We start from the raw sequence: 144,179 nt of genomic DNA on the forward strand, positions 1-144,179 counted from the left end.
CAAGAAGTATTAATCTCTTTTCCCTGCATTAATTCATTAAACAGTTGCTGCCGATTATTTATTTTTAATATTATTATTTACTACTTGGGACATTGTTATAATACCTTTATAGGAAAAAACAATCACTGGTTATAGCTGGCAATTGCCTACCACAGAGATAACAAGGCAAAAAGAAAGAAATGATAAAATGTTGGCCATGGTGCAACCCATTGCCTTGGTACCTTGTGGTGCTCCAATTCTCCTCAGCCTCCTTTTTTTTTTTTTTAATTATTATGATGATTACAATTTTATTACTGCAGCATTTCTCTCTGTGGGTTTCTATGGTTCCTGTGCACTTGAATCCAAAAGGCATATATTAAACCTTAATCTGTGTGAGCCTTTTTTCTTCAGGAACAATTGCAAAGAAAAAAAAAAAAAAAAAAAAAAAGAGAGAGAGAGAGAGAGAGAAATAGAACAAATTGATTTTTTTTATTATTTTTTTTTTTACATCAGTGCATAACCTTACTCTCTGGCCTCTCATACTTCCATCCCCAAAGTTCTCCTGTTCAGGTAAGGATCAAATAGATAATATTCTTGTATTCATACAGTGTGTCTTCCTGATTTTTTTCCAACATGGACCTTGTACTTGTTGTCTTCATTGTATAAATAAAACATGCAGCTGTTCGTAACAACAAGAATATGACTTTTTAGTTGAAAAATACCTCAGGGGACTCATATTCTCCCCTCCAGTCCTAGCCTTCTTCCATCCTCAGGATGAGAATATGGGCAATTTGACTATTTACAACCTTCTTTATTTGAGCCTAAGGTTGTTAAACTGCTTCCCAGCCAAAGCCTTAAGTCCTTCCTTGCAGCTGTCTTGATGTTGAATCTCTTCTCCATGGGACCAGACCAGCTAGGAATAAGACTGCCCTATGCTCCTCACCACCTCCTGGAAGCCAGTGAATGAAACCAGTGTGAGTATTCAGGTATTTAAGCAGCACACACTCTCTAACCTAGAACCCTGTGAATGACAAGGAAGTTTAAATGCCGAAGCTCTCCCAGCCTCACACCTATGGCATCATGAACTACTCCTCGTTGATAAGCTGAATCAGTGCTTCTGTTTTTCTTGGCCAAAACCAGCCTTGATCTAAAGACCCAGCAATTCCTTTGGTGGCAACTGTGCCCAGATTTTCACAATGTGTTAAACTGTTTGAAATATCTCCTTCCCTTCACATCAAAGAGATCTGGCCTCTTAATGGGTGTATCATAGCGAGACTAGAGAAAGCTTAATGAAATCCATGCTGGGATATTTCATTATCTTGCAGGCAATAAAGCCATCAAAACAAAGCCATTCATTATCTTTCCTATTAAGGAAGAAAACTAGCGATCTAGATCATTTAGATAATATTATTGTCCTGCCTGGTCAAAAATAATAGTGGCATAAAGAACATGAAAGAAAGCAATGTATATTATTCAGTTGTTTGTTTCCACAGTAAGAAACCAGTGCTTTAAAAGTAGGAATAAGCTCGAGGGCTCAGCTGCATAAAAACTGTCTATTTTACAGCTCATTGCATTGTTAAGTAACATTACAGTGCAATTTGGTCTTTGGGATATAGTATTACATAGGGTAGGCAGAGCACTTGAAAATTTCTTTTAATGTCCCGTTCCCCCAAATACATTACACACAACCAAATTCAATATTTGGATTTTTAAATCTGCAGTAAATGGAAACGACTCCGAGCACACACGGCAGCAGGCAGCTTCTGGACTCCAATTCTGAAAACATAATTGTTTCTGAAGTGATGTATTAAACACTTCGAAATTGTTTGTCTCTGTTGTCTATCTTGTTAAAACATACATGTATTACAAGCTCCTTATGGTAAGAGCTGTGTCCCATCTACATGCCATAAGGCTGTGAGCCTTGGAAGAGATTTGGGGTGTTGAAAATGCAGTAATAATAACCATTTTTTCCTGTTTCCTAAGAAAAGGAGACTTCTGTGTCTCTTCCTCAGTCTGTCAGTGAGCTCTTAACATTTGGAAATTTTCAATCAAGTGCAACAAGGAAGCAGGGGTGTCAGAGATGTTAATTTCCTCCAAACTTTGTAGAAACAGGCTAGAAATAACTGGGTAAAAGGTAGTTATCACTGCCAAAGAGCCCCGGGGAGCCAGGTAAGTGCAACAGCTAGCAGAGCAGCTTGCAGGCACTGTCTGAGGCACATCCTCAGCAAGGAGATGCCATCAGCCTCAGCCACCACCGCGGTCACCTTCACCTCTTCACGCCTCCCCAGCCCACGCAGGCTGGGCAGACCTGTGCTGCTGGCAAGGCAAGCCTCAGCTGGAGCTCTCCTGGCCTGGAGTCACAGGCAGCCTCTCCAGGGCTTAGCTCCTTATCACTGGTGGTTACAGGAGTGCTCTCCCATGAGCTCAAGCACGGGATACCTGGCTCCAAATCACAGATCTTCCACAGCAGTCTGCAATGCGTGGGGCACACAAAACCAACAGCTCAGCTGCAGCTGTTGCAATGTTTACTAGAAGCACTCTGCTTAAGCAGCAGCAGAAAAACTACTACTGAGATGGGCAATATCATGACACATTCTTCTAAATTACCCCTTGATTTCAGATGGTGCCTCTAAAACGTTTATTTTGACTTCAGATTACTTCCTACAGCCAAGGAACCTAGGCTCTCATTCTGACTTAATTGAAATAAAAATGCCATGGAAACTGAGAAAAAGAGTTTCCGAGATGTAAAATCCTAGCCTTGCTGAATCCAATTTCTGTATAAACCTACTCCAGACCAAAACACAGTTGCTTTGGTCTACTTCTAGTGTAATCATTTTTAAATACAGTGTCTATGCTGGGTACCTTCCACATGCAACCAGTGGCGATTCCGCTGTGTTGAAGTTCCCCGTCCCCTCCATTTTAAGCTTAGAAATCTGTGAGCCATCCTTCTCAGACCAGGCACATTTTCCTTCTTAGGATCTGATGTCTGGCTACAGCTCTCCCTTGGATGTGGTTAGGCCTTGTTAGAGGATGACCTGAAAAACAAGTCCGTATAAGCCAGTAAGGCTTATTAGCACAATACTTTGTTGCCTAATCAAATATTTATAGGGAAGAATAAAGCAAGAATAAAAGTTGTATATTTTATTTGCCTTGCAGTAAGTGCCAGAGAAAGCAAAGGAGGAACATGAATTTATAATCTGGGATAGTAGTCAGAATGTGTGAAAGCAATAATATACCAGGTTACCCCTTCCAATGATTTTCCCTGCAAACAATATGAACAGCATACATAATTTTTCAAAAGCTCACTTGTAAGAAATCTTTTTATTTAGTAGAAGAAATTAAAAATATTAAGAAAATACTGACATTTCATTTTATGAGAGAAGGCCGAATTCTGGATTGTGTTTGGAAATGGATTTATAATAAATTCACCATTGAATGCTTACATGTTCAGGCAACAAAGCTGATGATCCAGTGGTAGCATTTCAGTTCCGTATTACTAGATAGATGGGTTATTCTCCACAGATGGACTTTCATTTTCAAATTCACCATAATGCACAAATCTTTAATTGTAGATCATTGGTAGAACAGCCTTTGTAGCAATTTAGCTTTAAAGCAATTAAGTTCTTAATGCCACTGTTACATAAATTTCCCATACCATTTACAGCTTAGCTGAAAGCAGAGGGCCAAATATTGCCTTTGGGTACATTAATATGTAACATAGACAGATGAATGAACTTCATTTGGTATTTGGAGTTATAAATTCTCATTCAAATCCATAAGAGCTATATCTAACTATAAAGCTGGTATCTGAAATATATCTCAGTTTAGGTCATAATGCATGAAACCATAATCCCTCAAATGATTTTTTCATCTCACCAAACACTTATACAGTACTTTTCATCCACAATGCTTTCCAAAGGACATCCATTTGGGTGAATTGAGGCATGCACTAACAAATTCACTTACCTAAGATCATGCTGTGAGGAACAAGATCCTGGCTCTCAAGCCTTGGTTCTGGACTCTAACAAGAGGGCAGCTTCTCCAGAGCCTAAACCAGCTATGATCACCTATGATCATACATCTATCCTACAAATTACAATACAGGTCAGAGATACTAAAGCTACCTTTAATATATATATATATATATCTCAAAAACTGCATAGCCATGGCAATAAGAAGCAGGACATACGGGGAATGACTAATGGATTCACAGATAATATGTACAAAAAGGTATGGTAGTCTTCACTTTTTTGTAGTTTTTCAAAGTAATACAACTAAGAAAACATGAGGTCCATTAAAGAAACATGGAAGAAGGCATAATAGACATCCAGTTGCTGATTCATCAAACTTATTTCAGAGGAAATTATAGCTAAAAGCCCCTGGGTAAGATAAATTAAAATTAAATATAAATACGTAAACCTCCAGACTGAGCTGGTCAAAAATCTGGAATGAGAAAGAAAACACAGTAAGAATATTTTGCCAGAAGCAATGTTTATTTTTCCAAACGCAAAGGCTTCTTTCTTTAAAATTCTCTTCAGGACTCTCACTTATTAAGTATGGTGCAAGCTGAGAAAAGCAAAGTGTAAGACGTGAGATAAAAGAAGAAAAAGATGGCATAATAAGCAATTTTACAACACAGTCTTCTTGGAAGCAAAGACTCTCTGAATCAACTATTTGAAAACTTTATGGAAAAGAACATAAAGTAAAAGAATGTTTTCTCTAATACTTGGATATTTTTTAATAAATGGTAGCCTGGGAGAATATATAGGGTGTCCTCCTTTGCTGAGTTGTTAGTCAAAAGAGGAAGAGCCTGGCAGGTCTGAGGATGAAAGAAGTTCCTAGGACAAATAAAAGTACACATAAGGGTTGGACTTAACATCACTGATACAGTTCATAAAATCCAACCTGAGCAACAGAAAAAAAAAAAAAAAAAAAAAAAAAAAAGTACATTTTAATTACCAGGGAAATTTTCTCAATTTCAGACATGAAGAATGTCTTTGTCATTCAGCTTAATCACTTCACCTTAGTGTCCCAAACCCAGAACATCCATACTGTTGAAGATAATTGTGAACAAAATGTACCGGCAGATATTTAACAATCTATGAATTAAGGATTCATCTTCAGTAATTATTTCGTGACAATAGTAAGTCAAATCATTTTCTGACTCAAAAAAAAATAATGTAATTTTCAACTGTCAGAGGGATGGTAAGTGCAAATATTTAGCTTATTAAAGGATTGTTGACCTGTCACAAAAACACAAATGAGAAACTGGTGATGGATCTATTATTTTTTTCTATCCTGAAATACCTAAAAGCCTAGTAAAGTCTGATTAATTCCTTACAGAATAAAAATAAGGTAACAGAGCATCATGAACTACCCTAGAGAAGGGACAGAGAAATACAGTAGAAAAATACTGCTAAACTGATTTGGTATTTTTGTCACAGCAATGATGGGGCAACAGTAAAGTGAGGCATGGTTTGTGGGGAGAAGTAGTATTTTTATTAGACCAAGTTATAGTGTTGAGAAAAAAAAAATCATGTACACAAGTTCTCCTTCAGATGATCTAAGAGCTTGTCAAAATTGTCTAGATAAATCTTTTAGTTTAGTGAAGATTATTACATCTGCCTTCAAGTGTGTCTTCTCTCTTTAACTTTACAAAATGTCAACAAATGTGTCCAAGAGTGAGCAAAACATCTGGTATTAGTTAAGACGGCAGCAGGCACCTGCTCTTTTATCAAGTCCATGCTGCCAAACACTGCATTAAATATTGCCAGAATTTTGATAAGGCTACAGAGTAGAAACAAAAGAGACATAAATTAACACCCTTGCAAATTAAAGCTCATTACTGTTAGAAAATCAAAGCAAGCAAACGAGCAGACTGCATAACAGTCTTTTATCTCTTTCACATTCACATATTCCTCCACCTGACAAGACGAGGTGACCAATGGATGCTGAAGGTATCACCTTAGAAAAAAAACAGTTCCAGAGAAGAGTCATGTATGCATTTTATTTTGTACCTATATTTTTAATTTACACAGCTATATTTTAAGCTGTGCTGAGGTTCTTGGTCAAACTTTTATATCTGCACCAAAGCACATAAACTCCATCTGCCTGTTTTGTGTGATTACTCCAGCCTGCCCCAGTAAGAGTCCTATCAAAAGTCTCCACTAAAACAACCCCAGGACTTCATCTACACACTTCTCAGTTCAGTGAGCAATCACATCTTCACTTGCTAGTGAACACAGAGCTACACTGCTGTATCTAGTAAAAGTGGGTCATCACATGTATAACGTCATCCTTAATTCACTTCCTAGGCCACTAGCAAATCTCCTGCTTCATGCTCCTCGGGAGGTCTGACCCTCTCCTGCTCACAATACTGTGCTGCTATCAAAATTAATGTAGCCAGGAGATCTTTGTGTCTTCAACTGGTCAGAGAGAAATGCTTGTTGGTCAAACCTTTCTTAAAGTTTGTGTAAAACTGAAGGAATACGCTCCCAAGGCTGCTATCCTTGTGAGGCTGTATGCACAAGTCTGGTAATAACATACCAGTATGAGGGGGGAAATCTTCCAAAGCGGCATACACAGAAATAACTCTGAACTGTGAACCTGCTTTATGCTCAGCAATTACTTAGCACTGACCAAACTCTGTAAAAGCTGTCACATTATGCTCCCAAGACTGAGCAGAGGCAAAGTACATTAGCCAGCCACAAGCCTTAGAAGTTAACGTTTGATGGTTCAAACTTGGATGCTTATTCAAATTCCTCAAACCCTGAGACTCAATCAAGGCATATTATTAGGCAGGTATGTTAACAGGAGTTCAAGCTCTTCCAAGTAGTGATTGTGGTGGAACCACTCTGAGAACAGTTTTCTTTTATGTTTACAAGCTTCTTTATATCCCTCTTGGAATAAACTAAATTAAAATCCTGGGTAGGACAGATGAATGAGTGAGTAGCACATCCAGCAGAGGAAAAGCTAATAAGCATTCCCCAGCCTGAGGCTGGCACTAGCAGAAACAGAAGTTGGCACAGGCTGTTATGAACCAGCAGGGATAATAACTGGATGGACAAAGCGGTGATGCAGCAAGTTCCAAGCATTAGAGAGAAAAAAAAAAAAATAAAGGAAAAAAAAAATATTAATAAGTGCCATCACTTCTTCCTGTTGAATCTGTGCCACCTTGGAGAAAAGGTTCAAGACACATTTGGCCAAAAAAAAAGAAAAAAATAGGGTTAATTAGCCTATTTATTATGACACTAGCATAATAAAGGGAGGGCCTACGCTCCGGGGCTCTTTGTGATGGACTGTTTCTGGATTTTATTCAATAGCTACTTAAAACACATACATAGTCTACACACCTGGCTCAGGTTTCCTCCCTCCCAAGGGCCTACCTCTTACTTAATCTGCAGAATCCTATACTTACTGTTTCTCCAACAAAAGAATGGTGTCTTTTTTGCAGATTGACCCAACACCAATGAACATTGGGTCTTAGAATGGATTTTAACCATATTGAGGGATTGACCCCCAAAGGAAATGGGGTCTGGCTGCCACTTAAACTCAGGATAAAATTAACCAGGAGTCCCTATGCTCCTGGGGAAGTGCTGTAGGAAACAGATTATTGTTTCCAGCCTCACCTCTGTGCCTGGTGAGATCACGGAGCAGATCCTCCTGGAAACTATGCTAAGGCACATGGAAAATAAGGAGGTGATTGGTGACAGCCAACATGGCTTCACTGGGAGAAAATTGTGCCTGACAAATTTGGTGGCCTTCCACTTGTGGATAAGGGAAAAACAACTGATATCATCTACCTGGACTTGTGGAAAGCATTTGACACAGTCCCGCATGACATCCTTGTCTCTAAATTGGACAAACATGGATTTGACAGTTGGAGCACTTGATGGATAAGGAATTAGCTGGATGGTTGCTCTCAAAGAGCTGCAATCAACATTGTCCAGGTGGAGGCCAGTGATAAGTGGTGTTCGTCAGGGTTTGGTATTGGAACTGAGAAGAGCCTTCAGCCTGAAGAAGTGAAGGCTCTGGGAGACCTTACAGCAGCCTTCCAGTACCCAAAGGGGGCCTGCAGGAATGCTTGGGAGGGACTCTTCGTCAGGGAGTGTAGGGATAGGACAAGGGGGAATGGCTTTAAATTAAAAGAGGGGAAATTTAAATGTAAGGAATAAATTCTTTGCTATGAGAGTGGTGAAGCACTGGAATGGGTTTCCCAAAGAAGATGTGGATATCCCATCCCTGACAGTGTTCAAAGTCACATTGGATGTGTCTTTGGGCAACCTGATCTAGTGAGTGGCATCTCTGCCCATAGAAGGGTTGTTGGGACCAGGTGATCTTTAAATTCCCTTCCAGCCCAAATCATTCTGAGACTATGGCAAGGGAGGGAGGCCACTAAATGGCAGTGGAAATGCAGATGCTGCTGCTGCTGCTGTCTTGCAAGGAGCTCTGCCCAGCAAGGGTATTCAGAGTGCTGTTCTGAGCAAACACACTGGGGAGACTGACACAGGATCCTGGCTAGGCTTAGGCAAGAAATAGTTGCTAAATTTGAGTCTTCAAATATCGTGAGGATGAGTTAAGACCTACAGGAATGATGAATATTGTACTCTAGGGAAGCTTCAACCAGGGGTGAATCTGCTTACCTGAATTCCCCATAACAAGGGCACAAGTTATATCTAGCCAATTGGAAATGATAGGCTGGTGATAGTGACTAATTCCCATTTCAGCATCTACGCTTCGGAACTGGATTCATCCAACCACAGACATGCGAGCCACGGGGGCCAGGCTCTTCTTTACGGTTCATGACAAGAAAGAAGCAATATCCGTGCGTGATTCATCTGATTTGTTAAGGATGACTGAAAAGTGCCTGTTGTTCTCTGCTGATTATAAAAGGAGCCTGCAGTGAGTACCTCATACATAGACATTGACATTTAGCTAAATTGATGCTGTGCAGGTGCTTAGATGAGCATGGTTCACCTGCTTTAAAACAATGACAGTGGTGCTGCATTTTGCACAATGTCCCACCTCTCAAGTGGGACACTTGCTGGGCTCAAAGAGGACCCAGATCAGGCCATCCAGGGTGGCTTGAACACAGTGCTATCTGCTTTTTGGTCTCAAGAGGAGATAAATACAGTCTCAGCAACTCAGAGCAGGACATGTGTGCCAAAATTTGTGGGAGCTTTCCGCAAAAAATGAAGACACAGTGAATTTACAGGCCTGCTTGATTGTGTGGCAGCTGCAGTGAGAAAACTCTGTGTGATGGTCGTCAATACAGGTACTCAGCTCGTATCCTAGTCCTCTTTTAAGGTATTTAGGCTGAAAGCTCTTCTCTGGGTCTTGCTCTTTGCAGGTCTGGACTTCAGCTGGTTTCCCAGTAACTTGGCACAACAGGACTGGAGTCATAGTTTGAAGTGGTCAGTGCTACCCAATTGCGCTCCTTTAATATTTGGTTTGGTATTTACTTCAGAATAAATACAGCCTGACCCAGAGCCAAATGTTTCAACATACATGAGTTGACACTTTTTGGTGTGACCTTGCCATATTCATCCTTGCTTCCTCAGCCACAGTCCCTTTGGGCCACCCTGTCAGTACATGTGCTTCTGACAGCTGGCATTAGTGTGTTGGCAACCCCATCACCACCATCTGTAGAATATTTCATATGTAGAAATCTTGTTTCTGTTCCACCTCATGCCCTTCCTGAGTGGCACTGCTGCCTCCCTGCTGTGAGTTGGACTAAGGTCTCGTTATCATGTGGCTCTTCATGCTTTGTTGCACTGGGAAGAGGGTAAGAAAGGAAGCGTGCTGAAGTTTGTCCTGAAGCCTCAGTAACACCACCTTGAAGTACCAGGCACACAACCTATTACATCTCCTTTTCCTTGAGGGAAGACAGAATATCCGAGCAGATAAATAAAGGCTAGGTAAAACACGGGTTTTCTGTTGAACAGAGCAGGTGACCTAATGACAAAGGACATGGAAAAGATTGGCACACTCAGTGGTGTCTTTGCCTTGGTCTCCATCAGCACACTCCGCTCTCAGACCCAGGCCTCCAAGATCCTTGTGTATAATGGCAGAGTTTGCTGGAGTGAGCAATAATCATGGCAGCTGGAACACATCATGTTGACAGCACATTGCTAAGGTAAGCTGTAAGGAAAGGGCTGATGGGACTTCTCTGGATGTGCCTTCACAGGGGTCCTATGCTAAGTCAGCTATAGGAATGCCACGGGGAATCCTCCTTATTCTCCTGCATGGAGAATCAAAGGCCCAGAAGTCCAGACTGGCTCAGCAGTGTGCTCCCACTTGAAGACTTCTGGAAGCTCTCCATAACAGGAAAACACCTGCCAGACAGCCCTGATGCCAGTTGTTCAAGAACATTCCCTTCACATTTTGAAATGTAATGCAACCTTGCTTGCCAGTCCTTACATCAGTAGTCAGGAGACCAGCAGCCTCCCAGGACACTCACTTTGATAACCTGCTGCCCAAGAAACCTCTGGAATGTATCTACGAGCGGTGTAGTTTTCTCAAGGCCCCAGACTGGACCTCTGAATTTTCTAAGCGGTGGAAAAAGAGGGTGTTAAACATTGCAGAGGAGAGTAGGAATGGAAAATGAATTGAAGAGAGTTGAGGTGTGACAGCCAAATGGCAGACAGGATGGTGAACACATCACCCACGTAGCGTAGGAAGCATTTCTGAGTGTCACTGGAGCACTCGATGGTTTGAGTGCTTTCCATTGGTGCATACACATTAGATGCACGTTGGAGGCCCCCATATGGGTTCTGAACTGATTCACCCCAAGATTTGGAATGGATCTTCAGTTCTAGTTCCTCCAAAAGGAACTGAAATTTGGTGCACAAAAACTGCTGTGAGAAACCAATGATACGCAGTAAATGGAGAGGGTTTGTGTCAAAACTGAATTATTTCTCCAACTTGCTAATTCAGACTTGGACAAGAAAGAGCATGTTCCAAAGACAGGAAAAGTGATACTCATACTAAATGATACCTGAGGTCACATTTTTAATTCTCAAATGAACTCTGTGAAATCAGGAGTTTATTGAAGCTATTACTGGGTGAGATTATGGTATGCAGAAACTGAGATTAGACTATCCCAACTATTCCTTTAAATAGATTAAGTTTTGGATTGTGCTTTAATCCAAGACTTGAGTCAGTTCTTAGGTTATCCATACTACATTATTGTTAACTTCAGTAGTAGTTTCCAATTGTTAAGTTTCTTAAATTTTTAATCAGACAGTCCACAGAGGTAGAAAAGACAGACTTACCTTTCCCACAGCACTCCTGAAACACGGGATGCTGCCTACATTTCAGGAAAAGCTGGTTTTCTAGTAAGAGCACGTTACCAGGAGGTCCAATAATGCAACCAATTTCCTCAGCTGAGGATGTTACAAGGAGAGAAAATATTTCACGTACAAACAAACCATCAAAGCATAAAGATTAAAGTACACGGGTTTTACAAAATGAAAGACAGTTTAATAGTCATTATTGTAGCAACAGGTCAGCTAGGTCAGACCAGGATGCTAGATTCTGCAATCCAGAAAGAATTTTAAGGAGCAGGGAACCAGACAGTACTGAAGATGAGTCACAGGTATAAGAATAAAGAACAGGATTAGTCCACCTCTGTACTCCATGAAAGTGGCACACAGGTAAGAGCAAAAAAAATCAACCAATGATTGGAAAATCAACATTCTTGGAACTATTTCTAACTCAGCTGAAGCAACACATTTTTTTCTTTGGATAGCTAACAGATGTTTATGTAAATATTCTCAGTCATTATATGATTACACAAATATAAAACTCTTTTATGGTAGAAAACATGTAGATTCTTTTTATATCCTTGTTTTCACAGAATCATAGAATCATCTAGGTTGGAAAAGATCTTCAAGATCATCAGGTCCAACCATCACCCTGACCTGCTAAGTCCCCATCACTAAACCATGCCCCTTACTGCCACATCCACGTTTGTTAAACACCTCCAGGGATGGGGACTCCACCACTTCCCAGGGCAGCCCATTCAATGCTCAACAATCCTCTCCTCATCTAATCTAACCTTCCCCTGGTGCAGTTTGATGCTATCTCCTTACATCCTATCACTTGCCACCTGCAAAAAGAGACTGACCCTCCTCACTGCAACCTCCTTTCAGGTAGTTGTAGAGAGCAATAAGGTCTCCCCTCAGCCTTGTCCTCTCCAGACTAAACAACCCCATGCCCTCAGTTGCTCCTCAGAAGTCTCACCAGTGCTGCATGCAAGGGGACGGTCACTTCCCTGGCCCTGCTGGCCACATTATTTCTGATGCAGGCCAGGATGCCGTCGGCCTTCCTGACCAGCTGGGCACAATGCTGGCTCACGTTCAGCAGGCTGTCGACCAGCACCCCCATGTCCTTTTCTGATGGACAAATTACCAGTGACTCTTCCCCAAGCCTATACTGCTGTTTTACTAAAATTTAGGTAAACATCCGCAGCCTTTCCCTCTTCTACTAAGCAGGTCATCTTGTCATAGAAGATCAGGTTAGTCAGGAAGTCAGGAAGGACTTACCTTTCATAAACCCATACTGGCTGCATCTGATCACTCAACTGCCCCATAGACAAGTCCTTAATTCATTTCATTTTAGCCCTTAATTAATTTTATTTTAAACAAGTCTTTAATTTATTTAATCCTGTCAGTTTATGGTGGTCAATAATTCAGGTATAGAAGAATGCTTGAAAAATCCAGACAGTACTGACACCCCAATCTGGTGAGAAATATCTGAGACACTAAATTAATTGCTACAGAAAATATAATGGCTGCTAATTGGAAAGATGTATGAAATCCTTTAACATAGCAGTGACCATGTCAACACTGTGTACAAAGTGAACTGGCAAGAGAAAGACCTCACGTGGAAGCTATCAGAGCTTGCCACTACTGATTTGCTATGGTACCAGAGAGAAACCAAGCACCACGTGGGATGAAATGCTGAGACACATAAGTATAACAGGACTTTTACATAGATGATCAAGTTAAGAAGCCGCCTCCAGTTTATGTGCAAGGATCAGGTGTTAGTCAGTCCTACGTATTGTAAGGATTGTATTGTTTGTTTTCTCCTCTGTCACACTGCAGTGAGCTTCCCCAGGATACTGGAGGAGGCCAAGTGCTCTCACAGAGCATAGTGTTATTCTGATTCCTTCCTTGATCTCCCCTTTACTCCCTTTGTCAGCAAATTTCAGCCACCTCATGTGTAACACACACGGTTACATACACTGTTACAAACTGAAGTTGAGGGAAATGAGCCTGAGCCAGTCCCACATCGGTTTCTACAGCCCCCGTTCATTTCCATGGTGACCTGGCTTCACTGTCAGCCGTAGCCCGGCTGACTCAGAAGTCCTGTGTGCTGTAATTACACTCCCTACTGTCATCAAGACGCACACAGTTTGGGGAGAACATTTCATTTGCTTTGCTATGGTAACTAACATTGCTTCCATGAGGAGGTTAGCTCAGACTGTTAACTTGTCTGGCGCTTTGACACTAAATTCTTCCTTAACCCCCTCCACATCCTTTTGGGCAGCAAGGCCGTGCCCTTGCGGTCATTACCAATCTGCCTCTTCTCTGCCAAAAACTTCCTTTGGCTTGGGGCTGCAATTCCTGTTTGCAGAAGCTCTCGTGGAGAATGCGTCCTCTACTTTCAAGCTGTTGTTCAAAACCCCCAATATTTTCCTGACAAGGCAGGGCTCAGATGCCTGCAGAGAAATTTTAGGAGAACCATGCCTGAGTTATATCCTATATTTGAGTAGAATTTCCTCTGTTTCAGTTCCTGCTCATTGCCTCATCTTCTGTCACTGGGCACTACTGAGAAGTCTTCCTCCACCTTCATTCCCTTCACATCAGGGAAGGGAACATCACATTATACTTTGATAAGATCCCCCTTTAAGCCTTCGCTTCTCCACGCTAATGACGTCAGCTCTCTTAGCCTCTCATATCACAGACGCTCCATCTCAATTGCCCTTCACTGGACTCATTCCAGCATGTCCATAAAGGTTTAGCTGAATGGATACAATCGTCACCACTGCAGTTGGACTCAGAACAGACTACTGTCCCTGCTCTAATTCATTTACTGTTACAAATACAGACCTTGGGCCTGGGCAACAGTCAATGAGTCAGAGGATAGAAAATCTAGATTTCAGAGCTTGATGTTCTCCAAGCATGTATTAAAGAAGAGTTTACACCAGTGGTACCTGGTCTAGACAGTTTAGTACATTAAGTCACCTGCTCAACAGCCTGTCAGGACAAGATCACAGAGAGCATGGAAGCAAACCGGGCTCCCACAGTCAATGTATCTCTCTTCTATATCTCTTCCATTATATACCATATGGAGATTATATACTATATATGGACATTATGGAATGATAAATCCAGAGCAAACTGCTTTATTTCATTGTTACCCCTTACAAGAATCCAAATTTCATTATTCACATGCAAATAAAAACCATACAAGCAACCTCACTTTGATAAAACTTGGTGTGCACTTCCATACTAGCAGGCTTTCTTGTCCTGTCAGTGCTAACAAAATACTGCTCTCTGCTATATATGTAACACCAGGAAATGAATGTATTTCCACTGGAGATCCTTACCGGAACAGGATGAGAGGTCTGAAAATACATAAAAAGCATACTTCATGAACATTTGGTTTCAAAGGGATAAATATCCAACTTTCTAATTTTGCCTTCTGCCCGTGCTTAACAATTATTTCTTCACACTTACAATTGTGTGTAAAACTTTTGGCTTTTCACATTCTCTTCTCTCTTAAGCTAGTGAAGCTTAGCAATAGGCTGCTCATGACAACAATACTCCTTTTCCTAGAATGCTTGAGGTTGAAATGGACCTCTAGAAGTTGTCTGGTCCAACTCCCCTTCCAGAGCAGGGAAACCCAGAGCAGGCTGCCCAGACTCATCTCCAGGTGGTTTTTGAAGATCTCCAAGGAGGAGACTCCATGACCTCTCTGGGCATCCCGTGCCAGTGCTCCATCAGCCAACACAGCACAGAAGTGCTGCCTGGTGTTGACAGAGAGGCCCCTGTGCTCCAGTTCCTGCCCACTGCCTTTTGTCCCGGCACTGGGGCACCACCCAAAAGAGCCTGGTTCCATCTTCTTTGTACCTTCCCTTCAGGTATTTTTGTATACTTTGCCAAGTTCCCCCGAGTCTTCTCTTCCGTAGGCTGAACAGTCCCAGCTTTCTCAGCCTTTCCTCACATGAGAGGCGCTCCACTCCCTTATTCATCTTCATGGTCTTTCACTGGACTCTCTCCAGTATGCTCATGTTTCCTCTTGTACTGGGAAGCCCATTACTGGACATACTACTCCAAGTGTGGCTTTAACAGCACTGAGTAGAGAAGAGAGAAAATCTTCAATCTGAAGGCAACACTCTTCCTAATGTAGCCCAGAATTGGCTGGAAAAGGCCTGTTTGCCTTCTTCAGTTTTGGAAATAGCATGTGCTGCCTCTATCAGCTCAAGTGGGAGATAGACACATCACTGCCACAGGACATCTATCTCCAGGACAGAGTCTTTTGTGCAGCATAGTTAGCAGGAAGAGGTTTGGGAAGGGCACTGGAAGATTAAGGTGCTGTTTCCAGCTCCATTCCATGTTGTGTTTCTTTTTCTCCCTCATTTTTTGGGCGGATAAATCACAACTTCTCTGTAACACAGCTATAAAAAAAACAACTTTAGCAGTTTCCTAGGACATTTAACTCCTACTGTTTCATCTTGATGAACCAGGAACATACACATCAGACAGATGTGGCCACATCACAGACAATACAACTGGAAATGACAGACTGAAAAATTCCCTCTCTGACACCACAGCTCACAACTGGCACCAAGATTCTTTAAGACAGCATCTAAACACTTCTGAATAATACCATTAAATATATTTGAAAATACATTTGAACATTACAGATGGAGTTAGGAAATGATTTGATTTTCACAAACCAGTAGCCAGTCTCTCTCATTGGGAAAGACATAAAGTGATACCAGTTCTGACAATACCTGCTATTTGTAAGGCACATATTTGCAAAACACTTTAAAACAACCACTTCCATAGGAACACTTTTTATTTCATTACCATTAAAGCTTCTTTAGTGAAGAGAGATATTGTTTGAGTAACCTGAGATTTTATAAAGCAATACAAAGCTCTCAAACTTACTGTTTTACAAAACTGTAAAAGAGACATGGTGCTTTTTGTTTTTGTACAGATATTTACCTTTTGATCTACTAAAAAAAAAAGCCACTTTGCCCAAAATCATAGTGAAACAAAACTAACAATTAAAATGCTTTATAGGAAGGGGTGCCTCAAGCATTTGGGGCCTATCAATTACATAGCTTAGGTCCATCTCCTCTGATGCCACTGTGCTAATGGGATCCAGCCATCTCACCTTCCCTTTCTGTCTCAGTGATTCAGGCTATTGTCCTGGCTTTGCAAGAGTAGCCTGCAGGTGTCACACAATGAAGTAACTTGTGATTTCTAAATTTAAATACACTGTTTTGTCCTACTGCAAGTGAGTCCCATCACCATGGTGTGGTCACCGGATGAGGGAAAACAAGGGTGAACTTTAATTCAGTGTTATATTCAATTGTTGAAATTAAATGAGTGTCATACAACTGGATCCCAGATTATGCTCCACGTTTATGACTGGTTCTTCTACAACTTTTGTGCAAGCATACAGCTTGCATTTTAAAGTATGAGTGCATTTACTTTCTCTCTTACAAAATATGAATACAAAAACGCCTTCTAATATCACTTCTGTAACTTGGTAGGTTCAATATTATCAGACTTTCAGGGGAAACAGAGCAAACAAACTTGAATTTTTGTCAAATGGAATTACATATAAAAGCCAAGAGAAAAGACATGCATATCCAACATCAATTATTATAATCACAAACAGCTGAAATACAAAAACAATTTCTCATTTGTACATATTGAACAGCAAAAAAAAAAAAAAAAAAAAGAGGAAAGAAAAATATATATACACATACATACAACAAGCTTAACAGGGAAACAAACCCAAAACCTTTCTCTACTGCTCATGGACAACTGCCCCTTAAATTTTTCATGTATTCCCTCCTCATTGACAAAGACAAATGTATTTCATCTTACTGTTCTAAGGTGAAATGAAAACAATCAAGCCTTCCTTCAAAGCAAGAATAACTGTGAACTGGTGAAATAATGCATATTCACCTGAGATCATTCTGAAATATAGAACAAGATCAATAATGATTAACAGCCAAGGTGCACAACCATTTACGTCATCTTTAAAGAGAAACAGCATTTATACAAACAGATTTTGCTAAAGGACAGAAGAACTGTTTTCTGTAAGGAGAATAATTGAAAATAGTATGTGAGGAGATACTGTATTCTTGTAGTAAGGAGCACAAGCAGCTTACTCTTCCACTTTGTTCTATTCAGTATTGCCCCATTTCCAACTTTCTGTAACATAAAAAGAGGGAGGGGAAGGAAGAACAAAAGGAAAAAAAATAATTATTAAACACATTTCTTCTGTAACTCAGTTTACCTTATCCTTATGCCAGTTTCTTTCAACTCCAAAGTAGTTGCATGGTAAACACTACAGGTATTCTATCATTTGTTTAGATCTGGAATTCCTTCTGGAGTAATTCTGTTGAATACAGTTGGTATTCACCAGTGACATGTCTGTGACTACTGGCTACTGCGCTTGAAAGCATCACATAAGAACATTCATCCAAGCACTGAAAAAGTCACAACTGCTATGGTAAACAGACAATTGTCATTCATAAGTCCTATTGAGAAAAAGCAAGATCAGAGCTAAAGGGCCTGTCCTGCACTATATGACAGTCTGAAGAAACAGAGCCATAGCAATGTTTGGAGGTAGGAAGGATCTGGGCAAGAGTGAAAAGAAACATTATGTCTACTTGTTTTTTTGGTCATTCTTGGACATGCATCAGTACTGCACCTGCATGCACCAGATCATGCAATCATTCAACATTCTATTCTCCTTTCTCACGATTTAGGGATGTAGTATCATCTTTAATACGTGATGCATGAGAGAGAAGAATAAATAAATGTCACAGAAGAAACCCATGTTGTGGCTAAGGAGAAAACTCCAATTTCTAGCATCTCAACAGTATTTTAATCATCAGGTGGAAATGCATCATTCATATACAGCCTCAATCACTAGCTTAGTGATTAAGCACAGCTGCTTAGTAACTACACGATGTGACTGGAATAAAATCAGAGCAGGGAAAAGTTGTATCCTGCTTACAGAAGTGCTCAGAAATACTAAGAAGCGTGAATGTACATATGGATAAGAGTTCCTTGCCAGATAAAACTCTGATGAACATGTGTTGAGAAAAGTGAGACTGAGATTCAGACCCAGATTCTGCAGTGGTCCCAGACTCTGCAGAGGTCAGGTGGCTCACAGGAAATATGATCTCCAGACTGAAACGGAATCTCACCTACCAGCAATGTTAGGCTACCATCTTTACAGGCAAAAAAAAACAACCAGCCCTATAAGAAACATCACTGTGGCAAACAAAGACACAATTTTACAAAACTTGTTTGTGTATTAATCACTATGCAGATTGACTCCAAGTATTTATCTTGGAATGTATTTCATATTCACTTGTAATTTTATTTTATGCATTGTTATATTAAGGCAAAATAAAAAGTTGTATCAACATGGTGTACTCAAAGTGATCCAAACTTGCAAACTGAAGTAACAGAACACACGATATTTGAACGTGCTTTCATTGTATCTTGTAACACTAACACAACTTGATTTTGTACAGCATCCTACATATAAGCTGTACCCAAAACACTTAGCAGACTTTAATAATGTAATTGCTGAGTTAAGCAGCAGAAAAGGAGAATAATTAACTGCTGCAGGCAAGGAAGAAAACATAAGCTCTCAGACGGGATTTGAAACAAAGGGGAGAATCAAGGTAACTTTGTCTCCTGTTTTAAGTCAAGAACAAATAAATGTCATAAAGCAGTATCAAAACAATTCAGTTTACCTCAATAGCATTGTCCATTTCTGTGTTCTCATACAACCATTTCAGCTTGTTTCTGAATTACGAAACTCTTTCTCTGGAGAGCTGTCATCACTGAGGTCACTGTAGCTGTCACTGTTAAAAGCAATACACAGTTAGAAAATATGAACAGCAATACATGTTTTACTTCAAGCCCTCCAACCCAGATGATGAGTATGATAAACACTTTCCTCAAATGCAACCCATTTCCAGAAAACTATATTAACCTACTGCTCAATTTTTGTATTTTAGAATATATAATATTCTATTTCTCTATAGAAATGGGCTTCTGCGAGAAAGTTTGGAGTCTAAGAACTGATGTTCTAGAGTCTAAGAGACAATGTTCCACCATAAAAAAAATATATATATATGTTCTATTTGTGGTTTGTTTGTTTGTTTGGATACTGTATATTCATTCTATAGTTTGCTAGTGCCATACACATGCAATCATAATCAACAGCATGGAGCATAACAGGTATTCAGCGTAAGACTAGAAGGAATTTCTTTTTTATGGTAAAGAAAATGACCAAAGACGACGACTTTATTTACTCAGAAAGCTTATATTTATATTTAAATTATGATTCTTGCTTTTCCAGTAAGAACATCAATCATTTCCATTCCACCACGCATTATCCTGACACTTTTTCCTGAGGTTTTACCCCCTTCTGTTATTTCCTGAGAGAAATAGACTGTTTTTCACAGAACAAGCTGCCATGCAAATGATCATTTTATAAGTGGCTAGAACAAGGAAACAGTGAAGGACGGAAATCACCACAGTGACTGAAAGAAAGAAGTACCCACAAACCACAAATTCTTAGTTAGCTGGACAGGGCCTTGTGGTATCTACCCAGTGATGTCTATCAGGTCTCCAGGTTTATCTTAACTGTGAGTGCACACACTGCACCTCTTCAGAAAAACCTCCAGACTCAACCTCCTCCTCACCAAGCTCCACCTCTACAGTCTGTTTTCCAGATATCTGAGTTTCCCAAGATTAGAAGCCAGCAAAGGGAGTCTGGGGAACTGACAAGTATATGTGAACAGCAATAATGCTGGTCAGTTCTGCAACACTTCGGAGAGCAGTGTATGGTTAACAGAACACAGGTAGGGATGTCAGACCTCGTTTGCGTGGGTGCCAGACTTGGGTATCACCTCTACTCCAGCCATCACATACCTATCTTGTTACATCTTACTCTTAATCACCAAGCCAACAGGACCTCAGTCACGTAACACTCCCTGCCTCTGGGCATGAGCTCCCATTGGGTCATCAAGCACAAAACCAACCCGTGACCCACCTAGACACGGCCTTATCAGTTGACCTGCAGTGACTGTAGTGTTTCAAGGGGAACTATGTAACCCCACAGCTGGAGATCTTTGATCCAGACTCTAATGTGGAATAGTGAACAAACTGCACTCAGTCATACTCATGCTCGTTACTAAGCACTGTTTTCTAGACCGAATTTCACCTCCTCCACTTTGCAAAAACATGAGTAAAGATTAAATAAAAACATAGCCATTTTAATAGAGTGAGAGGGGAGGAGAAGAACCAACAGCCATCTCTTTAATTTCTACCTCTGACTGTTCAGGGAGCCTCCCACAACAACACCAAACCACTGTAGTAACTTCTGTACAAGACAGGGTAGATATTCTGACTGTTCTAACAACTATTAAGACTTTGCCTACAGTATTATGCCCTTTCTTTGCATGTTGTTGATGTGGATCTTGTAAAGACTGTGCCACATCAGGCTAACTAGAAATGCTCAATTCAATTATTTTTCCAGCTGCCGAACAATTACACAGTTCAAGTGAGGAAAGTGTTGTTAACAGTATGATCAAGCATGCCAGATGCACACACACACAAACACAACATCACTGACACTGTACTTACTTCTTTCTGAAAGTACCCGTGGAAACATGGAATAAAAATTCAGTATTATTAAAACAGTTTTACATTTTCACATCACAGCAAAATAGCAAAAATTGTCCATAGAACACAAAGCAAAATTACTGATTGCAGAGAGCTGTGCAGTCCCACGATAACTCTGGTTTAAGCCCAAAACCTTCAGAGAACCGAGTGCTCTCTGCATTACATGTTTTTATTGTCTTTGCTGCCTAGTGGCAGCACAAAAATATAACCCAGATCTTCCTATACCCTTATAAGGCCCTCAGGCATCTAAGTAAAAATACTCAGGGACCAATGAAGTGAATGGAGAGCTGCTTATCTTCATCTCTTGAAGAGAGTTAGGCATTTATCTCCACCAAACATTCTCATCATCAGCCCTCCCCCCCTCAGTGATGCAGGTTTTGGAGCCAGTTACCCATAGGAGCTGTCACACATTGCTGGATGCTTCAGTCACTTCCTTGACTTATCAACCCCAACTTTTCAATCCGTTTTCTGCTTGTAGAAGCTGAGGGTGGCTAGCAGCTTGACTAGCTACTAGCCCAGAGGCTAAACCACTGACTTGGCAGATGACAACTTTGTTCCTGTTCCCACACTGCACAGTCAGTACAAGGTTTGAATCCACTTCCCAGAAAAGGGCTCTTGTCACTACTTTTTTTGACTGTTTTGCAGTAGCACCCCACTGTCTTTCCTAATTTAGAATGGTTGTGCTGGATGTAAGTCAATTTTATTTCTAACAGGCAGGCCACAGTGGCAAGAAAGAGAGGGGAAATACCGAGGTAATAGTCAACCCTTGGGCTTCATACACAGGTAATTGTCAGTCTCACAGTTTTATCTGTTTGAATTGTTTCTCTAAGCATCCCCAGAAGCTGTGGCATCATGTTAACAAGATGAAATTAGGCTCCCAGAAGACCTGAACTCCTTCAAGAGCTAAGCTACAAACAGGCACACATGAATCTTGGTATATCTGGGCCCGGGTGCTATCGCCTCAAACCAACAGTGATGTGAAGTTCCTAACATTTCCTATGATATGAACTATATTCAACTGACAAACAATGTGAAGAAAAACTCCAGGTGGTATTAACCACAAAATAGCCATTACCTCTCAGGTAAATAAATGTCTTCTTCCTTCCAAACAACACTGAGTTGCTACACAGATATTAAACATAAAAATGAAATGGATATTTTGTGCTCACATCTACTACTATTTCATATGCTGTATAAATCTTAATTAAATGTGCTGGCTATGAAAGTGTGTATGTGTGGTGATGGGAAATAAATCATATAAGCCTGGCTTTTCCTTTATGAAATTCTTTTTCACAGTGAATCCTCAAATGAAAAAATATGCTTATAACTTCCTTCAGCAACTTTTCTCTCAGTTTTTGCAAAAATTAATAAACATCTTGGCCAAGATATACATCTTGTTTGTAACCACTCTTACAATACTAGATTCATATAACAAAAAGGAGATAGTGAGCAACTCCGTGGCCACCACAGCAGTTCTAGTCCTTTTTTTCCCCCCCATGAGGTCTGCAGTATAAAGATAAGGCCAAGAAGAATAAGGGAAAAAAAAAAAAAAAAAAAAAAAAAGAACAAAAGAACAAAACACGGAGTTCATAGTGTCACTACCTCTGGTCAATCTTCAAGACAGTCTACTGAGGTTACAGAGATGAAGAATTTTGGTCACTTTGATCCTTACCTAATCTAACCATAGCTAACAGAAATACAGTACCCAGCTGGTATTTCACTTTGCAGTGAACTGCAAAAGTAGTTGCAGTGACTGCCACTGGAGCCTCTCCTCTTGCCTCCTCTGGGGATTGTGGCACTGCTTCCTGCTGGTGAAAATACAACCCCTACCAGTACAGCTGCCACCCCTGGCTTCTGAATTGTCTTTTTTTTTTTTTTTTTTTAAGTGAAACAGTCCCTCTCCTGCTACTCTCTGACTAGTCTTCAAGCCACACGATTTCCTTCACTTTCCTCTGCAGTGCCAGGCTTTTGCTAATAGAAGAAATATAACACTGTGCCAGATGGCCAGATGTGTTATCGTTTGGGACAAGTAGGACAGTTCCTTTCATCCTATTTGTCCTGCTAACTTATGCTGCTAAGGATATCACACATTCTAGTTTATGAAGTATTAAGTGACACATTCTTAGTTATTCTACTGAAAAGTGTAACTCACAAAATCTTTCTTGATCACTTTTCACCTTCAAAAAAATGAATTCCGTTACAGCTACTTGTAATTCTTCAACAGTGCTTCTTTGATAACATCCTTTAGCCTTTAAAACTATCAATATGACACATCATATACCACTGTCAGTTCTAAAGAGGTCCAACCCTTTCAATGCTATATGCCATACTCTAATTTTGGAGCAACTCTGAGAGGTCCTTTTGCAATTCCATAAGTCATTCCCTCTTCCCACCTGCAGAGTAGGTGGACCCAAGTACTTAACAGGGGACATCAGGGATAGCCTTACCAATATCTTCGTTGTCACTCACACACCAGAAAAAGTCACACAGGCTTTTTCCCGTTCTGTTTACATGTGCTTGCCCAAACCTCCCTACAGAACTAGTGTCAGTGCAGTGAGCACCACATGGACAAACCTATCTTCTAAGGTTTTTGGTTTGTTTGATTTTTTTTTTTCTTTATGGATTACTTTCTATCCTTTGACCACTTTTGGTCTTTGTCCCTGAATATGACTTATGGGACACCTTTTATTAATAACCTGCCCAGAACTTAACAGATTACTCTTACTAAATGGTGCTGCATTGGTTTCTTCCCTTAGCATGTTCACAAATGATTTGGAGAAATTTATGTTGGCAACAGTCTTATTTGCCAATACTTTCTCACTTAGGAACATCTCATTTACTACATACCCTCCCCTTTTACTAAACATTTGTGTTTAAATTATTTACCTTTACCCAGTTGCCCTCCTCCTTCAGAGAATCATAGCATTTAATTATTTACAGCTTAAGTTTCTAAATTCTCTGGATCTGTTTATACTATTTCTTTGTTCGGAATAGTGCTTTCAGCTCTCCCTTATTTGAAACTATTTGCAATGATCATTAATGTGCTATAGCCTAATTTTGCTGGCCATTAATAAAGATGTTGGCTTCAGGGAAAGAAGAAAAAATGCCCACTGCAGCATGGCTTTGTTGTCCATTAGTGGTTTTGCATTCCATAGGATAGTGCCCAAAGATAAAACAGCTCTCGTTACTTTTTCCAAGTGAAATTCCGTAAGACTCTTTAAAAAACAACATTACATCTGAAGTTTCCCTCTTCCTCCATTAGTTTTGTATTAAAATATTTTGGTTTATTTTAAAGAAGAGCTCTGTATTTGAGGGATTTGTATACTTTTTGAGAGTTCCTTGTGGTTCTGGTCTTCTCTGTCCTTTGAAATGAATCACGTAAACAGCCATACATCTACCTTTGCTCTGTGTGAAACGGTGACTTCAGTACTTCCATGTAAAGATTTGGAAAAGATCATGATATAAAAACATTCACCAGGAACTGAAGCGAATGATCATTAGGCACTTACATCTTTAAGCACTGGAAGTCACAAAGGCAACTTAGATGCTCAAGTACCACTTTACCAATTTGGGTAACTAAGTAATATCTCACCACTGAGATACTTTGATCCATAGTTCTTGACTACCTCCAAGCATCAAAGTTCCTAGGAACTAAATTTATCCCAGACGAGGCAATCCTTTCTCAAATATGTAGGCTTATACCTGCGTGTAAGCATTTTCAGGGCATTTACCAGAGCAAGCCTCACAAAAAGAACTCTAAGTGAAGCTTTATTTGCTTTAATTTATTTAGGACACTCTCCTAAGAAGTGTGATGCATCTTTAAATCAACTGTTTGCTTAGCTTAGAAGCTAGGGCTTCTGTCCATGTGTCAGATATTCTAAAATTGTGTCCTAATTATGGGGCTGTTAAACATTCTAACGTAATGATTTCCTGTTAAGAATCTCATGCTGAAATATGCATTTCCCTTTGTCTCAGGGCTGCAACATTAACTTTACTTTTATTTATTTTTTTGGTTGGTTGGTTGATCTTTTTAATATAGTTTAGGTAATATTTTTCTCAACTTGCTGGCCTCCACAAATTCTTTTTCAGGTTACATCTTTGCTGCAGTCAACAGCATGACTACAACTCACGTAGGCAGTACAGGGTGAGGTGTACAGAAAATCCTCTTCTCAAATTTGTTTCAAACAGTCTTGTTACTGCATGTCTTAGCTTCATTGTTCAATGACATCATTACCATTCTGGGGTTTAAAGGTTTAAACTGGAAATCCTTTCCACTCAGCAGGTGGATAGGTTAATATGAGTGGTTGTGGTGTAATATAAATGCTCCTATTTTAGCCTCAGAATCTTTTGCTTTTCCTATGCTGTTTCTCTCTAGGTGGGGACAGAGGGGCCTGTTTCCTGTGTAACAAAGTAAATGCTAAGATCTATTTTCTTGTATGTTTGATTGATTGTTTTATTTTCTTTTATATATAAAGTTTTGGGGTTTGAACTTGTCTTTGCTAAATATTAAAGTGTTGGCTGGAGTTTTTAGTATGAACAGGAAGGGAAAAGTTGTGTATAAACTTACTTGAATTAATATATGTTCAATAGAAGTTAAGTGCAGCACATTCAGTAATTGCTGCAACCTCAGGGCAAGGTTAGAAAACATTCACTACATTGCCAAGGGATTTCAATCGAAATTAGTAGGACACATGCAGACTATTTATTCAAAGCAAGTTCTTCTTTCTCTCAGAGAGATGAATAGGTATATTCATGGGAGGAAGTGGGAAGAGAAGGATATCAGGAGCTGGGAAACACAACCAGCTGTGAGGCAGAAAGCACTCACAAGAGGAAACGCCTGAAGATCATTGTGCTGAAAACTACCATATTACCAATTTCCCCTTTAGGGAAAGGTAACAGGTTAAGGTAACATGAATTTTTTGGTTAAGGATACTTTGATCACACTGTACTTCGCAGATCAGAAAAATTATCTCTGTATGTACGCAACTGCAGAATGGCCAGAATAAGCGAAGACAAACTGCATTTATGAAAGACAGGTGATATCCGTAAGGAGAGAAGTAACAAAATGGATTGTTCTGGTCTGGCTTGGCTCCATTCCTACTAAAACCTCAGTAAAATTTCTAAAATTTCTACTTTTCTCATAAGAAAAGGAGCTCTATTTAAGAATAAAAAGCAATGCTCAAGGAAAACAAAACTACTAAGTTCAATGCCTTGTTTATAGGAAAAGCCAGCAAGCCAGGGTTGGATCTGTTCCGTGTTACTGTTTAATGATTCTAAAAGTTTTTTATTCCTTTTTGTTATTATACCCTAGGATTTCCTTTGACACCTTTATTAACATGAAATTTATTAACAAAATTGTAACTTTTATTAATATAATTCAAATAAACAAAAATGAGCTAACACTGATTGAAAAGTATTGCTACACTCCACAAACACACTAAAAACTATGTCCAAGGCAACTGAGATGCCTGAAGAAAACATAAAACAACCAGTATGGCTGAACCACAGTTTTAATCTAGATCCAAACTTTTCCATAAGTTTAAAGATATTAAAGCTGTTTTGTTTCAGGTCTCTTTCTACTAGACAGTATTAATTATTTGGCTACTGCAAAATAGAACCAGGGTTTTCAGTTTTGTTATTGTGGCCATTAAAATACTGTTGGATAAGAATGCTTCATTGCTTGATCCTCTAGCAAATCTATGAATGATAGTCTTACAGGGAAAGAGAAGTTAACACAGTAGGCTAGAAACTTAGGTTTATTAATGGTTTTTGTTTGTTTGTTTTACTTCCTTCTGATTACAATGTACAAATTTGACTGTAGCTCTAATGGTCTCTGAAAATGAGGAAATCAAAGAATATGCTCACTGGTTATAGATACTTTTATACCAGGGTTTATGCTAGGCTTGCACAGAACAAATATATTAATATATGAAGAACTCCTTTTCTGGACTTCCGAAAAGCTGGACAGGATAATCCCTCCAACAAAGTGACTGTGAAACTCCAAGCAGGTAAGAAGGAAAGATTACCTTGGAGACAGTTTACAACCACGTTGCAGGTATGCATTGAGTGTTCCAGTTGCTGCAAGTAACAGTCCAAGGTATGGAGGTGAAGGTTTCATAGGTCTTGAGGAAAACTCTGGGTGGAACTGAACTCCCACAAAATATGGGTGGTCTACAAGACAGATGTCAAAGAAAATTAGAAGATGTAGGAAGAGAATAATAGAATTGTTAGAACAAAAGTTTATTCAAGATTTCACACAGCAGTCTAGAAACCAGATCAGCATGTGTGAATTTAAGGGTGGGACAGTGGTAACCTCAACTTTATTCCATGGAAAGCAACTGACAACAGTGGCAGCCGGTTAATAAAGCAAATTAATGAAAAATCATCCTGTGATTCAACTTAACTGTGCACAATGATGTAACTAAAAGATGAATAATAAATCTGTACAGACATGTAAGGAGAAAAACGCTGCATAGGCAACCCTAATTTTACCTATTTCATGTTATTTTTCATAATGTTTTGGTATCCAACATTTATTTACATTTAAGCACGCATACATATTCAGAACATGCACTTACACATACCTGAAGGGAAAACAGAATTTCCTGAAAGACGAGGCATTGCCTTACAGCAACTATTTACACACACTGAGATGAATATGAAAGCAATATACACAGAAAATAGGGAAAAACAAGCTTCAGATAACTGGGCCTGCAAGAGGTCTGCTGGGCTGTTAAGTCTAGTCTCCTGTTATTGAATGCAGTGACATCACAGTCTCACATACAAATGGTCAAAGCTCTCCCATAACGTCCACTGGGATTTTTTTGCTCCCACTGGAAAGTTCTTCTGATAGTCCCTCATTTTGCTTAGAAAATATTTCCTAATTAACAGGCCACGCTTTTTACAGCCAAATTATGTCCATTTCTTATGGTACCCTTCTTTCCTGCAGTTTATCCTGGGTGATGAAGGATGACAGTAACATCATTCAACACCATTTATTGCACTAATCAAGATGTGCTGGTTTGTCTTCTCTTAAATCTTTATCTTTCTATTTCTCCAGTCATAGCACCTTGTTACAGCTGCTTCTGTATCCCTCCTGTCTTCTTTGGAAAAATAAGGATAGAACATTATTTTCATGCTCTTCCATGCTGTGCACCTGTTCCTTCTTTGAATAAGAGTTGAAAGAAGCTAACATTAACCAATTCTTGTATCAGAACACTGGATGAAATTAACCACAGACCCCTTCTGGTTTGACAATTTCCAAAACAATCCCAAACATTCAAGGAATTTCTCTGCAGTACAGAATAAGGCATAACAAGAAAGCAGGGGTTTTCTTCTTTGAAGATAAACAATATAAACAAGTATACTGCTCTTCCCTCTGCTGCTATGTCTTAAAAAAGAACCTGGGATCCTAAAATTATCCCATAACTTCTTTCTCTCTACTATGCAATTTAGTTCTTTAAAGCGGTAAAACAAGACAATGACAAAGTATCGTATATTTCCTGTGGGGATATTTTGCTAACAGTTTTGCCTGAGCTATCTGGTATAACGTTATTTCTGTGCTTCCTCCCTATGATGATTGTTTTTCTTCTTTAGTAATCAGAGTCTCCTAGCAGCCCATTGTGAAATAATTCCAGGTTATACTGCTGCTTTTATTCTTTTCACAGTAACATGCAATTTAAAAATCCTGCCTGATTTATTTCATGATGCTCTCTATAGAAGTTGTTTCATGCAGGACAGACAAAATAGCCTCCCAACCAGTCACCAACATGCACAACAGGAACAAACATGCATCTACCAGGAACAAACTAAATAAAGAATACCATGACAATTAGTAGTTTATGTATTTTTTGCTCTCATTTTACTCTCTATGGTGCAGCTGCTTGAAACTATAAGGAGATGTCTACATTCAAACCCTTATTCAAAATCACAAGACCGTTCTTCAATATACCTTGGAGTACGAAATGAATTCTCACATCATGTCAGAAATAGCACTGTATATAGAATGATAACGTGTTCTCATGATATGTTTCTGTGCATGGAGTTTATCTAAACCAATGGTAATTTTTGGCCATTTAAGAAAAGGAAAAAAAAAATCTTGTAAGGTAGCCAACATATTCAGGTGCCTGGTACTCATCCTGCCAACAGTGACTTAAAAGCAAGGAGTTACTCAAGGGTTCAAGCAAAACCAAAACGACTATTTCTAACAGCTGCTCTGTATAAATTTTCAATAAAAACATGCACTGTAGCTCCTTTTTGTCTTGGAATGCTTTAGAAAATACATCAAGCTTTACTTGCTAAAGTAGTCCAATGCTACCAGATTTCTACAGAATCAAACTCTCATTTATCTGAGTAGCTTCTATGAAAGAAAGGAATTTGCTTTCTATATGATATTCATACTTGTGTTTTTTTTCCCTATGATTATAAACAAGGGGTAATCGGACACAAACTGACTGAGTTTGGAAGATACCCTGGGAGGTCTCTAGTCCCAACTCCTGCTCAAAGCAGGTTCAACTTCAGAATTAAATCAGGTTGCTGACAACTTTGCCTAGTCAAGTTTTAAAGGTCTCTATCTGCAAGAATGCAGATGGCACAGTTTTACAGTGATGTTTTATACTTTGGTTATATAGCTTGTATGCATATTTCATAAACTCAAGCAAACTCAGTATATATGAGTTACTGAAACCTGACTGAGAAGATCCAAAGGTGCTTAGGGCCAACATCATTGCAAAGCTGGCTTATACCTTTAAAAGGTCAAGGTGACCGTGAGAAGTACCTGATGACTAGAAAAAGAGAGTCACCATGCCCATCTTCAACAAAGACAAGAAGGATCTAGGGATCTAGAGGCCAGTCAGCCTAAATTTGGTTTATGGCAAGAATGCGAAATAAAGCCATTTTCAGACCCACAAAGGACAGTAAAGGAACTATGAATAATCAGTCTTCAGATCAGGGGAGAGCAGTAGCTTTCCTTAATTCTGACTTTAGCAAGGCTTTTACAGTTTCCTAGCACCCAAGTTGGGAGCTATGGATGGAATGGGTAGACTACAAAATGCGTTAAAAATGTCTAGACTGGGTTCAAAGAATAGTGGTGAGTGGTTTGAAGTCCAACCAATAACCAACTTGGAGACAGTCAAAACTTGACTGGATATGGCTCTTGGAAACCTGATCTGTATTTGAGGGTAGCCCTGTATTGAACAGAGGGTTGAACTAGACAGACTCCCAAATCATGTTATAATTCCACATAGCCACTGAGCTAGAACTATGACCTTTTGGAAAAGGAGTAAGTGTCTCCCTGATAATCTGATACATGCACAGTCCTTGAGAAGTATAAGACACTGGCTGATAAAATCCTCTGAATCTTCACCTATTGTAATACACAAGTGGAGTCAACAGTACTCCCTAATATGATCCTGGCTGTTTTGACAGCTATGTGTTGGTCTACGTGCCATTTAGCTACCTATAGTTTACATAGTTTGAATAGATGCAGAAAGTACTACAGACAAGTGAGACACTTACTCTCCAATTCAATAATTTCCATTCTGTTCCCTTCTGTATCATGGCCAACAAATTTCAAACCTTTCTCTTCAAAGCTGTGAGTCAGTTCGGGGTTCACCTGAAATATTGAAAATTATAATAATAAAATTGTGGTTCTATTTTTTTTATTATTATTTAACAATATGTACTAGTTAATTGTAGCGCTTTTAGTACGTATAAAGGAATGAAAATAATTGGGAAAAGAATTAGGGATTTTTGCTTTCTTGTTTTGACAACTCTCTGGTAGAAGTATTCAGAAATGGGCACGCTCATTTTATATTAGATGAATCAGTAATTTAAAACCTTAACAATAAATACATACAGAAGATTAAAGCCAGGGTCCCTCTTGCTTGCTGTCCTCCTGATGAAGAGCTTGCATTCCTCATTTTTGAAATGGTCCATCATAGCAGGGGGGAAGATTGACTTCCTCTTTGCATACCACAATTCAGCAGTCTCTGACATGAGCTGTGGTTCAAAATCCCTCAAACAGGAGCTCTGGAGTAAGCTGTTTCATTTCCTTGCTGATGATCTAACCACTCCATTAATATTCAGACTTTGAGCACTACCATCACATTCTCCTCCCAGCTTTTTAAGGAAACTTAACGCTGACTCAATCAATTTGTAACATGCATACATTTGATACTTCAGGCTACTCTAGAGATGCTTATGGATTCAGGTGCCTTCTGAACCATCCCAGAGATGGTGTCCAGCTAGTGCCTGTCTACTTGGATGATAGAATTTTGAACACACAGAGACACCTTTGCTCAGATATTCTCAAACAGAAGTGTGCTCCTATAGCAGAGGTGTGGACCTATATCAAAGGTAATATATCATAGAATCATTAAGGTTGGAAAAGACCTCCAGGATCATGTAACCCAACCATTCCCCTGGATGACTACTAAGAAGCAAATGATCTGAATTAGCCTCCGAGTTGTGAATGCCTGAAGTCTGCTTACATTTAGACCGTGGAAGAATGTGGACTTCCTAAGCATAATCTAAGCCTAGGCAGACCAAGAACAATCTCCTTAAGGATTATAGACCTGTACCTTTCAAATACTTCACAGGAAGTCAAGTCAGTAGCTAACATCACTCTCAAAAAGTTTTACTAAGACAGTAGACTGCTCTGCTCCCCTCTGTTGAATGCTTGCAAGAACACCTCTACAATACTGTGTCCAGTTTCAGGCCCCTCAGTACAAGACAGCCATTGACAAAATATTGCAAATCCAGAAGAGGTCCACCAGGATGGTCAGAGGGCTGGAGCACATACAACACAGGAGAAGAGACTGAAGGAGCTTGGTTTGTTCAGCCTGGAGAAGTGAAGGTGAAGTATGGATCTGGTTGTTGTTATACTATCTAATGGGATAGTATAAGGAAGATGGAGAGACACTCTGCTCAGAAGTTCTCAGCAGAAGAGTGAGAGATAGATGACAAAGTGCCCAAGGGAATCTCCTATTAGACATACTGGAAGAATGGTTCAAACTAAGTGTTTAAGCATTAGAACAAATTGTCCAAAGATATTGTGAAACATCCCTCTCCAGAGAAATTCAAGAGAAAATGGGACAAAACCTTGAGAATCCTGATCTAATTTTAAAGCTGACTCAGCTCCAGGCATGTATGTGAACAAAATAAAGAGGTTCCTTCCAACCTAAATGTCTCTACCTTACCATTAGTAAACCTTGTTTTAAGTTTACTTAAGAAATCTCTCATTGGCTTTAAAGCAAATCATGCCTACAAAGAGAAACATGATTTGCTTAAGATTTAAGTTTTGAGCACAAAATGTATGAGCAGAGCTTACCTCATATCGATGCCTGTGTCGCTCCTCTACAAACGTTTCATCGCCGTAAAGTTTCCCTGAATACACAAAAAAAAAGCAATTAACACTGATGTGTTACTTTAATAGCTGTTACAAATATGGCTTGTAATTTAAACCTTACTTTTTTCACATGGAAAACACATAATACTATTCGTCTCATTCCAGCTTTCTGTTTTTCTGAGTGATGACTAATTTCTTTGAATTTACAGTTACCTGAGTTTATTCAGGTTTCATACTCAACTTTCCTCAAACACAAGTAGCTTAGACTTTAGAGTGTGAACACCACGAGTAAACTAATTTACACTGTAATACACAAATTAATAATAATGAAGAGAAAAAAAAAAGAATGAAAAAGCAACATAAAATCCCTGCAGGTTTTACAACACTTGTATGCAAAATGTGCATGCAGTGAAGGAAGCTCTGCAGCCTTTTATTAACATCTGTTCCATTTTAATAGATTGTGCCTGGCAGCTGCCATACCTCCAGTGACAAACTGAATGTTGTTTTTCTCTCTGTTTTCCTGATCTCTTTACCCAAATGATTCTCGCAGCCCTCTGAGCCTAATCTGGAATGCTCTACATTGAAAACCAACAAGGAGTAAGTTTAAGATATTTAGTAAACTGGCATTTAATCATCTCTATCACAGCCATGGCCTGAACTCCACTTTAATTTATTCTAGCATCATTTGGAATACCGTCTCACTTAGGAGGTTTGGACAAGAACTGGACTGTCAAAAAGATCTCCAAAAATTTGTAGAGCAATAATACTGGAATTTTGCAAAAAGCAGCATATGACTTAATTCTAAGGAGACACTTTTTCAAAAACAGTAGTGCCACTCAAGGTGTAAAGCTCAAGGTGTATGAGCTCAAGGAAGCTGCCACCCAACTGCTTGCTTGAGGCTGTAGTCCTTTAACAAAATGTACTTTGGTATTCTTGCTTTGCCATGTTACAGAGTTCCTATCCAAAAGGCAAGTGATAAGAGCAAAAATATAACTTACTTAAAATAGAATTTTGTGTTTTGAAAACAGTCCTCCTCTTCCCCAGTCTCATGGTTCCACCCATATCTCCAGGATTGTGTTCTGGCATGTCAATGACCTTTAGAGAAAAATGGTTTAAACATTGTTTTGTCCAACAAAGAAAAAAAAAAAAATGCAACAATCACATAAAAGACTGCATAGATTTATAAATTGTAACATCATCGAGTTTTCTTCCAAGAATTTCCAATTAGAATTTCTCTTTGGTTTTCCTAATGCTTTATTCTCAGTATTACTGTACACTAGGCCCTTTCTTATATTTTTCCTTATACTGTTAATTATATACAATGTTCTTTCTTACACTAAGAGACAGAAACAGCTGTCTTGGTAAGACAGTGGAAGTTCTCTTTTTTTCCATTTTTTTTTTTTTGAGAAGGGGAGGACACAGGGAAGCAGAATGAACAGAAGACAGAACTTGTAACAAGTCTTTAACATTGTTAAAGCAGGGTACTAAAAGAGATGAGTTCTACATGTGTGCTATTTCAGATTATATGCATAATTAATTTATGACAGGGAGAAAACTGATGAAACTTCCCTCCTAAATCACTTTTACAAAAATGTTACTTTTTCAGTGGTGCCAGGACAAGAGCACTGGGCACAAACTGGAGCCCAGGAGGCTCCCCCTGAGCACCAGGCAGCACTTCTGTGCTGTGCGGGTGAGGAGCCCTGGCACAGGCTGCCCAGAGAGGCTGTGGGGTCTCCTCCTTGGGGAACTCCAAAAGCCACCTGGAGATGGGCCTGGGCAGCCTGCTCTGGGTGTCCCTGCTTGGGCAGGGCTTGGAGCAGGTGAGCCCAGAGGGGCCCAACAGCCTCAGCCATGCTGTGATTCTGTTTCTCAGATGGCCTAAGCATCCACAGAATACTGGGTTGCCTCACATGGAGAACATGCTACTTAACATTTAAAAAAGAGGATATACAGTGGTTTTGTGGACTGAAGCAGATGGGTCAAATGGCTGCTTCATGGGTTAAACGAAATCCCAAAACAATGGAATTCAGTGGATGTGAGGAAGGACAGCTTAAGGGAAGGATGGTGTTTAATTTTACTCAATCTGAATAATCCTGATGAGTCTCACAGTTGTGTTTACAGGAAGTCTGTCTCACAGAGGTAAAACCATTCAGAATAGTAGAAATGAGCTGAAACTATGACCTACATGCCTGTATTTGCATATACATACTCAGTAAGAAATATGATTGACAAGGAAAGGTTCTAAAAATACAAAGATTCACACATCTGGGTAATCTGGAAGTGGATTTTTATTAACCTTAATTTGCCCTCTGGGAGTAATGAAAACAATTTCTGCTGATACACTTCATAAAGTGAAGTTATTCAATTTACAAGGGATGGTGGAAAGTGCTTAGCCTTTGGCCTTGTGCCAATGCATTTCAGCTGCGCAATTATCTCTGTATAACCTTATACCTTCGAAATGTTATTTATAAACTATATACTCATTATAAAATGTCATGAGCAGAAGTTGTGATCAAACCAGTAGGGTATTACATATCCTCTAATTACCTCCCAAAAACCCAAAGGTGGACTGTGCAGCTTAAAAAAAACACACCTCAAAGAATAAACTCAAAAAATACTCAAAATAAAATCATTCATTAAATCCATGCTACTTTAAAAATGACAAGACTGTCTTATTTCCTTCCATTTACTTTCACTTCTTTTCTGTAATAGTAGATATAAAAAAAAATAAATAAAATAAAATAAAATAAACACACAGCACAAGACAACAGAAGCAGTTAGAGTGCTTACAATAAACTGTGTATATATGTCAAATACTCTGGCCCTCTGAAACCACACACAAGTTTTCCAGGAGATTTTATTTACTTGCTTATACCCACACTACAGATAATTTTAAAGTTGTACTCCTGATTCCCATCAAATGGAGATGAAATGGTCCCAAGCAGCTACCAAATATTTTCAATCACATGCTTCTCTTCAAGTCACAAAAACATGAAAAATCCACTTCAGTGGCTGTTTCATGAGCATTTGCAGTTGACAAGAAAAACGATAAGGTTTAAAAAAAAAAAAGGAGGCTAAAGTGAAGACTTGACATTCCTTCATTCTCAAAAATATATCAAGCACCTAACTACTGCCCCCTAACCTCACCTTCAGATTCTTCATCCTAAAAATTTGAGTCTGAATGTCTTGATCTAAATTTGTTAACTGAATCATGGTAATATTGAGGTCATCCCACGCCCCCCAGAGAAATTTATATTTCACTGTTTTCTTGCCTTTCATTATTTGCTGAACTAAGATCTTCTATCAAAATATTCTGAGAACAATACCATGAACAGAACTATGGGGATACGATATGGGAGATGGTAACTTCTTGAAAGACATTGCTCAACTCAAACTGCTTAATTAAAACACTGGTTCCAAATTAAGTGGACCTGCCTATGCAGGCCGTAGAAAATTTCACTGATTTACTATGTTTAAATGTGTTCTTCAGGAAGACTCAAAACCATCAGTTGTCAAATGTATGCTTCATGTATCTGTGGTCAGGGTCACATAATCAGAAGAGGATACAACCTTAAAATGTGCATTAATGTCTGCTAAGTCTTAACTGAGATGTATTTTAAGAAATATTGCATTATACAACTGTTCAATCTTGTTTCTATCAGTGGCAGATTTTGTACCAATGTAAAAGCCCTATCGAGTTTCAACATCAAGCAACTTACTGCGTGTGTTCATGTTTTGTTACTGATATGTTGCATTATAAACCAGCTCTCAATCTTCTCCAAGATTTCTAGGTTTATCATAGTAAGAAAAAAGGCTTCTGATATTAGTTTTTGTAGTCGGGTGAGGAAAGAAGCTACTTTTGAATTAGTAACGCAGGGCTACTCTGACTCTGGATCTTACGTTTTGGTATGTTCTGTGGTTCTGCTCGATTTCAGCAGCTATCACAGCACAACCTTCAATGTTTATATGTTATGTGAGTTTGCAACAAGGTCTGTGAAAGCAACTTTCAAAGAAGCAACACTGCTGCCCTACAGCCCAAGGATAGTAATAAGCATCAGAAAATCAACTCGCATTATGGAAAACTTTGCCATATTTTATGGAATTCATTTGATCAGATAAAAGACAAATCTTGAAGTGGTGGTTACTCTGAATAACTGAATAGATTCTTCAAAGAGCTTATGCTTCCCTCCACAGCATACATCAGCTGTCACTGTGCATTAGTTCTTTGAAGAGCAAAACCAGCAAAGAACAAGAGGAACCACAAGCAACAAAAAAGCATCTGTAAGGAGGGTGTAGGAAGAGATAAGGCATTAATTAGGCCTTTTTTACTCAAATCTCTGAAAACTGCTAACACTACAGGGATTTTACAGAGATCACATATTACACACCAGACAGCCAACATGAAACAGATAACAAATCACTGACATACCACAAAGCACATTCGAGATATAAAACAGTCTGATGGATATTAAATCACAGTACTGATGAAAAGCAACTTTAACTACCCATGAAATACAGTTTTCCTTCAGAAATCTGCTGCTTGAATTGTTTCATTGTCATTAGAAAACATATTAAAGCTAATGAGAAAAGTTCAGACACTCAACGTACAGCAACCAAGGCTCTGAAAATCCAACACATATCACTTTACTAATCGCCACAGCACCATCACAGGACCATTAAGTTCTGTCTTTGTTTTGCTTCACATCCAGCAATGCCATTTTGAAGAATACATCTACCTTGGTTACGCTGGGGGGGGGGGGGGGGGGGGAGGAGCACGAGGGCTAGGGGGTGGAAAGAAGGGGAAAGAATTGTTTGATTTGAACAACTGTTTGGTAAGTTATCTTTGGAAGTGGGTTTTTAGAGTTTTTGCTTTTTTTTTTTTTTTTTTTTCTCTGTTCTTGTCTGGTAACCAAATGCCATTGCTGAAAGAAATCACTGTTCATGTAAGTGCTGATCAAAGCACCAGGACAAGCCCTGATCCTAAAGATAAACCGAACACTGAAAAGAGGCCCTAAGAATGAGCACCTAAGAGATGTGCACAGGGAAAGGTGTCAGGAATGGGGAATACAAAGGCAAGCACTCTTGTGTAGGAGTCCCTGCTGAGCAAGGATTTGAAGAAAAAAAAAAAAAAAAAGCACAGCAACACAAAACCAAAGATATAATGTCAACTAGAGGACCCGTTCATTTATCAACTCTTGCATTGTTTCTCTGCAGAATTAGGCAACACTTGCTAGATTCAGTCTGATCTGTTTCAGTCACAGTAACTTCACCAGCAAGCAGGTCTGATCGCTAAAAATGGAACACTTACAGTGGCATTTTAGAAATTATATATATACATTTTTAAGAAAAAAAAAAAAGTGATGCAATGCTGAGTGGGGTGCTGAGAGCTTCCAACTTGTCAGGTTAAGCTGCTCTTCATTCATACAAAGCCAGGGATTTAACATTTTCAATTATCAAAAGAAGGTGCAAAGTGAGCACACCTGCCCAAATCCTTTAGCCCCTTAAAGCTCTCCAAGTTCCAAGCAAACCCCACCACTGCCCACCTATCCAAAGCATTTGGCCCTCTAGGATACAATTAATTGCCATAAAGGTACTTGAAGTTTTCAGAATACTCAGTGCTCTGTTACTCTGGTTTACTTTTGAAGTAATGTTTGTTTTCCAAAAAAATGACAACCATCATGTATGAGATCAAAGCAGAAACCATCAATAGCTGATTCATGCAGCTACAGAGATCTGAGTAACCAGCTTGAAAAATCCTGTCCTCTGCCTCTTCACAGAACCACAGCACAGTATCCAAACATCCCAACAAATATCAGCTTAAATTTCTTAAATTTTGGAAACTAATTTACATGGCTTCTTTACCCAAGTTATTGTTCTGCTTGCAAGGTTTCCTTTTATCCTGAATATCTGTGACCATCCTGCAGCATGTTATTGCCAACCATTTTCCAGTTTGGACAATCCTCTTTTCCAGAAATTTGTTTTTTCCCATTTTAGGATTAAATAGTTGTCTTAAGGTATTTATTTAATTAGATCCGAAAAAAATTCTCTAAGAAGGATTCTGCATGAATAAGCAGAAATTCTGGTACAGAATGTTTTGTAGTATTTTCTTCAGGAAAAATGTCACAAAAGGTGTACTGCTTTTTCAAACATTGCTCACTCACTCATTCATTACTGTAATGCAGTGAACTAAGAAAGCTAATGGAGATGCTGATATGCAGAGCAATACAGATATTGCCTAACGGCATTTCAGAACTCACTCTAATTTTGCCAACCACACATCCCAGAGCTTAAATACTTAACCAATGCAAGCTTTCAGATTGTTAACGTTAATGAAATAAACAAGATTAGACAGTGCTGGCTACAGAAAGATACCAGGGTGCCAGTCGTGCCATGCCAGGAAGTGCAGGATTTGCTACAGACTTGAGTTACTGTAAATGGACGAGTGTTCTCAGACTTTGGACTGGTCCAGTTCACATGGCAATTAATGACCAAATGCTCACTGATGTAATTTCAGTATGATCGGGAGGATACCTGCAGCTAGGAGAAAGTCTTCCCTCCCTACCACATACAACTATTCAACAATCAAAACTGTCACTGCATTTGAGGGGGACCTTCAGCTGAAGTCACTAGATTAAATTTTACCTTTACCAAAGTCACTTCAATCTACATGAAATATGTCAGAAAAAAAGAAGTCAATAAGCAAATCTCTCTCAGGGCATTCTGAAGCAGGAGAAGGACCCTAGAGAGGGAGACAGTCTTGTGTTCTCTTCATCAAACACCCCAGGCACGAAGCTGACATGGGGATAATCACACACAGCCTGAGGCTGGTTAAACAGCAGTATACTTTATGGTCCCTGACCAAGAGACTGCTTCTGTCTTACCAGCAACTGCCACAGAAGACTCAGCACAGACCAGTCCACTGCCTAAGCCATGCAAAGTAGTCAAAGAGAGGTGAGATTGTCCTTAGCAGAGACAAAGCACAACGTATGATCCACTATGTTCTGTACTTTCTCTACCCTCCCTGAGTTATCTTGCACAAGCAAGCATCCATTCTACTTACTTCTCATTTGTTAACAAGGTAGTGTTAGTCAGAATCACTTCATTATCAGCAAGCACTAAGCCACAGGAAAAATGGATTACTTCAGGTGTTTGCTCTTCCAGACCTTCACCGAGATGAATTTGTAGTATCAACTTCCAGACCATACTCAATAGCATGACCTACACTCTCCTAGCATTTCTTGAACAAATTCTACTTATCTACCATTAAAAACAAAAAAAAAAAAACAAAAAACAAAACAAAAAAAAAAAAAAAAAAAAAAAAAAAAAAAAGAATATGTCCTTAGGTAACACAAGGAGAACTAGCAACTGGTTTCCATCCCATTTCACCAGCATAATCCGAACACTTCCAGACTTGCAAGCAAGACTGCCCGGATTCCAACCTCTAATCCTTACCGCAGAATGGTGTCACAGATCACCCCAATATCCTGTCTATGTTCCAGACCTGCCAAGTGGTTAATTTTGTAATTGATGATCCAGGATCCGAAATGCTCCTGATCCAGGAGCAAAGCCATTTCTTTTAGAAAAAGAGTGTTCAGCAAGCAGAAATTTGTGGATTGCCCTAGTTTTGTTTTCATTGTGCTTGGAAAGTACTTTTGCCATTGTATAAAACTTCCCTGCTAACATTTTTCAGGGGAGAACAAATCCCTAGAAAAGTCCTGAATCAGTTCAAAAGTTTCATTTGAGTAATCTCACCACAGCCATTTGTTTCCTTTTCCAGGCCTGCCAAAACAGTCATGGAGGAACATTTGCCACAGATGTGCTGAAATTATGTGCACATGCTAAAATAAAACAGTTATTGCAATAGAAAATAAATACATCTGTAGATTATTTATTTCATTTATTGGTGATGTAAAAACATCCTACTGAAAGGATAGCTATTTAGATGAAACAAACAAACAAACAAAAAAAAGCTAATAGTTCTTCAATACTGAAAAAGACTGAAAGTTTTCATGCGAGAGCTCTACTCCCAGATGAAAGTAAAAGGGCAAACACCATCCAGAGGATGAAATCCATATCAGTTATAAGAATACAAACGTAAACGTATCTGTATTTTTTGTGGTTTAGCTTCTGTTTTCAAAGATATAGCTTCATCCCATCTGTGGTTTGGTCTGATAAATCATTTTTCTTTAACAAAATATGCTTGCCCAAGTTAAACTTCACGAAGTTTAAGATGAATTCACCAATTAGCTTTAGTTACTGTACCTTTGGTTAAGATATCATTAAACTGAGGCTTTAAACTGAAGAGGAAAAAAGCGCATACTATCACATTGCTTAACACTGCCTTAAGAAATGCCTCATTTAAAAATTTGGAGTAAATGAATGAAAGAGAAAAATAAAAGGATTCTAAGTCCATAAAGATTTCTGTGCCACAGATATATAAGAAACAGTCCAGTGTCATTCCTTCCAATGAAGTTATTAGGCTTCATACCATGCCCAAATATCAGAGGCAGACCATGAGCTTTATTGATTGATCACCTCTTGAAACAGACACTTTTTGAATAGACACCAGAATTTAAAATGTGACATTTCTACATCAAGAAGAGAATTCTCTATTAGCTGAATTATATTAGTGTCTCCGGTAGGTGAGCGTTTTATGAAAATAAGCTGAATAGAATGAAAAAATATGTTCACTCAGAAAAACATTCCTAATCTTTTAATTTGCAATTTCTAAGAACAAAACCATTAAATAAAAAAAATAAAAAATAAAAAAAAAAAAACACAATCCAAGATGTCAATAAAAAGCAAAGCAGTGAGAAAATATCTTGAAATGCTTTAAAGACTTAAAGACACTTCTGAGTGAACACATCAAACTTCTTCTATAAAGTATTTTGTAGGTTGCATATTGTTGCCAAAAAAAATAAAAAAACAAGCACACCACTGAAGTGATATAGAACTACTGCAGACAGTTGTGAAAGTAAATGTTACTCTAGTCCTAGTGCCAAAATCCTGTGACAAATCTAATTAGCTTAACAAGCACTCAGCTGAGTCCACTCTGCAAAACCACACAAAGAAACAATTCAGGCCAACCACTGTAACTTTAATTGAAGCAATTTGTTCTGATGAGCAAGCCTGTTTTCTTCTCAACTCTTCTTTTATTCTTAAGCTATAACTTTCTAGAGAAGATAATGAAGGCTAGAGTAAGTCTCAAACTCATTTACAGCAATGTCACATTTATCTTCCATCTCCTTTTCTTTGGTTTCTCTTTTTAAACTTTGAACTAGCACCTGACAAAGTATCATAACCAGAAACAACACTATGCAAGCTATAGCAACTTTTTTCAGAAGGCAAGCAGGATCACTTTTCTGTTTGAACAGCAATTCATATCTACTATGCAGACATTGGAATATTTTACATTCTTCTTTGAAAGCTTCTATTTTAGTTTATTTTTAAAATAAATTGAAAGTCGTCATTTAAAAGTCATGCCTCCACCCAGTAACATTCTGTTACTCATAATAAAACCACACAAAATGAAAGAGCTTATGGAACTGAAGTTGGCTGCCCTGTTACCTAGTGGTCCTCCCATTTACTTGATTTACCAATTTGAGAGATTCTAACAGCGATAATCTTATGGACTAATAGCAGAATAGACATACTATAACAGGGAATTTTTTGGCAGAAAGCCTCTGGCACAATCACTGTAATTTTATCTACTCCTATTCCTGCCTTCCATGGGATGCCTGAGACAATACACGTACCTTGGCCTATCTAGTCTCCGATGTCTGTAACTTTCCCAAAGTTACAGAAAACAATCTGCATGCTGGATATATCATTAGTCATACAGAACAGACATCTAGTCCCCTGGAAAGCTCTCCGGCAATGAGTAATGTGATTTTCTTTCCCACCCCCCATGAAGTGAAGAGCAGCAGTGCAGATTACCTCCAGGAGTTGTTATCCTCCTTGCCACAAATACACCGTAACCTTTCTCATATCAGCTGGAGAACTGGAAGAACTAAAGCAACTGCTGCATCTCGTAGAAAGGTAATCAAGGCACTGACTTCAAATTCTAGGATTTTCTAAGAATATTGTGAACTATATTAGAACCAAAAGAAGATAGCATAAGGAGATTGTTTCAAAGATACAACTTTGTGAGTTAGATTACCTAGGAAAAGAAAAAAAGTACCTTGGCATTTTCATTACTGTGTATACAACAACTGTACACATCTCATCAGTTTCAGAAAACCTTTCAGAAAAAGGAATGATATATATATTAACCTCATAGCAAAGATAAATTACCTTAATTACACCTGCCAGCCACTTCAGGGATGCTTCAAGTCACACGCTCTATATTACATTTAATTATTTCCTGTTTCCACTCAGAGAAGTTTCATCTGTCTAAAGATCATCTTGCCTTGAAGAATCTTAACTCTGGAAGATGATTTATGACCTACAATCCAAATCCCTTTTACTTCAAGCTGAAGCCATGATGTCTTCCTTCTAAGCAGGATCCTTCCTGTCTTGCCTTGGGTCTTCTGCCTCCCCCAGAAATCTGATAAACATCATTGTCCAGATCTTCACGTAGTTCTGCACTCCTTGTCAGCCTTCCCTTATTACATTAACTCTCTTGCCCTCAACATCAAATAACAAAAATTCCTTGGAATATGCTTTCTTTAGTTGCATCTACACAGGTATCTGGGGTCAAGTTCTGCATGTCCATCACTTTCTCCCACCACAAAGAGCCTGTGAGGACCACTGTAATGCCTGGATTAGACTGTGGGCTCCAGCCTGGAGTTAACATGAAAGTACAGACATACCTCTGCACTTCTGGTTTGCTAACAGACCACATAACCAAAAGAATTAAAAATTAATATGTAGATTTGTAGAGATGAACATAGAACACGCTACAAAAAAATAAAATCCATCTCAGATAAGAAAAGCATGAGAATATAAGACAAGAACAAAAAGGAAGAAAGGAGCAAAGAAGATGTATGCACACATGTGGAGAACTCTTAGCAAAAAGGCCAGAGAGGAGAAATGGATCTTTAGATCACTTCTCGTTTAGCAACCATATGGTGAAAGCCTACCGGAAGCATTGTACCTATATTGTTTCAAAGAAAGTAATATCTAGAGTAGTATCACCTTTACGCTGCCACAAATCAAGCAGGTATTTAATTAGCATGACATCAGGTGAACACACCCAAAAATAATTCAGACACCCTCTGTGAAAAGTGTGGGTGGCAGGCTACAGATCACTGCAGCAGATAATGCAACAGTCCCCTCAAAAGCTACGCTCAAAATGTTTATGAAGCAACCAGCAAAAGAACGCCTGTATTGCCACACAGCAGAAGCTGTAGGCTGTGTCACCAGCTGGCACAGGACGGGACACAAGGTGCAGCCAGCACAGCAGGTAACAAAGGAACACGGAGCTGCTACAACCTCTCACGCCAAAGCAATCCTCCATTTAATGGTGCCCCTATGAGAATCATTTTTATCCTTCACCTGCACCTCTAACAGCTTGTATCTATGACAGCAGAATGAGAAGTCAGAGAGCACATGAAAAAATGTTAAGTTACAAAGCATAGGTTTACAATTAACCGCTATGGAAACCACTGCAAATGGAGTTCTGTTGTCCACTACCTTACTGCACACTATCTTATTACCACATACAAGTCAAGGATGACAGGCAAATATATACAGAATTAAGTTTTCCCTTCTGGGTAACCTTTTCATCTCCTTCTACCTCACTTTCAGCAGATAAATTTATTGGGGAGGAAAAAAGGGTAGATATTTATTAAAAGGAAAACCTTGGCTAATAGTTTTCTGTTGTTGTTGTTATTAAAATTATATAGTTACAAACATAATGAATAGACCACTCACGTCTCATTAAATCCAATAAAACTATGCAACTGATTTGAATTCCTCAATTTTTTTCTTCCCCTTGCACCCTTAGGCATATGTTCAATTCCAGTTCTCACTTCCAGATGTCTGCAAAGCTGTTACAAAAATGATGGAAGTTCTCAGCTGCTGCATAAAACATCTCCTTTGTAGGCATCAAGGCACTTCACAAAGACAAGGATGTTTCATTATCTCTTTTTGGTGAATGAGAAAATTAATATAGATTAAGTGACTTATTTAACCTAGTAGAAGAAGAAATGAGCACTTCTGAGATACCTAATCTTACTCCTACATTTTAGAAACAAGGCAGCTAATGATATCTCCGTACTGTAAAATCCAATCGATTCCCAGGCAAGCCTCTAACAGTTCACAAATACATTTCATCAGTTCTATCATGGCTCTAAAAAGAAAGCAAGGTGCTTCCCTTTTATTATTATTTTTTTATTCTCAAATAAGTGTCTTCTCAGTGTCACTTGCCACTCAAACTTCAGGATTTGCTTAGTTTACAAGGACATGGTGGAATGAAAAAGAAATACAATCAAGTCCCTAATGAAAAAAACTTTTAGAATCTATTTCAGCTGCTTGCTTAAGTACTGGTTTTCTAACACCCCCAAAAGACGGATGATTAAATTTGTCCTGTCACTTAAGTTCCAGCTGAGACAACAAAGGGAAAAAGCAGGTAAGTTAGCTGAGGAGGTGTTAATATAAATATATCCAACACGTAATGGGGCTAAAGATCATAAATTTCAAAACCAGTAATTTACTTCATCTTGCAGAATTCATACTGGTTTTGTTACTATCACTTACAGTAAAAGAACACAAGCTTTGCAAGAAGGTTTATCTAATTATCTCTATTTAAAATGGATTATACTGAGAAAGTTTAGGATACTTCTTTGCCACAAGGGAAAAAAAAAAAAAAAAAAAGAAGTTTTGCACAGAGTCAAGCTGTGCAAGAAAGCAATGGTTGCTGATCTGCTATTTGCAGACACAGCATGTCTGCTGTGATTTGTCAAAACTTATTTTTCAGTTTACAGATTGAGCAATACTGAGGTTTTCGTATTTTTGCCAGGCTCTTGGGCAACTGTTGGGCTTCCTTTTCATCAGTGAAGACCAATGCTAACAGTTTCATGGCAAGTTAATCTCCAATCCCTACGCAGGCTGTCTGTAATTAGCCAGGCCAAATGATAATCCCAATAGAAGCCACAGCTAATTAAATTTATATTATATTTTAGCCACAACAAATAATCACCAAGTGTTTTTATACATAAATCTTCATTATTTTCAAATGTATAATTCCACGTTCTTCACGGCTAGATTTTGGGGCTTTTTAATTGTAGGATGCAATGGACAAGAGAAGACAAATGTGCAGAGATGGGGGGAAAAAATAATCTTTAGTAATGTCTCAGAGGAAAACCAATGTGTCTCCTTTTTGTCGATGCTATGCCAGTTCTGAAATACACAGCATGCACAGGTATCTTTGGTTTACATAGGTCTGTTCCAAATTGATCCTAACCTTAAGGCCTAGCTCCACTTTACACTTGGTGAGCATCCTTTTAAGCTAAAGGCACTTAAAACTTTCTTATAGAATTGTCTCCATTCTTGGTTCCAAATCCAAGGAGTTACCTTTAAGAAGTTAAGAAAATTAAGTTCAAGAAGCTAAGAAAATGTTTAAAGCTGTACTTTGTTACACAAAAACTGTGAAATTCCTCATATTATTGGTGAGAAGGAAAATCCTTTCTGTGTTGAAGGCAAGACTAGTCACCAACCAAAAATAAATGAAATTGGCTGTGATGTTGAATCTTAAATTCGACTTAATTGATAGGCAGGCTCTTCACTGGCACGACTTACAAATGAGTTATGACTGACATGAATAACTTGTTAAATTCAGTTTATAGTAAAATGCAAATCTACTTCTTTGAAATTCTGTTTTATAATTTATCAAAACTGCTCATTTGATGCATTTGTGTAAACTGAGAACTTCCAAACTACTACTGCTGTTACTTACTGAAGTTATGATTGAATAATTATTTTAAATTAGAAAAACTAAAATTAAGCCAGATGCACAAGCATTATCCATTCTTGACTATAGCTTTTGTACAGATATATGTCTGTCAATAGGCCATAATCACAAAGACACCTGCTTGGTATTCTTAGACAATAGCTACTCTTACCATAATCCTGGGTTTATGATTTAAGCTTTGGTTTTCCTCATGTCCTAGGGTAACACTTGACTTGGTCAAAACGGAAAGGGGGAAAAAAAAAAAGGAAAAAATAAAAAGAAAAAAAAGAAGCATCTTTTGCTTCCATTGTCCCACATTCTCCTAACAGAGATGACAAGCAGAGTTATTCGTGGCAGTTTATTTAGAAAGCTTTTTGACAACCTTCCCTTGGAAAGAAATCAGTGAATATCTATTATATCTACAAATCACTACACTGTAGTGCTAAGAAATGAGAGATTTGTATGCCAAAGGTAAAGCCATTACTTTATAATATCGTTTTTATTATGGTTCACACTGGTAATAAAAATATCAAACATATCCCAGAATACAACCAATAATCTTACTAATGCTAGGCATTTCACACTTGCAGACTTCTGAGAATTAGCAACTACTGGAGCTCAGACAGAGCACATAAGCACCCCTTTCTCTGAATCAAAGGGAGAGTCTACGGTTCTTACCACTGCCTAGTCACCTATGCTATTTATTTCTTTGCCTCTGCATTTTGTGCTGCTGAGTGGCCAGGACAGTGAGGCTGACCTGGTTGTTCTAACAAGGGTGCTGAAGGCACAGGAACTGAACATAGATTTAGAGGTGGCTACCAGAGAATTACAGAATTACCTTCATTTCTGTCTCCCTTAAGAGCACCTCACACAGTTGCTGACGTTTTCCCCAAATGCACTCAATCCTGCAGGAAAGTGCTTGTTTCCTAGGGCAAGCACCTTTACTGAAGCACCATGGTAATGTCTCAGAAATTCCCTTCTACTTCAGCAGAAATGCCAGAATAGCTGCAACAGGGTCACAGTGCCCCAAAGGCTCCTTGTAGCAAAATTGTGTTAAAAAGACTTCAGAGTTTTACTTCCAGGGCCTTGAACATTTTAACTGTGCTGAGGGCCCATTGTCCCAGCTCAGTGTAAAAGGACATCCAGGCATCCTGTTCAACAGCACACACTGCCACATGTGGTCAAAACTTCAGAGTTCTCACTCTCCCAGCTACTGATCTTTATTATAAAAGGCAAAATAGTTTTAGAAAGAGAAGCAAGAACCCAGGATTCCCCATCCTCAACACATGCACACAAACAAAATCAAGAGTAACCTACCACATTAATATACAAAATGCCACCTTGAGCTGTTGGCTTGTTTTGTAAACAAGCATCATTAACTCATATCAGGCCCCTTTTCAAAGCATATCAGATAAGATGCAAGAATACATATTGGATAAGGCCCTTCCAGGATCGAGACAATCAGACACAGTTTCTGACTCACTACTGGGATTGTGCTGGTTTATTTTGTTCACTGACAGCAGTCCTGAACTTGCATGAAAGCAGAACGTAGGTATCTCTAGATAAAATTAAGCTGGACAAAGGAGTTACTTACTAGCATCTTTCATGCTTTGGGATTTAGACATCTCAATTCCAAGTGATTCCAACATTACATGACCATGTTGTTTATTAAAGTGCATCTCTAGGCCTCTTTTGAACTATTCGTCCTTCAGGTTTTGCACTAATGAGAGCAGTAACACTTTGAAAAAAATACCGAACCTGATCCTACTCCTCAGCTTCACGTTCATGCTGAGACAGGGTTCTGAGATACAACTGAAACATCTAGAGAGCTCAGGAACCTGCAAGGCCAGACAACAGCTGAGAGCAGACGATCTCACCAGGAAAATAAAGAACTTTCTAATGCCACTTTTACTGCATTTGCTTACTTATACTTACCTAATTTTGCCCTATGAGAAACTCAACAAAATGTTACTCCTTGGTAAACCCACATGTGCCTTGCTGAAATGCACATTTATGCATTTTTGAGCACCCTCAAATTCAAAAAAAAAAATTGTTTAGGAAGGAACAAATAAATATATATATTTACCAATTACACTAACTGTAAATTTCAGCTGCAGCGTATTTATAAACAGCAGCCTTATTGCACTGCTACATGAGCCAAGGCTCAGAAAGTGGAAGGATAAAACCCCTTCCAAAACCTCTTCCTGAAACACATTCTCCCTCAAAACTGTCTCATGTAGCATGGAATATCTGTATCACAGAGAGCTTCTGCGATACCATTATTTGTCTGCCAGATGTGTCCATATGACAACATAAGCTGACACATATAGCTACAATGAATAACACCACCAATTTAAAGCTGACTACAAACAATGCATCATATTAAATTATTCATCCCTGTAGCAGCCCCACCCAGTCCTGTTTAGGGAGACACCTTCAACATCTTATGAGGTATAGTTACAGTATAACAAGGATAACCCATATAGTTCGAGTTTCATTTGTGAGATGAGACAGCCCTTTTACACATCACCACTTAAAGCCTGACAACAATAGAAATGTTAACATAAGGAATGCATCACTTGTGACACATAAAGGATTTTATAATTCATCTTCATCTTGCATATAACAGTGTCATACCTTAGAGCAATGGCAGGTTCACTACAATGGCTGTAGCGCAGCTCTCTGAACTTCTCACACAAAATTATTTAATCATTTTCAGAGAATTTGATAACTGGATGCTCCGTATCTCCCAATCTGTCCTTTCTCTTTTTTTTATGACAGTAAGATCTTGTGGCACTGGCAACATCAGAAAGTTCTACCACAACTCCCCACATTTGCACTAGAATTAGCTCTCACCTCTACCAACATACATGTACACCTTGTGAAAGGTCCTACGTGTAGACTACCAGCACCCCAGCTTTAAAACCTTTTCTTTTTGTAGATGGTGCAAGAATGGCTGGAGACAACTGACCAAACAGAGGGCTTTGATCTAATGACTGATGTCTATAAGCTAGAGATGATGCACAAGCAGTATACAAGCAGAAATAACTGAATACTGAGCACATTAACAACCCCTGCTCTTTCTTTCCATGTGTACAACAATCACAATCATATGTTCTCAGTTATAGCCAACTTCACCTTGACAGTAGACATTTCTATACCGCAGGCAGGCTGCAACATAGGCCTCAGACACTCCTCAGATAGCTCTTAACTCATCAGGACTCCCATGCAAGTAACAGTGGTGACAGTAGTCAAAAATACACCTGGGAAACTGGAAAAATACCGGATGGGTAGGGTGTTAACCCATCAGCAGAGGATTAAACAGGATGACTGAGACAGTTGTTGCCCCCAGGTGACAGCAGCCCCACCTCTCTGGCATAGGCCCTGTCCCTTTCAGCAGTGTCAGTGGCATGGAAATCTACTCCAAGACTAACCCAGTTTATAGTCCAGCATGTTAAGGTAAACAAGGTGCACAGATTCACATGCCATTCAGCAATCCACAGTGGAAAAAAGGATGTGACACAGACAAAAAATGATAGCACCCGAGTTAACACTCTACTTAATCCATAATTAAACATGCATCAAGATCTTGTGACCATGATGCCATAAGCTCCACCACTCCTACCACTAGCAGCGGTGCCCACACTTCAGCCATCCCTGCAGCTCATATTCTCTTACTCTCCAGCATGATTGGAATTGCTTGCTTCAAATATGCCAGTAAGACAGTTTATCGGGCCAATACACAGCAACAGCCAATTTTGAGTGAACTTTGAATCCGCAGACACCATCACAGAAAGTGGAACACAATTATCACAGGGACATATGTGATGTGCATCCCTAAAAAGATTGACAACTCATGATCAGCTCAGGGTTTTTGTTTGTTTTTGCTAATGGCCTTGTATCTAAGCTACAGTGAAAATGTCAATTCCAAAAGGATGCAGTGCTTGCTAACATGACTTCTCTAGCCCAGGGCAAACCCAACTGAATTATGCCATAAACTGCAGGAACAATATATATTCATATACCCAAGAAAGAGCTGCAAAACATTGTAACCAAATCTGGAATGCTTCTTCTACACTGGAAGTCAGCTTGCACAGACATCAGTCAAAGCTTGATACCAAGGACTGTTCTTCAGCATAGATAAATGCTGCTGCCTGCTAGTCACACATCACCTAATAGTGGCAACAGTAACATACTTGAACTTTTGTTCAAATTCTTAGATAATGACCACAATTCCTTACCTCTGGACAGCATTCTGCAAATGCTGGGTGGCACCGGATAAACTTTGTACCTATTTCAGAACAGCAATTATGTTGTACAAAGTGGTGTTGTGGAGAATCAACAGGGGCCTGTCAAACTGAGCTCTGTTAGGACTCTGATACAGAGCTCAGACAGACATACCACATAAATCATTGGAGGGGGCGGTCAGTCTGAGAGAGAAGAGGACAAAGAATTGGGAGATCAAACTACAGGTCCCAACTCTTCCTCTCCGTCATTCAGATTACCCCTCACAGATCATAGTATTTTGTGAATAAAACTGATCAGAGGAGACTGGATTCATCCCAAGATTCAGCTACAACTCCTGCGTAACTCTTAAGTGGGTCACTACATTTCCAGACATCAGTCTCTCACTGCCATGGGTAGATGCTTCAGTAAAACTGGTTATGCTATTTTGCAATCAGATCTTCTTTCTTAATGAATCCTTAACAGGTTAACAAGGCTAATGTGCTGAATTCCTTGAGTTGTTATCCCTCGAAATACAATTCTGCTTCCATACTACTAAGCAAGTTACCACTACGTCTTCAAGACTGGTGACAGCAAAGTGCCTGTGGTACAAGTAAAGACAAGCCATTTGAAATTTAAAGGAATTCTGCAAATACTGTAATGTCATCAATACTAGGAACTAGACGATCTTTACCGACTCTTCCAACCCAAGCCATTCTACGATTCTATGATGGTAATACACATCAGGCACATCAGGTTCCTGACACTGCTTCTGAAAGGGACAAAGTGTTGCAAGGCTCCTACATGCAGGAGCTATAAGCAAGCTAAATTAGCAGAAGGGAAGTAGGAGCATTAGCAGATCACCTGGTAATTCACTACTGTTAAAATTTCATCATCTACCAGAAGTTAAGAACAAGATAGCAGGAGAAAGAAAGATATTTTTCATTTTGTTCGGGAAAAGAAATTAAAAAGAAAATGGATTCTATCTTATTGTCAGGAATGAGCTTAGAGTTCATGGTTCATTTTGGTGTATGGGACTGTCCCAATCCATACAATACCTTATAGACTCATAGACTTACTTGCACTGATACCATCTTCTACAGTGGCAGCAGTAGAGGTTCTGCTAGTGAGGACAGCAGCAGCTACTGACTTTGAGTCAAGAAGCAAACAGGAGGAAGTGTGTTTCCAGCTTCATCTCTCAGTTGGACAGACGCAGACTGGGGGATGCCTGACCCCAGTTCTCTGACCCTCAAGCTAACACCAGACTTTTGTGCTGAATTTGAAAACAATATATATGTCCTCTCCACAACAAGCTTGGAATAAAGCAAGAGGAAACTTGACAACGTCTTCTACTATGAAACACTGTAGCCTGATACCTTCCTGTAAAATTACGTACAGGCTCCCACCATCAACCAAGTGCTTCAGGCACTAATTTAAACTGCAACACCATGAGCACCCATTCAGAGTGGTAAACAATCCCTACAGCTTCCAACAGCATCTTGAGGAAGATGTAAACCAACTGGAGAAAGCCAAGAGAAGCTGAGTAGATCTAGGAAGAAGGACTCCCAAAGGAAGATTAAACTAGCAAGGATTTCTGAACAAGAAAAAAAAGGGGGGGAAAAATGGGATTTCTCTATGTTAAACACCTTTTTAAGAACATAGACAATAGTCTGTTTTCCCTATTTGTAGTAAAAAGGGTTTAAGTGCAGCAAGGCACTCAGACATTATCCTATGTCTTATTGGACACTTGGCTTTTGTCTAATAATAAAGATAAGCACCAAAGCAGATAAGGAGGCTGGGGAGTCTCCATTATTTAAGCACTTCAGAATAGCTTAAGCAGGTATCCAACATAAATAGCAGTGATCACAATCTAGGGGAAAGGGAATAATGAATTAGATGATCTCTAGAGGACTTTCCCAATTCTATTGGCTATGACACTTCAGGAAGTTGAGTATAAGCACATGTAAGTAGGCTGCTAATGCAAGGTGTACATCTATATGATTCATTTAGCAAAGTTTGCTGAAGAAAGTCTACCCAGGAAACCTCTAACTTACCTGGCATGTATCTTAAACCCATATGCCTGCAGTTTCAAAAAAATGTCCCCCCCACCCACCCCCCATCAAATCCATCTTTTACAGACCCACAAAGCTCTTGGTTCAGGAGACGTGCAAAATTTTCTCAGTAAGTGATGCTCAGGGCAAAAGATCTAGTCAGCAGGCACAGAGCTAAACACCAGAACCCAACAGTAGTAGATATCAAGTAGATTGGAAACCACAGCCAGAGCCACCAACTCATCACACTACGCAAAAACAGCATCAGTACTTCACTCTGCATTGGGCTCTGAAGCATCAGCCTCTGGGGCAGAACATCACTCAAACATGCCCCACAGACCATCAGTTGAACATGATTTCAGAACCTGCTGAACACAATACTCAGTAATGCTCCCCAAAAAGGAACAATTTTTCAGAACCTTAGATTTAACTTTCCCATTAAGAATGGCTCATTCTTTTTCCATTCACGTCATGGGGTGTTTGGATTCTTAATATTGGCAACCAAAATTTCATCCCTGAGCACATTTGTTGTTCTCCTATGCTAAGAAATAGCACAAAATTTGGAGAATAGGCTTTGGCGTTGGTAATCATCAATTCATAAAAAGGGCAATTGTCTCCTTCATGTTTTATATATGCTTAAATCTATTTAAAAACATATTTTTTTTTTTAGCATTTCCAAAAGTCTATATAATAATATAACAAGAACAAATGCTATACGTATCCCCACAGAAGCCTTTTTCAGGCTGCTTTGAGTATGATATGTCTTGAAGTATAAAATACACAAATTGAGAAAAAAACCTCTCCAGGATGGCCTATAAAGACCAAGGACACCTACATCAAGTGCAGTAGTAGGTGCTGATTGTGGCCTATTTCAGAAAATAAAAAATAAAAATAAAAAATTAGTCACTTATATTGCCAAGGTACCCTATTCCTTTGACTACTGAAAATACAATAGAACTACTGCACTGACTCAATGACAAATACTAGTTTCATAATCGGGGTGGAGCATGCAAGCAACTATAAAGGTAGCCCCAGTCTGAGACTCTCACTTGTGCTGGATACTTTTGAAGGCTCTGGATTTTGAGAGAGGTAAGCAAGACCTAAACACCTTGGGTGCTTCTAATCTTTGAATCTAATTTAAATATTTTTCCCCATAAGAGTTAAGCTAGTTTTACAGAAAAAAATAATAATCTTTTTATCTAGGTTATGTATTGATGATTTTTCATGTTTAATAATCCAACAAACTGGGTGTCAGATGTATTTCAAAAAACATTTTGATACATAGTATTATTATTGTCTGCTTTGTTTCCAGATATTCTACAAGACAACATCTGAGAAACATGGAACATTTACTCAATGATAACCTTCTGAAATATTTTACCCAATATGCTTTAATGGAGGGTAGCACCTCTGCACTGTCCATCGGTGGATTGAAAAATCTGCTTCAGAATCAATTTGCACAGTACCTGAAGGTGAGTCTCACTCTTGTTATGTTCATCATACTTCCTATGAAATAGATAGGAAAAAGGAGATACTTTTGCAAGTATCTTTTGAAAGGCAGATTAAGTGCCCAAATGGTTTCACAACCTCCATAAATAATCCTTAAGGGTTGGTTTATGAAACTTTATTCACATTAATAAACAGCTCCAAACAGATAACTATGTAGAGAGTTTATAAAAATAAAAAAGTCCTATGTAATAACATACAAAAATCTAAAAAGTTTTTAATGTTATCCAATTTTCACCTAGAATACCGCATCTGAGTCTTATATGTTTTGCTTCAATCTAAATAATGTATTTTCAATCTAGAAAATACATAGAAAAATCTATAAGTCAAACAGTAGGGCAAATTTAAAAGTAAGAGACATGGTCCAATTTCTTTCTAGTCAACTTTCTCACCATCACAAACTAAGCAAACTTCAGAAAGATGCCAAGCGAAGAAAAGAGATGCCACCAAACCAGAGAGAGAAAAATCAATTTCCTGTCACTGGAAGAAATTTCTTTTCTTTTCTTTCTTCAAAAAGAAATTTCTGATTTCATATATATTCTCTGCCAGATCTTTCGTAAACCGTATTAGGATTCAATCTACATTCCCTTGCTAGGCAGATAAAATATATCTCAAATAATGTCTTTTGGATAGCAAAACAAAACAAGAGCAATTTTTGCTAGAGGTCGGAAAGAAGTTGCATCTCACTAGAAAATCCAGTATTTTGAGAACTGCAATCCAGTTCAGTTATTTCACTAGCAGGAAGTGGCTTCTTTAAACAAACAACTTCATAGAATACATGAAGCTGTTTTCCCTTTTAAAAACAACTGTCAGAAGAAATTAATTACCAAAGTTTAAAGGAAATGTGATGGTAAATTCAGAAAGATCATGCTTTTTGTATTAGCTGTAGACCATTAGGGAAGGGCCTATTTCCACAGGTATGTGGAAACGGAAGCGTTCAGAAAAAAAAATAATGCATTTTTTCATCTGGATATCAGACATTTTCAACCATTTACTCTGCTTGCAGAAATATACCATATTAATAACATAATAACATAAAAGGAGGACAGAACAGTACAAAACAGACATAAAAAAAAGAATAACATATATATATATTATATTCAAAGCTATTTTTATAATGAGGACCAGAATGTCACATATGAAGAAGAGAAGCTAATAATGTAAACTGGATTTATTAGTTTAACATGAATTTTCCAACAGTGAACACAATATTCCTACTAAAGAGGAGAAAAGGGGAAGGAATGAGACTCTCAGGTCCTGGTCCAAAGATTGCTGAAAGTAGCAACACGTTTTCAAACAGCACATGTGCGCCCTAGATTAGCATCTAATAAAGCAGTAGGTGGTGTGCATGTTAATTTTCAATGCTGACTATGTGCATGCTGCAGCTGTTGCACCTGCTCTTTTTGTTATATTTTGTAATGTAACCCAAACAAAATTTACCCACAAAACTGAAGTAACCTGTCTGAGTAATACTTGTAGTTTGGTTATGACAGATACACTGGCTTTTTCACAAGGTATATGTGGATGTCTTGGTAGTATAAACTATTATTTAGGAGCACTAAGGTTATAGTCACCTACTGAAATGGCAAGTGAAAAAGCAAACAATAGTTTATACTTCTCAAATTGTTACTGTAACTTTGTTAACATTTTTGGCAGGCAATAGCAGGCACTATAGTTCCAGTTCAACCAGTAAAACTGGTAAATACAATTAGTAACATCTTCAAGCAACACTCTTACTGACTGATTGCTTCTTGGCAATGTTCCTCATAGGAAAATCGTTGTGGCAATTCACTTTTTTTTTTTTCCTCTACCAAAACAGGACTCATTCTCACTTGACAACGTTATTAAATCATTGGACAAAAATAATGATGGAAGTGTCAGCTTTGATGAGTTTGTGATGCTGATAAAAAAGATAACCGGTACAGGACAGTGAGGCGTCTACAAGAATGGGTATTGCTGCTTCGTGGGAGAAGAGCCTGGCATTCACGGACAATATATGTACAAATGTAAATCCACAGATTTCCTTGTTGCGATTTTAAAAAATACAGAATAAAGATTTATACGACATACAACGGATTAAGTCTTGCATTGTGTTCCCTGCTTGTTGGCTAGGCACACTTTCCAGCTAGGCTGCCTAAAAATTAGTTTGGAACTAACCATCTTTATTTCACACTACTAAACTGTTATTTGAGAAAATGTTGTTTAACAAACCCTGCTTTGCCTGAGTTAATTATTTTGACCTCTAGAGCAATTCAAATAAAATGCTTTCTAGAAAACATACAAAAGAAGATATGTCATTCCATTTGGACGGTGTCCCCCTAGTGTATACTATCTAATAGTCTGTCCAGTTCAGCTTCATCATTCATAGAGGATGACATTTCCATATGGCAAGCACTTCAAACTTTCCAAAAAGAAACAAAAAAAAAAAAAAACAAAAACCAAAACACAAGGTATTTATTTTCAATAACAAGGTAAAATTGCTATGTTAAATATGATGACTGCAAATTTCCATCTTAGTTTCAAGCTATATTTACATAAGCATTTATTTCCTTTTTGTTACAAAACTTATAAATGAGAATGCATAAGTATATATAGGAACTAAGTGATTGCTTTTCAAATTAAAACATCCATTACATCTATTTGGCATGGTTTAAACCTTTTAATTGCATGATTCCCTGTGACACATATATTTTCAGCATATTTCTTGGGGATTATTATTTACTTTATCAAAAGGAAATTAATGAAAAAGAGAAAGGAGGAGAAAGGGAACTTTTACTCAGCTGGGCAGCCAAGCTGCACCACAACTGCTCTCTCACTCAAGGGAAAGGGGGAGAAAACAGAATGAAAATGGCTCAGGAGTTGAGGTAAGAACAGGGAGATCACTCAACAATCATCATCACGGGCAAAACAGACTCAGAGTAGGGAGATTAATGTAATTTATTGCCTATTACAAACAAGCTAGAGCAGTGAGAAACTAAAAGTAAACTAAAAACAACCTCCCCTCCATACACCCTCTTCTCCATCCACCCCCCAAGCAGCACAGGGGAACTAAGAATGGGGGCTGAGGTCAGTCCCTGAGGCTGCAGTCAGTCCCTGACGCTTCATCGCTGCTCCCTCACAGTCCCTCCCTGCCCCTGCTCCCCGTGGGGTCCCTCCCATGGGATGCCGTCCTTCCCCAACTGATCCTGCTCCCACACGGCTCCGTACCACAGGGTCCATCCATCCCCCAGGAGCAAACTGCTCCAGCACAAGTCCCCCACGGGTGGGCGGCAGCTCCCCCCAGACCCCTGCTCCTGCGGGGGCTCCTCTCCACGGGCTGCAGCTCCGGCCCGGGCCTGCTCCTGCGGGGGCTCTCCATGGGCCACAGCCTCCTCCAGGCCACATCCACCTGCTCCACCGGGGGCTCCTCCACCCATGGGGGGGCTGCAGCGTGGAGATCTGCTCCATGTGGGACCCATGGGCTGCAGGGGGACAGCCTGCTCCACCAGGGGCCTCTCCACAGCCCACAGGGGAACTGCTGCTGCCTGCCTGGAGCACCTCCTGCCCTCCTGCTGCGCTCACCTGGGGGCTGCAGGGCTGCTTCTCACTCCTTGCTCTCCCAGCTGCTGTTGCACAGCAGGCTTTTTTTCCCCCTTTCTTAAATCTGCTCTTCCACCCAGCATCACTCCCTGGCTCAGCCCTGGCCAGCAGCAGGTCCCTTTTGGAGCTGGCTCTGATCTGACGTGGGGCAGCTGCTGGGCTCTGCTCACAGAGGCCACCCCTGCAGCCCCCTGCTACCAAAACCTTGCCAGTACACTTGGCAGGAAACTAACTCACTGGATTAGGCACTAATCCTACTATAGAACCAAAAATTTTGGACTTAATTTTAACACCAACATCTGCCCATTATCCTAACAGACCAATTAGGTCCAGATCTCAATGTCACTTAAGGACTTCAAGACTCAAGATAATGGGAAAGCATATCAAGTGCATTGAAGCCCCCATATGAGTTATTCCCATGCCTGAATTTCCCCACTAAAGAATGCAGACTAAAGCACTTCATAGCAGTGCAGCATGCATAGCAGCCTCAAAAATTATGGTATTTAAACATAATATCAATGTTCCTAGAGGTTCCCGGGCCATACTTCCACACAAACCCTTTAGCTGTTAAAATGTGTTATGTTTCTTGGGAGAAAACAAAAATCATAACGCTTAGTATTTTTTTCTGGTTTATGAAAAAAATACTTTTCTAAATTAACAATATACTTTAATTTTAATACAAAATGCACCACATACATATTTGCTTACTAATCAATGTTAGCTACTTCACACACTATCACAGAACTTAAAGAAGTGCCTTTGCATGAGCAGGACAGATGTTTTCTAACAGATGAAAAGGAACATTTTATATTTTAGAGTTCAATCAGGTTACTGACATCTTGAATGGGACAAGTGAGCATCCATAAATGTGTTATAAGAGCGTCACCTACTGGCAAAATCTATTTCTACATAATTTCTTGAGTTTGTAGAACATGCACTTTATTTTATTCTATACAATACTTGAAGCTTCATGATGCTACATAAGATGAAATAGGTCATGAATAACCATGGTCACAATTAAGAGTAGCTTTAAATAGAACGATTACTTCATAAATTATTTTTTTTCTATAATGGTACCAGATGCACCTGAAATAAAATTTATGAGCCTTTTCATTTTTTTCAACAAAAAATAAATAAATCAAAGTTTAAAAGTAGAAGAAGTGAACAGGAAAGACAAAGAAGATGGAACTAAATGCAAATCAGTTTTGCCACCCGGTGAATCAACTTCACTAGCATCTCACAGAATACACAGATTCCTTTAGAAAGGAATTATTATTATCTTAAAGGAAGTATTGTTAGTTAAAATTATCATTTGCAATGCAAAACTCATGCGAAGCATTACTTTTCTAAAGAGCTACCTTTCCGGCAAAGAACAATAATAATTTACCTACTGTCATTATCCAAAGGGCTGGAAAGCAGAGCAGAAAGTTTAGGAAAATGTAATTGGAATATGACCTATAAATAATCAACCAAGATGAGAAAAGAAATGTGCAGGACTGATCAGTGCTCTTACACTTAATTTTTCTTAATGAAATCAAACCTGTATTGAAGAAAAACTGAACCTAAAAACTTAACATGGTAATTTAACGCAAAATGCATGGTCTGGTGGAAACAGATAAAAACTCCTATATCAAAAGATCACAGAACAGGCCATCTTGTTTGCAACCACACAGCATGTGCAGGACAACAGGGGAATCGGGCCCAGTCAGCATTGGCACATGAAAGGCAAGTTCTGCCTGACCAACCTCATCTCCTTCTACGACTGGGTGACCCACTGCAGGGTTGAGGCACAGGTTGTTGACGTGGTCTACCTAGGCTTCAGCACAGCCCATGCAGTCTCCCACGGTATTCTCCTGAAGAAGCTGGCAGCCCATGGCTTGGACAGGTACACACTTTACTGGGTTAAAAACTGGCTGGATGGCCAGGCCCAGAAGGAGGTGGTGAACAGAGCTGGCGACTGGTTATCAGTGGTGTTCCCCAGGGACTGGTGATGGGGCCCATCCTCTTTAATATCTTTATTGATGACTTGGATGAGGGAATTGAGTGCACCCTCAATAAGTTTGCAGATGACACCAAGTTGGGGGGAAGTGTGGATCTGTTGGAGGGTAGGAAGGCCCTGCAGAGGGACCTGGACAGGATGGGTCAAGGCGCAGAGGCCAATGGGATGAGGTTCAACTTGGCTAAGTGCTGGTTCCTGCACTTTGGCCACAACAACCCCATGCAGTGCTACAGGCCTGGGGCAGAGTGGCTCAAAAGCCGTGCAGAGGAAAAGGATCTGGGTGTGCTGCTCGATGCTTGCCTGAACGCGAGCCAGCAGTGTGCACAGGTAGCCAAGAAGGCCAACGGCATCCTGGCTTGTATCAGGAATAGCACAGCCAGCAGGGCCAGTGAGGTGATCATCCCCTTGTACTCTGCTCCGGTGAGGCTGCACCTTGAGTGCTGTGTTCAGCTTTGGGCCCCTCACTACAAGAAGGACATCAAGGCCCTGAAGCGTGTCCAGAGAAGGGCTATGGAGCTGGTGAAGGGCCTGGAGCATAAGTCCTGTGCGGAACGGCTGAGGGAATTGGGGTTGTTTAGTCTGGAGAAGAGAAGGATCAGGATAGACTGCTCTCTACAGGTACCTGAAAGGAAGGTGTGGGGAGCTGGGGGTCAGCCTTTCCTCGTAGGTAAATAGAGATATGACTAGAGGGAATGGACTCAAATTGCACCAGGGGCGGTTTAGGTTGGGAATTAGCAGACATTTCTTCTCAGGAAGAGCAGTCAGGCATTGGAATGGGTTGCCCGGGGAGGTGGTGGAGTCACTGTCCCCGGGGGCATTTCAAGAGAGATTAGACCTGGTGCTTAGGGACATGGTTTAGTGGATGACATTGGTGGTAGGGGTATGGTTAGACCAGGTGATCTTGGAGGTCTTTTCCAACCTTAATGATTCTGTGACTCTACGATTGTTCTTTTTTCTTCAGAGTAAACATCTCAAATTTAAACTTAAAATGAAAGTATCATGAAAAATGAAAAATATCAAATTATTTCAAATGTCTCAAATACAACTTATTACCCGCAGACTATTAATATTTTCAAATTCTAGCTGGCATTTCCTCTAAGTTTTCACCACATCAATATTCAGCTTTAGGATTTTTTTTTTTCTCACAGATGATTTTGCAGAGCCCAGGTTGAGTAATATTGTTGTAGTGGTAGTCAATAGAATAAGAAATGGATGCATAGCTGAAATGAAACAGATATTCAGCATTGCATGCAACACTGCATTTGCATGTTCAGTTGTGCATTATTGTTCAAAACACAACAAGTTACATTGTCTCACACTAAAAACTTTAAAACTAACAGTGTTCAGGACTTGTTATTCATACGATGCTCATCTATAGTACAACTCGTGCCATTTTAATTGAGAGACAAAGTTAACAATAATCATTTCTCGCCATTTCAGTCACTTGTATTTCCTTTGGAAGCCTAATTGCAAGTTACATTATAACCTGACAATCTCAGTTTTTATTTTTAATTGAAAAAAAAATCCTGTTTTCAAAGATGCAGAGAAATAGGTGAATGAGAACAAAAACTTTGAGATTGCTTCCTTATTTGCCTTTTGACGTTCAAAGTACACCAAGACTTTATGTGTACTTTAGAAGAAAATACCTATTTTGGTAAAAACTGTTTTGAGTATTTGAATGCTTAAACTGAGAAGGGATATAGGGAGATGCATATTTTATAGCCGCCCCTCAGTTCTCCTGAGGAACTGCATTTTTCCATCTTTTCCTTCTTCTAAAAAACTAAAGAAAATAGAACTGATGACTCACTAGTGCCTTTCTTCTCCCCCTTCAGTTTCCAAAGGAGCAGGAATCAAAAGAAAAGTACACTGCTTTGGTTCTAAATTAGGACTCAGCTAAATCACAGTGGCATCACAAGATATTATTAGTGCTGATATGGTGTTCCCAACTTTCATAGATAATGAAACAGCTACATCAGCTCAGTAGTTCACAAACTCTACTAATCTGCTTCTCTTCCAATCATTTTTATTGATTTGTTATTATATAGAATATCTTAAGTTTTTTAGCATTAGGCAGACTCTGCTAAAACAGATTATTTCACAGTTATAATTATTGATAGTGCAATGATACAGGGATGACTCACAGCTGTTTCTCACATAGAACTGAGATGTCAAGATGTTATATAGTACTGATAAATGCTACCATTTCTATAACAGAAAAAACTGCCAGTAGGGCTGCAGCAGACAAGCTTCCATGTTGCAGACTTCAGCTAAATGTTGAGCTCTCCATCTGAGCCAGCTACCGTGAACAATCCTCAGAATACTGGAGACAAACAGGCAATTCCAATGGGTGACTCACCCCTTCCTGAAGCAGGCTTCTGAAATACATGATCTGACTGCATCCTGAAAAGGTACCTGAGGTGACCAGCTGAAATGCAGTCATCTGAAGTTACGTAAGATGTATCCCACACTCCATGAATTCAGGTCCCTGAAAATTAGGAGCCTACTTTACACCAGGCAGAAGGATCTCCCATCATGCAGTGAAGTAGGGCAGGTGCGCAAAACTGAACAACTTGTTATTTGCAAGCATTTTCTGCTGAATTTTATTGGGGAGACCTACAAGCCTAGTTTAGACCACCAGCTCTCAGCATCAAAACTTAGCCAGTACTTATCCAAAACCAACAGTTTATTAGAATGGAAGAGCAGAAACTTTCGGCAATTACAGCAGATCACAGTTAATAATGTAAAGATAATCATGAGTCCAAATAGCCAGTTTTATGATCCAGATTAGACTCAAACTTCTGTCAAAGAAGCTGATGCTGATTCAGACACAAAATCAAGGTCTATCAGTTATTTAAAGAAAAAAAAATCATCTCTAATAGCGTTACAGCCATTCCCTACTGAAGCAAAGATGCTTGGAATTACTAGAAAAATAAAAGTACCTTGAAAAACTTCAAACATCACTTTTGGCAGTTAAATAAACATAAGGTGGCAATAGAAGAAGAAACTCTGCCTTATTCTACCTGACAATAGCAAAGTATCCTGTACATTTAAAACTATCACTGAAACGCCCTAGAAACAAAGATGTCCCAGAATCATTCTTGCTTCCCCAAAAATTTACAGTAAATTTTCAACAATTTCCACATTTTACAACACATTGCTATTATGAAATGGAGAAAAAGTACATTCAAGAAAGGTGAAAGAAGAGATCTGTTATGATGCCAAACACAGATTTGATGCCAAATACATAGTTTATTCACTTAAGTACATGTCCAGACACCACAAAGTCTCACACTGATTGGAACTCTGAAGGTCTCTAATCTACCTTCAAAAGTTCACACAAGTTCACACTAGATTATCCCTACAATGTGTATAAGCAATATTGACAAACAGGTCAAATACTTCAAAAGAAAAAAAAAAAAAACCTATTTGCATGTTACAGACTAAGTAGATGTGAATATAAACACATTTTACTTACAAATCCCAACAAAATTATTGTGAAGGAAGTTAATAAGCTACTTGTTTCTGCACAGTGAGCCATCCACCTAATCCACTAAAAGGTCCTGCACTAAGGTAGTGCTTTCCTACATGTACTTTTCTGTTGTTTTTCTTACAAACCCTTTCTTACTGATCATTTGTAAGCTTTAACATTATGGTCACATGATACCATACTCTCCTGACCTAGAATATATCTGTAGGAACTCCACTCTAAAATTCTACCATTGGCATACTATACTGAGAGCCCTGTCTTATTTACAGCACTGCAATTTTTCTAAAGCAGAGAACTGTGAGATGCATATGCATTTTGGGGGTGGGGGCAGGGGGAAGGAGTGCCTATTTAATACTATTCAAATAAAGGAAAGAAAAAAATCAACAGCTTTCCATATAATCTATTTTTTTTTTATATATAAAATTATATTCTGGTAATAGCTTTGTGCTACACTTTCCAGCTTCCCTTTGTATTTTATTACTAGTAAAGCCAATTTAAACATTGCCTACTCCCACTTGTCTACAGCCAAGGAATCCATTACACAACTTACAAAAACAATGCCACAGCAAATTTGAGAAGTTAGCAGGTGAAGGCAAGGGACTATTCAAAAATTAAATACCTTTTTAAGCAATACCGAATAAGGACAATGGACACCTTTTCATGTCCTACCACGTAAAAATATAGATAAACCTTAACTTACACAGTTAACTCTCTTTTTAACCTAAGATTTATGCTCGCAAAACACAAGTAGGAGAAAAAACAGTACTTACAACAGGGTTTTTTGTGTCTGGGTCAAATTCTGTAGAATTTGCATCTGAAAAAAAGTTCAAAACAAACTCAATACATTAACGTTGATCTACACACACTACAGGCTCACAAGAACAGTTCTGCGTCATTTTAGGACTTGCCTGCATCTGAGCTGCAATCCCATGTGTTGAAACACATATTGCACCACTTTTGAAATAGCCACAGGGATTATATGGCCTCAGTCACACATACTCATACTTCACTTCCTACTTCCCAAACTTTCTTCCTCTCAGTTCTTAGTGGTAATAGTTTGCTGGTGAGCTAAATCTCTCCAAATTACTACTGCAACAGCTATGGTTTGGCTATTCTAACTAAGAAAGTATGCGAAAGAGAGAAAAACTCTCCTCACCTTTTACTCATCACCACCTGTGCACTCTAGAGAAAGACCACAGGGGTGAACCATGACCACACTTTCTGCTACATTCTTTAAGTCAGGAAGCAGGTTTCAAGCAATTGGCATAGAACCTACTCCTTTTTACACAGGGTGCTTAGCTCTTGCAACATGACCAGTTTGAGCTAAGAATAATCATAGGATCTATATAATATATCTAATAATAGATACATATTTCAGGTACAGAATATTTCATCTAAGCAAATCATATCCACACTAGCATTCTGAGCTTACCTTTCCAATTTAAACAGTTTCTTGCAAATTCCACAACTGCTAATTGCATTCCCAGGCAAACTCCTAAAAGAGAAACAAAACCACAGAATTTAACAGCACAAAGAGCAGGACAGCAAAAGCACTTGCTCTTTTCATCTTAAACGTGACTGCTTGTTTAGAAATCTTGGTACCCAGTGTATACACACAAACTTACCAAAAAGATAAAACAAAAACAGCAATTCAAGGTAAAACAGATTTTTCAAAACGTGGCAAATTGTGAATATATATGAAACAATTCTGTGCAAAAAAAATGTTGTTGTTTTTTTTTTTCCTCTCCCACCTATTTTGCTAATAATTACTGTAAAGATAAACAAAAGCTAAAGCTTTTGCTTATGTCCAGAATCAAATTTTGCTTTAGCAACTAGCCAAAGTAGTCGCTGTTACTTATAAAATTGTAGGAAATCTAGGGCAGGAACCAAAGCTTCAAAGGCATTTACGCAAAAAGCATCTATCTCATATGCCAGATGGCATCTTTAAACATTACTGTAATAAGATAGATCAGTATATCAACAAAAAATATTTGATATAGCAAATGTCTCTAAAGGCAGCTATGTTTTCTATCCATGAATTGATAAGTACAATGACTGTGATTTAATTCAATCGAGAAGCACGGATTCTCTAAATAAAATGTGAACATAGCAAATAAAGCCTTTGGAGTGGGAATGGTCTTTCTCTTCTTTCCTCATACAGCAGCTATAGTGAGCCAGGGCATTACTTCCAAGGCAGATATTCACAACAGCACACGTACTTCCCCAAGACAGGATCCCTCCCTAGTATTATACTGATTCTCTATTGTTCTTTTTTACTCACCAACCACATGCTGGGGTGGAGGGGGTAGAGGAGATAGTCTACAAAGCTTTTTGTTTGTTTGTTTGTTTTAAGATATCAAACCAATTAGCTTTCTATATACCTCCAAAACACAGTAAATTCTGACACTAATGATCTTACCAAGGAAAGGTTTTTTCTTTGTTCTTGCCCAAGAGATAGCTTGGAGTTTGCCTTCTGTTCCTCTAATTCCAAACCCTCCTGGGACAAGAATGCCACTGCAATGAAAGCCATATACATAACATCCAACACATAGAATTAAGCCAGCAAAAGAAGTCCATACAAGTTTAGAAAGACTTTTTAGGTTACAGAAGAGCAAGCAGTTACAGTGCATGAAAGGCATGTTTTGTATTATCATTCCAGATACACAGAATTTAAATTTGGACATTTGTCTCATCTACACAGCCCGTCTCATCTTACCCCATACTTCACAGTGAAATTCTCACTGCTTAAATATATATTGCTTGAATAAACTAGATACGTAGTCACAACTTCAGGATCTTAAACCTTAAACTTTATGGGTACTAAGTAATAATGAAGAAACGACTGTGTTCGGACAATAAATTACGTGCCTTTACAAGTACAAATTGAAAGTCCAACAACTCTTAACAAAGAGGTTTTCAGAGTACCATAGGCATTTACTAAGCTTTTATCTAACGTCTTTACACCATGATGCATGTTGAGAAAGAAAATCATTGACAACTGACTGCACTGTAAGGAAAGTATTTTGTCTAGCTATCCAAAAATAAACAAAAACACACCTAACTGTAACTTGTCCAAAGGGATTACAACAGAGTTTAAGGATATAGGCTGATACTATAATTTGCTATGTCCAAGACTTGTCACCAATCATGCAAATGTATCTGCTTCCATAACAGAAGTCTGGATGCACTGAGAAACGATTCACTGAAGAATTTTTCATCACATGAAGTAAATATCACACTCTACATTTGGGACACAAAATACTCAATGCCACTTACTCTGCTTTGCATAGCTTGTGCCATGCCTGGTGATATTTCACTGAGTTCTCCACTTCTGTAGAACGTTCAAGTTCTGTTGAATCTATGTACTACAAAAGAAAAATACGTAGTAAACTAGGGTAATTTTCTTCCACAGAAAGAGCAGCACACACTATATAACCAACTTTTATATAATATGGCTATAAAGAGTTTCAATGAATTTCTAAGTAAGCCTTTAACTACTACAATGAAGACCCAAATATTTGCTTCTTTCTTTGCATGTAACTCCAGAGCTCTGGCCACCTCCAGTCCTAATTTTCCTACCCTCCAGGTAAGCAGACTTGCTAGAGTGCTCTACAGCTGTATTCCCAGCTTTTCTTCCTATAGACATCAGGGCACCACACAAAGGTTGGTGCTGACCTTATCCTGATATCCAATGAAATGTAGTCAGCACGTTCACTTTACTAGCTTTGGGTGCCACTTTTTAACTAATCTTACCTTAAGACTGGATAAACCTGCATTGTCTAGCCCACGAGAAAGGTACTCCTGTGGACTGATTTGAAAGCATCAGCTGTAGAGAGGGAGTTATGTATGTCCTAACAGAGGTCTTGCATTAGAATCACTACTGCCAGTATTAAGCATGGCCCCTTAGGTACCACTAGAGCAAGCGAGTGGGGTGGTTATATACTGCATTAGAGAAATGAAGTATCAGAGTTTAGTTCTTGGTTTTACCAAAGTCTTTCTGAGAATAGCATAGTCTCTACCCACCAAAAAAGCCATATTATCAGAAATGACAGTACCCATTTGTGTATGGAGAAATTGAACTGATATAAAGATTGCCTAGAGTTTTCCTTCTCCAGACTGAACAACCTTAACTTCTCAGCCTCTCTTCATCTGCTGTGCACTTCATCCCTCTAATCTTGGTGGCCCTATCTCAGACTCACTTCACTGTGCAGTGCACATCTTGTACTGGGGAGACAAAAGCTGAATACCGTGCTCCAAACGTGGTCTCAGAAGTACTGCACAGAAGCAAACAGTGACTACCCTCAACTTGCCTGCTACGCTCTTGCTTCGCATGGCCTCGGATGTTGACTTTCTTTACTTTCATGTTACTCAACGTCACATGCAGGACTTTGCATTTGCCTTTGTTGAACTTCATGAGGTTTCTGTCAGCCCATTCCTATGGCCTAAGGTCCCTTTGAATAGCAGCCCTGCCTTCCACCATACCAAGAGCTCCTCCCTCAGTGTGGTATCATCTTCAGACTTGCTGAAGGTGCACTCCACCCCATCTTCCATATCATTATGAAAGACACTAAACATTTTCTATGGGTTTGTGGTTTTTTTTTTCCCCCTTTTCTGTAAGAAGTGCTTCCTTCCACCTCCCCAGACAACAAATTAACCCACTTCTCTCTATACAGATTACCTACAGAAAAAAAGATTTCAGCTGCCCCCTTTAATCAATATCTTGCATCACTACAGGAATCACACTGCAGCAGCATGTTAGTGCTGATACTTTGACTATTTACTACCATTTTGCTACTGCAAGATGCCAAAACATCCTCTGCACCCCTTAACTGATACTAATAGACACCTTCACACCAGTTCTCCACCCCACACCTTTCCACCCCAAGCAGCAAAACTCTGCAATGGAAATGGATAGTTCCAGGAATAGGAAGCTGAAAACAGGTTTCCACGTAGTTCAACTTCCTGTTCTTATTAAAACAAGACATATGTCTTATTTGTCTCTAATAGTACTTTATGGTAAATAGAGCAACTACTTTCTTGGAGAAACTGACCTAATTCTGATGTCACTAGAATCCTGAAGATAAATTTGACTGCTCTCAAGAAATTAACTGCAATGAAGAACATCAGCTTCTGACACGAGATTTTAAAAAGAAAGTCAATTGCTTTTCAATTTACTGATTTTCTTTTGTCTTTCTTAAACTAATCTTCTTAAAACAATAAGCAGTCTCACTAGAACAAATAAAACCCACCTTTGAGAGTAAATCAAATCATCAGATCCAGTTTTGAGTAGTCACAGTGTTCCTTTCAGATAATCCTAGTTCCTAATAAACTGATCTCTAAACAAGTCTTTTTTAAAAAAAGAAGCTTTTAGCTAGTCTGTATTTATACACAATTCATTTTCTAATTTCCATATGAATTAAAATGACTTTATATGACAAAAACTAGTAAAGCATATTCAAAATATTCCTGAAAGCAAAATCCAGAAATATCCTCACCATTAAATCCAGTTTGTGATTAATTGCCAGCGCAGAGTGTTCCAGAGCCTTGAAAACAGATGCATAGCAATCACTTAGTTTTGTATACTTGCCAACGAGAGCTATGGAACACACCTTCAGCAACCTTTCATATCTGACAAAAACAAGGTATCTAGTTATTACCCCAATTTTCACAATGTTCACTTTTTTTTTTTTTTTCTTAACTTTACAAAACACCTTCTAAAATCCCCAAAGTGTCAATGCTTTTAAACCCAGAGCTTCCACAGGTGTTGCAGTAGCAGCATGCTCCTGACCCAAGCCCAATTTGTTCACTTCAGTGCAGCTAAAAACCTAACTTGAATTCAAACACTTCTGCATTTGAAAGAGCAGCAGGAGTTAAAATACCTGTCAGCCATTTTCCTCCATTTCATTAGCAGATCACTTGGCTGGTCATCAATGGGTAAATTTAACCTCTGTTTAAAATATTTAATGATGCCTTGCTCCTCTAAGAGAATTGGTACTCGGTAAGTAGAAGAAACATCATGGATAAATATGACCTAATAAAAAAAGCACAATACAAAAGTCTTATCTAAATATTTCTCATGGTAAACATACATTTTATTTTGTATACTACATACATTTTGTATTCCACATACATTCTACTTTTTAAGTTCTTTTCTTTTGAATGAGCAGGGCAGTTGTTGTAGTGTAATGTAACCCCAATAGACAGCTAAGCAGCACACGGCTGCTTGTTCACTCACCCCAGCAGGATGGGGAGAAAGAACTGCAACAGTAAAAGTGAGAAAGCTCCTGGGCTGAAATAAAGACAGTTTAAGAGATAAAGCAAAAGGTACAAGCAAAACAAAATAAGAATTATTTCACTACTTCCCATCAGCAGGAGATGTTGAGCTACTTCCAGTAAAGCAGGGTTTTATCACACACTGTTGACTCTGTGCTAGCACTGCTCAACAATAACTAAAATATCCTTGTGTTATCAGTACAATTTTCGTAACAAATCCCAAACTAACTCTATCCCAACAGAAAAACACAGTACAGACAATATTTTAGGTCCCACTAAATCTACTAGGGAAAGTTAATATATAAAAATTAATTTCACTCCTTCATTACACCATCATATAAATAGAGCTTGTCAAGGCTATTGGCAAGTCAGTTGACACATCAGTTTTAATACAAACTTCTGGCCACACAAGCAGTCATGCTTGCTAACAAACCCTTTTTCTTCCTCTCTCACAAACTTGAAGAATATTAACTGGGAAAGAAAGAACATGAAACCTTACAAAACAGACCCAAGCACAATGTGATGAAGTTTCCTAGAAGAATTCTTAGTGAATTGGATTATGTAATTAAATGACAAGTATAGCCCATTCAAGGGCCATTTAATTAAGAATGCTTATTTATAAGCAGTGTCCAAACTGCTTGTAGTTAAGTTCACTGCACTTGGCTTATGCAAGAGAGTAGAGTTTGGAATCCTGAGTACAAGTGTACACAAGAAGTAAAGGATACTTCGCTTAGTTAGTGATCCTTGACTTACTTGTATTCACCACGTATATATGTAAACATGGATGCTACTTCACACCTCTGTGTGTGCCCATTCAACAGCAAAAAAGTGTAATCACTGCCGTCCTACAGTGGGAGAAAGGCTTATCCAACTGGTCTTCCAAAATTGGTAGCTATCAGCTACCAACTTAAGCATAAAACATTAAAAAGAACCACTAGCTGCTCTAGATTAGTCTTGTTTACTGTGACAGCCCCGGAACAGGCCAAAGACACTGCTCGTGTTTTGGTAGTATATCCTTTGAACTGACGAGAGAAGAGTCACCCGATAAAAGCAAAATAAAAAATACACTTAGAGGAAGACTGTGGACAAAGTAGCATGTGGTTTTCAAGGACTAGTTGTCGCAATCCTGGAAAACATTTCCAGGCACATGAGAACAAGAAATCAAGAGTGGTCAGCATGGATTCTCCAAGGGAAAATCATACTTGATCAAATCAGTAAGCTTCTACGATGAAACAGTTGCCTTGGGAGATGAGGGAAGAACCATGGATGTTGTCTACCTAAACTTCAGTAAGGTCCTTGACACCATCTCCCACAAGATCCACACAGATACTTTGTTGATGTACAGGATGGGTGAGCAGAGGGGTGGATTAGAAACTGGATGAATGGCTGAGCATAGAGGGTGGTGCCAGTGGTGCAAAGTCTACTTGGAGGCCAGTAACTAGCAGCATACTCCAGAGGGTCAATACTGGTCCACTCCTGTTTAACACCCACATTAACGAACTGGACCATACGAAATAGCACAGCATCAGCAAGTTTGGAGAGAACACAGAACTGGGAAGAATGGGTGATATGCCAGAGGATTGTGCTGCTATCTGAGGGACCTGATGCTGCCAGAGAAGCACACACAATTTCTGTTTGATTCAATTTCCAGTTGCCTCTCTTGGGCTGGGGAGAAACCACAAAGGATTTTCCATGAAGATATTTTAAGTGAATTGCCTTCCACTAACAGTAAGGTGGCAGGCAGCAAGTGGGATAAAGTAATGACCATGCTATGCTGTATGTCTATATCTGAGATTTTACGACAAAAAGCTTTTTCTTACACAACTGCAGAGAGGTTAACAGTAATACATATGTGAAATACAGCATCACTGTTGGCATCTATTATCCCTTTAATATTATCCATTACTTCGAGTTATAACATGATCTCACTTGGAAAAAAATTAAAGAGCATTTGATTTATCAAAATTAATATTTGAATATCAATCACCACAATTAAGGCCAAAATACATGAATTACAAAAGGATATATATAACTACACTGTAGATGTTCTAAGCATGTTAAAGGACATGAATAACCTATTACATATTATCCCAGGAAGAGCGTTCACGTGGCTGTGATGATCTATGGACATAAGTAAAATCCCTAGCTTTAGAGATAGCTTCGATCATCCATTATTATAACCACCTGAGATGATTTATGGACAATAACCAACCATAGCTTCAAACAATCTATGAAAGTGCATGGTTTTCATGCCAATGTATAGCAATTAACCATGCACTAAAAATTGATTCCTTTTATTAACTTTTTACAATCCATTCAGTAATTGTACCAAACATAACACACATTTAAATTGTTAACAATTGCTCAACATATGAAACTTTTAAAATATCAGGAATTTTTATATGTTAAAGTGCTATAGCGTACATGACAAACAGAAAAAAATTGGAAAATCGATTACATATTAATGGAATAGTCTATAGTGGAAAAGAGAAATACACAGATATCTTTGTATACTGTCCCACATATTTCACAATGAGTAAAGTACTGACCTGCTCTGGCTCCACATGGCAGAACATTGAGATCTTTTCCTTCACTGCCATTTCTATAGGTTTTGCACTTCTGCAGACAATCTGTCATAATATTGGGGAAAAAAAAATCATAAATCTTCACCAGAAAAAAAACAATAGAAGATTCTCAATACTGGTCATGACAAGGCTCACATCCTTTGGAAGCATAGTGCAAGCAAGTACACCTTTTTCTTTCTGCCCTCTTTTGGAGCTCTATCAATATATCATAGCTCACATGTATCTTCTAGCAAGGCAGAAGTAATCAGTCAACCTGCCCTTACTGACCCATTTGTATTAATCTTTCTTTGGCATCCTCTACAAGCTACTTCCTCATGTTCTTCCTTGTAGCTACTATTGAAATATTCTTTAGTCAAGAAGCTTTGTAAGTATGAATCAAAAATATTTTGATCTTATCAGGTAAGTTCAGAGCAATAATACTTAGCTGATATGCATGTTTTCTACCATTTCAGTATTTCAGCACATTCTTTGTAATTCTTAATTTGTAAATCATTGTAAAAAGAAGGCTGAAGAAGAGAAAATTCTCTCTTTGTGGACTTCTTCTGGTGCAATTATTTTGCTGATAAACATAAAACTCGGGAATTTTAGAAAATATTGTCTTTTTTTTTTTTTTTTTTTTTTACCAGCAAAGAAAACAAGTGTGTGTTTTGGTGTTTGTTGGAAGGGATTTTTTTTTTTTTCCAGTATCTCATTTCAGGCAACTAACTCTAAATGCAAAACTGCTCTCTGTATGTGCCTGCTGGTAACTTAGTCTCCTACCTCAAATTATTTTGAATCTTGAAAGTTTAAAAGAAAGTTGTACCAATAAAAGGTGAACTCACTGTTTTCCCTGTCTTTCTAGCAACATAACTACCTTAAGCCCTTTTTTGTTCAGAAACTTGTAGCTGAACTTTGATCACCTTGCTAGAATGCAGTTTAGCTACACTGATATTGATGAACTCTAATCAACTTCTATCCTTGCAAAAACTTCTAGAATCAGGAAAATCGATGCCAAAAATAAGGGAAAATTAGTGCACATTCTAATAATCAATAAAGGTTTGTGTAACAATTTGTGCATTCTCTTAAACTAAGCACAATTTATACTTAAGAACTGGATCCTATTTGAAAATATTATTCATAAACGTTGATAGTATGAACAAACACATGATCAATCCACTAGGGAATCTATCATCCTTCTTGCTGAGACAAGATTCAATTTAATAGAGTCACAGAAATCAAAAACATCAGAAGCAGCACGTAAACACAAAACTACGATAACAGTGGCCAAGAAGCAGCTCAAAGCAACATAATAGAAATAAGACAATGAACAATTCAATTGAATAGGGCAGCAAAGACAAACATATAATCAGCTTTCAAAATGCAGCAACAGAGTCCATTAAATCTGCAGACACAGTGTATTCATTAAGCACTTAGAACCCTCCACAGAGGACAGAAAGGCTCCCGTATACAGACAGCTGAGACTGGCCCAGCATGCCACCTCAGGGACGCCCAGGACCAGACAGCAAGGCAGCAGCTATCGCCAACAGGTCAAGCCAAGCTTACATCAGGCAGCCTGGTGGCACAGCTTGCCAAGGAAGCCCACCCAACTGCTGTTCTAGGAGCTTCCCCAGGTGTTGTCTTGGCCTTGCACCAAGAAAAAGAGCAACCATTTACAGATTTTCTTGAAGCAGTGCCCTAGCATCTTACCAACATGGCCAAGAGGTGTTGTTCGCACTGTAATTTCCCTATGCTTTGCTGCTCAACATCAGCAGTAAAAATAAATAAATAAATAAAGTAGTACCGTGCCCCAGAACCGCCCCAGGCAAGAAATCAAAATGTGAGAGAGTGACTAGACTAGTCTGCTTTCCTTTTCCACACACAAACATTTAACAAGCTTTAAAAATTACTCTGGGGGGGGGGGGGGGGGGGGGGGGGAGCTGGACACAGGCAATTATCTTAAAGGCCTACAAAAATCACATTCAACTTTCCATATGCAATTAATACCACAAAAGGGATTTTGAACTTCAGGCCCTGAAGCTTGGAACATAGAGCAGCACTGCACAAATAAAATCCTTTCCTTCCTCAACCTATTATAGTTAACAGGTTACAACAGTTTGAAGCTACCAAAACACATCCTTCATACACCTTACTTATAAAACCAGTGGATTTGTAGTTTAAAACATGCACATTGATAAACTTAAAACTCTAGGTCCTGTTACAAAATAAAATCTGTGTGGATAAGTAAATAAGTAAGCACATGCTCTCTCCTATCCAATTCATATACAGTTATTTGAAAACTGTGCCTACAGTACAAACATCAGTACAGTTGATAATGTACAGATTATCAATGGCCTTGTGAATTGCTGATGACTTGACAAGTATCTACATATTCTCATAATGAGAACAGGTTACCTCTTCTCATTACATAAACATTCAACATTTATCTACTAACAGTAAAAATTCTGGTTAGTGATTGTAGAAATTTTCAAGGAAAAAAAAGTTGTGTGTGCAACCTCATAGGAAAACATTATCGATGTTATCAAAAAATGCAAAGTTACCCTGCATCAGAATACCAGATATTGACACAGAACTGTTTTTATCTTGTAATTAGAAAATTCAAAGTGTAAAAAAGGGGTTTTATTTCAAGTAGGAGTTGAGGCTGGTGTGTGGCAGATTCTTTGTTCTCATTCATATTGTGTTAGCAGTTGAAGTAGTATTTGGGCCAGGGCTTAAGCCAGTCTGCTCTGAGCCAAGATTGCCCACACCGTTTAATCATTAGTTTGCTCATTTACTCTGCTTTGGATGCTTTAGTCAGCTTCTCCCAAGACAGCTTTGCTCTACAGGAGGCCAACCCTGATGAAATCTCAGTTATACTTTTAAGTGGATTTGTGAAAAAGGATGGAAAGACCTTTAATATTTTTAACACACCTCACATTTTTTCACTTGATGTGGCAAATTGTGTCATAAATGCTTTTTTTTTTTTTTTTTTTTTAAATCGAATCCATTCCCACCAGATTTCTGTCACTAATTCAAGTAGCTGTACTCTTCCTTTGAAAGTAGCAACAAGATGAGGCCCTTAGGACATCTAGAAACTAGAAAAGCACATAAGCCAAAAAGTCACTTCTTGCAAAAGTTCAAGGAGAAAAAAAAAAAAAAAAAAAAAAAACAGAAAGAAGTACAACACAGAATCTAGTTGTGCAACTATTCTTTTAAGAATATTCCTCCTTTGTGAAGATATAAATATTATACAGAACCAGTGACTATTCTTTCATTTCTGAGAAGAGTTAGGTAGGAAGCTTTTTCTACCAACAGACTTTATGGCAATGGAAAGGGCTCAATGACTTCCAGAATTAAATATGGAAAATATTCTTTGACTTGACAAGCAACCTCACATGAAAGAGCAAAAATTATTCTCTTTCTTTCTTGAAAAACTAGAAACGCAGTTCAGCTGCATTACCTGCAGCTCAGGAAAACACAAAGTGTAAGTTTGAACTGTGGTTGTATTGGCATTTGAAGCTGCACTGCCCTGGCTTTGCTGCTAGCAGCAACACTTGAGCAAGCAGATTAACATCACTCAGTGGCATACAGGTATCACAACAGGGAGCTGTAATTAACTTAAGTCTCCTCTCTGCTCCCTAGGAACAGTGCCAGTGAAGCAACCAATGCATCCAGGAAATAAGCACATACTCATTTCTAGGCACCAGGGAGAGAGAAATGAAGGTGAGCATTTGTCATCATCTGCCAACACATAACATGAAACGTGTTTCCTTTGAGTTCATTACACTACATGGTGCAAGTCCAACAAAAGAAAGAAATTGAAGAACCTTACTTTGAGGATTCACCCATGTGTTTCATATTTCCTTTTTAAAGGCTATACTTCACAGGTAGGATTGCTTCTTCTTAACCATGCATAAAAAGAAACTAGAGAAAAAAATGTTAGAAGCCAGAAGCATTCTAGCTCTTCTAGGTCTTCCCACAAAGTGACTGAGACATCTGCACTTAAGATTATTTTTAAGCAATACAGAATGATTTTTCTGCAAAAATCCTATTAGAAGAACATAAATAGAGGCTCAAGATTTTGCTAAGAGCTATTTGGATTATGTTAACTTAAATAGGAGTAACTTCCTGTGTCTTTAGTCAAGTAGTACCGCATGTATGTTGCATTTCTTCTAAATTTCTTGTCTATTGTGGGAGACTAAGGCTCCTTTTTTTTCCACTGGTTATGCACAGATATTTCTAGATGACCTGTAAACAAAACTGCATTTATTGACTAATGAACTCACCAAATCTGGAGACAAGCCTAGACCCCTCAGTGCTCGAACACTGTTCTGTGTTGGTTTTGTCTTCTGTTCACCGGTGGCATTAGGCTAGAAAGACGTATTTTTAGAGCTCAAATAACAACTTTATTAAACAAAATCTATTAGCAGAGAAGTTGTATTATTACTTGCAATGACTTTTCACTTTTAACTTACTTGCAGGAAGTGAGCATATCAAAACAGAGCGACAATGTGCCAGAAAAATAAATGGCACTATAACTATTACAAACATTAAAAATTCTGTGAAGAAGCACATGGCCCTAATTTAGGTCAAGTTTATTTTGTTATTAGTCTTTCAAAGTAAAAGTTACAATATAATTGACTCAGATAAGAGAAGAATATTTCAAAATTTGGACTTTGCTAATAAGTGCAGTGTCCAACAGCACAAAGCCTTCAGTGCTCAGAAATAATTCACAGAATAAAACCCGCTGAATATTAGAGGCAGTGATAAATATTCTCTTTTTATGTATACAAAGTGTGATCTTCTCATCATTATCAGCATTGCATTAACAAGATCTCTCCAGTGAATACTTATCTCATAAAATAAAACCTACTTGTGAAATAAAATATAAAGAAAAATACTTTCAGCCCCATACAGTAAGTTGTAGTGGCCCTGACTCAAATACTGTACATCAGGGAGTTAGTGATCCACGTAACAGTTAACCTGAGTAGACCCAGACCTATGTAATGCTGAGCTGAGCTGGACATCCAGCCTGGCCTTCAGACAGCGTTGTTCTGCACCAAATCCTTGGCTGTAGGATAAATAGCCATGAAATAAACTCAACCAGCTCATTGTACCAGAAGAGCATGCAAGCAGCTCACACTTGGTACCAAAACTTAGATGACCTATCTGACCTTGTCTTTACCTAAGAATGCAGCAACAAGTTTTCATGAGAACATTGTTTGTGCTTAACAGCAGAAATGACAGAGTTGTTTCCTTGTAAGAAAGTTGTATAAGTTCAAATGAACAAAAGGGAAGAATCCCTTCTATGGATGGAGTCAGCCCAGCATGCTGCATGTAGTTCAATGCAACATCATCTGGGGTTCTTTCCACCTGAAGGGATGTAAGATTATCTATATTATCCGTTCCTTACAGCGTTATCTCAAACAATTTTAAATATCTTCCAGAGGCAGAGTACCTTTCCTACTGGGATCATAGTGTACCAGAACCTTCCAGCGCAAAACGCATATTTAGCTTTCTAGATAAATTAGTGTTTATTAACTTTTTTTTTTAATAACTTAGAACATTAAAACACATTCTCACATCAATAAAGTAATTAACAAGGCTTTTATTTACACAAATGAGACTGGCTTTCATCTCAATTTCTAAACACCTCCAACATCCCTTTTTAATTAGAGGAGTAAACAAATATAAAACTCAATACAGAATAAAAGTTGCCAATAATTAAAATGTTTATTTTAATAACTTACCTGTGGTACTAGACTAACGTGGATGTTACAGAAGTTCTCTCTTTTTGCTTTGAACTGAAACTGTCTAAATGCTTCAACAAATGGCATTCCTTCAATGTCTCCAATAGTTCCTCCCAGCTGAAAAAGAAAGGTTGAATCCATCAGTGGCAGAAAGTATTAATTTTTTTTTTTAAAGAGTCTACTTTTTACAGATTCTACAAGTTATTGGATTTTTTTTATTATTATTTTTATTTTTTTTATTATTATTTTTATTTTTTTTTATTTTTTTTTTTTTATTATCTAGGAAACCCTAAAATTTGCAGGCATGCTCTACAAAGAGCCCTCATCTATTCCGCATATTTCTTGTGGAAAACAAAACAATTTGCATGTTTCTTTATATTGACTTTACACCAAACACATAAGATTCCCATAGGCAGATGTATGGTGCTATGGAATAAGCACCATACTTTTACTAACTTTTAAGCAGTTAACAAACGTTAATGAATAGTTAGACTGATGTGACTGTTTTTGTATAGAGGTATTCAGCTATACATTTTCCTCACAGACAGATTAATAAGCAGTCAGAACCAACAAGATACAAACATCTAGCAGTATTATCATGGCTTTTGAATGTTGATAAATGCTATATAAACAATGCAAATAATATATTATAAACATTTAAATATCTGTTACCAACCCAAAGTCCAAGACTAAGCCCATGATAAACCTGACTTAAAGACGTGAATTAGATGTCTTTTAAAGACATAAAGAGCATTAGTAAACTAAACACTGAATAAAACAGTCTAGCATGGAAGTCTTGGAAAGCAAGTTTCAGAATGATCCTTTTGTGCCACCATGTGGCTTCTGACAGAGCTGCACGTTTGTGTTCACTACCAGAAAAACTTCTGACAACCGCATTTGTTCTTGACACACATATTCAGCCTAACTCCCTCAGAGTTTTGCAATGGAAAAAGAATTCATTAGAATTATAAGAGTAAAGGTAGGTATTTTTATGAGGCTAGAGATATAACAAAAGAAAAAAAACTTAACATGGTGGAAACAAAAACATGTTTGAAGTTAAAAGACTGACAAGCTCATCTCTTATTAATGTTCTTGAGCGACTTCTATATTTACTGCTTTTACTTTTACTTTAAATGAAGCAGTTGAGTCACTGTCCACATCATAAGAGACCTATACATATATTTATATTGTAACCAAAATATTCTTTTCTGTGTAAGAAATCCTGACCAACTTGATGACCTAGGTCTTGAAATTTATCACCCTATTGAATACAGCTGTGGCTTCAGGCATGAAATCTATGACACATTCTTCTCAGGTGTGATCTTCTTCTGTACATTCTGCTCTAATAGTAATACCTAGCAGTTAATGACTGCCTTTCTTTCAGTTGTCTTCACACATTACTAAGGACAGGTAAAAATCCAGAGTTCAATACTGCAGAACATCAGTGGGTTAAACGATTAACAAAGTTACTTCCAGAGATCTTAAATACATAAACAGAAAAAGGGAAACTAACTTATACAATGTTTAAGTATATCCCTGCAAATATTCCAGAAGCAACAATGTGGAGCATTTGAAGTCATACAGAAAGCTAAAATGCTCCAGGCTCTCCTACTGGCTGTGGGTGTTTCAGGTATTACCCTTTTTCTCAATGCTATGAACAGTATGCAGCTTCAGTCAAATGTCTGTAACCTGGAAGAGATACTTCAAGTTAGAGTAATTGACTGTCTTAATTTTATAAATTAATAAACTCTTAAGCAACTCCCTTTCAGCAGTATTCTGGAAGGGATTTAGTCAAGTTAACAGAAACTGTACAGGAGTAAGACCATGCCTATCATTAGCAGAACAAATTATAAAGAATACAAAACATGTTTTGTATTATTGCTCGCCATAAAACTTCAGTCTGATTTTGTTTTTTACAGTAAATATAAAAGACAAAGCAAGCTAGCTCTTTGTGTTCACTATGGATATAGATCCTAAAATACTCTATACTTGCCTCAATTACACAGATTTGTGGCTCTTTTCTGTCATCATCCACAGGAACTTTTGCCTGATTCATTACCCATTCTTGAACTGCATCAGTGATGTGTGGAACAACTATAAGACAAAGTAAAAGCACTAAGGCAAGCACATCTCGAATGTACAAATACCAGTTTTTGCATGCAAGGAGGGAAAAACAAGCAGGAAGTCAAAAGGAAACAACCTCTTTTGTTTATACTCCTTATTTCCTTGAACCCAGAAGCCCAACATTACAGAAATATTCCCAGATCTCCTAGGAAGGAGAGAGGAATAAGCTGATGCAGCAAGAAACAGCTTGTTTTTCCCACTCTATTTTTATAAAGTCTGAGTGGATTAGTATACCACAGAATTTAAAATCCTACCTTGAACAGTCTTTCCCAGATAATCACCATGTCTTTCCTTATTGATAACATGCTGATATATCTTTCCAGTGGTGATATTGTTATCTTTATAGAGATTAATGTCCAAGAATCTCTCATAATTTCCTAAATCTAAGTCAACTTCTCCACCATCATTCAGTACAAAAACTTCACCTGAAAAGAAGAAAGTGGAAAAAAAAAAAAAAACATAGGAAAGTTTAGGATGAAAATCATTACAGAAAAGCGATAAAATAATCACAAGTTATTAAACGTGTAGGTGTACCACAAACATATCTTCAAATTGAAGAAACATTTCTCTTAAAAGAAGACACATTGCAATGACATACCAATAAAATACATGCTGCAACTGGACCTGTGTTGTCATTCTGTGTCTTAATATCCAAGTCATTATTTCTACATTGAATGTCTATCCCTCAGTCACTAATAGTTTTGAAAGTGAATGTAAGTTATATTGCCAAAAATATTTAAGTGACTTAAAAATATTTAACCCATATTTCAACATCATGCTACAATCCCCAATCAGAAGACAGTAATTTCAGGAATCATAAATAAGTAATAAATAAAACATCAATTTACATGTGGCAGACAAAAGCTGTGCTTTTATAAGCATGAAATATCACCCACTTTCAAAGTGTTTCACGATAAATTCTTATTGTATGGAACTATTTTAATGATTAAGGCTTGGATCAGGAGTGAAGTTATGATGTACATAAATGCTTATTCAAGTGTGGTAACTATTTATTGTTCAGTTGTTTAATCTCATATATTCAGTTCACTATGCCCACAGCAAGGGTTATTTCTGACTCTGGAAAATCTAATGAAAATATTCTTCAGGGTTCAGATTTCTCTTAAAGCAAAGAGTCTCTAAATAATTCTGAAGCCCATCAACCTCTGAAGGATCTAAATTCGCTAGATGCTAGGGTAAAGCTGGAAAACTCTGCACAAAAGAAAAGAAACAATTCCCTTGAAGGTAGAGGAATGCTGTACACTATGAAAATTTACATCCCACCTAGATACCACAATCCAATGAGCAGTTTAACAAAACAAAAGAAAAATATCATAATACATGGAACAGAGAGGAAGATTTATGCCTGATCCCATGAGGCAATGAGTTCCTTCTTTTAACCACTAATTTACTATTAAAGCCAACAGAAGCAGAGTGGAACTGACATTTCTCAACAGCAGGCCTTTGGGGAATAAAAATTGTATTATGAAAAAAGAAAAAAACAACAAAGACAGCTTTAAGTGGAAATCTCTAAATTATAATCCTTTGATTCAATCAGATTTCCCCCCAAAATGTTAATAAAAGAGGCTTGCCACTTTGGCTTGTATGATCTTCTACTTACTACCCCACCACCCTGTGTGGTTTGTTTGTTTGTTTTGGTTTGGTGTTTTTTTTTCAGAAGCATTATAAAAATTCTTCTGCAAACAGAGGAAAAACAAGTAATAAGGGAATTGGATACCACATTTGACCCCTTGTCCCTTATATGTGATCCACAGAAGGAATACACCCTCACAATCTCAAGTCATTGCAGGAGTCTTACCACCAAAAGTAATATGCATGACAGATGAAGTAATGTTCAACATTATAAATGCCAATCAGAGTGTCTTGCAGCTCATCAGCAATGAAGAGAACCAAGCAACCAAAGCATCTACTTTAAAATGACATGACAGTCAGCTCTGAGCTCCACTGATTGTTTTGACTAGATCCTCATTGTCAAAAATGAGAGCTTAATCTAACTCTCATGAAGACATTCACGCCAGGGACACTGACACCTGACATCCCAGTAAGAGCATTCACAAGGAAACATCCAGGAAAAGAGTTTCTAATAAGTTTTGCAGTACCATTCCAATCTTTTATCCAGTTGAAATGAAGATAGCACAGACTGAATAAGGCCAACAGCTAGGATTTTTCCCAACAAAGCAGAATTTCATAGAAAATAAGCAGCTACTCTTCAAAGTGTCTTCACCAACCAGGCTTCACCTCTCTTTACTTAGCATACAATGTCCTTAAGAATATGCAGCAGGGAACAAACTTGCATTGCCAAATAGGTGGTAAAGTGACTAATAACTACCATCGTACTGTTTTTCAAAGAAAATAAACAAAAAAGCATGATTATGAATACAAAATTTACGCAAAAGGTAACAGCACCATCCTTCATACCATGCTCATATGGTGAAAATGTTCCAGCATCTATGTTTATGTAAGGATCGATTTTGATTGCCGTGACACGCAGACCACATGATTTCAGTATGGTGCCAATGCTGCTTGCGATGATCCCTTTGCCAATGCCTGAGATGACACCACCAGTTACCAGGATGTACTTCATCAGAAAATCAGCACGAGAACACAGATCTCCAGGTGGAAATCTAAAATGACAAAGAGGTACATTGACATAACGCAAATTCATGCCATGGAAGAACACAGTCTCAGCATGCAAGAATCAAAGTTGCAATGACCGTCACGAACTGACAACAAAATGACCATTTTAGAATCTGGGAGCAGGATCAATCCCTCCCAGCTTATACACCCATATTTAAACTATATGGGTAAGTCCTCTCCACAGCCAGTAGAAAAAGAGGCACCATTTCGATGCACTGCCCTGTAGAGATGCCAAAGACCTGTTCATCTGACCTATTTCTCTACTATGACGGGAATAGCCAGCCAGCAATAGACATCTTTTGTAACCACAAATTAGGCAAGAACCACAAGTTAGGCAAGAGGACAGGCTGAAAGAGCTGGGCCTGTTTAGCCTAGGAAAGAGAAGACTGAGGGGAGACCTCATCAATGTGTACAAATATCTGAGGGGAGGGTGTCGAGAGGATGGAGCCGGTTTCTTTTCAGTTGTGCCCAGTGACAGGACAAGAGGCAACGGGCACAAACTGAAGCACGGGAGGCTCCGTCTGAATACGAGGGGGCACTACTCGTGATGGTGACAGAGCACAGGAACAGGTTGCCCAGAGAGTTTGTGGAGTCTCCTTCTCTGGAGATATTCAAAACCCGCCTGGATGCCATCCTGCACAACGTGCAGATGAATCTGTGAAGACAAATCTCACCCTGGGTTCTTTCTAAATTAAATAAATTAATAATTTATTTTGTGTTGAGCAGTTAGCTCAAAGATTGTTCCTTGCTACATCAGCCAGAACACAGCGTCACATTCTCTCTCCAGATTTACCTTCCAAAAATTCTGACTGCTAATCAAACACATTAAAGCTAACCATACATATTAAAGTCAGAGTGCTATACCATCTGCTCTATTTTTCAGCAGATCTCCCCTCTCCAATTCACATTGTATCAAGTGTATCACCAAAGGTCTTACAATATCCTACAGAACAATGGATCATGAGAGCAAGAAATAAAAACTGAACCAAAACATCCATATTTACACAATAGCACATTCTTAATCGTGAATCTAGAAGCCTTTCTTCACATGTCTACCCACTCACTCTCCTTTTCCAAGTAACTAGTGAGAGGAAAAAAAAAAATACAAATTTTAGAGCTGGAGAACTTTACTCTAGAAGGACTTGCACTTAGGACAAGACTAAGCCAGACCACAGAAATATATGAATGCCTACATGGGAGCAAGACAAATGTGGATGGTAACAGACCCAGAACTATTACAAAAACACAAGGACTTTTGATGAAAAATTTAGGTAATTACAATCCTAATTAAGAGTTCTTCATCATCCTTCTTGTTGTGATAATCTGCTATTCTCATCATGTGCTGCTGATGCTGTCCCTCCTATACTCCTGCTTCTTCTGGCTTTCACACAAGCATAGATTTTACTGCCATCTCCTCACCCCACCTGAAACTGGCAGACGTTGAACATGTCTTATTTCTAACTGCACTCACATTACGTCCAGGCAGATGTAGGGGCTAATCCCTGGATTAATGCTTGACCATTTTGTCACAGAGAAACAATTTTAGGGTCAAGAATCATCGTTCCTTACCGACATACCTAATTTGTTCAACACAACATGTAACGGCACATGATCTAACAGTGCTTACAACAAACAAAAGCAGCACAGTTCTCCACACACTGGTAGTAAGCAGCAGCTTGTGAATGAGTGTCATAGCTCCTCCTATTAGGTTATTAAGTAACATAAATAAATATGGTCTACAGCTTCAAGAGACAGAGTTCAAGGAGGTAACAATGTTGTTATCAATGCTCTTACAACTAATAGCAAATAATAAAACATCACTTCTGCATCCCTGTGGACAAAAGGGAGACTGTAGCCATCAAAAGCACTTAACTCAGGAGAAAGGGACCCTTGGAATTGACTCAAGGCTGGTATAGGCGGACACACCGCAAACACTAATGCGGGGAGAGAAAGTTTCCTTACCTTCCCCCTCACTACCTGCAAGCATGCCAATAAAACAACTGCAGAGTAATACAAAGCAAACCACGAAATGAAAAACATGCAGAATTTGTTTACTGAAACGAGCCAAACCAGACAGCAGTTAAGACAAATTTTAAAGACCCACAGAGGAGGAAAAGCGCGCTCCGCAGGAAAACAAACCCTAATCCGCGTAATTAGGAAATAACTCTTCCTTGCGATTTAATTTTAATAGGCAATTTTTTTATTTTTTTTTTTTTTAAATAGCAGAGATCTTAAGGTTTGGAAACACTCTGCTTCTGACTCTTCGTAAGTCAGCTAACGGAGTTGCCAGCGTTAACATTTCATAACCGTCTTAAGGCAGTTTCAAAGCTGTTTATGGAAAGAAAAGAAAAAAAAAAAAAAAAAAAGAGGGAAAGAAAGAGAGGGCGAAGCTCCACCAGCAGCTCCAGCCGCCGACACCGTGCCCCTGAGGGCCGACGAAGCCCATCAGCTCCCTGCCAGCTCGCCCCGCTCCCACACAAAGCGCAGAGCTCCGGGGCCGGGGCGGGGCGGGCAGGGCCCGGCCGGGGGCACCGGGACCGGGACCCCCTCAGCAGCCTCCCCCCAACACCTCCCCTCAGCCGCGGCGGGGAGCGGCCGTTGGGGAGCGGCCGTTGGGGGGCGGCCGTTGGGGGGCGGCCGTTGGGGCCCCTCCCCCCGGGCAGGCGCAGCCTCGCGCCGCGGCCGTTACCTTTCCGCGCGGCGTCCACGCGAGGCGCGCGCACGCGCACGTGAAATTTGAGGGGGGGCGGGGGGGGCGTAGCCGGGCTTGTGAGCCCCGCCCCGCCCCGCCTCCAGGCCACGCCCACAGGCCACGCCCACGCGGAAGTGACGTACGCGGAAGGAGCCCGAGGGGGGTCGGCCGTTGGATGGTGGGGTGCTGCCGTTAACTGTCGTTAACCGCCGTTCAGCGGCCGGCCGCCATGTTGCGGGGGCTGGGCAGTTGGCTGGGGCTGGAGCCGGCGGCTGAGGAGAAGCGGCTGCTGCCGGCCGAGGAGGGCGGCGGCCCCGCTGAGGAGGAGGAGGAGCAGAAGAAGGAGCGGGAGGAGGAGGAGGAGGATGAAGATGAAGCCGCGCGGAGCCGGGAGCGGGCGGACTCGGAGGCGCTCCTCAGCCAGGCCAAGGGACTCGGCAGTGAGTGTCCGAGTGGTAAAACCCCCACACGCCGCCCCGCCACACCCGGTGCCCGCACGCGGCCTGCTTAGCCGCTGGTCCTGCTGTTTCTGCAGGAGCGGTGGTGCACATGGGTTTTTGTCAACGTTTCTAGGAAAATAATGCCTTTTTGATGATTTTGGGGAGCTTATCCCTAGCGAGGTAGGGCTGTAGGCGAGGATTCTGCGCTGCGGTTGTAGATTCTTAACTAAAATGCCTCCAAAACACAGCTCTGCAGGCAAGGGGGTTCCCACTGGTGTCCTGATCTTCTGTGGCATTAGTCTGAGGAGTTGCTTTAATGTGCTTGTCTTGCGTTGCTGAAACGCAGCAAGTTACCCGTGTACTTTGGTCAGATGCTTGTCCGGTGGTGGTTGTAAATAAGTCTTAATCTGCTGTCCTCTCTGATCATCCAGGAGGGAAAAATACTTTGAATTTTAAGAAGAATAAGTATTGAGTGTTATGGATAAAAAACGTCCATCCTATAATTTGTTCTGATAAAGAAACTTTGGTAAATAGAGCCGTGCATATGTTCCCTGTGACACCAGAAAAGTCTGTCATGGAAAGGTCCTTTTGTAAGAACTTGGACGTCACTACTGTAACACGTGATAACCGTAGAAATATTTGCATAAGTAATGACCAAGGTAGTTGTAAGACTCCCTTAGCACTTAAAAAGTATTCTACTGCTAAAACTGAAGCCTTATATTTGTTCTTTTTTTTTTTTTTTGTGCTTATTATGTCGTTAGGCTAGGAGAAATTGTTATTCCAAATTAATAATAAAAATATTGTTAGGTATGTATTCTTAATACAGGCATAGATTTGTAAGAGGAACCGAAACTTTCTCTTTCATTTGAAAGTCAAAGTGTTTTTCCACCACTAATTCCATTCCAAGGTTAAGTACCACCTCGTACAGGGGTTTTATAAGTGCCTTGGCATTGGAAGAATATCCATCCTTAATGGAAAGGAAAAAAAAAAAAAATTACTCTTCAGACTGTTTTCAGGACTGGCCAAAAGCACTTTGCTCAACACTAACAAAAAGTTGCCAGGCAGCAATTGTTTCAGAGTCCTTTGCGCTTAAAACAATTGCATTGCAAAGGAAGCTTTCCTGGATGCATCAAATAACCAATAAAAGCTTGTCAGGAGGAAACTATCCAGTAGGCGGCTGCTTCCTCTACTGTCCCAAGAGGGATACTGTACTTCTCTCTGCATCAAGGGTAGAAGATAGGTGTTTGTTTTACGAAGCGCATGATGGGATGTAAAGCCTGGTAACAGGTAGCAAAGATAAAGGCGAGTAGTTGGAGGAAGTTTGGTTGCCAGCAGTCTGTGCCTTACAGAAGGAAGTTGTGTATGAAAAAACTGGCTGGCTTAAGGGCTGGCTGGGCATCTCCGTTTTTCAGTATTAATTCGGTGGTATCATGAAGAGAGAATGTTTCCTGTGCTTCAGAGAACAACAGTCAGCTTTCCAGAAAGTGACGTGAATGTTCCAAAGTAATTCATTCTACCGGTGGTGAGCAACCATGCATTAAAACAATATTTGTTTTCACATGGTAAGGTTATTTGTTACATTTCTAACTGATAAGGAACTTGAATTTTTGTGAAAACAAAGGTGTTTTTTCATTTGTTTCTTTTAAACAGAAGTGTTGTTTGGTTTTGAAAGCCCCATGTATAAAAGTGCAGGTCAGTTCCAGGATAACTGAAAGATCCTTTTTGTCCCACGTGCTTTGTGTTCTTACTAATGCCTCAAATGTAACTTCGGTAGCTACCATGCAATTTAGGTCCATGATTACTTCTTCCCTCCTCCTAACCCTAGAATTATATTATTTACTATGGCACTTACTGGCATTGTAAATACCGTAGCAGTGATATTACAGTAATAATAGATCTGATTAATCGTAATAAATTGTTTGTGACATCATGTAATTATCTGAGAAATAAACAGTGTCAATGTTGTTTTTAAGATCCTCTGTCAATAAACTGCTATTTAATCTTTCTGAAGGTTGCTGGTAGACCTCTTGCTGCTTGTCTTTGTTCTGACTCCTTTAATTGGAAGCTGACAATACAAGGCTGCTGCCTGTGCTACATCGTTCCTTCCCTGCCACCTTTCTTCCCTTCAGCACTGCCCATATAAAAAAAAAATGCTAGTTACAGTTTTTAAAGTAATTGTTGTTGCTGTTCTCCCACTGAACATACTTAGAAAAATAAACATTGTCACACTGTTTCTAATGGAGCTAGAAGAACACCACAGTGGGAAACAGAAAAGGGCAAGCAGCAAGAGCAAGCTTCAGTCTTAAGAATTGTGAAGGAATGTCAAGTGTTAGTTACCAAGACTTTTTCATGCATTTACTTGTCTCACTTCATCAGACTTTATTGTGCATGTTGATATTCTAAAACATATAATTGTTTTAATACTGTTGCTAGTTACTTCATTGCTTAAGGTCTCAAATGCTGAAGTGAAATTATGAAAGCTATTGTTTCAGAATATTGATTGGAAAGCAGTGTATCGAGAGCTATTGGGAGTGTTTGATTTGGTAATCAACATTCAAGTATAACAATTTGTTTTACAAAAAAATTTTGATCAAACATGGTTTGATCATTGTCGCTAGAGAACGTGTGAACTAGAATGGGATAAAAATAGGATTTTAGCAGTTCTTTGGAGGTCAGAGCTAGGTTAAATGATTTTGGAAGAAGACTTCAAGTAGGTATCCAAATTAATACCTAGAAATGTGATTTTAGTATGAGAACTGGATGTAAAGATACCTTTTCTCAGTTCTTGTTCTTCTCATCTGTGAAAGGTTACCTCTTCAATTTCGCCACTGCTGCCACAAAAAAGATATCTGAATCCGTTGCTGAAACAGCACAGACCATAAAGAAGTCTGTAGAAGAAGGAAAAATCGACAGTATCATTGATAAGGTATTTTATTTCTCGATACTTGATCTGAAAGATTTGCTTGCATACTGTTGTGGTAATGTGTAGTAAATCCAGCATGGGGTAACATTTCTTTACGCTGGTTTTAGGAACTGCGTATTTCAATTACAGGTATCTCCTGTCATGGTAAATGATGTGACTGAAATGTTCATTCAGGGGATAGGTGTGCAAAAAAAAAAAAAGTCAACTCTGCTTTACTAGGTGCTGCACCTGTGTTTACTTCCTTCAGGATGTAAATAAGAAAGAACAGCAGAAAACAATAAGTGATGAAATAGGGGAAAAGGCTGGAAGAATTAGAGACATTAGAGTTGGGAGATGTGTAGTTGTTTTTCTTTTTCCAGTTAAGTGGCAGGAGGAAAATGCTATAGCATGTTTCATAAATGTCTTTGTAGCAAGATTCAGAATGAGGTCAGCTGTGTGGATATTGTGTAGTAAGGGCCTAGAGCTATACAGGTATGTTTTCATAAGACCCAGTGAGCTAATGAAATACCTTGCTATGGTCCTGTTCTTTTCCCTCACCCTGCCATTCATCTCTTGCCCTCCCATTTCTTGGCTGTAGGCTCCAATTGCTTTAATTCTGCAGCAAGTGTTTTTGTAGAGCAAAGGTAGCTTGGAAGGGAACTGGCCAAAACTAAGCCAGTTGTAGTGGGACCGTGCATCCAGGAGTGCCAGGCACAGGAGATTCAGCCAGCCCCATCCTCCTGCTATTCTCAGACACCCCTTCCCAGAAACTAAAGAATTCCCCCTTTTTTTTTTTTTTTTTTTAATACAGTCAGATTCATTTTTTGTTGTAATAAATGTTTGTCTTTTTCCAAATTAATCATCAAAATACACTTCTAAATTTCTGTTATGATATAATTTTAATGATGCTGGGGAAAAAAAAGGAAAAATAGACTAAGAAGGTTCATTTATTACACACATGCTTCTTAGATCATTTATTACGCAAGCAGTAGCACTCAAAATATGCTGTAGGTACTTTGTGACAGTTTCTTATGCCTAAAGTTTAATTTTCTTTTCTCTGTACTTCAGGTAATGTAAAGTCTGTATTTTGACGTAAAAGCTTACATATGGGAGAAATAGGATTATAGCTTCTATAGCATTCTAAACCTTTTCTCTTAACTGTATAAATTATTTTATTCTGTAAATGATAAAATTCAGGTAACTTATACCTATACCTAGCAGCACCCACAATGATTGATCCGTTTGATTACTGCTTAAAATTTATATCTTAAAATGTCTTACAATAAGTTTAAGTATTCACTTCTAACTTCCAGCAACATTCCTTTTCTTTTTTGCCTGTGCTTTCAAGTACAGAACAACATTGGCATTGTTACATAGGTTATGGCATTCCTGTCTATGAAATTTGTTTTAAATGGCCTCACGTTTGCACCAGGGGAAGTTTAGGTTGGTTACTAGGAAAAAAATCATTACTGAAAAGGTTGTGAAGTATTGGAACAGGCTGCCCAGGGAAGCAGTTGAGTCACCATCCCTGCAGGTCTTCAAAAAATGTGTGTATGTAGAGCTTAGGGACGTGGGGCTTGCTTAGGGACATGGTGGACTTGTCTGTGCTAGGTTAAAGGTTAGACCAGGTATGTTAGAGGTCTTTTCCAGCCTAAATGATTCTATGATTCTAAATCTAAAACTTTTGCTGTAAAAGGCACAATGTGGTGTTTTACATCAAGTGTATAACTCTTCCATGACCATTCCATATTTTTCAATGTTAATTTCTATATAGGATATTTCTGAACATAATTTTGTGATGAAAGTTTGTCAACATAGGTGGAGAAATTATTTGATTTCAGCAAAGCACACCTTCTGAAAGTCATACTTAACAATTTTGTAAGTCTGATTTATTGCAATGGATATATTTCTTAGTTGAGTCTTGAATCTTTCTGTAAGACCAAGGGTATCTTTAAGTTCTTAGTCTTTCTGAAAACATGCTTAAATAAATCTAAACAGTCTGTCTGTCTGATATGTAAGGAGGTAAGGGTATGCATAGTATGCTGATGTTCAGATTAAGTCCATACACTAGGATTTTCTGTTGTGATCTTTGTCCCCTGAACTTAATAAAGTTATAAATATAATTTTTGAACGAGTTCATTTAGTTTAAAGGCAAAATTCAATTTTTGAGTAAAGTAGAATGTATGACTGCAACAAAAAGTCTTTAACTTACAGAAAGGGCCTGAGAAAAGAGATATGAAAATATGTTACTGAAATGCATTTGAAAGCATTATCTGAACAGACATGAAACAAAGGAAGTGAATTTATTTATTGTGGTTCCCTAATTTTTATTTTAGACAATTATTGGAGACTTTCAGAAGGAACAAAAGAAGTTTGTCCAAGAACAGCAAACAAAAAAATCAGGTAACGTACACTATTTTGAATAATACACGGTACTGCATAAACTATATTTTTCTGGGGGCTGGGTAATTGAGCTATGTCCAGACCTAATCCATCAGATCTCTCTGTTTAATGAAACATTTATATGGCAGAACTTCAATATATTCAGTGGGATAGGAACATGATGTTAAGTGATGTAGTTGTTGCATTAACTACTAAGTTTAGATTTGGCTTTTTAATTAAATTAAACTTTTGAAATCAACTGAAAGATCAGTGTGCTAGCAAAGCTGCTGCCTTACAGTTGTTTTGAATTTTAAGCCTGTGTATTTATTGAAAACAGTCATGCTGATTACCTTTCTTCTGAGTTTTGGCAATGGCGTCACGTTTTCATAATGAAAAACACGGGTTAGGGGTTGCACTGTAATATTAATGAGTCACCGTAGGAGTAGTTGCTCTGCTTACATTAAAGGCATAATTGCTCTTTTGCTTTCCCATAACTCTTTTGCTCTGTAATTATCTGTGATCTAAATCCTATGAGTTATCCACCCATGCACTATTAAGACAAGTGGATCTATCTGAGACTTTAAAATAGGTGCTTTTTTCTACTTTATGCTTCATCGTTTGGGTTATATCTCACTTAATGTGTTACCTGGATATAATAATTTGTTACTGTTTGAATAATTAGTGGCTTTATGGGTAATCTTGTATCTGTGAGTAAACTTTGGAATCTGATGAAATATTCCTATAAGTTTCATAAAACTGGGTGGCTACATTGACAAGAAAGGGGAGACCGAGAGAGAGATGGCCTAATGGATTAGCATGACCTAAAGGATTAGCATTCACATTAGCACATGAATCCATGTGGGTAAAAGTTTGCTTATATCAAGTGAATAGGCAAGTAGGCATAGATAGTTCAGTGCACAAGAGTTGTGTTAACTCGTTCAGATGAATTATAGCATTTCCGCAAGCTGAATTTGCATCAGCAGTGAAGAGATTAATAGATTTTTATACATCTAGAATAGTTTATTTTCTGTGTAATTCTACAGAATTACTCTGGAAACGTTCTTGTAAATATGTAAATCAGGTTAGCTGCAGTATGTTTTTTCAATGTATAATTCATTGTAATTTGTTATAAATCTATAATTTTTTTCTCCATAGGTGAAGAATTGGTGTCCTCTGGTTATCAGAAAATTAATATGCTAATAAGTATTTTGAAATTTTAATTTAGGCAAAGTTTACATGTTTAAAGTAAATCTAGAAATTTCTATTTGCAGGCAGCTTACCCAGTTATACAGCTTTACTTCAGTAGTTAAACAAAGAGGCAATAAACTCTGACACTGAAGAAACCTCCACAGTTTTTGTTTTATAGTTACAGAAATTGGCAACTTTTTCAAGTTTTTATTTACCTCTGAAAAGCAAAGATCCAGGCCTAGAGTGATCTTATGGATGTCTTATGCCTCAGGCTTTTTTCAGGAAAAAGGAACAATGAACTAACTTGCTGATGCAAGTCTGCTTATTTTTGTGACTTTTGTTTTTTTAAAGTAGTACAAATGAAAATATTTTTTTCTTTCAATAACAGAAGCAGCAGTTCCTCCCTGGGTAGACAGCAATGAAGAAGAGACAATTCAACAACAAATACTGGCCTTATCAGCGGTAAGTATTTATCTGATTTTTATCTTGTTGGAAAGATTAAAACTGCTTTTGTTTTTCCAAAGCAAGTTTGTCTGACATTTGTTAAATTATTTATTTTCAAAATACTTTTTTTAAATGTGTGTCACAGTATTGATCTTGGGCGAAGTAAGCAGGATTTATTTCAGCATTAACTTGAGTCAAAGTAGATCAACAGTATGATTTTTCATTTTTATAAAAAAGCTTTACAGCTTTGTGCTATAATAGAATTATGTTAGAAGTGGGATTTGGTGGTGGGGTATGTGAAATGCAATAACCTTTTTCTGATATTAGTTAACAACTATCTCATGTTCTTCAAAGGATAAACGAAACTTTCTAAGGGATCCTCCAGCAGGTGTTCAGTTTAATTTTGACTTTGATCAAATGTACCCTGTTGCGATGGTGATGTTACAAGAAGATCAGCTCCTCAATAGGATGAGGTTTGATCTCGTCCCTAAACAGTAAGTAACTTTTGCTGGTAACTTTAACGCAGTACTTTTAATGTATCTGTAAATATTCCTAACTTACTCCTTTTTTTTCTGCTTCCTTCAATCTTTTCTGTACTTCCTCTTTACGCATTTTATATCTGCGAGTTTCAAATACATGGGATATTGCATGTGCATTGCAGTTCAGCAATTAAAGGAAAGAACAGAAATCTTACAAATTCGGAACTACTAAGGATCCCTTGTTTTTAGTTTAGAAGAAGTCTCTTTTTTTACGTCTAGTCTAGTAAATATTTGAAAACATTTTTCCCAAACAAAGGTAAATGCAGCAACAAAGAACTTCATATCCAAAGGTGTAATTGATCTCCCAAAGAGATGATTACAGATAGTCATAGGCCCCTTGGAGAAATGACAAAAGAATACAAAACAGTAGTATTGCAAGCAAGGGAAACTGGTTTTGAACAGACAATGTAACTGTTGTGGAAGAGATCAAGAATTTTTATAATGATGGATTTTTTTTAATTGCTTATATCACAAATTTCTAAGTTTTTACAGGAGGCAACTCTGTTTATCCCTTTCCTCTGCATATTTGTTTTTTGTTCATTGCTAGATGGTGAAAGCAAACATATTTCCAAATGTAGTAATCAATATCTGTTTCTCTCTCTCTAGTGTAAAGGAGGAGGTATTCTGGAGAAATTATTTCTACAGAGTGTCCCTAATTAAACAGTCTGCACAGCTCACCGCACTTGCTGCTCAACAGCAAGCAGTAGAAAAAAAAGAGGAGAACAAAGGCAGAGAAGAGGATAGTCAACTGACAGGTGTGGAAGAAATTAGTTTTGGCACAGTTTATTAAGTTAAAGTCATGCCTACTGACTGTATACATCAGGTGACAGAATTCTTATCTTTGATTTTCTATGAAGTTAGGACTTTTCTCATCATACTCCTTCTGTTTGTTAGAAGGGGGGAGGGGGCTCCCAGTGCTTTTAACCAGTTTTGCAATTTCAGCCAACTTTGCCAGAAGACTGCAACTCTCAAGAGATGAAATCTTGTACTCTGCTCTCCACCACCAGTGGTTTCTGGTGTGCTCTTTTGACCTGTTAGAAGTCCCAGGTACCTTTGGTTCACCTGACAGATAACAGGTCCTAGCCAACCCAGCATGCCCTTTGCTCTCAGTTGTCTCAGCACATGTTGTTTTGCTTAGGCCTCAGGTCAAACAGAAGTAAGTTAGTGATATTGGGGTAAAATTACTGTGGTGGCAGAGGCACATAGGAGATGGAAAGGCATGCAGTGTATTATAGAAATGGAGGAAGATCATTACGTAAGGTTATCCAAGATTCAACCTTGAGATAAAAAAAGCCTCCTTAGCATATGTTTCTTCAGTTGTGCTGATCAGTTTGTGCAACATATTCTTACTGACCTTCTTCTGAGTCACTGAGCATCTTTACCTGTATGCAAACCAATTCTTCAAGCAGGAATATGTACAGCTTAAGAGTGTGAAGAAGTTACTGGCTAAGATGCAAAAGATATCTAGTAGCTCATAAAATAATAGCCAAAGCTAGGTACATTCATCACCTCCAAGGAATTTTTACAGGTGGAATAGGCATTGGGGCAGGAGGATAAAGCCTTTGCTGTACCTTGGAACAGATTTGCATATCCCCAGATCAAAAATAAATAAAAATCATCAAATCCACTGGTGCTGATGTTCTGATAACACTGCCAGCCTGACTGACAACCAGCTGATCAGTGTCAAGCTGAATCCTTTCCCCCCCTTTCAGATATATCTTTGCATATTGATAATTTTCCTCTCTAGTCTTTACACTGCTAATGATCCCATCTTTGTAATGCTACTTCTAATGTCACCTTTCTTAACTTTTTACAGACTTTCTCACAGCTTTTTTTCTCAACTTGGTAACTTTCTACACAATCTGAGCCAAGGTTACTCACCTGGGCCTTGGTTCCTTGGATACAGGCAGCTGAATCTTGGATTGCAGGGAAGGTTATTGGGGGATTACAGAGTTGGGCTGGCATGTTGCATAGAAGGTACTTTTGACAAAAGGATTGTAGTTTCCGCAAATTGTTTTTTTGTTTTGTTTTGTTTTTGTTGTGTGCGTATGCATGCCTTGGTCACTTTACCTCATTCTGTTTCTCGTAGGATTTGTTCAGGGTGTGTGTGTTAGCACAGGCAAAGACCCCATCTAGAACAAACAAAGCAGAGTGGTGCCAGTGTAGTCCTTATTCCATGGTTGTATTCTCACAGCTGACTTTGACGCTGCTGAAGGTGCTGCATTTTGGTGTCACCTTCCCTGCCTCTGTGGCAAGTGTTTCAGCAGATAGTCTCCTGCCCCTTTGTGCTGTGCTGTATGGTTTTGTCTGTTACATCTGTCTGTCTATTTGACAGACTCCATCTGATCAATTGCATTCACATTCTCTTTTTAATCTTACCTGCATAAGTAGCTTCAATTCTGTACTTTTTTTTTACTAGCAATGATTACTAAAGTATACCCTCTGATTTTCAATCATGTAGTTCTGTATTCTGATGTAAATCTAGCATCTTGTCATAGGTGCCTTACATTGTGCTTGCCCAAAACCATGAATCTCGTTTTTCTTCCTTTTTTATACTTTTTCCATACTTAATTGCATTAATTGGAAATCAGACAAGATGTATAGTAATGCTGTTGATAACTATTATTGTTTAGAATTTGATTTTTTCATAAAATATTTTTTTGTGTGTTCATGCATTTTTTAACCATTATGCTTATCAAAATATGTGCCAAAAAGCCATTTCTTCAGGAAGCCATAAACTGGTCAGCAATTATAAAGGAAGGATAGATTGAGATGAGTGAAAAACGTCAACTCTCTATGAAAGAGAAAATAGCATCAGAGATGTTAATTCTTGACAAAATTCACATAATTAGATGTCTGGGTTAAAAAAAAAATCAAAGAAAAGGAAGACGGAAGGAAAACGTAAAAGGAAAACAAAGTCACTTCTTTCACTTCTTACCAAATGTTAACTGAGAATCCCCCAAGATTTGGCTTTGTGGAAGCTGCAACTTTATTTTTTTTCCTTGTATAAAGGAACTGCTCTTCAGTGCCCTGCACTAACAGTTTTATCAAACTAGAAATTTTCTGTCATTAGCTTCTGGTGCAGGCTGTGCTTAAGCTTGTTTCCTAATTAACTGTTCATGTCATAGCACTCCTACAGTCTCACCACATTCAGCTCCCATTTTTGTCATACTGTTGCAAATTGTGTTTACTGTTACTCTGCATAGGTGCCATCCAACTCAGGAAATCGCTGGGTTTCTCACTGTTTCATAAACCTTTGCACCTAACTGCCATCTAAATGCATTTACATCATTTTGTTTCTTCTTGGATGTCTTTATTTTTTATTTTTTTTTTTTGAGAGTTCGGGGGTTTGGCTTGTTTTTGTTGTTGGTAGTGGTAATTTTGTTCTTTTTTTTTTTTTTTCTTTTGGATTCCCTTTTAGATTTCTTTTCCTTCAGATTTTGCATTACACCAACTGATAGGATTATACTGTAGACTGTTAAGAGTGGTGACTGTCTTCTCTGGTTTCTGTAGTGCCTTGCAGTACATCTTCATATTGAATCCTTTCATTTATTACTGCCTTTTAGTCCTTTTGATTGCATTTGGAAAGACTAGAAAACCTTAGTTCTGCCAAAAGATTTTCTTCATTATCATTGATAAGCATATTCCTTGCAAAGCCTGTTTACTATTAGTAAGCTTCCCCTTACCACTGAGCTTTTTGATTTCTGTTTCTGCATATCACTGCTTCAGTAAACCAATTTCAGAAAAAAAAAGCTATCACTGTTGTGACTGATTGGCTAGTTTAATTAATGACAGAAAAACTTCTATTTAAGTGCTGAAGGTTTCCTTTACAACCATATTTAAAAAAAAAAAAAAAAGTTCAGTATTCAAATCTGCCAACCCATGTCTGTTCTGGTGGAAGTGTCTCAACTCTACAGGAGAAACAGGGCAACTGAACTTACTGAACGACAAAACTGTCATCTTTGAGTCATCCAAGTGCTTAGAAATTGCTAGAGAAAGTTGCTGGATTATACACGAAGAGCTCTTCCAGTAAAACTTACTATTGTGACTGAAAACAAAACATGTTCATTTAGGGGAGAAAAAATATACAGCATCTTTTGGCCTGTGAAGGTTCTCATGATTCAGAAGACTGATATGCAGATAGGTTAACCTTCCTAGTGGCTATATTTTATGTAATGGCAAAGATACATTTACTAAACTATAGTAAATATGTTTTGTTTGATTTCAAGACTTCATAAGTGTAGGGAGCTCTGAATCATCTGTGTTGGTGTTGTTTTACATGACTTTTGAAGGTTGGATTCCCTAATTGGGGGGGGAGGGGGGGGGAGGGTGTAGAACTAGAATTACTTGCCTGTTGGTAACTTTTCTTAATATTCAGAGTGTCTCATAAAGCCAGCATCTACAAAAAAGAATTAATTGCCTTCATTTTATCTCCATCTGTCTCCTCCTTACATGTTGTTTTTACAAAGTTTAACTAGCATGATTCATGCAAAGGAGAAAAAAAGGAAAAATTGAAAGCTTTTCATGTTCTGACCTGGAAACTATATGCACATAAGTTCTATAACAAAATGTTAGATTCTGCTCCTTCAGGCAGAGCTATTTACTTGGGAATTAAGTTACCACATGGGCAGAGAGCACATCAGCAGTGGAGGAGATGACGGCAGGCCAGTAGATGCAGAACAGTGCTGATGGTATGTTAGTCGCATTAGACTGGTGCATGGCCCAGCACAGCAGTGCTGTGCTGCTTCTGCATGAGAGAAGGAGGTGAAGCTTGAGGCACCTTTCCTGCCCAGTGCTTTGGGCACTCATCATTGAGCAGCAAAGTGTTAGTGCCGTGTTCCACAGCCTCCCACGGCTGAGAATAGCAGAGCCTCTTTGGACATGGTGTTGGGTACAAGAACAGATGCTGTGAAGATCTAGGGAGGGGAAGGAGAAAAGAGGATGTGACAGAGCAGTGGCCGTTTAGCAGATGAGCTGTATAAGCTGTGACAGCTACCAATTAGAGAATTATTTTAATTAGAGCTGATCTTAATTTTAGAAATTAAACCTGAAAAAATTCCCTCTTCAGAAATCACTGAGTAAGCAGGAAAGGTCCACCCGGCTACACTGCAATAAACACAGCTGCAAGCTCACAGCTGCTTTGCACGTTTAAACAAATAAACTGCTAAGCAAGCACTCCATCACTACTACAACCTGTCCAGCATGTTAATTGTTCCTGCAGCCATCTCTTATTATTAACCCTCTACCCCTCTAGTAATCTGAGGAAGAAAGCTGGGGTGTTCATTTATCTACCAAGAAAAAGATCTGTACTTCCTTGTAAACAACCATTGTCTTCCCAGTACCATGCTGCTACGTGGAGAATGTGCAGTGAGTTTTAGGAAATCTGCAGCAGCTCCTAGGGTTTGTTTTTCAGTGACTTCTGCCTGAGTGAAAGAAGGTGAGACACTGGAGTGCTCTTATGTGGGTTTAGGGGTATGCATGCAGATAAGTCTGCTGTATGTAAGAGCTGATACCCGTGTCAATAGTAGTACCCAAGCAGGGAAGGTTGATAAGTTCCATGGTAGGTGGTACCTCTATTTCCTGAGGAAGTCTACACCTTAGTACTTGAAAGATCTCGCAGCGTGTGATGCAATCTGAGTTTTTTATAGAAAGCATTTTTCCCCATTTCCAGCTGTTCCTATTTATGTGGTTCTTTGGATTGCTTAATGGGGCAGAGGGGTTCCAGTGATTTAACTTTGGATTCATAATAAGTAAGTGGCTTGCTGAATTTGCCGTAGTTAATTAAGATCAGAAATTTCCTTCTTTAGGTTTTGTGTTTGTTGCAAATGCCTTACCACCTATAGATGAATTCAACCGCTAACCACCAGGATTCATTAAAATTTAAAATACGATGTTTCCTTCTGTTTCTTTCTATATTTAATAGCTGTTTGATTAAATGAAATCTGTATGTATTTACATGTAATCTATGATTTTCTCTCTCTTGCTAGAAACAATACGGCCAAAAACACCACCTGTTACAATAAAGCCTCAGATAAAATCTCAAGAGGTAAAAACATATTTATCTGGCATTTATTACGTGAAACTGTTATTTCATAGTTAATTATGCATCCTTTTGAGTAAGTTGAAACTATTATAATATCTGACAGTCCAGTTCTAACTTGCTGCTGTTCTGCCGTAGTATTAATTTTCAGTAGAAGAAATAATAATTTATCTGAGGTATACTTTCATTAGTATCCTGTACATTATAATAATAAAGATTTTTTTACTCTTCGGAGAAGCATTTCAAAAATGTTCAGAGTAGAAGGTTTGCATTCTATTTAAACACAGTGGATACCTTCATAAAAATGTGTACTATGTTTTGTCCAACTCTTCAGCAGTGTCAAGCTTAAGTGCTGGAAATCTAAATTATGCATTGCCATAGCAACATTATTTTGTTGCAAGAGCAAGAAGAGCTTTGCTTGACACTGCAGAAAGTTTTACCTTAGACACTTAATGACCCTTGTTCATTTCTGGATTGTAAAATCAGTGCCAGAGAAAACTCTTGGCAGAAGCAGAACTGTGCATTCATTTGGCAATAATATGCAGTGGACTAAATTAAGCCAGAAACATTTCTAAAGAACAGACTCCTCTTAATCTTATTTGTGTGTAGAAAACTGTTACTGAATTAATGGTCAAACTTTAGTATACGTCTTAAGTACTTTTCTAAACTATTTATGGGTTTGGTATTGTTTCTGAATGCTACAAAAACAGTTTTAAAGTTTTTAAGAGAATGCAGAAAGGCGGCTAGGATGAAAAGCAGATCATTTTCAGAGTAAATGTCTAATGTTCTTAACTGTACAAAGAATTGTCAGGGTGATGCATTTGGTTTGCTGTCTTTTTTTTTTTCTGGCTGTAACTAAAAGGCAGTCATTTGAATGAGAATAAGTTTATATTGGTGACATTCTATCCTCCCACTTTTGGGGTAAGCTTTTACAACACTATCTTATTACAGGATGAGGAAGAGATTTCCACAAGTCCAGGTGTATCAGAATTTGTGAGTGATGCCTTTGATGCCTGTAATCTGAATCAGGAAGACCTAAGAAAAGAAATGGAACAACTGGTGCTAGACAAAAAGAAAGAAGAGACTTCAGTAGTAGAAGGTAAAACTTCTGTGTCTTAAATACAGTAATTCTAAGTTAGGTTGATTTAAAAAGAAAATAATAGTAGTTCTTACCACCAGCCTGTCTTGTACAAAATGTTATCTGTGAAGAGTGTAAGTCCAAAGTAACTAACAATTCTTAGGTGGCTGTTTTATGAAAGTGACGGTGAAGTACTGTTTTGTCTACCATTCTCTTTCATAGGTCATTACGTGCATGTGTTTTTTTCTTTACTGTAGGTAGAGTACAGTATTTGGAAGTCAGGCTTCTTGTGATGCCAGCTAAAAAGTCAGTATTTGCACCAGACTATGAGTTTGCCAGGTGCCTTTGCTGCAAAAGGTTTACATGTGTTTGGAATGGTTAACATTCAACAAATAGCTTTCACAATGATGAGAAGGAAAAAAAGCAGTCTTTTTTTTTAAGAATAAAGTGGTTCAGAAGAACTAATACTGATGTAAAATAGCATAAAAATAATCTATAATGACATGGCTCTGGCCATACTCAATGAACTATTTACAGTGAAGACACTTTTATAAGTAGATAATCATAATATGTTTTACAGAAGTTATTTTTCATTGTGTTATGGATGTTGCTGAATCCTTGGTTTTTGAAATTGCTATTTTTTCCAATGTGTAGCCAAACTTGCATCTAAATTTGTTATGGAAGTGTTTCAATAAGGCATTAATGAGTAATTTGTTCAAAGAAATCTCAGCTGGCCTTACTGACTTGGACTGTGGAATTACCCACCTTCTAGGCTGAAGTACTAACCAACAAGTAACACATCAAACACCTACTTATTCCCCCATGCTCTTACATATCGTAGGCAAATTTAATTAAACAGAGCTTAAAAACACAGGAGTGCCTTCTGACTCATTCTTTTTTTTGCCCTGAAGTATGAAATATGATTACCTTCAACTGGGATTAAATGGGCTTGTCTAGTTACAAATATCAGTGAGGAGAATAATTGCTTCACTTCAAAATTATCCACAGTATTTGATCCTGTCTTTTTCTTAATAGTATATTCAACAAACTTTGTAACTTCATTCATTTTCTAAATATCACAGCTTCCCTCCACATCCCCCCAAGACTTAAAAGCATGCAGGGAGATTCCATTGATAGTAAACTGAAAGTCTGTAGGAAACAAGTTAGCAAATGGATGCTTTTTACAGCTAAGCTATGTATTTGCTTTTTATCTTTCTTTAGTATAGTGTGCACACAAGAATACAGATTAGTATATTAATTAATTCCTATCTGTGGTCAGTCAGAAGATGAATATTTGATCTTGTGGTTTCTTTAGTTTTTAAAGAAGGCTGTCCATAAAATTCAAGGGACATAAGTGAGACTCAGTGCAAATTCATCTCATTTTGTATAAATAAGTAACGTTTTATGTCATCAAGTTTATTCTCACAAATAATTTCTCTCTAACAGAAGAGACTGCTGACTGGGAAAAGGAATTGCAACAAGAGCTTCAAGAGTATGAGGTGGTGACAGAATCAGAAAAACGTGATGAAAACTGGGATAAGGAAATAGAAGAAATGCTGCAAGAAGAAAGTTAAGCATTTTTCACAAAATCACTATAACCCTAAACTTTTTCTGAAAACTGACATGGATTTCTGCTTTCATGTTTTGTTTCCTAAAGATCTTCAAAAGACGTAAAAGAATCTAAAAATTGTTATAATTCCATATTGGGATACAACCAGTATTTCTGTTCTTTATATGAGCAATTTCTGAACTTCTTCATTCTTTTAAAGAAAAAAGACAGACACTGCAGGTTATATCTAATAATTGAAAATGATAACGTTAGTCCATGAAGCAACAGTTTAGTTTGAGGCATTCTTAGCTGGTGAAGAAGCTCTGCAAGGAGATTTCTAAATCTAAGAATCTTAAGATTGTCTACAGCCTTCAGTTTGGGATGTAAAAATGGATGTTGTAACTTAGTCCCTGAAAACAATGCTTGTATCGTGCTTGCACTCTGATCCCTGTATAATCTGTAAATGTGTATTATTTTAAGGTACTTGTAGTTAGTAGCTTTCATGTGTATTTAACTTCCTTAACATATATAGCCAAAGAATGTATAGAATACCCTATCAAATAACTTATAATGTTTAAAACATTCATTCAGACTCCAAAAGAAGTACTGGTTTATTATTGATCAGATATGATTAACTGGCAAATACTTAAACAAGAACAGAGTTTCTACCTTCTTGAGTTAACCTGTTGTTTTTATTAAGTCATCATATTAAGATACTGCTTTTTCCCATAGAGGAAAACAGTTTAATGCATTCTTTATTTGGATAAATGCTGTGTTTCCATTTAATTTTGCCGAGTGAGAAGAAATTAAATGTTTCTTTTTAAGTGCTGAAACATTTATGTAGAACTTTGGCTGGTTTGGATATCTTTATTAAATACTGTAGATATGTATAAAATTGGCTCATTCATTTGGAGGGAGGGCATGGTAAGGGACAAAAGTTTCAGAATTAATGCAGTTTTCAAAACTATACTTTGTCACAGTGTCTAAGATGTGGAATTTAAATAAAAAAATTCTTTTAAAGATTTTTTTTTTATCCTCATTAGGTGTATGGGTTTTTCCTATAGTTTTATCGTTAAGTCAGTTTCTTTATGTATATAAATGAAAACTTAATGTTCTGTCATCAATTTTACAAACCATGGCAAAGCATTCACAAAGTCCTAAGTATGAAGGCAAATGGGTAAAATGAAGTAGGAGCCATTAAGTACAATTGAATTATAGCCATGTTATGTGCAGAAAGCTCTGTCTTAATGACATAATTCTACAGAAAACTTTTGGAAAGAGACTTGAAAAGATTATAGCTGTAATTATTCACTCGATGTTCATTCTATGGGAATCAAAACGAGCTAAATAGTTTTAACTGCTATTTACTGTAAGAAAATACTATTTAAAATTGTTTCGGTTAGCAGCTTGGACAGGAAGCTCTTCTGTATTTCTCATGAAAAATTATCTCAAACATGTATATATTCAGCTTCCAAAATTAGTTTTGCTATTGCTATGCATTTTCTCAACTACAAATCATCTGAAGCACAATTTATTTTGATAGTGTTTTTCACCTTTAAGGCCCACTTTCCCGCCTAGTTAACAGATGGAAAATAATCATGGAGTAAGTAAGGGGTGCTTTAAGAGCTGTTTACATCTGGAATTAAAGGCCACAAATGTTAAATCCATCATCCTCACTAAAATTAGACTATTCAAAGCTTAATGCTTACTCTTACATTTTGACAAATAAAATTGCTCACAGATTTAAGCTGGAGGCATGAGGATGACTGCTACACATTTTGACGTGACACCTGATATGACTTAGAAAAGCCAGGTTGTTCTGTTCTGATACTGGCAAGTTTTCCCTGGATGACTCAGAGCTCAGTATCTTCCTTCAAAGGTGTGAGCTTCTTGAAAACCAGCCTGATCATTACTGATGTTTTCAAATTCATGACTTGTTTATTTGCATGGAGTTTATACATCAAGCGTCGTCTTTCTTGTCATGTAAGCATAGCCTATATAATTGTTATAGGTATAAAATTCAGTATTTCATAAAAGATTATTGCTACATACAGTGCTTTAGCTTAACAAGTCGCATGAAAAGCAAGTTTTAAAAAAAAAAAAAAAAAAAAAACACTAAGTAGCTCTGCATTTGAAAAGGCAATAATGTAGCAAGGCTTAACTTTGCTGAGCTCTGATATTTAAAGTCTTATCAAAAATCATCTTAATATTTTCAAATCTCTGTATCTGGTTTTAACCTGGAAAGCTGAAATAAGATTTTGGTAACCCCATACGGTCTTCAGGACTGTTCCATACCTTTTATTTAGTTCAGTGTTACAATTGTCTATCAGTTTTAATTGCATGTGACAAGAAGGTGAACACAGAAAGACCTCTTCATTTTCATAGTGTATTTTGTAGGCCTTTGTAGCCTAAATGTGTCATAACATATTTAATAAGCAAATATGCTGCTTTTTTTTAACAACAACATTCCAAGCACTGGAAGTGAATAGATGCTAAAATGCACTTTATATATTATATATATAAAATACTAAATTATAGAGACAATGTAATGGAAAATGTAGAGGTTTAAAACATTAAGGAAAAGCAAAAAATCTATATTAACAAGTTTTGTTTAGAAGAAACTAAAAGACTGTAAATGTTTGAAATAAAAAGTGTAGTGAAATGTATGACTTTACTCAGATGTTTGTAGCTGTTCTTTTAAAGCTTCAGTTAGCTTTAATTTTGTTATTATTTCATGAATTGTGTCAGTAAACTAAGCTTCTTAATTTGCAACTTCATTTGGAACACAAAACTAGTTTTTTTCTTTGCTGTTTGATTATCTTCCTCTTTGTTTGGTGGAGCTATGTATGTAGTACAGCACAGTTGGTCAGTTTTAACCCTGCACATTTAAAGAATAGCACTAAGTGCAGGGTTGTTCTTTAATCACCCCTTTCATGTGACTGTGAGATGCATCCTTGAACTGTTGGGTACTCAAATATTATTGACTTTTACTTTGCAATAGCTATTACATAAAGGAGGATGAAGTGCATATGGTTACTTAGCAGTGCGCAGAGAAGCAATAGCAGCTACACTAGGCTCTGGGTCTGGAGTCTAGTTGTAGAATTATAGCTGGAGTTCGACACTGATAATGGTCTGGGTTTCAATTCAGGAAAAGTTTAGAAGACAGATGTGTTATAGAATCATTAACATTGGAAAAGCCCTCCAAGATCACCTGGTCCAACCATCCCCCTACCACCAGTGTCACCCACTGAACCATGTCCCTAAGCACCACGTCCAACCTTTCCTTGAACGCCCCCAGGGACGGTGATGCCGCCACCACCCCCCTGGGCAACCCGTCCCAGTGCCTGACTGCTCCTTCTGCGAAGAAATGTCTCCTCATTTCCAACCTGAGCATCCCCTGGCACAGCTTGAGGCCATTCCCTCTAGTTCTATCACTAGTTACCTGTGAGAAGTGGCTGACCCCCAGCTCCCCAGACCTTGCTTCTCCACTCTGCCCCAAGCCTGTAGCACTGCGTGGGGTCATTGTGGCCAAAGCACAGGACCCAGCACTTAGCCATGTTGAACCTCATCCCATTGGCCTCTGCCCATTGAGACGTCCAGTTCAGGTCCCTCCGCAGGGCCTTTCTACCCTCTGACAGATCCACACTTCCCCCCAACATGGTGTTGTCTGCAAACTTACCGAGGGTGCACTCAATTCCCTTGTCCAAGTCATCAGTAAAGATATTAAAGAGGATGGGCCCCATCACCAGTCCCTGGGGAACACCACTGATGACCCATCGCCAGCAGTTTTTCACTCTGTTCACCACCTCCTTCTGGGCCTGGCCATCCAGCCAGTTTTTAACCTGGCAATGCATGTACCTGTCCAAGCCATGGGCTGCCAGCTTCTCCAGGAGAATACTGCGGGAGACTGTGTCAAAGGCCTTGCTGAAGTCTAGGTAGGCTACATCAATTGCCTTTCCCTCATCTACCAGGCAGGTCATCTGGTCATAGAAGAAGATGAGGTTGGTCAGGCAGAATTTGCCCTTCATGAACCCATGCTGACTGGTCTCGATTCCCTGGTTGTCCCATGCTGTGTGATTGCATTCAAGATGACCTGTTCCATCACCTTTCCTGGTACCAAGGTCAGGCTGACAGGCCTGTAGATCCCCGGGTCCTCCTTACAACCCTTCTTACAGATGGGCGTCACCTCCAGTCATCTGGGACCTCTCTGGATGACCATGACTGCTCTCTCAGCACCATCAGGTGGATCCCATCTGGCCTCGTGGGCTTGTGACAGTCCCAGTGGAGCAGCAGGTTTCTGTTTCCACCTGAACCTTGGGGCATTTATTCTGGTCTCTGTTCCAGACTCCCAGCTCGGGAGGCTGAGTACCCTGAGGATAAGTGGTCTGACTAGTGCCAGATGCAAAGACAGATGCAAAAAAGGCATTAATAACTTCAGCCTTTTCCTTATCCTCAGCAGTCATGTTCCCCACCGCATCCAGTAAAGGATGGATATTCTCCTTGGTCCTCCTCTTACTGTTAATATATTTGTAAAAACATCTTTGTTGTCTTTTTACCACAGCGACCAGGTTGAGCTCATACTGGACTTCGGCCTTTCTGACTTTTTCCCTGCATATGCTGGCAACTTCCTTGTACTCTCCCCGAGTTGCCTGCCCCTTCTTTCACCAGACAAAAGCTCTCTTTTTCTTCTGGAGACTCAGCAAAAGTTCCCTGTTCAACCATATCAGTCTTTTTCCCCACCGGCTCATCTTATGGCACACAGGGACACCCTGCTTCTGCGTCTTTAAGACTTCTGTCTTGAGGAATGTCCAGTCTTGTATGGCCTGAAACCTTGTGTCTCAGTAAATGTTGACTAATACCTCTATAACAATAATTGTTCTGTAGCATAGAATAAAATGATGTTAGCCACTAGTACATTTTTGTTCTGAGCTACTCCTTTTCAATGCTATTTTTTTTCCTTTGTTTTAAATATTGGGATATTTTCAGATCACTGTTGTTGATTTTTATTTTATTTTTTAACAACATGGCAAATGAATTTCCTGCTGCATATTCTTTGTGTTATATTGGAGTTCATTACTTCAATATAGAAAATGGCAACTCCTGTAAAACACTGTAAGACTTGCATGTGTTCATTTTCTTCTCAGTTTATTCATTTAGTGCTTGGTCTTCATATATATAAATATATATATATGTAAATGCAAAGACAAATCTACTAGTATGTCTAAATATACTCCGAAACTCATAATGTACTTTTCAGCTGTTACTTCTAACTAAATACCACTGCAAGAGGAGGAGCAACTAAAATAATTGTCATTAGTTTGTCACTCTGTCATTTTTAACGAGACAGCACCCTGCAAAAATTCGCTTGAAGAATGAATCACTTGCTTCATTTCATAAAAGCATGGTTTTCATTATGGGACAGATTGTGAACGTTTTCATGTGCTAATTCAGGGATTCATGAGGCTATGACAAACCTTTCCAGATATACTTAGGAAGTGTACTTAATCCGAAACTACATGGGCAGGAAGGTTGCTTTTTTTCCATGCAAGAGGTCCTGGCAAAGTAGGGAAAGCCAAAAGAAAAACATAATTAGTTAAGGGTTTTATATATAAAATTAAAGGAGTAAAGATCCGATGCCTGCTTTGATATATGATGCTATAAAAAAATAATGTTGTGGGGGGGTTCTTTAAATTGTATGCATGCACCAAACCCTAATTCTACAAGTACTTTTATTTATTTGTTCTCTTAAGCAATGGTTTCCATGCTCAAATGAGGAGGTTTTAGAGCCAGATAAAGCTACTGTTTCTATCTTCTCCTTCCTGAGGAGAAATGACCCAATGTAACAGTCAAATAATGACCAGAGAATAGATTGATTACATCTAGCTTCTTTTCCCACCTAGTTCAGAAAAGTTAATGCTGGCCAGCCAGGTGCTCTTTCGTCTGACTTCGATGCCTGCAATTTAAACATCAAACAGTTTAGCTTCTGCTGTATCATCACCAGCTTGCATCCTGTACCATGTATAACAGGACTTTCAAGCCCATCATGTGCTGGGCGGATGAAAAGTGCTACTGTAAGAGCATTGCCGGGGTGGAGAGAAGCCTCTGCATACATTTAGGGTGGATGTGGAAACAATAATCTCTCTCGGTTGGACGTGGCCTCAAAGAAGTAGTGGGAATGTGAATGAAAGACCTGGAACCATTGCCTAAGCAGGCAAAAATACTGGAGCATAGGATCTTTAAGGAGGAGGAAACATACCTGCATCAAAACAGGCACACTTCTGGTCTTTCTGGCTTTGTCTGCATTAAGTCCACTGAGCAGTGCCTGAGCTCATGCTGACACCGAATGCCTGTAGAGGTAACCTTCTAGAAAGACCCCTAAAAATGCTTGCCCTGAGCCAACTGGCTTTCTCTCCATTCGTTCCTGGCCACTGAGTGGAGCCCAGTGGAGCTCACCCACCTTCAGAGACCAAGCACCTGGGCTATGATGGGGCATGGTCCGCATCCTGTTGGTCTTGGTGCTGGGGGACAATTGCAACCAGGTTTAACCCGCCACTGCAAGCATAGGCTCTGCCTTGGGTATCCTGATTTCGGTACTGGCTGCTGTAAAAGATTACATGAGTGTTGATTAGGTTATGAGTGTTGAGAAGGGTTAATCAGATCCTCAGACTGATCAGAGTGATCAGAAGATTTGCCCTTAGACACCCATGAATGACATCTCTATTCTCTTTCAAAAAACATTTGCGATAACCCGTAGCTGTCTATAATTCCTGTCAATACAAATGTCCAGTTCCTTTATCAGTCTTGTCCCTGACTTCATTGGTATTATGAGGAAATTAATTTATTAATGTACGTGGGGGGATTATCTTCTTACCGGCTTTAAACATACCACTTTGTAATTTAACTGAACTCTGCGCTACAAAGAAAAATAAAAGAACCTTTTTTGTGTTTGTTTGTTTGTTTGTTTGTTTTTCCTTTTCATCGTGTCCTGCTTATTGGTTTCCTGAGACAACCAAACAATTTCAAACTTTCCACTCGTCACACAGGAGCATTTCTATGCCCCCAGAAGTTGTTTTTGCTGGCTTTCCTTAGAGCTCATTGACCTTCAGCATCCTTGTTCAGGGACGGAGGTGTGACATACACAACAAGCATGTAGGTGAATGCACCACCCAGCTGACACATGCGGGTTTTATTTTTCTGTATTACTCCTCATCCCATTCCTCGCGCATCCTGACATCTTGTTTTTTATTTAATATTTTAATTACAGTTGTATGTTAAGCCAGTATGTGTTTACTGTATTGTCCACATGAGGTTCCAGGTCAATTCCCCTAATTGCCATCATTTAATTTTAGGATTCTGTGAAGTATAGGAGTGGTGATTTGGTTGTTTGTTTTTTTTTTCCTTCTGGTTCCCTCCTCCGTTTTCATTTTCGATTGGTCATTTTGTGCAAAGTAATGCTGGAAGAATTTTGTTTTCTACCTAGTACCCAGGAGAAAGTATTCAGAAAAAAAAAAAAAAATCCTGTAGTCCATAGTTTCTTGAAAAATTTTATAAAAGCAATCATGACATTTTCATTTACAATAAAAGCAATCTTGACAAAAAGGACACAATGAAATTTGGTGCTGCATTTCAATAATTGTCTCCGATTTACATGTTGTAAATACTGTAAAAAAAAAAAATACTACCTTTATTTCACAGTTTCTCAATTGTCATTGGTAAGATTTTTATGCATCTAGTTCTAGTTATCATCATAGTATTCTTGCTGACATTTCTAAACAAATATTGTAACAACTCATTTTTCACCAAGTTGCCAGGAGTCCCCAACACAACGAAGGTAATGAAGTAGTTGAGAGGTGTCAGACTGCCTTCATGAAGCCAGACTACCCATAGGTACGGTAACAACCACATAACTTTGTTGTAGTTAATAATATTATATTTTAAAAATATATATTGAAAGTTGATGACTAAGGATTTTTACAAATGGATACTTAGTTATACCCTAAAAAATAAATAAATGAAAATAAAAAATACCCAATTTTCTTGTCTGCTGTTAGTATATAGTCTATAGCTGCTCATCTCTCATATGAGCAATCTCCAGAAACACTGTTAATAGGATTTAAGTGCAAACGTGTCCTCATTCTCCTGTGAATACTTGTATTTATTTGCAAGACTGGAATATTCATTTCAAGTACTTTTGATACGCACTTTACTGTTAAGTGCATTTTTTGGGAAAAAAAAAAAAAAAAAAAAAAAAGTTTACTAAAACACATGAAGAGACATCAGAAGAGAATGATAAGTGTAGAAGAAGATACTGAAATTAGTTACTTGGTTCATTTTCACATTTGTATTCTTCAGAGGGCAATAACACAGCAAGCAATCTTTGCATCTGAGATCTGTGACTGAGTTTGGAAGCTGGAAGCGCAAAATGATTAAAATTGTCACTGTCACTGTATCAACAGTAAAAAACCTGCCAGTTCCTGTGTGAAAAGAATTACTGCTGAAAATACACACTCCAGCATCTTGCATTTTTTTGAAGAAAACCTTGTTTTACTTGACAGAATGGGCTCCCTCACACGCTCCTGCTGCCTGACACACGCTGACTTCTTTGGCACCCAAATTGATGGAAACAGGCATTAGAAAGGATTTTATGGCAGTAAAGGCTTACAGCCACAGGAACTCTGTGGTTCTTGACTCTGCTCTCCCTCAAAGCACCTCATCTTTATACATAAGTCCTCCTCCTAGTCTCAAACGGGATGGGTGTAGGGCAGATATACTAAACCTTCAGAAGGCTGCAATGGTAAAGAAGGGTCCCTTTTTAAAATTTATTTATTTTATTTTTCCAATAATTGTAACAGCATTGTGCACGTTTGTAAAAGAGTAAGGCTTATTTTGGGGGAGAAAAACTCCATCTGAAGATCAGGGCATACGCCCGAAATGTCTTTATTTATTCATTATCTTGCAGTCAGCAGTTGGATAGGTCAGGTGTGTATGGACTCAGGATGTGAGAACAAGGTGATTTCGGCGGAGATGTCTTTATTTCACCCAACGCGCCTCCCGGAGCCCACAGGGCCCTGGGCGACCTCGCCCCCCCCCCCCGCTGCTCGCCACCCCCCGCTCCTCCTCGCCCCGCAGCGCTGTGCGAGCAGGCCCCGCGGCACCACCACCGCCACCGCCGCCGCCGCCGCCGCCGCGACTACACCTCCCGGCACCCCCCGCGGCACCCCGGCACCCCCGAACACAGCGGAGCCGCGCAGGGCACGCCGGGAAGCGTAGTCCCCTCCTCCTTCCCCTCCCACGTGAGGCGCGGCGCGGCGCGCTGATTGGCCGCCGAGGGCAGAAAAGGGCGGGGAGGAGGGGGGGGCGGCTTCCGGTGTGCGGCGGCCGGGCCGCTTGTTTGGATGCTGCCGTCACATCATGGCGACGCGCGGAGCCGAGGCGGCGCGGGGAGGCGGCAGCGGCGGCGGCGGGGGGGCAGGAGCAGCAGCGGCGGCGGCGGCGGCAGCACGGAGCCGGTGCCACAGCCACAGCCAGGGCCGGGGCGGCGACGAGGCAGAGGAGGCGGCGGCGGGCGGCAGCGCTGAGGTGAGGGCAGCGCGGAGCCGAGCCGCGGCCGGCGGTTGTGAGGGGGGAGGCGGGGCCTGCCCCGGGCACGCGGCGGCCGTTGGGGGCCGTTGGGGGCACGTGGCGGGGGGGGAGCTGTGAGGGAGCCGGGCTCAGCCCGGGCAGGCAGCGCTACCCCCCCGCGCGGCGTTTAACGGGTTTTAACGGTTTTTAACGTGTTTTTTTTTTCTTCCTTTCTCCTGGTACGCCGGGGTTCGGGGCTCCTGCTGAAAGGGTTGCGGGGCCGGCCCGGGAGCTGCTGCTGCTGGGGGTGGAGGGGGGAGGAAGTGAAACCTCGCTGCGGGAAGTGATCCTGGCCGGCACCTGTCCCGGCCCGGCGGCTCGCCCCTAACAGCGCGGCTGCGGCCCCGCGGTGCGCTGCAAGTTTCCGCCTGAGCTCGGGGTTCTTTCCGGGAGGTTTTTGGCAGAACGGCAGGAAGCGTTTTGGGGTGTTCGCTGGTAAAAACAGCGCTTTAGGAGCACTGGAGGGGAAGATACAAATCCAGCATCTTCTTTCCTTGAGGTCATTTGAGGTAAATTCGAAAAAAAAAACACACAATTTTTAAAAGCAGGAGTCTTCTACATTGCAAGGCCATGAGAAAGTGCAAGCACAGAAATTCTACACAAACAAACAAACAAAAAAAAGACCAAGGTAGTAGCCATATGAAAATACAAAGGTCTGAACCACTGTTGAAGACTCGAGTATGAGGCCAACAGTATTAATAACACAATTCTTCTAACTTTTCTAAGCATACAGTATGGGCTTTCAAGTGAGTTGTTTCTCAATCTTCCTTCTGCGGTGTTGGGACACCTAGCCTTGTAATGCCTTGGGACTAATGCTGAGCAACGCCTCAGTCCGGTCTTTTGAAAGCAGATAAAGGAGCACACAGAGCATCGCTTTAAAAGCGATGGCAGAACCGGGTGGAATACTTGTGGGACCAGAAGGTTGTTTCAAACAGCTAGGATCTCAGATCTTTGGGGAAGCCACCTCAAAAGGCCTTGGGTTTTCAGAAAGGTATAATTAGGCTGCACGGTCGGTTAGGTCGGTGAGCGCACTATGTGGAAGTATGGCATGAAGAAATAAGCTTAATAAACTAGTCATGTGGTCACAGGTACCTGAATTACTGTTGCTACACCAGTGGATGAAGGTACACCTGCCATAAAATGGAAACTCAAATTTTATGGCATCCCAAAATTCTAATTTTTATGAAGGAGGTGGATAAAATTGGAACCCACAATGACTTTAAGCTGTTTTTTAATCATAATAGAGTTATATTAAAAATATTTTTGAGTATCTACACGAAGGAAAAATATATTACATACAGCTTCTTTAGAACCAAGTGTTCCTCTGTTAGCAGACAAAAGTAAATTGGTGGGATGCAGGAAGCCTAAAATTTGTTCCAGTCCATAAACTAAGATAAAGATGACGTGATGCATTTGTTCTTTCTAAAGCTTCTAGGATATTTTTTTTTGATGTATAAACAGTTCTGAAGGCAAAGGCTAAACAAGCAGCTTTACAGCATAAATCAACCACTACTATGGGGGGGTGTAGGAAATGCTTTTGATAGATTAATATTTTTAAGGGTAATTTAGGAGAAATTGCAAGTTGGAGTTGCTACTAATTATCTTTTATTAAGAGGCACAGAGAGGTACCTCATTTTCAGGTGGAGAGAACATTTTCAGGTGGATTGAGAATGTGTATGTGCACAGCGAGTGTATTGCTTGTGTGGAAAGTGTAAAGTCTAGGCATTTCAGTACACATAAGATCAACACTGTGCACAGTGTAGTTTTAGATAGAACTTTTTGTTAGAGACTTTGTTGGGTAGTAAACAAAAAAAAAGTGACTGGCTTGCCATGGTAGGTAGGATAGACTCTGTGGAGGTGTTCCTGTGTAGTGCATGTTGCTGAGGCAGTACTGTTTGACGTAGAAGAACGTTGGATTAAGCTCCTGTGATCATGGGCAGTTCCATAAATAGGGTGCCTGTCTTTGTGCTCTCATCTCTTAGGCATGAAGTATGGTAGAGTTGTTCTGAGGTGCACCTTTTTGATCAAGGTACGAGTTGAGAGAACAGAGCAGACTACTGACCTAAAACTTCAGGGTGAGCAGGAGTGATGTTACCAGTAATTTTCCTACAGGCATCCTCAAACCACTTGGTCTGTAACTCTGAAAGAGATTAAAGGTGACATGCTTATGCAGAAATGTCAGTGTCTTGTAACAACTGGATTCGCTGCTAGGTATGTAGCAGGCATCTTACTTCATAATGGTTGAATTCTAAGTTTTGGTAAGTAACTCTTGTGATCTTGTGCTACAAAGTACCACATGGTGCAAAATGTTCTTGGTTGAGTCACCCTCCCTGGAGGTCTTTAAAAGATGTTTAGATGTAGACCCCAGTGCTATGGTTTGGTGGAGGGCTTGTTAGTGTTAGGGCAGAGGTTGGACTCGGTGACCTTGGAGGTCTCTTCCAACCTAGATGATTCTGTGATGTCCCTTAATGAAAGTCTTTCTAGGTATGTTATCTAGTTCTGGTCTGTCACCAGAACTAGATAACAGAACTGTTTAAGCCACACATTGCTAGATCTGTCTGGAAGCTGAGAGATCGTGAAAAAGGTAGCAGCGATTTCAGTAGATAGTCTTTGGTGGAGTGATTTTATTGTGTTTTTATTTAGTCAGTACTGAATCAGCACTGTTATACAATGTGCTGTTGGAAGTGCTCTGTTCTGGCTGGAACGTTAAATGAGAAGTTCACTTGTCTGACTAGCACGTGTTTGAGGGGGGAAAATAAAAGGTAATATTTTGGGTTGTTCTGTCTGTCTCAGTAGGGGGGCGATTTCAGTGGTGCTGGTGTAGTGCAGTGTAACATTTTCATTGTGGCATTTATTATTGTTATGCTTCAACTTGAAGATTGATAAATCAAATCTGAAATTATCTGGTGCTTTAAGAATATGCTTGTAATATCTGAAGTGACAGCTCAGAACACTAATGCAGAAAATTCTTTGTTAATCATTATCAGGAGGTCATCTAGCTACTATTGTTTGTGGCCCCTGTCAGGCAATAACAGACTTGTCAGTGCTTAAAATAAAGGCTCTCCAACCTAGGTTAAACACATTCGAGTTTTAAGATGTTGTCCCGCTGCCTGTCAGTCCTGCCAGGATGTATGGGTGACAACTTGAGGGAATTGAACTATGTTTTTGTTATTTGTGTATGTAATCAGGTTGTTTTAGCTGCTGGTAGAACCTTTTCTCTAACTACAGTATTCTAGCCTGTGGTCACCAATTTCTCATATTTAAGACAGGAAAATTGGATCATATAGCAAAAACTGTATGCTGCCACATTGTGCTTTAGTTTTGGAGGGAACAGGCTTGCATGCCAGTAAGCTTAGATTTGCTCCGTATTCATTGGAAAACTGTGAAGCCAAAAGAAGGATGAGAAGTTCTATAAAAGTTCTCTCCTTTTTTTCTCCCCTATTGCTGTTACTTTCAAATATATTTGAAATGTGCAAGGCACGTGTACACAAACCTTGATCATCAGTTCAGTAAGCTGATGGGTGACTTCTCCATTCTCTGCCCAACTTTGGAGGATGAGTCTGATCTGAAAATCCATGTGGGTTTTTTGACTGAGGAATTGAGAAATAATGGGGTTGAGAAATGAGTATTGTCAGTAAGGAATCAGACTCGCACAAAAAGTGCTGCCAAATTACCAAGGTGGCGGTGTTCACTCGGGGAAAGTTCCAGGTGCTCAGGAATGCACATCTTAATTGCTGGCTCTGAAATAACAGGTATTTAAGATACGCTGACAGTTTGCCAGTAGGGGTGGGCATTTCTAAGTCACTGATCCCATCTGTGCCCCTGCCAGTTGCCCGTTTTTCCCCAGAAAGGGCAGACTTTCTGCAGATAAAAATAGCTGCTGAAAATCTTGGGGTTGCCTAAATTTGAAGCGATGCTTCTTGTGCGCGTCTTCTTGCTGACAGTGCTCCAGATCTGCAGTGGTCTGTGTTACCTATGCACCTGTGGTTAGGATAAGGTATTTTTGGCTTGGTTCCTTGCGCTCTGCCTGTGATCAAACTGCCTTTTTTTAGTCTCTCTCGTGTCTTGGCATCTCTCCAACCATCGTGCTAGCTCTGCTGTTGGGTTGGCAGAATTGCCTATTGCTGTGCAGTGAACTGGGCTGAGGTGCTGCTCTGGCTACAAAATTTGTTAGGACAAGTTGTGTGAACGTTGGTGCCAGCACAAGGGAGAGGTGATGTGGGGCAGGGGGATGAGAAACAACAGCAGGAGCACTGCCCCTGTTCAGCCTGCAACCACACCCGGTCAGGCCTCCTCAGCTGCCCACTGCACTTCCCAGCAATTTTGTCCTTGATTTGCAGAGAGAAAACCGTGAGTGCTTAGGGATTTCAGAAAGTCCCAAACCAGAAGCTTGGAGCTTAGGGCAGGCTTTCCCTACCTTTCACCGGGCTTCTCAGGCACAAGAACCTGAATCGGAAGTTTCTGTCCTATGTAACAGAAAAAACTGCAAGTGTCAGCTGCTGTGTTGGTTCTGCAGCTCTACCTGGGGGTCATCTTGTGCTCAGTTGCCTCCGATCTTTCCGGTCTCTTCGATCTAATGTGAACCCTGCATTTCTCAGTATTCAGCTTCTGCAAGAATTGTGTTTTGTAGAGAAGATCCATGCCATGATTTCAACCATTGGTATGTACAGAAAGTTGAAACGAGCAATACAGTTTTATCTCTTGTCCTGTTTTAGGAAGAAGCTCTTGGTTGCTAAACTTGGAGCAGTGAGCCTTTCCAATGGAAACCTCACAGCTTAAGGCAATCTAAGGAAAAATTACGAATTTTACAGCTTGAAGAGAAAACTGTTACGTGTTGGGACTGATCATTTGTTGCAACAGTGCTCTTACTGTGTTACCTTCACAGCCATTCATCAAGTACATGGTCTGGCATGATTGCAGAAAGATAAAAACTGCAGTGGGTTTGTTTCCGTGAAGGAGATGCATCATTTCAACACTTACAAAGAGCAGTGTGAAGTAAAAAACCTTCTTTGATAAACGAAAACTTGTTCCTTAATGTCTGCGTAGATTATTTGCATTACAAAGCTCACTGTCCTTCCTGAAAAGTGTTGCGTTAATTCCACCTTCAGGAGAACGAATCTGCCTTGAGCTAAGCTCTAAAGCTGGGGACTTGCTTTGAGCATAGAGAGTAACTAAGCTCTTGCGAATATTTTTAACAATATTAATGCATGTTTGTGTAATGATTTTAAACAGCTCTACTAGGGAGTTGAACTATTGCTCAAAATATTGTTATTGTTGGCTGCGTTCCCTTGATGTTCGCTAATTTCTTTTCAAGAGGAAAATGGTCCATCTGTGCAGAATATACAGCCCAATGTAAACTGCTTTTACAAATTAGCACATTTTTAATAGTGAAATATCTGAATTGTTTTATGTTTAAACAGCATCACTCAGCATACAAACAAGCCCTGTTTTTATAACTACTTGGGCTGAAACTTTTTAAGGAAATTTACTTTCACTTCACTGAATAAATCAATGAGAACGATCACTTTACTTTGGCAGTAAAGTGACTTCAACTCTGCTTATCATACTTCAGCTATGTATGCACTTTGTAAAGTAGGATTGCAAACAGACAGCAAAAAATACCCGGTCGCCTCAAAGTATTATCCTGAGTCCTGACTCCTGTATTTTTAAAAAACAAATAAAACTCTGAAATGATTCTAGAGATTAAGAATGCTGTTCTTATGATTGAGGAAGGATTCTGGTGTTACTTTATAAGTTTTATGGAGATATCAGCATGTATTCCACTCCCAAATATGGATGTATCACTGTAGTATTAAAACAACAGGTGATGTTTAGCTTTTTGGTTAAATAATTAAGTGTTTCTGTATTTAAGAAATCTCCCAAGACAATTCTGTTTAATTGGGCAGAAGTAATGTATTGCGTTTAAAAAAAAAAACAAAAACAAACTACTACAAAACATAGGTAGTAGACCTCCAGATCTGAAGCCAGCTAATATTCATGCTTTTCTGGGATGATTTAATGGAGTTTAATTGTAATATTTTGAGAATAGGTGTCTTCCTGGTCTTGTTTACCACTCTTTTGAAACAGTTTTTCTCCAAATGTAAATTGACAATCATGTTTGTTGGCATTCTGGTTGAAGTAGTTTGAGCTCTTATCCTTGTATGATATTGAAACAGTGTATTGCTATGGGTTTCTTTAGATTTCCTAGCACGATATGTTTTTCACTTTTTCTTCTGGTTTGCCTCCTAAATTATCTTATAACCAAAGTTCTTCAGTTCTCTGAAACTAGTATGTAATAAATCTGTCCTTAATCACAACGTGTACTTGTTTAAAATTGTAGATCCTATTTTTCATTTTACAGTACATAGCATTTCCTATATTTAGTGTTGATTTTGAGAGAGAATGATTTTAAAACTACGACGGAGGAACATTTTCATCTAAAATTGGGTGGTTTAAGAAGTGAGATGAAATCAAATCAGTTTCAGGGCCTAAAGAGCAGATTTCCATGTGAATTTTTAATTTCTAGTATGTAAATATTTTTGCAGTGACAAGGTACTGAAATTGTTATGTAATAGAAATTAATATTTTGGGCTCTTGTGTGTTGCTTTCTTCATCGCTTTTTAGGCTTACGCACTTTGCTTTTATTTATATACCTGTCTTGACAACAGTGAGCATCATCTTGATCAGCATGAATAAAAGTGGAATTTTACTTTTTTTCCATACTAAAGAAGGATGGAAGTTTTCATTTTCAATGCTGTTGTTTCACATCTGCTTTTTCCTTTCCCTTCTGAAGTTGGTTACTGGTGCAATGGAAGAAGCTGGATCTCAGGAGATGGGAATGAATAACCAGGATCAGCTGGTGAACAACAAATGCAATGAATCGTCTGATGCAGCATTGCAGCATATGGAGTCCAACTGTGATGGCCTGGAAAATGCGAGCACGCTGGAAGAAGCTGAGTACATCACAAAGAACAGAAAGCTCCTGGGGTCCTCGTGCTGCTCTCAGGAGTCTCGTGAGGAGACTCCTGGGAGAGAAGAAGCCCGGACTGATCCACCTGACGGCCAACAAGACCCAGAAAGTGAAAAACACAAAGAGAAAACATTAGGTGTGTTCCTCTTGGCATTCTGACTCTCAAAATTTAAATGGCTTTAATTTCAAAGACAGGCTTTAATATTTTCATAAAATAGCTATGCATTTTCTCTTATGTCTCACATTTATTTTGTAGCCAAAACTTCTCAGAATATTCTGTTAAAGATGACAAAATATGTACTTTTTGCTGAGGGAAAGTCAGTTCTTAATACGTATCATAGAATCCTTCCGCTGGTAATGCTATTTTTATAGCAGCTTTAAAAAAAACAGGTCAGTACTAATAAGCTTTTTTAACTTTGATTGTTGGGTTCATTGTTAAATTTGTGATTGTGGTGTTCAGTACTGATATTTAAATTCTAAAAGGTATGTTTTAAAGCACTTGTGTGAATATCTTTTGTTATCTTTAAATATCTTATCTTTTTGTTATCTTTTTGAACATCTTTGTTTCAAGTTTTTCTTTTCTATAGTAAATCATAAAAATGTTACCGTGGTTTTAAGGTTAAAGTAACTTTTGCTATCCAAGTTGTGTAATGGCATGTAGCCAAAACAAATGGTTCCTATTGTGATGACTTCCCGTTTGTCACTTGTTAGATATTATGCAGCTATCAAACCAGAGAACAGCTTAGAAGCATGAGAAATTAGTGATTTATATTTGCTTTCTAAAGGCAGGGTGGCTTTTCTGATATTTTTTTCTCAGTATGGTTGTCTTCCTTTCTTTTCATAGGAAAAGAAGTGCTATTATTAATGCAAGCCTTGAACACGCTTTCTACTCCAGAGGAAAAGTTGGCAGCTTTGTGCAAAAAGTATGCTGATCTGGTAAGTAATTTGTAAAGATAGCAAGAGTTATTCATGTGTTAATACTAACAGTGGAATGCAAGAACTTTTGATACGGGACAGTTAACATTTCTGAATGTTTCACAGTGTTGGTAGGAAAATTAAACTGAACACACAGACTTATTACAAACATTGCTTCAGCCAAACTTGTGTGTAGTCTTTTCATGTCTACATGACTGCCTAAATCTAAAGAAAAATTGGATTATGATACCTTTTTGTTAACCTAGTATTGAAGCACAACATTAGGATTAACAGAAAAGCTAAGTTTATTTTGAAAGTAAATGTTTTCCTAGCTCCTGTCTGTTGACAGTCCTTCTGTGCTAGCATTTTATAAATTCTGTGCTTTAGGGTAATGGGAAAGAATATACTGTGTTTTTTGTTTGTTTGTTTTGTTTTTGTTTTTTTTTTTTAAAAAAAAAAATCACTTAACTCTTCAGTGATTGGGGATGAAGTTGGAAAGATGTAGTTTTAATCTTTCTTTGTGATTTGCAGTCATACAAAGGAATGCATTAGAAAAGTATTTCTTCAGCAACAGACCAAAAAGGCAAAACATGAGCAGTTACTTGATCATGGAGTGCATTTCCACCACAATGTAGCAGAAAAAACAATATATTCTCTAAATTGGTGGCAAAATCGGCTCATAAGTTTCAGTATGTGTCTGTAAATGAAAATGCTTCATTTGTTCATCTTGAGACAGGGACAGACAAGAATGGAAATGTGTGTTTTCCCACCATATTTAGATATTAAATGAAAACGAAAGTAAATAGGTAACTGAATAGCTTGAAAAAGCCAAGGATTGCCTTCTCTTGTTGTCAGGTATGTCACGTTTGGGAACGTCTCTAAAAAATGGCATAATGGCTGTGCAGGATGGCCTAAATCTTTTGAAATTAATTTTTCTTTTGAGATTAGTGATGTTTCTAGAGCTTAGAGAAAGAGCTAGTACCTAGTCTCTCTAGTCACACAGCCAGTAATAACTATTTAGCTTAGTTTTGTTTTTGCAGCTCTGGAGTCCTCCTTGGAGGTCTGTTGATATTTTTTGCTTTGTTTTCTTGCTCGCACATGCATGCTCTTGTTCACATGAGTGAATTTCCTTTGAAACCAACAGCTTCTCTAAGAAACCACTTTCATTTAAATGAGAAACAATCGTTCCATACTGCAACTCAGTGATGGGAAGCCCACCTAAAAATGATACTGTGAGAGAAAATGCAGTAAATGAGTTAGATCTTACGAACAATTGCTTGTGCATGGGGTGCCTTTTCAGGCAGCTCCCATGTCAAGTCAGTGATGAAGATGGTGGCCTATGTGAGGAGCTAGGTTAGGGTGAGTTCCTTAATTCTGCAGAAAGAAAGCAGTCTGCTCCATCTTCACTTTTTTGATTTATGTTGACAGAAAGACTTCAAACCAGTTAAGGAACTGCCACAATAAATGAATAGTAATTTCCTTCCAGAAATTCAGCAATCAGGAGAGACCTGTTCACATTTTGATTTTTTTCCCCTTCCAGTAGAGGATCCATAGTCTGCTGGTCTGTTGTTAGAATTATAATCCTAGAAAACCAGTTGCTCTCCCTGTGATGCTCAGAACTGCTGGGAAGTTGGGTGGGAGTTGATGCAGGAATAAGAGTAGCTTAGTTTTAGTACTTGGAGGTACTCTGTTCCCCTTAGGTTCAGTTTGATCTGGTTATGCTCCTCGTAGGATGCATTCTTTTCTCCATGGTTATGGTGGTGAACCACTGGCATAGGTGTCAAATTTAATGCCAGCAGAGGTTTGAACTGTTTATGACAGTGCACCTACAATGCTTGTTTTCTTTTTTTAAAGATTCATCATCTTTAAAGCTCACTGTCAGGTTTTTCAGTGGTGTCTCATGAAAAGGACTGTACAATAAAGGTAGGAATGCCACTCTCCTGGCAAAAGATCTTCCACAATTTTTTTTCCTAGTTTGGAATCTATCAGGAGATCAATTTGTGATGCAGGAAGGTTTGCATCCTTGGTGATATGTCTCCCACTGGCATACTTTTACAGGCCTGACGTTTCATAGGTATGCAGACAGCACAGCCACTTGAAGTGTTTTTTCTGGCCACCCAAGACAAGGGCTTTTCATGTTTGGATATCAGAATGTTTCCTTAAGGTTCCTTTACTCCAAACCAGATGAGATACAAATTTGATTTGCTGTTGTCGAGGAGGTCCTTAACTTTATTCTTTCTTCTGTGCTTTAGCGTTATTTTGAGCTCTTTCAGAAAACCATCATTGTGTTCCTGGTTGCCAGCCTTCTTTTCCCGTGGTGTCCCGAGGCTGAGGCACTGTCTAATAAGGAGCAGTACTATACTTAACATTGTTACCACCTGTTCAATAGATCAGACTCTAATGTGGTTTCTTGGGGAGCCCAAAAATCAAATGCAGTGGAACACATTTGCAACTAGGTATTATTGCAAGAAACTCCTCAATTCACTGGATGTTCATACAATAGATTTTGAAGTCTGCTCTGATACAAAGTTTAGCACTATCGGCTACCATCTAAATTGTCTAATGGAAATGGATTCGGTATTTTATTGCAAATGGTTGAGACTGCAGATTTCTTAAGTCACCGTTAAGCCTGGGTTGTGCAGCTTTAATGACATTTGACATGATTTACGTCAGGGCTGCTGGTTGTATCTGTTCCTTTCTGAAGTAACTTACCATTTTATGAACTTGTGTAGCCTACTGCGCCCTTCAGTAGGAGCTCCTGCTGATAAGAAATCTGCACAGTTTTGTGGGGTTTGCTTTTTGACAGTAAAGAGAGCGGCTGGATAAATGATTTTGTGTAACATACAAACAAGAGTGGAAACAATTGTGATTTGCTGAAATGCCAGTCTAAGTTGGCTTTTGTCTGCCCCATCCTCCTTTCTCAGGCCTAGTCCTACCCCTGTAGCTGAATTCAAGCTGAAAGCCCATGGTCAACAGGTCTGCGGTCCCTGTCCTCAGTGACAAATATTTGTCATGTTGGAATGTGTATATTTTCTTCTGCTATGCTTACATACTTAGAATTGTATGGAAGATGATGGGACTTTCTTTAAAGATCAGTGTAGGGGGTCAAATAATGAAATTGTTTGATTTCTTTGTTTTCCTTTGTTTTCGTCTGAAATGTTTAAATGCTTGTTCGGCCTGCTTGTGTAGATGCATAAAGACAGTTTGGGCTATATTTATTTCATAAATATACTCTCTAATGTTAGTTGGAGGAGAGCCGGAATGTTCAAAAGCAGATGAAGATACTGCAGAAAAAGCAAGCACAAGTTGTGAAGGAGAAAGTCCACTTGCAGAGTGAGCACAGCAAGGCCATTTTGGCACGCAGCAAACTGGAATCTCTCTGTCGGGAGCTTCAGCGTCATAACAAGACTTTAAAGGTTAGTTTATGGACATAAATCACAGTGCTGGGGGAGGTGGTTTGAATTCCTGGTTATTGATTATTGCTTAAAATCAGGGCTTCACTTATTATTGTGTCCCATGTCTGTGTTACTGAAATCTTTAGATAGTAATGTATGGTGTAAGTGTACCTGATTTTTAAGGTAAAGAACATGGGGATACTTAAGTGAGCTATAACTTTTTCCTCAGACTGGTTCATAGATCGTGTTACTTGCTGTGTGTGGTCTTGCCATATTTATTTCTGGGAACAGTAATGATGACTGCTGGAAAAAAAATAGCACAAGTGAAATAACAGCAGCATGAAATGGCAGTGTATCAAAAAAGGCTTATTTGTGTTAGAATGCAGTTGCTAGGAGTGAGATGGAAGAGCCATGAGATTCTTATCTGTAATTAGTGTAGGAAAGTACGTTATAGTATCAATTCTGGTTTTAACGTCTGGGTAATTCTCTCTTACATAGGTATCGTAGTAACTTAAAACACCAGTGGAATTGGTAATAACAAAATTCTCTAAAAGTTTTGGAACTTTTAGATTCTTTGTTCCATGTACTTTATGTAGGTTAGATCAGTATGATGTTACAGTTGTGGCTTACATTAACTCTAGCATTTTAGAACTTTAAACCCTACACAAATAGGAAAAAGGTACCTGGTCTGTCTTGAACACCATTACTTTCTCATACTGCCTACTAAAAGGAAGAAAACATGCAGCAAGCGCGTGAAGAAGAGGAGAGGCGAAAAGAAGCAACTGCACACTTCCAGATTACACTGAATGAAATTCAGGCTCAACTGGAACAGCATGATATAAATAATGCCAAGCTCCGTCAGGAAAATATTGAACTTGGGGAAAAACTGAAGAAGCTCATTGAGCAGTACGCGTTGCGGGAAGAGGTACCTGATTTATGCTTCTGATGGGAGTCTGTTAGTTCCTTGACTATAAGGATCAAATAATTATTTAAAGGGAGAAAAAAAAACTAGTACTTTGTGTTTATTGCGTATGTGATCTAAAATGTTCCACATTCTTGACTACCTTGAAAAATTATGCAGTTGTTTGGCCTTTTGTTTTCATGGTTTTACATCCCTATATTTAAGATGCATGGAAAAATCTTTTACAGTGAAAGTGGTCAAATAAATAAGTTGTCCGGAGGCAACTTGTGGAATCCTTGTCATTGGAAGTATTCAGAACACAATTGTGCAAGGTGTGCACAACCTGATTACTTTGAAGTTGACCCTGCTTTCAGTGGGCATTTGGTTTAAATTACTTCCAAAGGTTATTTCCAACACACATATGCATTAATACTTGCAGTTCTTTTAAAGTAAAATTTCACTGTATAAAATGAGGATATAAATTGTTCTTGTTTTAGTTCATCAAGATTTTGTTTTTGTTTGAGCTACTTTGTAGCTCTTGTTGGTATTCAAGCATCCTAAGCTATCATGCTTTCAGAATATATATGGAGTGGTATTAGGGAAATAACTATTTTAGGGCTGAGCAAGCTTTTAATAGTGTGGGAGCTAGCCAGTCTAAGTAAAAGTAGCGTGGAAACTCAGGGTAGGCTTGTCTTGTCAGAGAGAACCAAGTTTTGAGGTGTTCTACAATTTGTGGGAGGAAAAAAACAAACTAGCAGCATTGCTAGGTGGCATAGGAGGTTTGGAATATGGCTGCTGTTTTTTTTACCTGGATTAGTGAGGTCACTATAGTATGGTTCTCCACCTTTTGTGATTATGGAATACTTGTATATACAATGAGATAATTTGGGGAATAGAAAATGTAGGAAGTTGCCTTGTGTTACTTTATGTATGGAAGTCAGACTGCATGCTTGTTAATTGATTTGCGGAGTATCATGAGCCAAATGATTTGTGAACTTCGCTTGTTTGGAATTTTTTATAATTTATGAAGACGAGAGGTTTTACAAGTAACATTCAAAGTACTTAGTGGGTTAGAGGTAGATCCACTAGCTTAAAGAGAAAGGATGTAGGCTACTTGTTACAGGATTTCTGAAAACACCTAATGTGAAGTGACTTACAGTATTCTAACAATTTTATTAAATATGCTTCTTACCAAGGTTTCCATTAAAGACAAAAAAGTGTAGTTATAGTAGAGGAAAAAAAGCATGTAAAAGTCTTTTACTGCTTTTTCTTTTTGCATGAAACTTGTCAAGAATATGTGTTCCCCACTCCATACTCAAAAACTTACCTTAACTGACCTGTGCACGGTTTATATTTAACAAATACATTTTTTTTTTTTTTTAGCATATTGATAAAGTGTTCAAACATAAAGAACTGCAGCAGCAACTTGTGGATGCCAAACTACAACAAACTACCCAACTTATTAAAGAAGCAGAAGAAAAACATCAGCGAGAAAGGGAGTTTGTAAGTGAACTCTATGCATGTTAAAAGAAATTACCTGCTGAAGCATGCTTGTCATGATTTAAAATAAATACAACAGACAGCAAACTAAGGGGAGTGTATTTTTAAAGTTAGCATAATTTTTCAACATCAAGACTGAGATGTAAGCTTTGCATTGAATGATGTGTACAGTATTTGTGTCCATATACACAGGCAAATAGTGTTACTGTTTGCATTTACTCAGCAAATGTGCTGGATATCATTTGGAGTTTTTTTTAGATTGGGAGAATTGTTGAGGTTAAACACCAAAGGTACTTTCTCGCTGTTGTGTGGTTGTAACTTCTGGTGTAAAATAAACTGTAGGCTCACAGGATAAAGCATATGATATGCTTTTCCAAACTGCCTGTCCCCAAAACTGTCTGTTTTACTTGTGTGTTGGTAATCAGCAGTTTACTTGCAGTTTTTCAAGAAATCAGTTCTTAATGGAGCTGTAATTTACAGGAAAAGCAAGACTTCTTGCCTAGATAATCTCAAAATGATAATCCGGTAATGGACTAGAACATAGTATTAAGTTACTTAAGTTATTCAAAAATTTTGGAATCCTAAGCTGATGAACATTCAAAGATTTATCTACAAAATGGTCACAAATTCGTTCAATCCAATCTTGATTCAATCTATAAAGGTAATATTAATGACTGGAGAAACAGAGGTCGAAAACAAATTACAAGAGTTATGAAACATTTACAAATTACATATAGATCATTAATGATCTAATTGTATAATTTTAGTAGTTCGAAGTCGATACCAAAATAGAAACATAATTGAATCACGTACCAACTGAAAAAAGTCTCAGTAAAATTGTATGTCAGCACATGCTTTAAATAGTATATATCAAAGTATAGTGTAGTAATAATCTCAAAAAAGTCATGTGAGAAAAATGTGGTTTGAATGGCCTGTTGGCGATGTTAACTTTTGTTCACTTTTTATCTTAGATTAAGTTTTTATGCTATTCTTATTAGTATTTTCTCTTTTTTTGTTTGTTTTCTAGCTTCTAAAAGAAGCTACTGAGTCCAGACACAAGTGTGAACAGATGAAGCAACAGGAAGCTCAGCTCAAGCAGCAGGTACTTTTTGAAACAGAATGCTCTTCAATAACAGTTTTTCCTAAATGAAAATGTGGCTAGTGAAATATAACGCAACTTGTGAAAAAACGGCACGTTATCATTCATTGGATACACCAAGTACTTGTCACAAACGTTTTTAATTAAATCTTAAATTTAATTTTTGTTTCATACATACACTCCTCAGTAGTGTTGTATGAAACATAAGTAGACTTGACATTTAGTAGTTGCTATTTAAGACCTCTGGAGAGTTCTGTTAATTGGAAGGTGCTAAACATTGGATTGCTAGAGCTGCTACCCTTTTAAATTAACAGCAATAATATTAGAAAGCATATTGGTTCTTTATGCTTTTTTCCCATTTCTTGCCTGCTTTGAACCTGTTCTGTCTTTCAAAGGTATTTTATCCTCTTTATAGCTGTTCAGGACCAGAGAGACCTTTGCACCTCTTTCTATAAAGAGTTGGGTGTGATTTTAAATGTGTAGGTCTTAAAATTTATTCCTTACTGTTTCTATCCCATCCTTCTGTACGGGAATGGGAGCAAGAACTGTTTTTGTTTATTCTTGTAGTTACTGAGATTTTTGTAACCTAAATCTAAGTGTCCACAAAAAAAACAACATACTGTCTTCATACTGTTTTCTTGCTGTAAATGCTACAGCCAAATCGTCTCTGAGTGGAGAGATGGTCTCCAGTTTTTGTGCTGTTCTGGATCACCTGTAGTCATTGGCTACATGTGAGCTCAGCACATAAGGCAAAGGGAAATGGTAGGTTAAGCTAACATTGTAACATCTGAGAAGCAGCAGCTATTACTTTCACTGTATGCCGGTTATTGCTTCAGTTTTGAGTTTTGTATTAAGTCTCCTTGAAAGTTATTTTGTGCTCTTTTTTCATACTTAACTCTACCTAATTATTTTCCCAGCTTTCCAAACAGTCACATTTGAAGTGTACGTGTATACTTAAGAGTAGGTGTACATGCACATCTTCACTAAAATTGGACTTACTAATGTCCAGATTCCTCCAAATACTTTTTTTGCTGTTTTTCCAAAAACGTTTTATACCACATGTAGTCTTTTTTGTTTTATCTTCAAATTAGTTACCTTCTGTTGAAAATCCCAATGCCTTTTTTTTATAGTAACAATGGGTATATCTGTGCTTTCCTGTGGCCAGCAGGAAATTTTTTAATTTAGGTGGAAGTTCAGTCACAGTAATGGCAGAGAGTCATAATCTGACAGCTCCTTTTTTCCTATGAAATCTTTTCTTATGAAATTTCATATTTTTTTAGAGTAAAATGCAGTATCTGTGTTCTGAATTGTCCTACAACCCTTCATGTAAGCACTGAAAGAACTGATTACTTTTTGAGATTGGGTGAAAAGTTCCTAGTAAATTGTATTGGTGTTTCAAACTTCTGTATTCTCAGAACATTGTATTACACAATGATTATAAAGCAAAAACCTAAAAATAATTTATATTTTAAGACTTTTTGTGGAAAATGATGCTAAATACATTTTGCTGTTCTGATGACTAATCTTGTGGTGCAGGGCAAGAAACTTTTCTGTAACTGAATATTAATATTCTTTGTTAATTAAAACTAGGGCTTTTCAATGTTGAATGTATTCTTTGTTGATACTCACTTCCCATAGTTTTTGCTCACTAGCTGAGTTTTGTATGTTGTGAATGTATATTTTGAATTCTGGGTTTGATGCTTACTTTGTCCCAGCCCTGGTTGTTAGTTTTGGCTGGTTAAGGTGGAAAAATGGATCTTCTAAGCTTAATTTCTCATTTTCTTGTGCTCAGTTTCCTCTGTATTAAAGTCCTCTTTTTTTTTTTTTTTCAGTGGGGAGGCAAAAATGGTAGTGATGACTAAATACAGTGACTTCCAACATTTTTATTAATAATTACATCCTTTTTTTTTTTTTTTTTTTTTTAGAATGTATTACTGTTCTATCAAAACAGGTCACTCTCCTTTCATATATAATTTGAATAGTGTGTTTTCAGTCAAGCTCTGCACACTCCTCAGATTAAAATTGTGGGGTAGTATGGAAAACATTAGAAGTAGTTCATCTTCTATATTGTTTCATTTTTTCTTGTACCTGAACAGATATTTCTGTATTCATGTACAACTGTTCAAATTAACGTTCCTGCTCTTTTACCAACAGCTTTCTCTTTACATGGATAAATTTGAGGAATTCCAGACTACCATGGCAAAAAGCAATGAACTCTTTACAACCTTCAGGCAAGAAATGGAGAAGGTACTTTTAGGATTACTTAGAACACCATTTTATTTATATACATATATATATGCATGCTGTTAGTAGGATGCATTTTGTATCTTACAATAGTGTTCACCCTCTGAAAACGTGTGTTACGTTAACACTTCTTTTGGATCTTGAGATAGGAAATAGGGATTTGTCATATTGTGGAAAAGTGCTTTTTTTGACATCTAAATCCTGTTGTCAGTGTTTTATCAATGGCATGTAATTGGTTTGATTCTCTTCTGTTGTGGTTATGTTTTAAAACTTATTTTCTTGTGGAATTTTAATAGTTCTTGAAGGTTGGTAATCTATTTCTTTTATGAATCAGTCTTGTTTTCTCTGACAGCAGGCTTGGTACTTATGGAGTTGATTTTGTGCAGAAAGATTTTTCTGTAAAATAATCTGTTCAAACTGGATTTTGAAAGTGATGTTACAAGTCAAATTATCAACATATACCTATCTCTGTTATAAAGCAAGCCACATAAGTCTTCCCTTTGTCTTTTGTAGATGACAAAGAAGATCAAGAAACTGGAAAAGGAAACTATAGTCTGGCGTACAAAATGGGAAAACAACAACAAGGCTCTTCTGCAAATGGCTGAAGAGGTAATTATTTCTGTCTTTTAAGCAGCTGTACAGCTAAACTAGAGTCTGCACTCTGGAGAACTGTGCAGTGTTTGGATTATGGATGACTGGTGGTAAGAGATGGTAGCCTCTTCTTGGACTGTCTCCACTGTATTTTCTGTTGTGTGATGGTACTGTTCTCCCCCAGCATGGAAAATGAGTTTAGGATTAGGCAGTGACTTTTCATGACCAGAAAAACATCAGTCTTTATCTTTCCTTGCTCAGTTTGTCCACAATTAGTCAGACTGTGTATGAAATCATACAAGTTGAATGAACTGACAGTATTTAAATATGCTATGCAAAATTCAATTAGTGCTGCAACAGAGATCTACTTTAAATGTACAAGACCCACATGAAGGAAATAACCTTTGGGTAAGGCAACATTTACTTCCATGCATTGCTGCTGCTTTTGAGGTCATGAGGTGCTATTACTTTATTGCAGTCCAGCAGAAGAGCTAAAAACAGTTTTCACATGAGCTGTAAGCATATAGTTCTGATTTGCCTTCCTACATTTCCTAATTTCTAACTCAATTATATTTATGATCTTGCCAAACTGTATCGGGACATCCCTAATTTTCTTATAGGTTCTGCTATAGCACTGTTTATCTTTACTTTTTTAAAGAGCTAATTGAAGAGCCATGAATACAGTACCTTCTGACCTGTTTTGTTGCTGAATTTCTCACTTGATTTCCCACTTACATTCCCTTCTGCTCCCTCTAGTTGCCATTATTTGTGTAGTGATTCACTGCTCTATGGGACTTCATAATCAGCATTTCTGCTGATACTCAGCCCTCACAATTAGCATTATGGAGTTACTTGGTTCTCGCTGTTAAGTTTCTAAAGTTGTCTGTTGCCAGTCCTAGACAAACCGTCTGAAGTGCAGTGTCAAGTATTCTGAGCAAGGATGTGACCTATGGGATTAATTAACACCTCATTTCCAGGATTAAATAATGGTGATTCTTTACATTAACTTAGGTGAAAAAAAACAGTTGCATCCTGAAACTTCTGTTTTTTTGTCCCTCAGAAAACAGTAAGAGATAAAGAATACAAAGGCTTTCAAATAAAACTGGAGCGTTTGGAGAAGCTATGCAGGGCCCTTCAGACAGAAAGGAATGAGCTGAATGAGAAGGTGGAGATCCTTAAGGAGCAGGTTTCTCTCAGAGAAGCAGATGTGGATCTAGCTGTGCAGGTGTTGCAGTCCTGCACGCTCAATTCCCACGAGGAGCTGGAAAGTCCCACTGACACGGAACCAGGAATCCAGCCCAGTGTTGAATCACAAGCGGCAAATCGTTCTGAAAAGACTGTCTCAACAAGTCCTGTTCCTGGCACTGAATCTGTAGACTAAAATGAAGTGTAAACACTGTATTGAGAGATATATTTTGTGTATAACTTTCTCTGTTGGTGGTAACTATTGGTTTTGTGGTGAAAATTTTCTTACTTTTTCTACCATATCTGTATTTTCTTAGAACTACTGGACTTATGTGGTACAGGAAGCTGCATAGCAGCTTTAAATAGCTTAAACTATAAATTTTCCACAACTGTGTTGCACATCTGCCTCATTTTTTAAAAGAAAATATTTTTCCATAAAAGGATGCATGTGCATTTCCTCCCCACAACACAAATCACTGTCATTGAAGACTGTGTACAGACGTAACATCATTAGGGGGAAAATAGTGACAGCCTGTCACTTTTTTTGGTTTAAAGAACAGCATTCTGGTTTTGTTCATTGAGTTGGCACTCAATATACTAAAAGTTACCAAGTTTTTCAGTAAATTTATCTACATGAGGATGTCTAATGGCCAGTAAAAATGTCAGCTTTCCCTTCTAGTATGTTTTCGTATATATGAAAAACTAAAGGTCCAGAATATAGTAAAAATGTATGTTTAAGGGGTTTTATGTACTTTGTGGTATGGAAAAACAACAGCTTTGAAATACGTTGGTTTGCAGCTGGTGAAACAGGGTGTACAACTTCTTTGCAGACTTCTCAGGGTTGTGTTGTAAAGGTTATTTGGGACTAGTAGCCCTACCTGTGAGGATGCTAAATAGAAATGTGTCAGAAAATGTCCAGCGATGTTACAGAGTGAAGTTTTGCAGTTGGGTAGTGTCCTGTTAGACAGACATTGGTTGGTCACATTCTTCCCTCTTAGCTGCAGTGTGTCCATAACATGATTATGCTGCCTAGAGAAATCACATGTTGTTGAGACACATCTGTGGATTATCTGAAGGGCTGGGAAAAAAACATTTACTGCCTGATGTGTAGAAGACACAAGCCTCTAGCATATAGGCTTTTAATAGCCATATATGCTATATATGTAAGTATTAGTTAAACTATATACTTGTTTAAATTGATCATGTAGAGTCAGATACTTCTCCTGAAGTGTACAACGTGGAATATCTTGCACGCTTAACCTTGAAGCTGTACCAGTTGGCAGAGTGCCTTCCCAGTTAGGTTATCTGGTAAAGTTGGTACTTCAAATTCTTACAGTAACATGCCACAAGCAAAGCACCCTTGCTAACCTTTAGCCATGTAGGCTTTTCCTTAAAAGAAAAAAGAAAAAAAATAAATCATATCCATATTTTGACTTTATTCTGAGAAACTGGGACCAACTTTTTTTTTTTTTTTTTTGGCAAGGCAATGTGTGAAATAATTACAAGCTACCCTTAACTTTAGTTCATATGTATTTACTTTCTAGTTTTGGTTGCTGTCATTTTAAGGAATATGAAAATGTGTAGCCTTTTCTGGTACTTAAAGTTCTTTGCACTTACTTGGGAGGGGATTTCTGAATCAAGCACATCTCAATGAGCTTCCCACCCTCATTGCCCTTGACAGTTTAGTGGCTAAATTACTTGAATGTTCAGGCTGCACTGAGCTCCTGATCCTTTTCCTGTAGTGATGTACGTTGAAATAATGTAGCTGTCTCTTAAAGAGAGTAAGGTTATGTAAGGCCTGATAAATGTGTTGTAGCTCATACCACTGAGAGGAACTGTGTGAAACTGACATTTCTTTAATGGTGGAGCAAATGGGAGGCTGGCCATTTTTCTCCTAGATTTGTGCAAGTTTTGTGTTTGTGGTCCAAGCACAATGCAGGAATGAAAGAAGGTAGCAGTGAGCAGTCAGTCAAGGAAGACTCAGAGCTTTGAAATGTTAATCATGTTAACCATATGGCCTAAAAGTGCTAGAAAGAAGTATTTCAGACTTGTGATTTAAATGACTTGCTTTGTAGAATCAAACTGTTAAAAAAAAAAAAAAAAAAAAAAAAGTTGCAAGAACTGGTTTTCAGCTAACACTAAGCATGAAATAATTTTCCTGAGGGAAAGTGAAAAAACTTTGTATCTGATGCATCATACCCTTGGCAAGGTAGGACATGAAGTTTTCTATTTTTACGACTTATTATTTGGACATTTGTATGTAATGATTCTTTTGATAGTGCTTGTTCTATATGGGGGCAAGAGCGAATTTTGGACCCTGCTGCAAGAGTATTTTAAAGGGCTTTTAGAGACCTGACAGATGTATAGAACAGCAATATAATTATATTTGTTACTGACTTAATTTGTAAATGAAGCAGAATGCCCCAAGTGAGAGGCTTTAAAAATGGGGATATCTCTCTTTCCTACCCTTAACATTCCCATATCACATCAACTTTGCATCTGGCCAAGGTGAGCTATGGTTTGCTTCCTGAAACCAGTCAGTACCTTTTCATGCATTGCTTTAAAGAGTGTTGTTTTAAATAAGAAATAACACCCCCATACAAATTTTTATCAAGGGATAAGCTCAGCACTCTAACTGATCTGCCATACCGCAGGCTATCGCACTGCCAGTCTGCAGCCAAATTGGCTCCAGTAGGGTTTTTAAGTAAACTTGTATTAATGCCTTTCTTCCACTACCATAAACTGTTTAATCAGGGCTGTAAGCTGATGTAGCCTGGAATAAGTATGTCTAATTGTCAAAACTCTGGGGCTTGATTGACAGTTTCACCATGATTAAGCTGCGAAAAAAGCGGAGTTATACGTGATGCAAGACCCGAGTATGTGTATACATACACAGGTAAGTTAGGTCTGTATCTAGTGTTTTGTCCTTCCTTTCATTACACTTACACCTGGTTACGTTACAGTTCAATTCTCAGGTGTTGCAGAAAATCTACCTCTTTGGACTGTAGATGGAAATAACTGTGAAAAAAGTGATGCAGAAATCTAGTTTGTGCTAAACACACTGCTTTATTTTTACAACCCATGTCTGCTTTCATGAGGAAAAAATGATAAATGAACAGGCAGTCTTTGTTTTGCTTTTCAAAAACATTTTGTAGAGATTTTTCACTAATGTGAATCTGAAATTTTATCTACTCAATTCTGTATAGATTAAGTAAATAAGTATGCTTAATATATTGGACTCTGAGTTTTTCTTTTATATCGTATTCGTGTCTGACCGGATCTACCGAACTCATTTCTGTATGTTTGAAAACTCGAGAATGAAAATTAAAAGATGTGGAACGTGAGTTCAAGCGTACTGCTCAAGTTAAGTGCCCCACGAAGGGTGGCATTGCGGAGACGTCGGAGGATTGCGTGTTACCAGGAGAGTCTCAGGGGCAGAAAGTGGTAGGAGCACCCAGCAGGCTGCGGGCATGAGGAGGAGGGTGGCGTGTCTGAGCACGGAGAGCAGGAGCATGGATTGACCCTGTGGCTGCCTGCTTGCAGTTGGTAACCTACCGTGGTTAGACTGCGTGCAGCATGGAAAACGTGGTGGTGGTGTCCAGTAACTTCAAGAGTTCCTCATGCCATCACGAGGAAGTAGGGTCACGCGTCACTAATACTGCAGAATTCTCTCTTGGTGCCCTAGTAATGATTAGGGTTCTGACTGCCTCGTTGGCATCTTCCTTAAAATGTGACAGCTTTCCCTAAATTGTAAGAACTGTGGGTTTTGTTCTACTGGGAGGAAAGTACAGAAGAAAAATGAATTTAACTAGTGATGTACATCAATACAGTGTAATAGCGTACTCTTTGGAAATAGTATTATGGGGGGGAGGATCCCCATTTCATAAAAGCTGGGTGGTACAAGTCCTACACCTGAGCCTTTTCTAGAGATGTGCCAAGTATTTTGGAAATTGAGGAATGCTGAGTTGCTGACCTTGCCATACCTGTTAGCACCATTAAAGTACCCGTTTCCACAAAAGGTGCTGCCTCTAAATAAAATCTCTACTCTTTCTACCCTTTACTGTGGCGCATACTGATATGAAATCAAAGCTCCTGTCAGTAGGTGCGTGGATGACTCCAGTCATCCTGATTTTGTTATTTAAAAAAGTCATATTTGTAAACATGGAGGTAAGTTTGCTTATACATCACCATGAATAGATGAGTCATTTTGTTCTATTACTTTTTTTTTGTCAGATGTGAAGTCCCTTCTGGTACATGTGCATGCACGTGTGCACATTTGAGCTGTTCTTGTGAAGTGCAGCTCTCCTGTGAGAACCTCTTTCACCAGCTGCTGCCTCAGCCCTTAAGTTCACCTTTGCTTGGGCTTCGCTCCCTGGCAGATGGACAAGTGTTCCTGATGCACTTGGAAAGGGTACTTGCTTTTACGCCTCTAGTAAGTTACTCCTCGCAATTACTTTTTCCTCTTTTGTGATTTCTTTTTACATTTAAAATTCCCATTATCTATCTTTTTCCTGCTGGTTAGACCTGTCCTCTTGAAACAAGTGTTTATTTTCTTTTATTAGCCTAACTTAGCCTCATCTACCTGTATTGGCTTTCATTGATTTTACTGACTCTGGCACCTATTTACCCTGCACCTCTAAGTAATTTAAGACTATTGTGCTTCCTATAAAGACTTTAATTTCCTTTCAAACTGCTTATTTTCTAGCTTTGAGGCTGCACCTGATTTTGGATTTAGTCAAACAATGACCTGGGATCAAAGTGCTCAAATCCCAGATCATCCTGAACGGTGACAGTTCTGTCTCAAAGCAGACTTTGCATGTAATTCAAGGCTACACCAAGAACACTGCTTCTAAAGATCTATTTCAAGAAAGTACTTGAGATTCTCTCACCTTTGGCTTTTGGGTGGCTGTACAGCCAAAGACCAAACTGAGTGTTGATGAACTATTTCTCATTCCCTGTAGACTATACACAGCTGGTGAGTAGACTCCGTCCAGCTATTTCAAGGCTGAAGCGAAAACTTCAGCCTTGTGTGGGCACCAATGATAATATTGAATATGGTGTGAATAATAGTGTGGACAGCAATGATAATTATTGAAGTGTTCTGTGGATAAGGGCATGAAACAAATGACTAGATACTAAACGTTGCCTGGTATCAAGCAGTTGATATTTTAGGGTCTCACATGCAATAATAAAAGCAGTGCAAGTAAAATACAGTTCTTCATGCACAGTAAAGGAAAAATGCTGAAATTACTTATTGTCTCGTTGAGACAAACTGAAGTGATTTTACACGTTACCTTAGTTGTGTCCCTGTATAGGTATCAGTCTTCTAAAATATCTCAACCTAGGTTACCTGGAACCACTTCCAACTCATCACATAGATGGTGTTGGTTTTTTTTTCAAGTTTATAACCCAACCCATAGCATTCATAGAGAAGACAATAATAGGACCAACATTTGTGATGCAAACTAGTAATGTGGTGGCTTCATGACTAATTAAGCAAAATTACAACACTATGCTGGAAGCATGTATATTGCTTCTCTTCAGCTACTGACCACTCTTCCAAAGTGTTTACTTAGTCTTACTACATTGTGTGGCTGAATATTTTATTATTCAACTTCTGAAAACAGGTCTCTTGAAATAAAATAGCACATTTTAAATGTAATTTTGGATTGTTCCCTATTCTTGTCATTTCTATTTCCTTTTCAGAACAAAGATGAGAGAATTTAGATTTCCTCAGTGTAATTTGAAAACATTAAAGAAAATCATAGAATCATAGAATCATAGAATATCCTGAGTTGGAAGGGACCCTTAAGGATCATCAAGTCCAACTCTCGACACCGCACAGGTCTACCCAAAAGTTCAGACCATGTGCCTAAGTTCACAGTCCAATCTCTTCTTAAATTCAGACAGGCTCGGTGCAGTGACCACTTCCCTGGGGAGCCTGTTCCAGTGTGCAACCACCCTCTCTGTGAAGAACCCCCTCCTGACGTCCAGCCTAAATTTCCCCTGCCTCAGCTTAACCCCGTTCCCGCGGGTCCTGTCACTAGTGTTAATGGAGAAAAGGTCTCCTGCCTCTTGACAACCCCTTACGAGGAAGTTGTAGACTGCGATGAGGTCCCCCCTCAGCCTCCTCTTCTCCAGGCTGAACAGGCCCAGTGACCTCAGCCGTTCCTCGTATGTCTTCCCCTCAAGGCCTTTCACCATCTTCGTAGCCCTCCTCTGGACACTTTCCAACAGTTTCATGTCCTTTTTATACTGTGGTGCCCAGAACTGCACACAGTACTCGAGGTGAGGCCGCACCAGCGCAGAGTAGAGCGGGAAACTTTCTTGATGAAAAAGCTACGTAAGATGTATGCAGGAGAGAGAACAAATTAGGATTTCACTCTAAATTAGCAATTCCCAACTCTAAAATTCCTCACTCGAAGTTACTTTCTGTATTTTTTGTTATGTCTGCACTTGGAAATAGCTAGTACAAAAAAAAGGTGGGTCTCCAAACTGCAGTTCCCTTGAAAATAAAGGAGGGTGGATTAGATGTAGAGCTTAGGGATATGGTTTAGTGGGGACTGTTAGTGTTAGGTCAGAGGTTGGACTCGATGATCTTGAGGTCTCTTCCAACCTAGAAATTCTGTGATTCTGTGACCACTTGCTGTTTTTTTCCACTCCCCAGCACATACCTACCCTCAGGAGTAACTTAGTACTTAGGGAACTTAATATGTACACCTGAAGTAGCTGTTGTTTCACGCAAATGAATGAGTATCTTACTGTAGCCATGGATCAGGTTGACTATTTTATGTCTTCTATTTTAAACTTCAAATTCCATTATTATTACCACTATGTGCAGTGCATAAGCAGTAAGTACTAACATGGAGGGCATCAGTGTTTGAGATCAGATTATTAAAGGATTCAAATAAGTAAATAGACTTAAAAATGATGACCTTCCTGTGTTTCACATTCTACCCAGGCAACACATAAAAATGTATAGGACTTCATGTTAAAAAATATCTTCCTGGCAGCATGTTCTCACTTAACTGCAAGGTGTGTGTCAATGAGACATAGGCTAATTTCTACAATAAACAGTGATTCTTTGAACTGGCTGGGGGACTAAGCTGTCCTATAATTACCTAAATAAGGCTTAAGAAATTTTGCTACTGTTTAAGAAAGTTGTGTGTAAACATGTATATCGTGAAAGAAAATTCAGACACAAGGGGAAGAAATTAGTATAAAGCCTGCATTTACTGTAGCACTTTCATCATGGGAAAGAAAAATTCTCATTTTGTTTCATAATAATATATGTTTCATGTGTCATCCTGCTGCCACTCCTTGCTCTTGCCTTTCAGCTGTGAGCATGGGCAGTGCATGCATCCCTAAGCCCCAGTTACCTGAATCTTCAGTGCTGCCCAGGGAGCAGTAGGGCTTTGTGAGGTGAATTTTACTGGAATTCCAAGAACAGAAACCAGGAACACAGACCAGCACTTGGTTTGTTCAGCCCCGAGCAGAGCAGGCTGAGGGGAGGCCTCATGGCGGCCTGCAGCTCCCTCATGAGGGGAGCGGAGGGGCAGGTGCTGAGCTCTGCTCTCTGGGGACAGAGACAGGACCCGAGAGATGGTGGGCTCCATGAGCCCTCTGGGTCCCTTCTAACTCAGGACAATCCATGATTCTGTGATTATATTTATTTGTTGAAAAGCAGTTGTACAATAGCACTGTATCAGTATTGAAGTTTCTCTTATGACTATGCCACTAATTTACAATATTTTGTAACCCTGTTGTTCCTACCTGAATGAGCTGAGAGAAGCTGAAGTAAAAGTTACAGCAATGATCATCACCAGGGTCTGTCACACTGGAGCACCAGCTTCCACTTGCTGTAGGGAGCCTGAGATGTTTCTGGAGCTGGTGAGTCACCCAGCTGGGGCAGAGCTGTGAGCATGGCCCCTGAACAGCCCTCCCAGGTTAGATCACTGCCTGCAGCAGCAGCCACCCCCACCCCGGCCTCCCCATGATAGCTACCAGTCAGACCAAAACCACGCTCAGCGAGCACATGCACCTCCACTTCCTGGACATGACATTTTAGGGTGTCCTGGACGTGACATTTTAGCAGCTAGAGTTAAGGGGAGTTTACCAGGGAGTGCTCCATCTGCCCCCCAGCAGCTGGGACTCCTCCTGTTAGCCTGGCTGCTGAAACCGCCTTCCACTGGAATACCCAAATGCAAAATGCTTTTGCATTTGCCTGCAGCACTTGTAGAAGAGCCATTCCAGAAAGAGGTGTAGAAGGAGATCTGTCTGTGCATGATAACTGAGTGCCTGCAACTCCAGGAGGGCCTGGTAACAGCAGGCAGGGAGTTTAAAACAAGGCCATGAGGGGAGAGCTGCAGCAAGTCGTTCATACCCCCTTCTCCCTCTCCAGTTAGTAAGGCACTAAGAAGACTCGAGTACGCATGCAGTAGGTCTTGAGGTAAAAGCTGAAGAGCACCAGCAACAGGAGCAGTTACGTAACAGCCCACAGCAAGGTCTGTGCCTGGAAGAGCCACTACCCTGCCATCCGGTAAGCACTTTCGCTTTTTCCTGTAAATATCAGGGTATTGACCTCTTCATTTCCTATTGTTCGAAAGCTGCGTATGTCTAAAGGAAGTGGGTACCATTTTTGCTCAGGTCCTGAGTTAAGCACATTTAGTGCTTATCATTTGCAGCCACTTGCAAATTAAATTAACATCCACAACTGCAACAGTTCCCTTTAGGTGCCTTTGTGGAATACTTCCGGTGTTCCAACAAAGTGCACAGGAGGCAGGACAAGAAAGAAAACTGCTGGCCTGCTTAGCTGCACTGTCAACAGATGTTGACTCTTCGAGCTGAAAGACCACTGACCAAGCGGTGCACAAGGAAGTTCACCAGGTCTTTGTGGCACCGCTGCATTGCTGTGCCTTTGTGTACCAGCACAGGGAGACAAGAACACATGCTGGGAAGAAGTTAGCTCTCCCTGTTATACAGAAGCACATCTTCCTGAGGAACAAAATGCTGAACTTTCTATACCTTTATTACAGAAATTAAACGAGACTCCTCTCTCTTATGAGATCTTATATTCAGGCAAGAAGGCATTTACCTTATGTTAACAGACAATAATAAACATTTTATTTAATAAATTTTATTTATGCAAAGCCAATCCAAAAGTGTTATGTAAAAGTGAAAAGCTCTTTTTACATATTAATAAAAACTTGTGTTTTTTGCAATTTCATTGTGGGAAGAGTGAAGACTTAACTGTTTTATTTACAGGAACCCACTAAGTTTGTTTAAAAATATAGACACAGGTATTCAGTCACTCTTATTTTCCCTAAAAGCTAACTGCTGTACAGCATACAATAGCTCAAGGTGCCCAAATAACCAAGGGTATCCCATGACAATTTTACTATACAACGTTTTTTGTGCCCGATTAATGATATTCTTGCTTTGATATAATGCTTCTGCTTTTTTTCCCCCTTAAATTTATACAGTAGTCAAATTATATTACTATGTCACATCCAGTACTTCCTTAAGGAAGAGAAGTTACGTCCCTTGACCTTCCAGTTCTGCCGCTGCTATATCTGGTTCTTCGTCATTGTAAATGTTTTCTGCCTAAAGACACAAAATGTTACATTACAAGTGGTAGACAACTGTTTTTAAGCAAACTGCTATACCTAACATATAAACAAACAAACATGATAATACCAAGAAGATAAGAGAAATCATCCCCTTCTTAAGGGGACCTCTCTCTGCCTTTTCTTAAAGGGCAGCCAAACTCTGGAACGTGCACACAATGTCATTGACTTCAGCAGTTGCTCTCCCACATTATTTTATTTCAGTAGGATGAGCCTTAACCATTCAATTCCTTAACATGAACATTTCTTTCTGTGGGCATGCTTCAACCTCAGCCTGAACACACAAAATAAACCGAAGAACAGGTATTAAAGCTAACTGAAAGGCTGACCTGTGAGACAACTTTAAGTTTGATAAATGTTTTTGGTTAAAGATGGGACTTCTGTTATTGCAAAGTGATTTTATTCCATTTTTATAGGATCAGTTCTTGTAATGTAAAACACTGCAGAGTTAAAAGGCATCTTGCTTCAGTCAACAGGCAAAAAAAAAAAAAAATCAAGTCTTTGCTAGTATCAGATAGAAATTCCCAACTGCCACAAATATTAACATGAAGTAGTACCTAAGTCTCAGAGTCAAGAATTAGATATCTGTTGCATCTAATCAGGCTGTTTTACTCTTTTTCTTTTGAAAGTCTTACTCTCCTATCACATAGTGTGAGAAATGTTGAGGAAAGACTGCTTTCAGTCACTGAAGGCACAAGCTGCTCTAGGAAGAACAAGCCATTTCAGTTCCACTTATGCAACAAGCTTCAGAGGAACTAAGGAGCTGTTTTGACACTCACCATTTGCCATATCTGCATTATGTTGTCCTCCGATACAGAGCAGATCACCCAAGGCTCATTAGGATTCCAACTGAAGTCTGAAATTTTGGCAGTGTGTCCTCCATGAATAAACTGTTAAAAACAACAACAAAAATGAACAAAGAACACAAGCTTCAGCAAGCCATTTAATCTCTAAAGAAAAATCTGTTGAAAAACAGAGATTCAGAAGTTAAATTTGTTATGCTGACGACTGTACAAAGACGAAAAAGTTGCTGCTAGAGGTTCACAATACAGATGTAAAGAAGGTGTGTGCGAAATAACACGTTTTATTCATTGCTTATGGACATGGATGCAATTGCTGAGGCAGCATTTAAGTCAGCAGTTCATGTTATAGCAACAGCCAAATGACATCCCTGAAAAGGTGCTACTTCACGCAAGACTGGGCTACGAAAGCCAGCCACATTTTATAACCACTTTCTCATCTAATTATACTAGCACTTGTACAGTTTACACAGGAAGTGGAGAAAACGAGGTATAAGCATTTTTAGTAGCTTATTTCCTGAGGAAACAAAAACAAAACCCAAGCTTTGGACTTCCTTTATTTTTATCATTAAAGCTGGCTACACAGGACCTACTTGGTCTAAGGCAAAATAAACAGTCTCAGGCCACAGCTTTACACGCTTTCAGTTGTGAGAGTACTGAGAAGCACACGGCCAAACTAAGGATGATCAAAAATGAAGATGTGTAAATCACATCTAGTGCAGCTTTGAAAATCACTGTCTTTAGAACTGAACAGAGGAAGCCACTGCAAATTACAACAGTGCATTAAAAGCTGGGTAAGTGAGAAGGTGCAAGAATTGCTGCAGTTTTAGTAGCAGTCACAAGGCATCATACTGCCATATAGCTTGTCAGCAGTTGAAATCTGGACAAAAGCATACCAAGAGTTCAGGAGGCCCATCTTCTGCATCCTCTGCGGACTGCTCTTCTCCAATTTTACTGCAAGAAAGTAGTTTATACCTTTTATTAACAAGCAAATTGCAACCCGTATCAATTTAACTTACCAGTTCCTAGCCTTTGTTTCCAGAATTTGCTATTGCTTTTTTGTTTCCCTCACTGTTAAAAGGTTACAAGCCACAGATACAAAACAAACCGTTTTGTTTTCAATAGTGAAATAAAATCTAACCTGTGAAGCACGCTGAGGCAGAAAGCACTAAAGACAGCAGAAAGCAATTTTATCTGCAAGAAATCCTCACAGAAAAGTAACATCAGAAATACTGTGCTGCTTGAACAGCCAGGTCCAAGTTAAGCAAGCAAGGAAGGCTAGAAAACAGTACAAATAAAGTCTACCAGATAAAGCAAGTCTGAAGGCTTTTTTTTTTAAAAAAAAAACATTTGTCGATGTTCAAGACAGCAAATGAAAGGAATTGCTCTTCACCTTAAATCCCACACATTAAGCCGACGATCAGTACCACTCGAAGCAAGGATTGTTTCATTATGAGGAGACCAGTGAACCTATTGAAAGAGAAAACTTGACCGTAGCACAATTATTAATTTCTAACGATATCCTGAATAAACACTACCTCACCACTAATTCTCAATGGCTAGACCCAATACATTAGTTTCTTCCAGTACATCACACATTTAACAGCACAAATGGATTGCCTTAAAGTCTTTGATTTCTCAAACCAAGCAAGCAACATTGTTTCGCTGTTACAGATTTGCATTATGATGAAACTTAATTGCCTAAAATTCAGTGTTACTTGGATACTACTAAAAAGGCAGAGTTCACAACATTAGACATGAAGCTAAGTTCTCTCCACAGCAAGACATTTTAGAGAAAACATCTACCTTTACTGAGGGTAGTTACATGCTCCCAATATCTTTACAGCAGTAGGTTGTTGACTACTTGCTTCATTGTCAGTTGTTGAACTACGTAGTAGTCTGCATTAACTGAACCAAAATTCAGTGCTTAATTTTAAGCACTGAATTCATTGTGCTTGGTCACCAGATGAAAATCTACGTTCTCGTCCCAGTCACTAATTAGTATTTTCTTACAGGCTGTGTAAAAAGTTTACCCACCTGAAAAATTTCATCCTTATGAGACTCAAAAGAATGGAGTTTCAATTTTAAGTTTCGAAGATCCCACAGAGCCACCGTCTGGAAGAAGGAAAACACATCATTTTTCCTATAATGGCTTTCGAAATATCATTTAAGAATATGAACAGATTTAAAGTAAACACAAATAAAAACCTTGTCAGCCGAACCAGTGGCTAAGATGAACTCGCTGTATGGATTGAAGGACAGGCAGTTGACCTCAGCTGTATGAGCATCTACAGAGTGACTTGGCTTTGACGTTGTATTAGATCTTGTGTCCCAGCTGTCGCAGTCAAGGGTTTGGAGAAGGAGGGAGTAAGAAAGAACAAGAATTAAGTTTCCATTTTATTTTTTTTTAAACTACACTACACATTAGTTTAACAGAGTACTTTACTAAAAGTAGACTGAAGCTACCGTTTTTATTTCAAAACCTTTCAGGATTTTTGCCTGTTGCACACAAGCAGTTCTCATCAGGAAGCTGATATACAGATTAATTACAGTTTATTTTCAAATGAGATGTAGATTTTGGAGAATCTGCAGCACTATTATAGTTGATTGCACTGGAAAGCTGCATCAGACCATTGCAGATTTTTCTTTTTTAATGACAATTCACATGCCAGTACACTGACAGCACACGGCAGGTACTACCCAGAAACTGCCCTAACCCAAACTTACATCATAAGCTTCTGATCATCAGCCACAGATCCAAACAGAGACTCATGGAGCAGATGCCATGCCACATCTTCTACTACTGCAGAATGCCCAGTAAAGATTGCTTTTGCATCAACGATTTTGCCTTCTTTTGGTCCAGCGCTTATATCCCATAAACACACAGTCTGTAAATAAGAACCACGTTGTATCGTCATCTGGACTTTAACTGTATTATCTTTAAATAAAAGGATCACATTCTACGTATAAACAGAGATGACACTCTTGAAACAGTACTTTGTTTTTTTAAAAAAAACAAAACATTTAGCATGCCATAAATGAGAAGTCAATTGAGTTATCGATCAGTTTTCTGCAAATTCAAGGCCCAAAGATTATTTCTGAGGTCACAACAGCAATTTACAAAAAGCATCCCTATTTCAGTACCTTGTGATTTGCTTAGAAAAGTCACAAAAAAAAGTTAGCTTTTAGTGCAGTGGATCAGTTTCATAGTAATTTGTGGCCTCAAATTCAAGTCAGTTTAGAGGGCTGTTGCACACCAGTTTCTTCCAGCAGACATCTGTAAGAATATTCTGTTCTCTCTTCAGCCAGACTGATAACAAAGAACTGGTTGTTGATTATAGCCAAAAGCCAACCAACATCCTTCAGAAATATAACACGTTAGAGTTTTCCTACATAACAAAGTTACACTCAGACAGCTTTTCCCTAATTATCTGTTACAGCCTTTTTTTTTTTTTTTTTTTTAAAGGGGAAATGATGTGTTTTTTACGTGATCATCTGATGCACTGAGAAGATGTCCACTCAAGTTTGAGTTCCATGACAAACCATAGCCTTCTTTCTGGTGCCCTCTTAATCTAAGGTCTGGATTACACTCTCCACTTGGGTCTGAAAGAAAGGAAATTCCCTTTGTTTACTTTTTCTTGCACATCAATCCATGAGAGCATCTTTGTCACTGTTTCTGTCACAATAAT

At 38.8% G+C, this 144,179-nt stretch overlaps 4 protein-coding genes across 4 annotated transcripts in view; 2 read left to right on the forward strand and 2 right to left on the reverse strand.

The window, feature by feature from the left end:
* Positions 1–13,858: 13,858 nt before the first annotated feature.
* Positions 13,859–85,101, reverse strand: CTPS2 (CTP synthase 2). Its single transcript, XM_082772931.1, has 19 exons — positions 85,079–85,101; positions 82,171–82,376; positions 79,989–80,159; positions 79,604–79,704; positions 77,611–77,727; positions 76,147–76,230; positions 71,849–71,929; positions 68,906–69,057; positions 68,522–68,654; positions 66,303–66,391; positions 65,446–65,540; positions 64,459–64,521; positions 63,797–63,840; positions 33,288–33,384; positions 32,272–32,327; positions 30,459–30,555; positions 26,969–27,113; positions 19,004–19,114; positions 13,859–17,441 (listed from the first exon to the last, which is right to left on the reverse strand). The coding sequence occupies exons 2-18, from the start codon at positions 82,334–82,336 to the stop codon at positions 19,045–19,047; spliced, it is 1,761 nt and encodes a 586-aa protein (XP_082629057.1). The 5' UTR covers positions 82,337–82,376; positions 85,079–85,101; the 3' UTR covers positions 13,859–17,441; positions 19,004–19,044.
* Positions 85,102–85,259: 158 nt separating this feature from the next.
* On the forward strand, positions 85,260–108,588 carry SYAP1 (synapse associated protein 1). Its single transcript, XM_082766006.1, has 9 exons — positions 85,260–85,521; positions 88,329–88,447; positions 90,760–90,826; positions 92,382–92,455; positions 92,792–92,931; positions 93,583–93,731; positions 98,964–99,022; positions 99,968–100,115; positions 101,541–108,588. The coding sequence occupies exons 1-9, from the start codon at positions 85,311–85,313 to the stop codon at positions 101,666–101,668; spliced, it is 1,095 nt and encodes a 364-aa protein (XP_082622132.1). The 5' UTR covers positions 85,260–85,310; the 3' UTR covers positions 101,669–108,588.
* Positions 108,589–111,039: 2,451 nt separating this feature from the next.
* On the forward strand, positions 111,040–131,397 carry TXLNG (taxilin gamma). The gene is made up of 10 exons (XM_082779983.1): positions 111,040–111,222; positions 118,058–118,370; positions 119,079–119,170; positions 122,395–122,565; positions 123,275–123,469; positions 124,829–124,948; positions 125,973–126,047; positions 128,199–128,291; positions 128,802–128,897; positions 129,940–131,397. The coding sequence occupies exons 1-10, from the start codon at positions 111,055–111,057 to the stop codon at positions 130,258–130,260; spliced, it is 1,644 nt and encodes a 547-aa protein (XP_082636109.1). The 5' UTR covers positions 111,040–111,054; the 3' UTR covers positions 130,261–131,397.
* A 7,711-nt stretch (positions 131,398–139,108) lies between these two features.
* RBBP7 (RB binding protein 7, chromatin remodeling factor) overlaps positions 139,109–144,179 on the reverse strand; it is an 8,284-nt gene continuing 3,213 nt past the window's right edge. Inside the window, exons 5-12 of the mRNA XM_082751524.1 lie at positions 143,978–144,093; positions 143,218–143,378; positions 142,699–142,825; positions 142,528–142,605; positions 141,884–141,960; positions 141,387–141,444; positions 140,470–140,580; positions 139,109–139,667 (exon numbers count right to left, since the gene is read on the reverse strand). Of these exons, the coding sequence (XP_082607650.1) occupies positions 139,599–139,667; positions 140,470–140,580; positions 141,387–141,444; positions 141,884–141,960; positions 142,528–142,605; positions 142,699–142,825; positions 143,218–143,378; positions 143,978–144,093 (797 nt within the window). The 3' untranslated portion in view covers positions 139,109–139,598. The remainder of the gene's footprint in view (positions 139,668–140,469; positions 140,581–141,386; positions 141,445–141,883; positions 141,961–142,527; positions 142,606–142,698; positions 142,826–143,217; positions 143,379–143,977; positions 144,094–144,179) is intronic.

This window comes from Aythya marila (genome assembly GCF_965140915.1).
Source record: "Aythya marila genome assembly, chromosome: 1".
Classification (NCBI taxonomy): domain Eukaryota; kingdom Metazoa; phylum Chordata; class Aves; order Anseriformes; family Anatidae; genus Aythya; species Aythya marila.

Coding starts and splice junctions, on each gene's coding strand:
- CTPS2 (XM_082772931.1), bottom strand. CDS start 82,336: ATGAAGTACATCCTGGTAACTGGTGGTGTCATCTCAGGCATTGGCAAA. Junction 33,385..63,796: donor CAGACACAAAAAACCCTGTT/GTAAGTACTGTT, acceptor TTTTCTCTAAAG/GTCATTGACATGCCAGAACA. Junction 30,556..32,271: donor GACACAGGCATCGATATGAG/GTAAGCTCTGCT, acceptor TCAATATTTCAG/GTGAACCCCGAACTGACTCA.
- TXLNG (XM_082779983.1), top strand. CDS start 111,055: ATGGCGACGCGCGGAGCCGAGGCGGCGCGGGGAGGCGGCAGCGGCGGC. Junction 119,171..122,394: donor GCAAAAAGTATGCTGATCTG/GTAAGTAATTTG, acceptor CTCTAATGTTAG/TTGGAGGAGAGCCGGAATGT. Junction 128,898..129,939: donor TTCTGCAAATGGCTGAAGAG/GTAATTATTTCT, acceptor TTTGTCCCTCAG/AAAACAGTAAGAGATAAAGA.
- SYAP1 (XM_082766006.1), top strand. CDS start 85,311: ATGTTGCGGGGGCTGGGCAGTTGGCTGGGGCTGGAGCCGGCGGCTGAG. Junction 88,448..90,759: donor TCGACAGTATCATTGATAAG/GTATTTTATTTC, acceptor TTTTTATTTTAG/ACAATTATTGGAGACTTTCA. Junction 90,827..92,381: donor ACAGCAAACAAAAAAATCAG/GTAACGTACACT, acceptor TTTCAATAACAG/AAGCAGCAGTTCCTCCCTGG.